Genomic DNA, 118,587 nt, shown 5'->3' with positions numbered 1-118,587 from the left:
AGTTCGTGGTTCAAGCTGGAAGAGGCACTTCTCTCCACGTCAGCTGTAGGCAGGAATCCAATGGGAAATTACAGGTGACACTGTTCAACAGGCACAATCAATTCCACCACGTTCCAGTGTCAAACTGAGGTGCCACTTACAGCACGTCTTTGCAGTATAATCATTCCCGTTTTTCTTACCTGTGCTCTCCAAATCAAGTTAATTCTGCTTTGACATTTGCATAGTAACTTTTTATCAGTTTGCATGTTCTATCAAACTTTTCTAGCAAATCTTTTTCAAGCACTTTTCCACTCAGGCAACCATTATTGTGTCTCTCTATACCCTATTCGTACTTTGAACATCTTTTTTTTTCTTTCTTTTGATATCGTAAGAGTCAGACTTAAGGAAGGAAGGAAATCTAAGGTATTATCCAGATAATTTTAACTGTTTAATGCTTAGGCATATGATTTAAATTAGTTGTCTCAGCTCCTCTGACAACCAGTGAAGACGTGCGTCTAGAGCATTAGTATCCCTATCTGAACTGTCCAGGACGACAGGAATAATTTGCCTCTACTAGTACATAAATCTGCATTGCGTATAAAGGGAGCTGACACAGCTTGCTTATATTGGACAGCTAACTTTCAGGGAACCGAAGTTAGCTGGGAGAAACACTATTCAGAACAAGGCCTCAGAGGAGCCAGGCAATTCCTCAGTTTTAGCGTAAGCAAGAACTACCACAGCTGCTTATATACTTTTATATGCTTATATATATATTCATATGTTTATCAACTACAGAATTTGACGCAGTAATTCCTGTAGCGTGTATGAGTCCTTGCTGAGATTTTTCCTATATGCGCCTCTTTTTATCAACCACGTGCTACTCTCTAATTTTTCCAGTTAGACCAGAGAATGTATTGCAGATAAATGATAAAACCAACTGCCGTTCCAAACAGCAGAAAAATAGAGTTAAAAGGTCTCCATCAACCTTAAACTAATCAGTTACTAATCTAACCTGCTCTAACTCCTTCATTACATGTCAGCTGGCTGTATGAGAAGGGAGAGGCAGCTCAGGGAGTTTGGGTGAGCTCCTGGCTCATTGCTGGAGCAAAGCCCATGGAGAGAACACCTCCGAGGTTTTGGGAGAGGAGTGGAGCGGAGAAGACAGGAGAGGAGAGGAGGAAAAAGAAAAAAAAGGAAAGAAAGAAGAAAAGAAAAAAGAAAAAAATCAAAACTTACAATTTGTAAAGCTGCTACAGTGCAATAGTAGCTAAAGCTACACACATAACAATCAGAAATGTAATAGGCCACATCATCATGTAATTCGAGGTTGACGCTTTTGCTGTTTCAGCCTTTGCCAGTAAGGACTTAAATTTGTATGACATACTGTAACTTTGTTTTTAATGTGTATTACTATTCATTAAACTTTAAACTAATATTTAATCATTGTTTCATCTTTATCAATGTAAAATAAAAGAAGAAATATTCCATGGTAAATTATTAAATTTTTCTCTAAGGAGGAGGAAATTAAAAATCAATTTCTAAGCTAGATCTTCTTGAAAAGTAATTTTAAAAGCAATGGGGCTGTCATTCTGAATTATATAACAAATCATTTCATGTTTTAGAGCGAGTAATAGTCAAAGGTTATTCGTTTAGTAAATTCAGCTCCACTTTCCAATACAGCTCATATTTTATTTGTCCTGACTTTACTGTCTCCATCTTCACTGTAACTGCAATATGAAAATATATGAAGACCTGATGTTTTTACAGCCACGTGTATTTCTAAGCAGTGATGTTCCCTTCTCCTGTATTCTCCCTTCTCCTATATTCTGACATCTTTTTTGAATCTGTCATGATTTAGTTGTTTTCAAACCAACTGCACTTCAAATGGCTAAGCACTCTGGTGCTAGCTCTGGCCAGGCGTCCCTCTGTGGCTGCGTTTCGGCCACAGCCTGCGCCCAAAGTGAGGCACTGAGGATGTCACTGCAGCATCTCACAGCCAAAGGTCTCAGGGCGCTTTGCAAGTATTGACAAACTCTTGCTTTAGGGATGGTAGTATAACATAATAAATTAAAATCACAAGTACTTTAACAGATAAGTAAACTAAGGACATGACGATTAAGTGACTCTCAAAGGGCTGTGTATATGCAGAGTTAGAAACAACAATAAAATAAATTATTCTTAATATTAACAAGTATATGAAATAGAATTACATCCAGCAGATTTTGCTTCTTCTCTCCCTCCTCTGCCTTTAACAAATCCTTAATTAGTGTAAATTACAGGGACGTCTCTGAAACCATTGAAGCTATTTCACCTTCCAGAAGCATAAAATTGGCCTGTCCATGTTCTGATTCACCTTTTCTCTCAGTAAGAGTGATCTCTGCCAAAGGAAACAACCCCCTAAACATTTTTATGCCTGGGATAGCTGATACTGAAATTCAAAAGAGGGCAACTGCCCACTTTACAAGACTCCAGGCAAGAACTGTCGGTTTTAACAACCATGCCATTCTTTTTTTTCCCCTTCAGTCTGCTTTTGAGATATGAAAATGCAGGTAGCCCAACCTCCTTTCTTACACTTCCCATCCTTCATGTAACTGATAAGCTCTCAGAGGTGCCAGCACTTTTTGGAAGGGCTGAGAGATATTTCATCTGAAGCAATATAGTAGTCCCCACTCGTTGCTCGCCTTTGCCGGGTGCAGTATGAGGAGAGTTTAATGGGTGGGCAACGACTGAAAGAGCCCCTAGCAGGGGCTGAGCTGGCCGGTTGGTTCAGCTCTGGAGATACTGAGCCTCAGTCTAATCCCATGTACAAAGAGTCTGTTAGCAGAGTTACAAGACTATAAACCCAGTGTGAGAGGAGAATGAGCAAAGCCAGGCAGATGGCAAAGGCATGATTTGCTTGCCTTTACCGATGCCTCTGTAAGATGCCATTCTGTCTCTAGCTATGTTTTCCACTACATTGTTGGCTTGCAAAGCTTTTAATGGAACAAGTTTTTCTGGCAGAAGAACACTGATTTTTATCTTTAATGAGCAGCCTCTCTATCATTTAGCTTCAGGAAGCAGCTTCCTGGTTGTAAACTGCTCAAGAGTGCTGACAGCCACTCAACTTCAAAAGCAGCCAGTAGAGACTTTCTTGCGAAGTTTGGGAAGGAATTCAAAAATGCTGAACAGTGCAGATGATATTGTTATGGAACAGGAGGACTCCACTTCCCGAAATGGAGAAATGGCAAGTTGGGATATCAATGACATCAAACTTCCACAGGTATGTATGTGTCTGTGTCTTAGAAATTCATCCAATCCTGACTTGGCTCCTTCACTTCACCACTGATCTGAAATACTCTCTCCGTGATCTATACCTCATTGGCTTTATACTCTCTTTGCCGCCTTGAGCTATGGCACAGTGTTTTGCTGAAGAGCTAGACAACATCCTGTGAAATGTTGAGCTTCCCAGGCATTTTTCCTTAAGTGTACTATTGAAAGAACTGTTTATGCATTAAAAATAGTGATGCTGCAGATTCATTGCCTTTCTAGTCCACTGGTGGATGAGATGAAGAGAAAGCAGGGGAAATAATTATCTCCTGCTTTGGATGTTCAATTGGAAATGTCCAGGATGTGGGCAGTGCTTTATGAGGACTGAGCGCAGCACCCACGAGCTGCATTGAGCCTTGCTACGAATGTGCATCCAGGCAAGCTGGGCTGACTTTCCACATAGAGGCAATGCTCCTCTTGCAGCTACCTAGGAAAAGCTGGCTTCATGCAGGCTGTGAAAGTCTGTTTTACAGAGATTTGCTGACAGGGGCAGAATAGTGACCTTTCCCCCACTGAGTCCTTTTCTAGTCCTCTCTCTAAAAATCTCATTCATGCTCTCCACTGAAAACCCAAGGCATCCCATATCCCAGCTTCATGTCTCACCTTGGCATATTTATAGCGGATTCTTCCTGCTGGGCCCCTTCACTACCCAGCTCTGTCTCCTTACCTGATCCCAGTCCCTTCCTTATTAAATCACTTTTGCTCACCCAAAGCCTCCTTGTCCAGTCAGGCTTGCCTCCTTTGCTGCCCTCCACCCCAAGGTCACCTTTCCCTGCGTTTCAGCCAGGAGGTTTCCCCACAGCCATCCCTATGCTCTCGGATGGCTCCTATGTGAGAACAGGCAATACAGTTTTTCTCTTCTTAGTTCATACTCCTGTTGCCATAATGGCTTGAGAAGGCTGGAATCAGCAGTTTCAAGGAAGGTCCTACCAAGTTTTTTGTATTCCTATTATCACTAGCCTTTTTTCCTTCAAAAACTATCATAGAGCATGTTTCATGCTTTATAACTTACTGCATTTTACTGTGGCTCTAGCCATTGAGGTAATGTGCAGTTAGCCCTTTGTCTTTTTTTTTAATGTAGTTTTATTTTTATTGCTCTTTTGAGTATTTTTTACTAAAAGTATTAGAGGGTTTTTTTGTTTTGTTTTGTCCATGATAGTGAAAATAAAACCTGACCAAGATGTTCTTTGTTTTGGACTTCATAAAAATTGCTGTGGAAATCTTTCAAGACACTCACGCCAAAAGGAACCAAAATCCTAGAATTGAAGCCCTACAAATTTGGGAATATGCTCTACCTGATGCAGTAGGTGTCCTTTTTCCACAGTGAGTCAAGCCAAGTGATTCAGTATAACGCTGTTGTTAACGGCCAGAACTGCAAAGTGAGATTTCTGCCATGAAAGCTAATAGAAGTTAGTCAGCTGTGTGACTGCTGCGTGCAAGGAAAGTATGTGCTATTTCACCTTCCTCTGCTGGGGCAGCTGTGCACGGAGCTGGACTGGAGAGAGAGCGAGAGCAGCCTGTTGGCCAGATTTTCCGGCTTGCAGGATCGAAGGGGAGCTGCATGTTCCCCTCTGCTGTCCCCTCCTGGGTGCCACAAACCAGCACCATCTCCTCAGTGTGAGAGTGGCCTCGGCTAGATGGGATCCAGCGGAAGAGCAGGTCCTTTAGGCTCATACGCAAGCCCTTTTCTCTCCCGGCCTAAAATACGGCTTTCGCTGGTCTCTTAACAGGATGTGAAACAGACAGACTGGTTTCAAGAATGGCCAGACTCCTATGTAAAACATATCTATAGCTCCGAGGATAAAAACGCTCAGCGGCACCATAGTAGCTGGGCAATGAGAAACACCAACAACCATAATTCTCGCATCTTAAAAAAGTCCTGCCTTGGGGTGGTGGTCTGTGGCAATGACTGCTCAACCCTGGATGGGAGGAAGATCTATCTAAGACCAGCCATATGTGACAAAGCTCGGCAAAAACAACAGCGTAAGTATGACTATGTGAAGGCAGCAACACCAGCCTTGGGCTCTTTATTATGGGACAGTTAATAAGTAAATATAACATAAAAGACATTGAGGTAGAGGAGAGCCATTGGAATAGCCATTCTTTCTTCTGCCTTTCCCTATAGCCAAACGTAGCTCTTGATTTCTGGAGCAACACGTCTTACATTTATTACTGTTGAGGCGTTTGCTTGGTTGTTTCCTTTTTGAAATTTGACTTGTCAGAAAATATTTTTTGCAGCCTGGTTAATGGCAGAAACTCCTGTGTGGTATTTGGCCAGCTGCCACTGAGCACTGACTTTCAGAGAGGGGCAGGTGAGTTCCTGCTTCTGTGCACAGGATGCTCGCAGGAAAACACTTCTTAACTTAAAGGTGATCTCCAGGCAAAAATAATTTGTTTCAGAACTTTTCCTCCTCTCTTTACCCTGCAGAAATATCTTTCCCGGAAGAAAAGGTGTTCTGTTTTCAGTCCTGTTTTCCACGCTAGAATTTTAATCTGTTTCTGATGGAAGATGGGTAACGCTTTGGCTCCTGCCCTTCACAGACCCATGAGCAAGGCTACCAAGAAAGTGAGGCAATACAAGCAGCTTTCTGCTGTGCTGCTCCCACTGACCTGAGTGTCAACATCATTATTTCAAGGGCCCACACGTAACTCAGGGAAGTCTTGCAGGAAAGATATTGCTCATAAACTATGATGACTGAAAAGTAGACCGAATAGGAATGTCGCAAGAGACAAGACTATGCAAGTAGAGTAAGGGAGATGGACAGACATTTTTAATGAGACTATTTCAAACAATTTTTTGATAGTTGAGTAGAGTTAGCTCATACTAGTTTCTGGAACTGATGAATATTTTGGATGAAGAAAGACTTTAATCGAGATTTCACTGAGGTCAGAAAGGTGTCCTCTAGAAAAATTGAGCAAGAACATATATGACACTCCAGAAAATTCCAAGTTAAAAACAACTGAAAGAAAAATTTCAAAAACCTTCAAAGGTAAAAGCCCTTTCCTTGGGCATAACTGACCATATTAAATGATAAAGCTATACTAGAAATAATCCTTGCCAGTCATATTTAAAAATGAAGTAGAATAAAGGTAATAATTAATTTGCTTAGGTTAAATTTTCTGTATATTTGAAAGTTTTTTGCCTAGTTTTTTCTCAATGTCGTTTCTGAGCCCAGAAAAAAAGAGCAGCACTCCACTGCTCACAAATTGTTGTCCCAGCTAGGATTTATCTGACTTGGTACCGCATAGAAAATATTTCTATATTACTACCTACGTTCCAGGGAAATGTTGTCCGAACTGCAGTGGACCCCTGAGGCTCATTTCCTGCCGAGGCCATGGCGGTTACCCAGTTACCAACTTTTGGAGGCATGAAGGCCAATTCATATTCTTTCAGGTTGGTATAAAATTACCTTATACTATGCAAGTTGATTATAAAGACTATAAAGACTATGCTTTTTGGACTAAAGGAAGACTTTTGTTTGTTCCAACTAATAAGGATCATTTAATATGACAAAGTTAAATGGTTGCAAGGAGAAAAAAGTTCACAATGAGTGGGCGAGTTCCTGAACAGCCTGATTTGACTTTGAAGTTAGCCCTACTTGAGCAAGAGGCTGAACTAGACCTCAAGAGTTCCCTTCCAATCTAAATTAGTCTGTACTTTTATGTTCTATGACTGGACATACGCACACAGGAAACAACAGATCCTCAAAGAATCAGAAATGCCATGTTGTGTTAACCCCTTCTCCAGGGCACCACATATAGGTATGAAGATATCTTAGAGTAGGAAATGGTTGTACCCCAGGGATTGTCTATGGAAAAAAACATGTGTACATTATGTGCAACTTTTACCTGGAAACTAGTGTAGTCTGATGTTTAAATAATGGGCACTATTTTTGGAAGGTGTAGTCCTAGGTTAGTATGCTACACACTGGACTGGACTGTCTTGTTTTCCAGCAGATTAGACCTCCTTAGGAGCTAGCCAGCAGTACTGAGACTTTATGATTGCCTTTCACTTACAAGCAGATTAAATAAAATTAATTCTCCATAGAATCTAATGGAAATTTATGTGCTGATAAACACTGTCTGAAGTTTGAAATGAGTGGAACCAATTGTGCAAGGATGCTGTAACTAGGCTTCAAAAGACCTCGTGGCTTCAATTGGGTCCCTAGTGTGGGAAGCCTCTTCCGCACGCATATGTGCTACTCTGTTTTTGTGATTTCAGAAAATTTCTTCCCTATCAGACTTCATCTGAGATATGTTTGTGACTTGAGCTGATATTAAATATGTCTAATTAAATAACAAGCATTAATCCAGCCCATATATTTATTCTTGGCCTGTGCTACAAATCCTTCTCCCCCCTTAAGATTAATAACAAGGTTCTACTTTTAAGTTTAACATATCACAATTCCTTTCTAAAGTCCAAAGGGGCTCATGATCATCCCCGACCAGAAACAAAACTAGAAGCAGAAGCAAGAAGATCAATCCAAAAAGCACAGACAGCTCTCTCTCACCCCTGTCCAAGATTTAAAAGAATTCGGGAGATTGAGGTAACTTTTACTATTGATATGTTACATTACTCGGTGAGTGATCCATGGTCTAAGGAGCTTCACTGCAGAGGCTATCTGGGCTTTGGCTCTGGGCATGACCAGCCTTTGCGTCTCTGCATTTTGCCCTGGGATCAGACAGGCAGAGGGGGGGCTCAGCATGAGCAGGACTGTCCCAAGCTCCCTGGCGGCTTGGCTCAGTGTTGTCGTTCCCCATCAGCATCCCTGGGCTGCAGCGGCCAACCCTTTTGGGCCTGATGGGAGCAGGAGATTGTGCCCATGCTGAGGATCAAGACAGCGTCAGAGACCAGGCTCAATTATGTCACCCCTCACAGGGGCCCGGACGTCGTCTTGGTCAGTGCAAGCTAGTGCACGTGGACAAAATGCCTGGGCACGAGTCAGGTAGATGGCGTGTGCGGGGGACCGTTCCCGGGTAGAGTCTGGACACGCTGTACCAGGTTTGGATCTCTTCACCACATACAGCTGGCCTTGCACCTTCCCGTGCCCCTGTATGCCATCGTGCCACAAGCCAAGCTATACGAATCCCAAGCTGATTCTGTGAGAATTCCCTTCGGTGGGCTTGCAATGTGCCCCTCACTTTGTTCCACTTCAGGTCCAGAGGTCACCCAAGGCCAGGGTGTAGTGCGGATGCAGCCAGGCCATGCCTTTGATCCAGTCCCTGATGACAGTCCTTGGACTTGTTTTATTTAGCAGCATGGACACAGCTTTAGCGCCCCAAATCTTTCCCTGCTTATATGCAAGAGTTGCCTTTAGAAAACTTTCCTGCAAGTTATTTGTTAGTTCTGCTCCAGGATCAACATTATTCATAAAGAAAACAGACATTTAGTCTATCAGTATGGACAGAAGGAGAACGGCTAGGAAGTTTTAACCGGGTTTAACTTACATACGGATTGCACTACCCTAGAAGAAAATTGTAACAAATGAACACTTGAAAACCAGGAAATCCTTTCGGCAATAACTAAGCTCAGGAGGAGGGTTTGTATATGTGTACACACAAACGCAACACACACCGTACACTCTTTTGCTATAGAATACAATGTATTCTATAGTGTACAATGTATTTAACATCACTTATATGATATACTTATTATATACTGCATATGATATCTCGACAGAACACACTTGTCATTAACAAGCCTTTTTTCCTCCGGTCCCCCCCACCTTTGCTTAAGAAAACCCAGTTTCTTCAACAGCTGATTTATTGGCAGACTCGATACCCACCAAATAAACCTGGGGGTTCCCCGTGGGAGAAGTGCGCCCAGAGCAGGGTGTTGCCCCTGCAGCCTGCAGATACCCAGGGTGGACATCAGAGTTCGTCAGGAGGGATGGGATCACCCAGGGAGCCTGCGACAGCACCCGCTTCCCTCCTGCCACCAGCTCCCTGCTTGCAGTACTGCAGATGGGATCACGCTTCTCCATATCAATACGTGTCCCAAAAGTCTCCAATAATATGGAGAAGATGCCACAGAGGAGCTAAGGCACCCTCAAATACAGGAACAATAATTTTCATACTGCAGGTTTAATTCTGTCCTTGTGAGCACTGAAATAATGCTAATCTGGGAAATGTTATTGAGCCGGGTGGCTTTGTTTCTTTTATACTTGGGCCAAATGGTCTTACTGAGGTGCAGGTTCCTCTAGACAGGTCTTGATCTTTCCCTTCCTACAACATCTTCCTAGTGTTTTTACTTCAAATTGTGTGGGACAAGGAATGCACCAAAGATGTTAGAAATGTATAATCTTTGAACCGACTCTTCAGGTGACTCTGCGTAGTTGCTCCAGTGATTCAGAATTACACCATGGCGTTCTAGTTTATTTCTCTTAAGCAGGTTTGTTTCGGGGGTAATCCATCATGTTCTTCTTCTTGCCATGACCAGTTAGGATAGGACAAACTCAGGAATCCGATTTCAGATGCAATGTTTGTGTCGCTGAAGCTGGCAGAAGTCTTTTTAAAAAAGACTCTACTTCAATGTGCTTACAAGAGAGCAGAAAGGAGAACTGTAGAAAATACATGAGCCAAAAATTGATCAAGTGATATATAGGATGTTTTCTGTGAGGCGTGAGCCGTTCTTCAGCTGAAGAAGGGCTGGGTCCTACCTAAGGTCATTGGAATTTCTCCTTATCGTAGGCTGAGAATAGCTCAAAGGAGCTTTGCTACTCTTGCAGTCAACAAGTTAGAAAATCACTATAATTAAGGGGGTGGAAAAGCAGAACTGCAAAGACCAGAGACCTATAAGCCCTAATCATAAATGATAGCACAGAATGGATGTTTTGCAAGGAATTAAGATGTGCAGAATTATAATCTAATAATTAGGGCATTTAAAGAAGTTGCAAAATATGCAGGAAGAAAATGCCTAGCAGAATAATTCTAGTGTACTGCTCCTTCTTTGAATGCAATTTCTATTCATGGAGCAAAAATTTTAAATGCAGGAAAATTAATCAGTTAAAAACTGCAGTAAAGATTCTTGAAAAACTGAAGAGTAATATTATTAGAGTGAAATAGTCACTTCAAAAAAAAATAAATTAAAGAGATCTTATTTCATTTTTCTAAACCCCATAGGAATTATTTAAATTCTGTTATATCAACTATATGAGAATACTCCATTTTCAGGGGTTACCTTAGTATATGCTGAGACTTGATTCGGAGAGCTGCAAAGGATAGATCTACCAATGGGTTTAATTAAAAATAGGATTTGGGCAAAAAAAATGGTGAACTGAATCCAGAATTGTGATCTTGGAACCGATGTTCAGCTTGCCCCTAAAAACCACTACGACTGCTCTAAGGGAAGACTCTACAACTCCATCTATATTATCTGCACTAATTAAATGCATTCGTAAGGGCCTTTTACAGGAGGGTTTTTAGTTTGTATTACTAAACTATTACCTTTTTTTTTTTTTCCTTGCTAAACTACACCTTGCTTTCCTAAGTGTCTAACAGGTGAAACGCAGACCCACGAGTCTTTGTCTATGCTTCTTTCCAAGCCGGAAGCTTATGTCCTCCCTGGCCATTTCAGCCGACATTTAGGCAGGAGCTCTCCGGAGCGCATACTCAGCAGCAGTTCGGGGCAGTCGCCGTACCTGGGGGTGGACGCTGAGGGCACAGGTTTGAGCCAGCGCTGCGACAAGCTCAGCGGGCCGGGGGCCACAGCTGCGCCCCCAGCTTGTGGCCTTTCTGGTGGCTTTGGCGAGCTGCTGCGCTGGGACAAGAGCGGGGCGGGCGGGAGGTTGCCGGCTGCGCCCCAGGGCTGCCGTGGCCCTGCGCTTGCCCCAGCACATCTGCCCGGCGAGCCCCTCTGCACCCGCGCCGGCATCCAGCCTGCACCCAAGGGCAGCTATGACCCCTTCAGGCCCAACACTAGCCCTGCCGGGCATGCGTCCTACGAGGGAAAACCCCATCCGGCCAGCGGCGGCATCTGCCTCCCCTCCTCGCTCTACCACCTGGCGCAGCAGGAGTCCTACCCTGTCCCAGCCAGCCCCCACCACCACCACCAACACCACCACTGCTCGGCGCCACCGAAAGCAAACGGACGGGACTTGGAAGATGAGCGGCGAGGTCTGAACCTGGACTACTGCAGCAGTGAGGTGTTTTTTAACCTGTACCCTTTACGGTGACTGGATTTAAATTTCCTCTCTCTGTCTGCCTCTGGCAAAGGGCCGTTCCTGCTGCAAAGTGGATGTCAGCGCGCTACCACTCTGATTCCCTCTTCAACTCCTGTTTAAGACCAAAAGAAGGGCTTTTATGCCCAGAAGCTTGTTGCTATTCTGTTATTTTTTAACTGTTATTTTTTCCCACTGTTTCATTGATCTAATAAAAGGGGTCACCTCTTCCTACAAACTACCTCACTACCTCTCTGGTTGGCAGCTTTTCATGCCCCGGTCAATACTCTGTTTTTTTGAGCATATAGGATTATGGGCGGTATAGATAAATGCCCTCAAAGACCACAGCAGCTGCATGTAACCTTCTGTACTCTTTGCCTGTGAGCTAGGTCTCTTAATGGCATTGCACCAGTCCCACAAGTGTTTTGCTTGATCTAGTTTCTCATATGCATATGCTCAGGGTGTTTTTTCCAGCCACTTTTCAGTTTTTTCATTTCAGATAAATCTTTCAGTGCCCTTTCCTCCATGTCACCCAACTTTGTCATCACTTGTGTAAGCTACGTTTCATCAGGAGCTATCAGTTCCCTACATCTGTTTGAAAAAGTAGGGTGCACAATATGAATCTGGTTGCCTAAATGTATTGGCCAGCTGTGAAGGATGTCTGACCTGGAGGCACATATCGTGACTCGTTCCCTTAACTATAAAGAAGTCAGTGCCCCTTGGCTCCGCAGGCTACCAAGCCTTTAGAGTTAGTTAGACACGGATTTTGCGGTCTGGACCTATCCCTGCTCCCCCTCTGAAGCAAGCCATGCCCAGACAGTGTGAGGTGAAATAAATTTTTTATTGAGGTGAGTCTGGGAGAACAGTATTACAAAACAAGCAGCAATAAAAACTCCAGAGTACCTCAGACTGGGACATATTTGGTGTCTGTCAAACAGGTTCAGTCTTATCATTTGTCTTGTTTTCTGCTTGTTTTCATTTATTTGGATTGTCTCTTCTTTTTTTAAACTTTGGAATATGTTAGTTACTAGGGAAACTGCTGTCATTAATGAAGGGTGGGGTTTAGAGAGATTTCTGAGACAAGGACAAATTATATTTAAAGAGTGTTTCAAAATGTTTATTGCAATTTATGAAACAGTGGATGTGTAGTGATTTTTTTTATGTGGAAAAAATCTAAATAGAGATCACAATATGGTAGTCCACTGTTGTACACGAGGGTTAATTCAGCACATTTTTATTTAATCTGTTGGGTACTCCTGCCCAAGTACCAAAATTTGTGTGTTACACTATGATTGTTCAGATCAATAACTTAGAGAAGAAAATTTTGATCAAGAGTAACAACAACCTCTATCTTCAAAAGATGAAAAGTTGAACAAATCAAAACCAATAAGTGCCTGTGCTTCAGGATGTGCAATGCACAAGGAGGGACAGAGAGAAGATGCCCCTGGGTGACATGTCCCATAACTGAGATTTTTTTCTGTGACTGCCAAACTGGCTACACCAGCACAGGACCCATGTAACGCGCTAACCACAGCCCGGTGCCGCTTTGCTCTTCCTCATCTCACCTTTCCTCTAAATTCTTCAGCTCTCTATTGCACTACTATTGCCTTTCATCGATGATATTATACAAATGTATGGCTAGAAGGTACTTCAAGTATTGTGCCTACAAGCTGGTAATATCGATCCGCTTTACACCTACCGCGTCCTTATTCTGCTTTTTAAAATTTCTAGCAAAGGAGATTTGATGATCAATCTCAGAACCTGTTCCACAGCTTCACCATCTCAAATGCTAGCACTTCTTCTCCTGATATCTGACTTTCTTTCCTGCAGGTCAAGCCCCCTGAAAGACTGCTACTACCAAACCTGTCAAAAAGCAGTATTTCTGATACGTGGGAAGCTTTTAGTCTGACTATTTAAGTTTGAACCGAGAGGCTTCCAAAATAAACCCTACCCCCGTGAGCGCAGCCCTGCCCCACAGACCCTCAGCAACATGGTGCCTGTGACTTCTCGTAGCTCCGGAGCTCGTAGTCCTGTGTCCCCAGGCACGCCTGGCCACCTCAGGGCCATGGCTCCCGCAGCTATGCTCCAGTTGTGTGCCCGGCCTGATGGCTACCCCGAAGTCAGGGGGAGTCCAGCCTCTGCTCGCAGCCAGCTCATTGCACCCAGCATGTTTCCAGGATACACACGTGATGAAGTGCTATCCTCTTTTAAAAATGAGGAAACCAAGATGCACGGTGACTATGTGATTTTTCTAAGGTGAAGCACAGAAAGGCTTTCCAGATTTACAGGCTGCCAGTGTCAGTTTGACCTTTCCATGCTCTTGCACTGACTTTTGTGTTGGCGGTAACTCCCTCCATTTTTGGTACAATCAGTACGTTGGATCAATATCGTGCCAAATTTATAATTATTTGGCTCAAAGTATGAAGGTAGCCATCCCACTTGTGACCTTTGCAAAAATGACTTTAATATATTTGGGATGTGTGAAAAGAAATGTATATATGTTGCTACTTCAAGCCTCTTTTAACCAGCTCTAAGGTATTTGCCCAACTAAATTTAAAATTGTGGGCAGTGACAAGAATCAGGCATGGAAGACGCCATTATGTGCATTTCTCCCTGCAATTTGAACTAAATATACTGAACATTAAAGTTGTTCAGGTTATCTTCATGAAGACTTACCAATTTACATGTGAGGATCTACTGGCAAGCACTCTGTAACCTTATTCTCTGCAGCAGAAAATTGTTTTCTGTAAGGCACAACTGCAGCAAAATATTAGGAAGGCTGAAGAGACGAGTTGCTTAGGATATGGTTGGTTACATGGTCAACGTATTGTGTTCTGGCTTATCAGTGCTTCAGACACTCCTAACTACTATCAAAGCTTATTTGACTATCCCTACATGGCATGGATAGTCTACACTCACTACTCCCCCAGCTTCTTAACTCTGAAAGCACTAGTCTCAATGTTAAAGGGGCATTATTTGCCCCTTTATAATAGAGATTAATTTCTATTATTGCTCAAAAGAAAAACATCTATATATATAATGGCTCTTCTGAGGCCATCAGAAGCACCACAACAAGGTTACTCAGACAGTTATCTTACATAAACAAAGATGTATCTGTTTTTTTGTCTCATGCAACATTTAAAGTTGAAATCTGGACACAGAACCAGAAGCAGCAGTGTCAACCATGTAAGACAGTATCTGGACTCCTCCATTTTTCAAGATATTTATCCTCAGAATGGCATTGCAAGAAGGAGAAATGCTTCTATTTTCAGTTACACTGATGTGGAGACATGAGAAGGCAGCACAGGGATTTGATCCATGTCTCCCAAGCCCCAGGCACATGCCCTGACCATTTTCTTCTGCCTTCCTCTCCCCAGGGCCTCTAACTTTGCATGTGAAAAGAACAGTAAGCCTGAGTACAATCAGATGTTTTCATTTCCAAACACTAGTACATAAAAAGAAAAAATCTTCTGGTAGACTGAGACTGTAAACTGCAAGATTATGAACTTTTTTCCTAAAACATGCGCCTAAATGCATTCTCTCTATATTTAAAAGGACTGAGTGCATCAAACTGCTGGGAGTGGAAAGGACTGCCACAGAGTCAGGTTTAGGGGACACACCCCAGGTACCTGTATAAAAACATGTATTTCAGCAAGGCCTTTGGGAGGTCTACTAGTTTTGTGTGTCCAACACCCTTTGGGATTTTTGCCTTTTGCTATAGCTGCTTTATTGCAAGCAAAATGTAAAAGTGGCCCCTATGTTGGACACGAGCAGGGATAACGCCTGCCTCTCCAGGAGAGGGCTGCATGGGGCAGGGCAGTGGCTGTGGCAGGGCGTCCAGGGGAGGCAAACAAGCATGGGAAGGGAGCACCATTTATAAAAGAGAAAAGAATAAATAAAGTCCGCCTGTGCCCGAGTAAAAAGAGATGCGCTCAGTAATCAGAGCAAGTGGAGCGTAAGTCAGATATTAATGCTGCACACGTGAACACCCCGAGCGGTGTGGACCAGGATCAGGTGCGAGCTGCATACACGCTGGCCCTGACAGAACCTCCTTCTCCCAGAGATGCTGTCGTCCGCAGATGCTATGGGGTTTTTGCCTTGCACAAGATAAATTCACCAACATTTAGGATCAAAGGAAGTTTTTCTCAGGCCGGACCGTTGCAGTTTTCAGATGCTTCTGTTTGAATTAGCTGTGCGCCACGCAGCACATCTGGAAAGTCATCCAAAAGCCTGACTTACTGGGGACATCCTGGGCAGCAGTACAGAGCCTCCGTGGCCGTGCAGACAACAGCATCAGCCGTGTGGACTCCGTAAGCCTCCATCACTCTCCTTGTCAATTATTTGATTTTCTGGAAACAACATGAGATGGTGTCCTGTTTGGCAAGTAGCTCCTGGGGCATGGTTTGAAGACCGTCCCTGCAGAGGACAGGGCAAGCCGGGAAGGGGCTTTGGCCAGCTTTTCACACTGAACGTGCTCCTTCTGTTTCCAGTTAGCAACTGAGGAAGCAAAACTACCTTGGAGGGCTCGTTTCAGATGAGAGTGTTTTTCATTTCTCAAAACCAGTTATGCCAAGATTCGAACTTGCAATTCTTCACATAATTTGGTAATTGTATCATCACTGACATATTTCTAAGTCTTCTGTTACTAAGGGTTGCTCAATATATTTGCTCTTCTAAAGACAAATAGTCATAAATAACACAGACTGCAGCACGGGTAACGTCCTCTTGGCACCCAGAGCCGCGAGGCAACCGAGCATCCAGCGCCTTTTTCTTTTCTAGAGGAGTTACCAGACGGTGCGGACAAGGGTCGGGTCCCATCCCCCCGCCAAGACGCTGCGGTGAGGGGCTGGCTGGCAGGGCTTCTCCTCTGCCCCAAAGCCAGGCTGGGAGCGGCGGGACGACGACATGCTGCCTTCACCCCTCCCGCATCTGTGGGACAGGTGGCAGCAAGGCGAGCGGCAGGATGCCACCCGCGCTTTCCCTCCGCGGTGGTGGGGCAGGGTGCGGGCGCCTGCGGCGATGGCAAGCAGCTGCCGCCTGAGCAGCTGTGAGCCGGCTAACGCCTGTGGATAGCGTAAATGTTGCGTATCACGAGAAGCTGTTGGCCAGACTTCCAGATTTCCTCTGCTCAAGTCACCGCAAAGACAGGGGTTTCCGGGAGGATTTCAGTCCCGGGCAGAGCGGTGTCCCCGGCAGGCAGAGCCCGCCAAGGCGCAAGCACGCGCAGACATTAGGTTGCTGGGGGAGCGGGGTTGTTTGGCGTGCGTTGCCTCAGGACATCCGTCCCCTGGGTTTCGCTACCTGGCGGGTGCGACGGAGGGCCGGAAAGAGCGAAAGAGCGGGCGAAACGCGGGAGGAAGAAGCAGACCCTGCCTGAAGCGAGTTAAAATCAGTGGTACGCGGATGGTGTCGTGCCCGTTTACTCCACTGGGGGCACTGGCCCTTGTCGTTCTTTGCGCGTCCTAGGAAGAAAACTTTAGGCCGGACTCTAATCCTGCCCTGATTTTACCTCACTTTTACACGTTAACTCCCCCAGCCGAGACCCTGAACCTCCCAGAGGCCCCATGTACCTGTCAGGAGCCATCCCCGGAGAAATGAAAACCGTGAGTGTCTCCTCTTTGTAAGGACGAGCTAGGCAAGGCGCCAGCCCCTTCCCCCCTCACCCCCCGCCGACCCCGTAGGGCGACGCCACTTGAGGCCCACGGCTGCTTTTCGCTTTCCCTCTCCGGCCAGGCGCTCGGGGCTCCCGCCGCCGGCGGTGACGGAAGGAGAGCCGTGCCCAGCCTGGCGCGGACTGCGATGGAGCCGGGGCAACGGCAGGCAGGGGTAGGCGGATGGAGGAGGCGGAGAACGGCCGAGAACGGCCGCAGAGCGTTTCCCTCCCGTTTCGGTGAGGTATGTTCCGGCTCTAGCTTCATTGGGACGCTCCCGAGCTCCCGAGCTGTTTTACAGCTAACTTAGCAGGGGGTTCTGGCGTGATTTGACAAGCCCTCACGTAACTGAAACAGTTCAGACAAAATATTTACAGCATTCTTCCTGGAAATGATACTAAAACTTTTTGCCATACGGCCGTGTCTTCTCACAGGCTTTCAGAAAATAACTAATTGCTCCTTTTAAGGTACTTATCTCACGTACAGCTAAAGCCTGCTCCCTCCTGGAGCACCTTCTGCAGCTGTTTTGGGGGGGAGCTGAGGACGTTAAATTACCCCGCACCCTGTTAACCCCTTCGCACGCCGTAACCCCGTAACGCCGCGGCTTCGCGGGGCCGCAGGCGCGGGGGAGCCCAGGTCCCTCGCTGTCCGCAGGCAGCGCGCAGCCCTCCGGCACCCCGCCGCGCTTGTCCTCCCGCCTCCCCTGCGCTCACCCGACCCCGCGATGAAGCCTGCCGTTCGCTCTTTCCTGTAAAACGAATACTTTCTCGAAAAGGTCCCCCCCCCCCCCCCCCAGAGGCTGAGGGAGCGTTTCAGTGTTTTTAAGCGGTGGCTCTCTTGGAAGCTGTATTCCGGTAAGAGCGCTACGCAGCCACAAGCACAGAGTTTCCCCTCAGCAGATATGTTTAAGCGCTGCCCGCCAGTTCTTCTCGGCCACCCGCACCACCGCGGCCGTAGCCCACGGCTGCTGCTCTCCAAGCGCTAGTCGCTCCTTCAGCCGGGCCGTAACCTCCTGCCCTCGCTCTGCTCCCTCCTCTCATTGCACTGAACAGACCTGCAGTTTTCAAACTTACTCTTGGAGGCTGATTTCGCCAAAACGAGGCAGCTGCCCCCCCCCAAAAAGGCACTTGCTCTGAACTTCTGCCTATTTCTTTTAAAATGTGCTCTTGAATGGCAGAAGCTGGGAAGGCTGGGCTTCGTTCCTTGGTTCCCGGCACTCTCCCTTGTGAATGTTTTTGATGTCTAACAATACAATACTATAAAACTATTTCAGTAGTATAAAAACTATTTGTGATAGCATGGAAACTAAAACCAGAACTCACGACAGTCTTTCTCTCCAGGGAAATACTAGCAGCATCTCTTTCCACTCATTACCTACTTTCCGCAAACCGGTAGGAATTCAGTATTGTTGAATCTTTGGTCCTTCTGGCAAATTTGTCTGGAAACTGGTCAGCAGGTTCAAAAGTTATTGGTGGGAACTGTCAGACGGACAGCATGAATGCATGACACCTCATTTCCTCAGGGAACTGGCTAAAAATCTGTCTGCAAATAGTAACAGGTTTAGGCATCCAAGCACGTTCTGATATAGCGCACTGAAGAGCATGTAGCACAGCTGTGTTTGCTGCTGCAAGTAGCTGTGATTATCCAGATAAACTAGGTAATGTGGTCTTTTTTCATCAAAATAGTCTCTTCATCTCCATAATGACTGTAACTTTAGCAGCATTTATCCCATCTTAGTCCTGCTGATGCCTAAATGCAGAGTTGTAGTAAGTAAAGGAAACTCATTAAAATCTTTTCTCAGGATCTCATTTCGCCAACAAGAAATTTTACAGTCACACCACTGCAATTAGCAAAATGGTGTTAGGCATGACAGCTAGTCAAGACAGAACGCCTTTGAAGAATTATTTAGGAATTGAATTTTAAGTGCCAAAACTGTGATCCAGAAAGTCCTGATCTACCTTAGCCTAACTGTGCAGGCAGGTTGCTCTTATTTAATAGGCACAGACTTGCTGGAGCTCAAAACTACCTCCACTGAGCTCAAAATTCTTGCACATGAAAAGCATTATGCCCAGTGGTATAGTCCAGAACATAATTCTCCTGCCTAAGTCCATCTAGGATTCAGAAACAAAGTGTTTCTCTGTAGCCAACTTTTGTCCATTAGAGGAATCGAGTGTTATTCCAGGCCTGGCCTTTTGGGCAAGCTTCAGAGCAGAACGAGAGAAGGATCAAGTTCACATAATGTCCCAGTGCTGGCCAAGATCACCTCTCTCTGAAAATGTGGATGGTCTGGGCATTGCTACGGTTATGACTGCCCCACCAGGTTCTCCATCATCAATCCCAAATGCCTCAGACAGCCAACGCCATGGAGACTAATCCTCCTTAGACCTCCTGAGAACGGGCAGTCTCACGCAGCAGGAGATGGAGATCTGCGGTTTGGGTTGTCTCTACAGCCATATGGCAGCTCTGCTCGCAGGCTGTGAGCGCCAGGGCCAACGGGTGGAAAGCTGTGGTCTGAGCCTCAGGCTCTGCTACTCGCCAGCCTGCCCTCTGTTAAACCATACAGACGCTGCCCAGTCCAGCCCCGAACCAGGTGGATTTTGCACATTGCTGAAACACGAGGACCCCTCAAAAAATTAGACACTTAACCTTCATCCACATGTTTTCAGGCCTTTCTCACGCTCTGTAATACCTCTGCAAGGAGCATTTTTACTAGTCCTTGAATACTACAGTGGGACAAAGAGTACTAAATTTAAGGTGGACCGGGTAACTAGTTCGCTGAGGTGCTTTGGAAAACTTAACTTGAATGTCTTCACTGTGGAACTGGGATGACAGTAATCTTTGCTCTGTTCACAAGCAATAAATTTAATTTTTGTTTAGGCCACAACTGTTCTACAGCAAAGGATTTTCCAGGCCTGATGGGAAGCAAAATAGCAATTTTAGCATAAGATAATCATAAATAATGCCATGTTGAAGCTCAGAGATCACCAGCTTATCAGCAGTGTGCCCCATAATGATTTTTTCGTCCTAGTGAACCACAGTAACCATGCATGCTTACGATCCAGTGTCTGATCTTGATCTCATAAAAGACTGTCTAAATTAGAGTTCCTTGGAAAGAAAGAAGAAAAACTGGATTCACTGCTTTGCACATACCCAGACAAATATTCATCTTATCATTAGATTTCTTCTTCTTGTAGTTTTTCAGGTTCTACAGACTTTTTTAATGTGAAATCTTTAAAAAAAAAGACTTCTTAAAAAGGGGAGCAAGTTCCAAATGGAACTGCTGGCAACAACAGTTGTTCTGTCAGATGCTGCAGAAAGTTCAAAAAAACAAGCCAAACCCCCCCCGATCTTTCTGCTTTATTACCACTGGGAAACGCAGCTGACTTTAATAACTTTAAGTTTATTTTTCCCAGACTTTACTTTCCCGATCACCATCTGTCTAGACACTGTCAATTACTAATATGTGTACTCAAGGTGAGTTTAAGGGTATTCAATATTTTCTTTTCCATGTGATTAAATTTCAAGGCAGTACTGAACTGACCCGCTAGTACTCATGTTTGTCATGTAAGGCAGATGTCACATTATCCAAAACAAATTAAAGACCTTTCCATTGATTTCTACTGAAAGCTAGGTAGAGAAGTTGTGAAAAATACCCTGATTTTCAAAGGTCTTCTGGAAAGTTGGATAATAGGAGCTATCTTTGCCTTGGTTCCCCCCACCACCAGAAAGAAGTCCCCAAATTGGTGAAGTTGGGCGAGAGGGATTCAGCTGAGAGATTTGTGAGCCACCATTGCTCACTGCAGAGAGAAAATGGAAAAGCTTTTGAGGAGCAATCAGATTGATGATACTCATCCATATATTAATCTGTGCAGAGAACAATTTGGCTGTGCTAGAAGAGAGTAATTACATTTAGCTTAAATACCATTCCCGCTAAGTAGCTTCTAGTGCAGCTGGGCCTTTCTGTACATGGGAATTGCAGAGCACAGGTCAGCAACCCCCAGGCAGTGCAGAGTCAGCTCTGCTAGCACTGGTGCAGATGCCAGATAGCTCATTTTCATTCTGCACATCATGTTGGACGTGGTGGCTGGAACATTAGTCTCTGTCTACGTTTTCATGTCGAGGAGTGCTGCTGTTGCGGAAATCACAGTCATTGGGACAGATCAGCTAGGAAGGAAAAACCCAAAGCTCTGCTACGTATATATATATATATACTCCTGGCGAAAACTGATTGTAACTGATCATTGCTTTCACAGGTGTTGATCTGTTTACCTTTATGTTATTGTTTTAAGACGCTTATGCCTTTTCCTCTACACTAAGCCCCTGAATCCCATTCCTCACCAGGCCTGAGGTCTCTGCTCCTCCCCCAGGTGAGCCAAGTCAGCTGTTTGTGTGGCCATAATTCAAGTGAAGACATGAGGGAGAAGAGGAGAAAAGGGACCAGTATTTTGCCTACCTTTTTTTCTTCAGATCAGTTAGCTGTTGCACGTAAACATGATATCCCTATAAACATACCTTAACTGGCCAACCCTGACTAATAAATATTGAATTGCAAAGTACTAGAGCTAAACCTAGTTTCTCAACAGTGTAGGAAGGAGCTTTTCGAAGTCCCCTTGGAGTGAGGCACCCTCACAGTATCATCTTTAAAAATATGAGAAAGGATTGGTCTTTCTTGGTCTCCGAAAGTATCAGGTGGTGCTGTACCACCCTGATCAGAGTTTGGGGGAGATTCTCATAAAAGGTATAAATCCACTTTCAGCTCACGGGTTCATCCCTCCCCCCGCCTGAGAGGGACTGCATTCACCTCCTTGCCTACATTTACCGGCTTTATAGGATTTCGGGGCACATGTTCAGTCTTTCTTGTTAAAGCTGTTCTACAATAAATAGATTCATTACATATACCGTGGGACAGCGTCAGCAAAAAAAAGAGAAAGACTATGTCTGCCTGGCCATCGACTCTGACATAACAAACTTGGACTTTGAACAAAAGTGTATGGAGCAGGGCAAGGTCTGAAATCATGATTGCCGTGTTGGGAATATAAGCTCTCCAAACAGCGGTGTTTAACATGCACTTCTTCTCAATATATCTTACTTAGTCATGTAAGGATGTTTCTGCAGAGCATATTGGCTGCTTTGGATCCCATTCGGAAGCTGTCCCCTGGCGCTTGGGAGTCAGACTCAGGACTGATGGCTCCATTCTGGGATTCAGACACTTAAAGTCCCGGTAACAGCTGGCCTTCCTCTTTACTCCCCTTCAGTTGTGCTATCATGGAGGCCTTACTAGCACAGAAACCTAAGGTGCTGAATGCCTGGCAAGGTATGCCCAAAGGTAAATTATAGCTTGTTGCATTTTCTCTGTTTTCCTGGAATGTTCTCAATTTTTAAAGAAGGTGTTGGGGAAAAATGAAGGTACCTAATTTGGAAAGTACAACAGAAAACGTCAAACTGTGGCCTGCCACCTAGTGGCAGAATAGCATCATTCTGCACTGGTAGCACTAAGCACCTGGAAATCAGAAAGCCACATCCCTAAGTTCTTCCTTGTTACTAAGCTGCAACAAACAGAAAGGGTAGCACTATTTTGAAAAAAAAAAATCAAGCAAGCAAATTCCTTTGCCAAAAAAAAAAAAAAGAATTATTGTCAACTAAACCAAGCTTTATTTATGTTTTAGTAATCTTTTAGCAACCTTGTGCCGTTACACACATAGAATTAATGAAGGTAATTTAGTCAGGGTGTAAATTAGCCTGGAGACAGGTAGAGGTCACAGTGTTTGTATACATCTTTTCAAGGGAAGGTACATTCATTCAGAAACAAAATATGGGTTTAAAAAAAAGTCTACTGATCTTGACCGTGTACATTTAAAGACTTATTTAATTTGACAGAATTCACTAGTCTTAAATTTTTCTCAGCTCTGCATCAGGCCCAGCTATTTCTCATGGAGCATGCTGAGACCAAATTAACCTGTGTGCTACTGGCATCTTCAAAAGTTGTCAAAATAGCTGTACTTGCTAAGGCAGGAAGACTGTCGGTCCTGAAATATGCAGGACTACTGTCTTCAAATGCAGTCCTGTGTCATGATTTTCTTCCTATTCATATTCAGAATGCATGTCTCAATCATGCTGTGCTGTGTATTTTTATCATCTCTTATTGCCTCGAAAGCTAGGCGCACATGTCGCATGGGTGCATCTGGACTCTGGACGCTTTCAGATGGGCTATACTACTAGAGCTGAGAGAAGCTGTAGCTAAGGGAGAATGCCACTTTTATTCACCTCCAATGGTTCCATCCAGTAAGAGGTTCTAGTTTCGTTTGCAGCTCCTATGCTTCAGCCAATATTATCTAGGAGTAGCACTTTAAACAATTATTTTAAGTCCTCAGGAGCTAAATTCCAGACAAGATAGAGGCATGGCAAAGCACCAACTGTTCCTCTAAAGCAAACCACTATGTATGTAAGTCATTTTACCAAGAAAGCAGCTAGTCCTAGCATAAAGGACAAGACTTGCATCCAAACTGAGTGATTTCTTACACTATCAAGTTAAAAATGTCTGTTTCTCTACATATACTATTAATACTTAGTAACACATGTAACATTAAATTCTGAGATCCAACCTCTTTTTCAAAGGTATATATGTATTTTTTTCTCAGCTAGAGCAGTAGAAAAGATGAAAGCAAAAAAGCACCCCATAATGTAGCCATTTTAATGTTGGCACCACCTTCCAAATATACTGGCATACGCTCTACGGAATTTTGTTGGGGTTAAAAAAAAAATCAAAACGGACTCCATTGTTTTCTTGCTTTCTTTTAAACAAACACCTTGTGAACATCCTTGTGCATGTTTTTGAAACTCTTAACTGGCTTGGCCCAAAGTTATGGAGTGAATCAGGAGCTCAGTTCAGCAGTCAGAGTGTCCGGAGCTGGTCCTTTGCTCACAGCATTAAATCACTCTCTCTCTACTGCCTGCCTTCACATGCAGGCCAGCATTACATACACGCGTTTAACTGGTGCTAACTTCTTATTGAAGAGATCTTATTATTTGACTGACTCAAATTAGCCTAACAGTTGATCAACTGAACATGCTTCTCTCCATAAAGTTTGCTTATTATTTGAAGAATGTTGACTGTAAAATGGGGGCCGGGGCCCAGTGCTGTGACAATATTCCATTCTGGTTTATTCTCTGATTTCTGCTGAAGAAAGGGCGAAAATGCACTGGCATCTAACTGTAGGTTTAGCCTCTATATTCTGATGTATTGCAGAAGTCACTTGGATTAAGACACCTGGCCAAGGCTGCACTTTTGCCAGTAGGAAGAGCTCCAGAACGCTATCTAAATACATATATATTCTGCCCTCCCCCCCCCCCTTTTTTTTTTTTTAATCAGGAAGTATTTCTATGGGGAGAATGCCAGGAAGCAAAGACCTCCTCCAAGAGTACAAAAGGGAGCTGACTTTAATCCAGTGCATAAAAATAGTGACAGGAACTACTAATTTATCACCCATTGTAGCCCTCCTTCCATTTATGATCGACTTTCTCACATCTTGTCCTAATTCACACAAACTCTTGGGAAAAGGACTGAGTAGGTGTACACCCGATTCTTTCATTCAAGTTACTGATATAATTAGTAAAGGACAATTTCCCAGCAGTATACTGGTTATACTGACAAGTGTCTTTATATGCTAAGTAAAAGGACGATAAAACTGAATGGTAAGAACACAGAGCCTTTAGCCATTAAAGCCCTGGGCCATTAAAACTGCTAGACTGAATGAAGGAAAAGTCACTCCTTTCTTTGCTTAAAGAAGTATTTTAATAGATGCGTGTCAATATGCATATATGTGAATGTGTGCATATATGTGCCTTTGCTGATGATAAACTATTTTAAAAGGCAAACTAGCCGGGCTTTCTCATATTGCTAAATGTTTGGGAGGAAGCATGCTAGTCATAGCTCAGTTTGATAGAAAGCTCACATAGTTTTCTTGATGAAGGAATCTTGAGTATAATCTTAAAGTAAACAGTGCCTGAAACTTTTCTTGAATCTACACCTTAATTTATAAGGGGACATCGGCTAGCTTTCCCATTGTTCCCGCAATATACTTCAAACACATGGCCAGGGCAGGAAAAAACAAAAGCTCAGATAATGCAGGTGTTTCTTGGTATGAAAAGGGCTTTGAATTGAAGAGAGATTTTTACAATATCCAGCTTGGTTACTGAAGGACAAAATTGCATCTAATAACATATAATCGGTATCTTTTTATGATTCTTGTCACAGAAATCAACTTTTGACATTTCTCACCAGGTAGAATCAGATCTTTAATCATCACCCTCAACATAAGTGCAGGTTACTAACATCTTTTTCCATTTACACACTCAGCAATATTTCATTAGTTATCTTCAAAACATGAAGTTGACACTCTAAGCAACTTTTCCCCCCTTCAGTCATGAGAATACGATCCTAATATCCTCATAGTGCAACTGCAGCCCTGTAGTCTTAAGGACATAAAACAGAGAGGGTTGTAGGTAGATTCTTACGAAACTAGCTAGAAAAGGCAGGAAGTTCCAGGCATACACATCCATATCCAGAACTTAATGTGCCTGAAAGCATCTCTACTTTTCATAGACATCCTGTAAGTAATAAAATAAGAAGTCATTATGACATTAATTCTACCTACCAACCTTGCCAATAGTTTATGTATGGTAACTCTTAAGTAATCATGTTTTACTGTATGAAAGGAATGATTTCTTGGCAAAATAAGAAATTGCAAGGGACTGTGTGTTCAAAATCATGATTTATTGATGTTTTCAGTCGTGTAGCTCCTTGCAAAGATACACTTTATAAATTACGGAACACGTATAGTTCTCTCAACAGCTCTTTCACACTTTAGTCCTCAAGTCCAGGTCAGTATTTTGAAATGAGATGTTCAAAGGAAAATTATGCAAAATGGCTTTAAAAAAAACATTACACTAGAAAGCTTCAGTTCTTTCAGGATCCGAGATACATATATTGTAAGCGGCATTACAGCGTCTGCACTACACCCCCAAGCGATATATGCAGGAGAAGCAGCATACATACAGTACCTGCACTGAACCTCAAGGTACATCTCATGATTAGCAGTACGCAGCATGTGAACATCTACAGCAGCCTCAAAATTTATCTTAGTATAACAAATGCCCAATGGATTTACAGCATCTGTAGCAAGGTTAGATGAAGGGTTGTAGCACATTACAAACACGTTCAAGTGAGCCCTCCTCTTGTGCAGTCAGGCCTGGCCGGTGCACAACCCATGCACACTCCAGCATTTCACCATGACCACTGTGACACTTCCCAAGCAGAGCCATGAACCCTGCTAATTGCTCCTACATACAAGAGAACAGCTCACTCCCCAAATCCCACTCTCCTTCAGGCCCATCCCATCAAGGTGGCAGGCTCCACTGAACTTGTATCAAGATCAAATTACATTTATGACCAACTGACATCACTGTGTTGGTGGTGATGTACCTTTGAGGTTAAATTCTATACTTCATGTTTGCTTGCCCTCGATTGCTTTCCTTAAGGTTGATGTTGACATAATGCCAGATCTTAAAGGCAAACAAAATAAGTTTAATTTAAAGAAAACATTTATTTGAAGTTCTCATATGTCACACAGTTTAACAGATATAAGACAATTTTTCTCCCCTTCACATTTCAAGCCTTCACCAGAGAGCATGCGCACACTGTCCCATGGACAATGAGATTTTCCTATAACAACTGCTTCTGGACAAACCATTAAGGTGTCCAGGCAGATGAAGACTCGCATTTTAGGCAGACTGATTTATAAAATCTGTTTTAAAAAAAAAAATAAAAACTTTGTTATCAAAGTCTTGTCGCAAAGTAAAGATGTTTAATACTCATAAGCTTGATCTCCAGCCATCCCTAATCAAACAGAACATACGGCCTTCCCAAAAAATCCCCTGAATTTTAAAACATTCCAAATATATACAAATTTATAACTTAAGTGCTCATTTGCTGCAACCTTTTATTCATGCAAGAGTTGTGAGAGGAAAAGGTGTTTCTTAGAGTGGCTTTTCTGAAAATGCAGTAAAACTCTTCACTCGTGCAAAGAACAAAGGCGTGTACATCTTGTCAATGTCAAAAGTAGTAACTGCTGTTTCACCAGTTGACCTACAAAGAATAGATAATAAAATAATAAAAGTTAAATCAGACATAAATTGCCGTTTAAATCCTTCAATTATATAATCACATTCCACAGTAAAATGCGTACACTAAACGACAGTTGGAACAAAAGCTAAATAAGCATCTTTCGTATCGCTTCATTCTGAAAGCATTTGAATGTTGGCTAGATTACACTATATAGAATACACTTGTATTTTAATAACAAAGAAACCACTTTCTGCCTTCAATTCCTATTGTTAGCTCCAAGAATTGGAACAGCACAGAATACTGCTCAAGTCACCATATTAAAGTAAAAAATCTCCTTCCGTTTGTTTCAGTTAGAATCATGGACTTCAGAGTACAGAATGACAGCTATGAACTGTCCTCATGTTTGCAAGACTAACACTGTCCCCGCAGGCATTTCTGGACATCAGCAACAAAAAGCACACATCCTCTCAGCCAAGTTTTCCGCTCACCTTTATTCTAGTTTCTAAAGGACACGCTGTACTCAGAGGTTAAGTAACCTGACTAACCTGACTAGGGCAGAAACTTCATGCTGTAAAGAATCTTTGATATTGCCACAACTTCTTCATAAATTAGGTATGAAAATATTTGTTTTTATAAAACTTACAGTCTTCTGCTTATGAAAGCTACCTATACGCTAAACTGCCAGTAGATTCATAGATTTTATACACTTATAGCTCAATATCTGAGCTTTGTCCCTATAAGGAGACTGAATATGGAGGTTAAGACGACTAGAAGACAAGGCCTAAATCCACCCTAAATGCCTATGTCATACATCTGGACGGCCAGCCTGCAGTAGTTTAAAATAGAGTGCCAGGAGTAAAAACAAGAGCCGTGGCTCTTCCTGGGTTTGTGATGAGAACAGCTGCTCACAGTATTTTGCACTGTTGGGCCATACAGTTTGCAAGCACTACAGTTCTACAAAAAATGGATGCAGAGACCCTCACATAATGGTCTCTCTCTACAGCATTTCTTGCTTGCACTTTTACAGAGGGAAAGAAACAGGCCTTAATGAATACCTGTCTTCCGCGCCTCTTTACTAGCACCACATTGAAGTCATTCAGCCCTGATTCAGTCCTGAAATCATTCAAACGCTGTTCATAAATCCCTTAAATAGCTAAAATGTTGCAGTTCTACTAATGATAGTTTCCATACCATTAGCAAAAATTACTGAAATCTTGGAATTTCTTAAAGTAAAAGTTAAATACAACATATCAAATCAGAACCAGCTATTTTTTCAAGGTACTTTTTAAAGCCTTGCAAGTTTTGCACTTTTTACATTCTTCTTCAACTTAGAACTGGACAAATTAATGCTGCCCATGTTTCTATAATCAGTTATTCTTCTTCAATCTTATTCTCTGTTTATTTACTTACTTGTAAGTTATGTGACAAGAATGATGTATCCAAACAAGTTTGTTGAATCTCTGGCGCCCACTGGAGCACAACTGTAGTCCTACATGAAAACTGTGATCTGTTTCTTGCACAGGAACACGGCGGAAGTACCTGTATTTGTGGTAGTCAATTGGTTTCTGTACAAAGAAAATAGAAGTTTTGTGACCTACAAAGAACACATTGTTCAACTGTTTATCCTGAGGCTTAGATAAAACTGTGAGGGCAGATGGTTAAACTCTCATACAGGACAATCTTTAAAAATAAGTGAAACTTATTTTGCTTGAAACACATCCATTTAGATGTTAATTATGAAAGAAGTTTTCACAGAAAGTAAGGTGTGGGTGGAGGACACCACCCACACCATGCTAACTCACTGTAAAGTAACATAACGCTTGTAACTATTTTCTCTTGACAGACACCTGGTTAATCAGAAAATTTCTTGAGCAAAGTCAGTTGACCAAATTATTCAGAGTTCAATCCATGAATACTGCTGACTTGAGTTTTATTTAACACTGTGTAACATAACTGCACACAGTCAAAAGGTGACCTCAGATAAAGACCTCTTCACCTGTCCCTCCCCACTCCTGTCTCATTTTCGTTAATTCTAGCGTTCCCATTATCTTCCCAGGAGGGAATATGTATTGCTTTTCACATTTAGAGGACTAAAGCCTTAAACAAATAGCCTAAAGCCTATCACCATGCATAACAATCAAGCCTAAGGGGAAGAACTGTTGCTCAGGTGTGAACCCAATATTTATCTGTCTCAATACAAACTATTACAGGTTTGGAAAAAAAATGGTAAGATAAATTGCCATGCTTATTCATGTATTTATTTTTAAATTAATTTGTGCATATTATATTTTAAACATGAAATTTATTTTTAATCCTCTGGTGTAATGCAAATCTCCAGGTGCCTTAATTAAGATTTTTTTCAGACTGTAGAGTTTAAAAATCCTTTCTCCTTAAACTATTTTTCTCTATTCTATTTTGGTACTACCTACCTCTTCCTTTTTCTTCATTATTACAGCAAATACTTTGGTTTGATTGTCCGTTTCCTGGGAAAGGCGATAATGGCCAAGCAAGATTGCATCCGTTCTGGAAGGTTAAGAGGACAGTGTCAAGGACAAAACCAAATTCTCTGTCCCACAAAAGTCATGTAGTTATAGTCCAAATAAGAGTAATGAAAGGAAGACCACATATCCTACTCAAGGAAACTAACTGTTATTTGCATTTGGTAGAGTACTGGACTGACTGATGGTAAGAAATTATGAAAACTTTTTGGAAGGTTGCTTTTATAATTGTCCCACATAGCACGGTAAAGAGGAATTAGTTCTCTCTACTCTACTGCTAAATATTTTCAGATTTCTAATGAAGAGCTCAAACCTGTTCAGAGGTTGCAAATAATTTTCTACAAGATTTTTAAGAAGCCTGTGCAAACATCAAAAAGAAAGCAAGCAATAGTTTAGTTAAGGTCCCAGCGAAAACTTCACTTTCCTTCATACAGATGAGGAAGTATAAGAAAGTAGTTAATAATGAAATAATATTTTTCAAAGCATTTTAAAACCACAACAGGTAATAGCATGCGTTCTTCCATCTACTTTCTTTAAAAGTCTTCCTAGACATTGTCCTAGCACAGAACCTGTAAAAGAAACCTAATTACAACACCAGGACCTTAAATAAAAATAACATTTTTACTTTTGTTTTTGCTAAGCCCAGATATAGAAGCCTAGGCAAAGGTAAATAGAAATTGCTAAGTAAAAGCAAGAGAAAAAAACTGTACAACCAGATATTTCATTTCAATAACCTTGTATTTTTAGTCCGTAAGCGAGGAACAATAGATTGAGGATCTTCAGGAGTTGTGAGCATCATAACTTGGCCATCTGGAAAGAATCTCAAATACCTGCAGAAATATAATTACACAATATATACATAGAGAAAGTGTCATTTTTTTGGAATCATCACAGGTAACGAAGTTCAGAATTTGAACACAGATTTATTTACACATAGTAAAGCACAAAAAGATCAGAAATCAAAGGAGTTTTAAAGATTAAAAGATCAAGCTAATGCAGAGTTAGGAAATACGGCAGAAATTCAGGAGTTCTGTCAACTTTAATCAAAGCAGGAACGCTACCCAGGAATCAAAACTGACCTCAAATAAGTTTCTCCATTCCCAGCATCAACTGAGACAAACAAAATAAAGTCTTAATTACACTATTAGTACAGAACAGACAATGCCATATGGACTTCTTTCAGGTTCTGGAATCCGATCGATTTTTACAATATTCAGATACCGTCTTAACGTATGTAAGACTATATATGTAGCCATAAGAGTCAACGGTTTCTATTAACAGAATGGAACAATGCACTTTGTGAATAGCAGGATGAAGAACAGCAAGAAATGCAGGTTGCAGCAACAAATGGCAAAGCATTTAGAGCCACTTGAGAGATCCCAGCCTTTAGATTACTTACAGCTGGTTACGAGTAAGTTAAAAGACAGTTCTTGTGTAATCATTTTTTTCCCATCGCTGAAAACAATTATTATATCAGAAATGTAAAGTGCTTTGGGGAAGGAGAAAAAAAATCCGTGGATGAGTGTTACCACTATTACTATTTATGTTTTATCCACATGGAAAGGTATAACTGAGGAGGAAATGTGTTTCTGAGCCCATCTCTAGCGATTATAACACCTTCCATTCCTTAAGACCTACTCTCAAAAATATATACATAGCTTTACACACAATAATAATTCCACTCTAGTTTTACAGAATGAATAATGCTTGTGATATCAAGGGCTGGATTTCAATGAGCAGTACTTAGAGAGAGAAACATATCACTCACTCATTGTACTACAGTTCTACCTGTAATATTCCACTTGGTGCCATGCCCTATAGAAACCATCAAGAGACTGTTCTCCTTGACGTATGTATGTTGTCTTGCTGATATATACACCTACAGGATAGGAAGAAATAAACAGATGAAGAAAATTTAAATACATAAAATGTATAAGATTAAAAATAAAAATCCCAAACTTTTCAGTTTACTTTGTTACTTTAATACAAGAAAGCTTTTATTTTTGTCCCTTGCACCCTCCTCTGGCCTACACAGATATTCTACAGCTGCAGAAGCCCAAATGAATTCAGATTACGTATAACAACGTCATAAACACTAAACCTGACTGACTGTTTCTGTAACAGCTACATGCAGTATGAAAAATCTGTTTCCGAGAGTACACCTTACCATCAAATCGAACACGAGGCCTTTCCAAAAACATTTCCCTCCAAGAGGAATATGGAACAAGTTTATTGCAGCTCCTGCCCCATACTTTCAAACAGACTTGATGCCAGATTTCAGGATCTCTAATGGAAATAAGAAAAAAAAGCAAAACCCGTAACTTTCCTGCAAACCTTGCTTAGTATTTGTATCGAAGTAACACACTCCAATATTTGTGTTGGATGCAACTGAAAGAAATTCTCTTGAACGTGAGTAACTCGCAACTTAAATCACTAATAGTGTACTTGATCCTTGAGAATTTTCAAGTTATTTCCTCCTCTCAGTGAAATATAAGACAACGCAGTTTCAGCTAAGTACAGAGCAACAACATTGTGGCAGCGAGGCACATGACCATACGATGAGGACAACACAGCAGACACGCTATTTTGGAGACCCTGCAACTCTGATTTTCAAATAAGGTCCAGGAGCATTTTTTTAATACGGTTAAGTCATCTCTCTAACATACCAGTCAGTGGCACATTCAAAAGCTGGTCGTCACCGTGAGGAACATACACGCAAATTGTCATGGGAATAAAAGTAGGATGTAGGAATGTAGTCCCACATGAGAGATTTAGCAGCCTAAAACCAAAAGAAAATCTTTCCAATACAGGTAGTTTTGCACCATGGATCAGCCTCTCTATATTGTTTATTATAAATCATGCTTTTAGCTGAAAAAAGCTCTTTTCTCTTTCCTTAGAGCAGAAACTTCACTCTAGATAGCTTTTCTGTAATACCTGGCACAAATGTAAAATCCTCGACAAACAAGAGATAATTGCTCTAATGATCTTAAGTCCAAGTCACTGGAAACCACCCATCGGAAAATGTACATTAGTACTTCCATAGGCAACACTGCAAACAGAAAAGAATTCCATGTTAGACAGTAACATGTAAATCAGTAACTTATCTGTATTTCCACAAGAAATTCTGCTTTTGTACATCTTAGTCAGATACCAGGGAACACACCAAAGAAACTTATCTTTCATAAAAAAATTACTACATATTACAAAAAAGTCATATAAGGAAAGAACAAAAATCAAGAGTTCAAACTGCATTATGGTAAGAAATTCTAAAAACATAATTTTAGACTACAAATATACAAAACTGTAGGGACTTCAGTTCTCTTAGCTGACCTAGAAGTTGCACCAAAAATTCCAGGTGTACACTGCATATACGCAGTGTCTATAAGGTAACAATTTGTTCAAACTAACCTGATGTGTAACACTACTCCAATACAGAATCAGATAAAAAATAATAGGAAATACAAAAATGCATTCTCCTCACAGAACACTTATTTACACTTAAAAATTGTAATAAATACGTGCAAATAAAAAAAAAATTCATTTTTTCAAACAGTTAGTGGAAGAAAAACTAGAACATACTTACCTCAGTAGGTCTGTTTCCAGATGTTGCTATTTTAAAGTGTGACTCTAATCCTGAAAGGTGCTACTCGTAAGAAGTACGGCACGGAGGAGCTTGTGGGATTTAGGCAAAATCATTTTTTTCATACTTTTTGTATGGAAAAAAAGATCTGTTTAGCTAGCTAGCTGGCGGTCTTTTTTCTTTACGTCTAACTACAGAGAGTTAGATGTATACTATATGTACTATAAAGAGATACTGCATACAGATTCTTCAGAGAGAGCTTTAGAATCAAGAAGATACATGTTTTAATAAAGCCGGAGTGAAACATCTCTAAAAATTCCTCTTCTGACCTTAACTCCTACCTGAGATATGGGTCTGGCTGACATCAAGCTCAGGCTGACAAAGTTTAACTGAAGATTCCTGAAGAGTTAACTGCTGCTGGAAATCCGTCAAAAGATCAGCCATCTTGCCATCATCTTCATTATCCTCAACACTATATAAAGGGGGAATGTCAACACCTTGATATTGGACAAAACATACCCATAGAGTTCTTATGTAGGCTTCAATCTGCTCTCTTCTCTTCGTTCAATACAATTTCCTTGTTTCTTTTTAAAGCAATTTCACTTTATCATATAATAAAACAACCTGAACCGTTCTATCCAGTCCATTTAGATTTTGCTGGGACACATCTGACAGTATATATTTCTCCATTTAATTCCAATCTAAGCAGTTTCTCTCTGGATTTAGGGGTTCACTATTTTTAGTGACATAATATTTTTGCCATTCCTACCACAGTTTAAGATACTGAAAACAACTAGAGATTTCTATTTTTTTTTTTAACTCCTGCTTTATTCAGGGAATTCAGGGAACACCTTTAGTGTTTTTCTTCCCCAAACATTTTGTCTTTTACAAAAAGATTTTTTACACATTCTGTAAATCAGCAGATTTCAAAATTTTAGGATAGTGAACTAGATGGCAAAACGAAAGTCATCTACTACTGCTCAGTAAACTTCAAGGTGGTAAGACTTGGTGGTAAACTTACTAGGTGGTAAGAGAATATTACTGCTTTCAAAAAAATCTGAATTAACGAGATCATATTACTGCATACAACTTAACAAGCGCATGCAAAAAAGAAAAACTACACAACTCTCCTTAATCTCATCACAAAACACTTTCCTTAACTGCTTTGCGACAGAAAGTTGCTAGCAGATCTTCAAGTAAGTCTTCGTATTATTCAGTTTTACTCTACACAAGCTTAATAGGAGGAGCTCATAGTATAAAGTCCCTTAAGCAACTAACAGACCTACCAGCAAGTTTTAAAATATTATACAGGGAAGACAATTATGTTGTCTGTCACAACTAAAACCATTTTAAGATGTTACACAGAACATAACTTCCCTTACTCCGATCAATGAGACGGCCAGTACATACAGGTATATTGTAACTTGTGCATAATTTGTTTTTTCTCACAAAGACAGTATGAAAAATGTCTACAACACTAATTCAGAAAGCAAAAACACCACCACTAGTGTCTCTTGAAAGGCACACCACTACCAATACTGCTTTTAAACAATTAAGAGTACCGGCTAGTCTGCCCTCACTGTCACGCGGTGCTGGGGATGAGACAGCAACATTTTTAAAACACCTGCATGAAAATTCATACACCAAGTGACAGATGGAAAGAGTAGCTTAAAGACCAAGTGAGAAAATCATGCTAAGAATATCAAGAATTGTATGTGACTGTACTCTGCAACCCAGTATCTTTCCTAGAGCATAAATGTACAGTAAAAATATCACGCCAGCAATGCATTCAAATACTAAAGTAACAAGTGTAAATAAAGCACTTATTTCATCTCACTGTCTTTTACATTGAACCACAGACTGCACTGAAACTGTACTGCCTTTGGGCAACGAGACTGAGTAATATCACATGAGTACTTTCCTTCTTTATTTTCCGTTTTAAAACTCTAATTTCTTGTAGCTATCAGCACCTATGCATGCTACCAGTGAGCAGCAGATTTGGAAGCTCAGTTTCATAAGCTTGTCTTCCTAACACTATCTGAGCTGCATCAGAAGCTTTGGCCCAAGTCAGGTCCACTGTAAACCGCTACTTATTTGGTGTGTAAAAGCTACAGGTATTCCAATGTTTGTAATGATGAAGGAGTAAACTACTCAGATTACAATGTATAAACTTCTAATTTTATTGTTCTGCTTACTGTGACTGTTCCCATTTGGCTGCGTTAGCACAGTAACTGCAGTATATTGCCTTGCTTAATTACTATACTTATTTCAGTATTGCAAAACTTTCAGTAACTGATTTTTTTAACTAATACAATTATGTAGATGTTCCTATAACATATAATTCATAAATCTGAAAATCAGAAGTCAAAAGTAGTAACGTGGCTGATGCATTTTATTAAATAACCACGTAACTATTTTAATTTTTCTACTTAAATTTAACTGGCTCCAAATAAGTCTTTTACCTCCTTTAAACTACAGCACAGAAATGTTTTCCCTGACCATCAGAGCAGCTGTGTAACTTTCTATGAAGCATTCTATTCAAATTAAATTAGAGAAGCTTTCCAAACGTTCAGAGACTTACAACTGTGTATCACAATATAGCATTCACGTGCACTAGAAACAAAATTTCAGGTTTCAGTACTTCTGTGCTCTTAACTGGTAAATCTTTCCTACTTACCACCTCTTTCCAACTCCATCACCATCTGGGGAACGCGTATAGGTGATCTTAAATTCTATGTCAGGTACAAGCTGCATGGCTAGACGATAAAACTTGATGGCTGAAAACAAAGGTTTAATATTTAAACATGTCTGATGTCTATACTAGCTTATGAAAGCAAAGCTTTTTCCAGAGGGATGACCAGCTATAGCATTCTGGCTTGCGAAAAGCACTAAAAAGGTAGAAAATACCTCTGCCTAGTAAATCTTGTTAACAATCTTTACTGATTAGAATAAAGGTTTAAATTCAGTACAAAAGAAAGGCAAATTAAACATTTTCAAAATTAACCCCCCCCCCCCTCAGATTTATATCAGCTTTTACAGATGTAACTTAATCACTAAAACTTCAGTTACGGAATAGAAAGGTTTACAGTATAAAGTTAGAAAGTCCAGGTTTTATTTGTTGCTCAATACTTACAAAGTTTTTCCAAAAAAGCATTAAGATTTTAGGCACTGTAGTCATAAATAACTGCAAGGAACGTGGAAAAGAGTTTGCTAGATAATGTCGGAATACCTTAAATCTCCAGTACACAATACAGACAATCTTTCAAACATACCTAACATTATACAAGTGCAAGAGAGCAGAAAACCTGTTGCTGTTCTTTTAAACATCAACAACAGATAGAAAGTGAACAAATTTTCCTGTGGCAAAACCATAGGAGCTACAGAAAGTACAAGAACAAGCCACTCAGACACTGAGTATGAGAAACCTGACTGGAGGAGAGCAGCCTTTTCAAAAAGCTGTATAGCAAGCAACTGCGAGGGAAAACTGACAGGTTTTCTTCTTCCAGCAGTCAGAGAAAGTACTTCTACCTTTAATACTCCAAAGATGCTATGAAAACCAAGCAGTGGGGGGGGGGGGGGGGGGGGGGGGAAACGCAGGAAAAACACCCTCTGGGAGAGAAATGTTACTTAAGCCGCAGAATAACTTTCTTCTAAGTTGACTCTGTGGATCTGTTCAAGGTATGCAGACTCATTTTAAATACTTGTATCGTATATGTATGTATTCATGTACCTCTCTATATTCTCCTGTGAGCGTAAAAAGAGCAGAGGGCAATTCTCCCCCAGTTTGGGCCTTCAAAAACAAAACAAAACAAACACGACAATGAGTTTGAGCTCAGAATTTGATCTATTTAACGGATCTGAGAAGCAGAAGAAGAGGGTGAGTAAGTGTTCCTACTTCCTTGAGTATATGTCAGTGCTGGTGGCTGACAAGTCGTATTCTTTGGCTGGTGAGGATGAGGAACACCAGCAACCCCAGCTGAACAGATCAGTCTCAATTTTAGCAATTAATCTAGCAGCTAGGCCTGCACTGCCCTTAAACATGAACAGGCTGCTTCACATAACTGTCTCACAAACTTCGGGTATCAGCAGGTTGCAGAAGCAAGCCAAAATGTCATTTGGATTCTGGCGAACTGGGCCAGGTCAGCAGATAAAAGCACAGTCTAAAAACAGATGGCCCGACACACACTGAGCAATTTATCTATGTCTGGTGTAGGATGTTGTCTCTAAGGACTCATATGGATGTATGAGTAGGAACAGTTTATTTTTGTTTCTTTAACCTTCAAAGCAAATTCAGCTCAGAAAGAATGGATTCACTATGCACTCCAGATGCCTAGGATGCCCCTGGGCATGAAAACCTCTGATAGGTGTTACTTCTCCGCTGCTGCATGTAACATACAAGGACTACATTGAAGCACACGAAGTTATCTGTTTCACTTCACACACACAACGCTCAGTCTGCTTTCCAGTCTGCTTTTCCCGCTTTTTTTGTAAAAATTTACTTGTACACTGTTGGTATGAACAAACTTTCACAATCTACTGCATAATGTCCTAAACGGTAGACTGCATTCAGTTCTAAGGCCTTTCTTTTTTTAAAAACTTTGTATTTAACAATACCTCTAACACAAAAAAATACTTCTGTCTAAAGTAATTTTGCCCTGTAAAAACACGTAGTAAGTTGAAAACTGAAGCACTAACTAGCTTTCTACCTCCTGGGAACTCATAACTCTCTCAGCTGATTTGAGATCTGGAACAACAAGCAGAATTCCCTAACAACGTGAAGAAAGTTCCCATAGTGGAGCAGAAATTTTCTGCCCAACAGGTGGCTGAGTTCAGAAATGAGTACACCCCCTTTTCCATTTCCATCTCTTTATCTTGCCATACTTGGTACTTGCACTTTAACCAAGGTGGCCATACCTACCATCTTGCTCGACCACTGTTACGTTCTGTGTTCCACCTTTTTAAATGAAAGAAATGGTAAACTCAACGTACTAATTGGTTCCCTAGTTATTACTTAATATTTCCACTACTTGACTTACAGGACTTCAAGTTAGGATAGGTATCTTATGCTACATATTCTGAAAGGGAAGAATGAGGAAGAAAATTTTGAATATCCATTCTTGCTGGTGGAGATAACAAGAAGACAAGCAGGCTAAGCATCTTAAATATTTATGGCAAACCTCACAAAGTGAGACTACCAGATTTAAGCTTTCACTTTAGGAAATCTTAAAGAAGCTCTCCTAACATGCCATATATCAAAAAACATTTGATGGGTTAATTAGCTCTATTCAAAGTCAAACAACGGAAACAAGTATTAGCCAGTTAACTAGAGGCAATCTAGTACTTGAGTAAATTGAACCTAGTGCGAAGAGTGCTAGATTTCAAAATACCTTCACTATTTTTTGTCTGGAAGTTAGAAATACTTTCCTTGAATTAACCATGCTTCACCTAACCTTAGAACTGTGATATGATGGTTCCTTTTACAACAGGTTTGTTTTCTTATTCACATAGTCTAGGTCTCAATTTACTATTAGCCTTCAGTTTAAGGTCACTGGCATCATACAGCAGTATTTTTCCCGCACAGCAAGGAAAAACTATTTATAATATCTTGTACATAAATGAAAGAGTGTTAGATTCCTCTGTACTAAAGGTGCTCAGTGTAGACTTCCATATTACCTTCATAAAGGGCCCCATTTTGTTCTTGCTCCACTGCCTTCAGGAATAGCTCTTTTGCCTGTACAACAAATTACACAGAACATTTCTTATATTCCTTACAAATACCTATGCAAAGTCAGTTAACTTAAAATACGGTAAGCAAGATGACAAATAGTTCTATGAAAGAGATGAGTAAAACAATGCCATAAATAAAATGAGAAGACAAATTCAGGTGCTACAAGCCATAACTGAATTTCCCAATCACCAAACAGCGTGTCTTTTCAGTAATTTTAAGAAGTTGCACCAGCCAGAATCATGGCGTTATGTTGGCGTTGTAAAGAGTTACCAAAATTCTAATACCGGATCACAGTAGTCCCATTATGAATCTCTTTCACAGGATTATATAAATTAAAGGGGTCAGACTCCTGAAGGGATTTAAAACTTAACAGCAGTTGGACTTGCAGATATGAAAATGCTTTGAAAAACCTTACAGCTTTGCAAAAACATAACATAGCCACTTCAGAAAGAACTGGGGAGATGGAAAGGAACAAAAAAAAACCCCCAAAACAAAAAAAGAGGTCTGTCCTAAGCCTTCTCTTAGGAAATTTTACAAAAGACAGTGATTATCAAAGCAGTACTGAAAAATTCAGGAGGAGGATATGCACTTCATTCATCTGAGAAACTTTCAGAAAGCATGTCACAGGCAAACTCCAAGTCAAAGGAGGTACCCTAAGCAGAAGAAAACCACAACTTCAACATTTGTGCTATCTTCAGCCTCGTTCACTGAATGAGAAGGAGACTATATGATCATAGTCTTATTCTTCCTCATCCTCTCCCTCCCCATACTGATGTGAGAAAGCACAAAAATGAAAGGAGGAATGGCAGATAGGTATTCACATCTTTCAAACTGATGTCACAATTTTTTCTATTACTTGATTAGAAGGGACAAGTGATTAACCCAGCCATTCTCAGTTTCAGCTCTCTCTAACACACGCACAAAAACATGCGGATATCTGATCAGCTGACCTAATTTGACCTCTTAATGTGCAACACTCACTTAACGAATGGCAACGCTGTCTCACTGCTCTGTAGCAAAGGTCTTCAGCAAGGCTCAGCAAACTATAGCTCATATGGTACACGCGATAATCACTACTGGCCTATAAACCAAGCCATCTTGAGGCAGGACGCTTCAGCTCCTGCATCCCACTGATTTTCAGCCTATTCACTAGGCTCCCCCTCCCTCTGCCTGAATTTCTACTAACATGTTGAAACTGGTGATTTACCCAAACTAGCAAAATCCCTTGGAAAGGCTGCTCACTCCTTACCTACAACCTTTCAGAAAACAGACTGGGAACACGAGGCAAAGCCAAGCATAGAAACTAGCCAAAAATCAGGAAGATATTAATGTGTGGACAATGGCTTAATCGCCACTCTGGCTTCTTTGGATTTAATCCAGCCGTAACTTCTGGTACAGCTTGCAATATACTATGAGGGGGAAAAAAATCTGTCAATTAATTTTTCATACCTTTTCCTCTTTTGCTAGCTCCTGTTTCCCTTTGGTATCTGCAGACTTTACTCCAGGTCCTCTTGATGATGATCTGCATGGCAGAGTTTCCAACCCACTAGAACTCATACCTGGGGCAAGTTCAAACATCCACTGAGCTCTGAACATCTGGAGCTCTGCCTAAAAAATCCAATTAATTCTGACTTAGTGTCACATTCAGGCAGTACGTTTTCTGAGTAGAGATTATAAAGAACAAAAAACGTTAAGAGTTTCAAATTATGCTTTACACTTCCAAGTCTTGGATGGCTTCAGTGAGTTTAGACTCAGACAATCAGCAATTGTTTTAAAGTAAATTAAAAAAAAAAAAAAGAATCCCTGCACAAGTATTTGTCCAATGTCACTGAATAAGGTAAATGCTTTTATCTGGGCTGTTAACCACAGAATAAAAAATGGAATGTTGCAAGAAATGGTTGCTCATACTATGGTACCACCTAAGACTCCCTAGAAAATCATTCTTTCTGGGAATTGTTTTTGTACTTCTTGTTTACTTAGAGCTATCTTAAGCAGGAAGTCAGCTAGCTGCTGAAATTAAAAGTTAGAAAAGCTACCTTTTTGTATATATAAGCACACTAAGGGTTATCATAATCAAGTTTGTCATCTATACTATATACAAAGTAGGCCTCACATTCCCTCCTCTTCTAAAAGGAAGGCACTATGCTCTGTGAAACAAGACAACCTATAATTCTTGCCAGGCATTTTTTTCAGCATCTCTGAAGTGACACTCTAAATGTCTCTTACAATCAAGACTTCTGGAGAGCAACTACACAGAAAACTAGTATCATAAGGAAACACGCATTTGTATCAGACTGCTTTAACCAGCTTTCTGCTCCAGAAGAAAGTGACAATTTACACCTGAGTTTGATCCACACAGAAACTGCTGTCTGACTTTTACAGCTCTTCAGAGAAATTCCAAATCTGCCATAGACTTTCTCTTTATCTGTACACTTAACAGAACATTGAATTTGATGCCTGGAACACAATCCACAATTTACCTGCTTCATTTTTGGAGAGGCAAACAAAAATAAGTATTTGTCAATTCAGCATACGTATGGTAACTAAATGAGCATAAGTAGTAGAGCATACAGTACTATGTTTGTAATAAAACACTAGACATACCTGAAGATTTGCTTCACCAGGTCTTTCATTGTCATCAGTTCTTACCAGATCAGAGTGACAATCTTCTTCAGCTTCTGCCTAGTAGAGAGCAGTCAGACATGATTGCAGAGTCGTCACATATCCCTGCAACACTTCCACAAAGCCCAAGTCTCACAGACAGTCAGTATAAAAATTTAAGCGCGCTCCCCCTTTCCCGAGACTACCCATCTACCCTACTGATCAATCTTAATTAACGATAAAAATATTAAAACAATTGATGTTTCTTACACTATTTTATTAAGTTAGTGAAGTTGTTTTTCGCATTTCAGTCATACCATTTCAACACTGACTAGTTATGTGTGACTTACAGATTTACATGCATCAGTACGCTGCCAAAATACCTAAATAAAAAACCTCAGGGCCTAAGTCAAAGCACAGAATCAAAATTTCAGTATTAAACCATAGTGTGCTCCATATTAGATATTAAAAAAGAATCATTGTCTTTTCACTGGAAAGCTAACCAGTAGTTCCGACTCCTGTAATATTTAAGAAAGCACAAAAAGACTAGTACTTTGAGCAATAATAGCTACTTCATGAAAATTATGGGCAAAAATATGAGCAAACTTAAAAACAGGAAACTATAATGAAGAAATCTTAAGTGTTTAAAAAAAAAGCCACCATGAAAGCTTGACAGCTGGTTTTATTTACAATACTGCTGTGAGACTGGTTCAACAGTAAGACCTTTAACTCAACTTAGCAGGGCGCTGCATGGAAATTAAGACACCTAGTTTAAGAACAGAACTTTTAAAAACAACGACGACAAAAAAAAACCCCAAGCCCCCTTATCCTGCTTCAGAGGGAGATTCCTCATTGTAAAGAATACTAAAGTTGTATGGAATATATATGAAAATAGAGGAAAATTTGTTTTGAGTATCAGTGACAAGTGACAAGGAGGACAGTGGCAAGAAGCCAGAAAAAAAAAAAAAAACACTTAACACAGACTAAGACACTTCTAGTTCTTCCTGTAGCTGAAGCATCCCAGCTTTTCTATCATTCCCTATTAAATTCACATTTATAGTTCTGCAAAAACATAATGCAAAGTAAGATTAAGAAGGCAAACGTGTCATGAAGAAGATTACCAGGAATACTTATAGAACTTGTTTCCTGCTCTTTCCTATTGTATATAGCACCCAGTGACTTCAAGTTACATTGTGCACACTCACCAGGCAGAACCTTCTAAGTTCTCCTAAATAAAGCTATAGTCTCCTGCATAATGGAAGTGCAGAAATTAGAGCATTCTTGCACTTGTATTCAGAAAATGTACAGCATTTTATAACATCTGCAAGTTCATGATCAAACTACAGAACACTGGCAAACCTGACGGGAAGGCAACGCCTAACCTGCTTGTCTTGGTGACAGACATCTCCCTGGAGTCCTGCTGTAGGTAGCCCTTGTTTCTGGCTCCCCAAGCTATCACAACCTTATTGGACTGGCTTGTCCTTTGTAAACGTCTTTTCATTGATGTCCAAGTACATTATCTTTTACAATTCATAATGCAGACAGTGTAGGTTCGTTATAGTAAACAGAAACTGCATCTGTTTCTGCACTCTGTTTTTAAGGCTGTACTTTTAAATTTCCTCAGTGGAGGAACCAGGTTAAGTTGAAGCATTCCAAAGTGCTAGAAGAGTTAAGCCTGAACTAGAAGTAAAAAACTTAGAAATGTATTTTAATGAAAAGACTCACACAGTTTTTGATTCCAGGATTTGATTCCAGGCAATTAATGCCGTATGAGTTACAGTAGTCCTATCACCACAGTATTTTAGCATCCAGCGATTACCTCTACGCTGGACAAACAGAGATAGCCAAGGAACAAGCTAGTTCTGAAGCACATGCCTTCTAAGTGCGTTATTACAACACCCTGCTCACACAAATAAGGCCTACCTCTGCCTGAGCAGAGCGCACAGATACACAGCTTCTGGTTTGCACCTGGGCTGATGTCCAGTCAGCTCTTGGTCTGGGCAGAGAAAGCCTAGTTTTATCTGCAAAATGCAGGGACTAGTGAAGTCGTCGCTAGACCAAATCAACATACTATCTTCCTGGACATAAGGGCACACCCATTAAAACTCTTAATCCATTAAGTCTGTGAATAAACTATTTTAGAGCAAAGTAGTGGTAAGATTTAGAATTTTAATTATTTAGAAGCTTGTGAAGCTGCCTGAACCCTCGTGTTTAAAGCCTTACTGTTTCAGTAACCTAATCCAGAGCCTTGATTTCTTCCCCTTGTCTCTGTGTCGACTGCCCTACTTCTCCTTCATTCCTGAGTCACAAATGGTCACGGTCTGGACCAACTGCTTCCAAAATGTCATTCAATGTCTTTTAAAACTTAATTGTCCCCTCAATCCAAGTAAAAATTACACCACTCTGTGAAGACCTGGTCCCAGTCTAAAAGCTGTCAAAAAGCATCACAAAGTTGATTGTAACTGAAGTTTTGATTTTCATTGTTACCTCTTCCATGACTGCACGTGGGATCTGAAGTCACTCAAATCAAAAACTTTTCTTCTGGCACCAGTAGCAGCAAAAGTGACTATCTAACCCTCTAGATTTACGAGTAAAGCAGTCCTTTCACATTGCTGCCGCACAACTAACTGGACTGGAAAACTGATCTCTGTTAATAATCTGTTTGCTATTTATCTGATCTGCAGAAACCCTATGGTTTTGCTTGGACAACTGAGTAAGCACAGAGGTAGTACTGAAGTACTAGCCATCATCACGAGCAGACAGCTCAGGAGACTAAATCCAAAGTGGGTTGTAATTTATAGAAGTGGATTTCTCCTTCACATTCGGACAAAATTTAAATCGTAGTTACAGTTCCTGAAGGTTACAGAATATTGTATTGTAATCACTACAACCTGTTCATCCTTATGCTATTGGCCTTCCTCCAAGTCAGCTATTATACACATCAGTAATTTCATTCTGCTTGGAAATTTAAGCTAGACTTTTGTAGTATATATTAATCAGTGCAAATTCTTCTATGAAAAAAGAGGTAGAAAATCAAGCTGCAAGATGGCAAAATGGAAACAGCAAACATCTGAGTTAGACTCTGACCTGTAAAAAGAAGTCAGCTGGGCCATTTTGATTCCGATTTGTCTGGAAAGCTTGAGATTATTTGTCCAATGCAAAGCTAGTTTGTTTTCACAGCTCAGTTTTAACTATTTACCACGTGGTAAGCATGCTGCATTCCTCACAGTACAACAAACAATGAGTTACTAAAGAACTTGGCCACTTGAGTTTAATTTCAGATCTTTGTTCCAACAGAACAAGGCTAAGATCAGAAGCAGCTCCAAGGTGACTGTCACCAGCTGAACACGCGAGCTGTAGAGAACTGAAGGATAAGCAAGGACAATATTCGCAGGCTCTAGAGAACTGAAGGATAAGCAAGGACGGTACTGATGGGTGGCTAATGTTCTTCTTGGACTTGTAAGAAAAGTGGAAATAACTCGACTTTCTGTCAGTGTGGTAGAAGCAATACTCTGTTCAACAAAAGTTTTAGTCACTGTGGCAAGGAGTTTTAAGAGCTCCTGAATGACATAACAGGGTTAACTTTGAAGGTTCCAGTTGTCATCATGGATACTTTTTTTTTTTTTTTTTGGAAATATAATAGGTAGAGAAGCAGTACTGAACCAAACAATACTCCTGATTATTTGTTAGCGTGTCTGACTTAACTGAGTGCCTGGCCCGCAGAGCCCTTTAAACTGCCAAGTAACATTATGACATCTGTTTTCGACGGGGAGGACAGAGAAAGGCTGGACGCGCTCAGCTGCAAAGACACAACGATTCGCGTTCCTCAGGGCCCCCAGATGGGTCCTAGACCATTCATCAGCCAGAACTCCTTCGGCGGAGGCGGCCGCTCTCCTCGCGACGCAGTGTGCCGGGCGGGATCGCGGCACCTGACACACGGGCGCCCCCCGGTGCGGCCGGCAGCGGCGGGACGGCCGAGGCGGGGCGGGGCGGTGCGGCCTGGGGGGGCCGGCTCCTCCCGCCCCGCCGCCCCCACCCCCTCAGCCCCCCACCGCTGCCCGGAGCGCCGCGGCGGGGCGGGGCGGGGCGGGGCGGGGCGGGGCGGGGGCCGGGCCGCCCGCCGCTCCCCGCCCCCGCCCGCACCTCAGCCCGGGCCGCTGCCGCCGCCCCACCCCCGCCCCCCGCGGCGGCAGGGCCCGGCCGGCGCTCACCATGCTGCCAGCGCTCGGGCGGCGCTGCGCCGTCCCGGGGACCTCTGCCCCCCGCTCGGTCCGTGCGTCCTCCCCGCGGGGGGGGAATTAGCAGAGTTCTCGGTCGGAGAAGCGAACCACGCAGCGGGAGAAACTGCGGGCCCGGCGTACGGCAGCCATCTTCCCGGCGAGTGAGGGGCAGGCGGACCAGGAGCAGCGGAGACACGCGACCAGACAAACCCGGCGAGGTCAGAGCGCCGCCTGACGCACGGGCCGCTCTGAGGCGCAGCGCGCCGGCCGCGCGAACTACTCCTCCCAGTACACACCACGCCCTCGCGGCCGGTCTCCCGCTGGAAGCAGCGTGGCGCATTGCCTGCTGGGGAATGTAGTCTTCGTGCCACAGCGCCGCCCAGTCCTGAAGCGGCGCGTGCTGGGCAGCAGCGCCTTTCCAGGCCAGTCAAACCCGGCGGAGGAGCAGTGCCCGCTGGGAAGCGTAGTCCCGCCTGGGCGGTGAGCGGGCCCGTACCGCCCGTCTCGGTTCGTGCGCCTGCGGCGCGTAGTAAAACCCTCTGAAGGCTGCCGGGCACGGAGTAAGGAGTAACCGTGTTTACTGCGCCGCGGCAGGCGCCACAGCGCCATTTCCAAGGGCAGGCCCGGCCCGGCGCGGCCCGGCAGAGGCGGTGGCGGCGGCCTGACGGCGTTGCGGGGCTGCAGGCCTCGCCCCCGTGCCCGCAAAAACGGACAAGCGTGCGCACAGCTACGGGGTGGGCAGGCGCTTTGAAGCGGCCCTGCCTGTTCAGCAAACATACTCAGAGACCCTTTCTTTAAAAAGTGTAAGTACCCCCTCAGCCCTACGCTAGCAGGAGCTGTGGTTTGGTGTTGGTGTAGAAGTTCCCCGTGTAATTATGATCAGGCCAGGGCTGCTACTACAGATGAACGGAGAGCAGGGTAACAAAGGAGCGGACAGTGCTGTGGCTGTGCGTGTAACAGCTTTGCAGAAGTCGAGTGGATCTCGTGGTCCTGTGTCCTCTGCCCATGCAGTTCAGCAATGCCTGAAGAGATTTATTACGTGCTCTGTGTATACCTTCTAAGGTTTTGTAAATAGGGCTGAAATAATTTTTTGTCCTTAATTTGAATTATAATCTTTCTTCAGGGAGAGGAAAAAAAAAAAACAGACACAGAGTCTGTGTGTACACCATTCTATAGTTAACCCCCTTATCCATAGCTACGACCCTAAATATTTTTAGTAGCAAAAGGAGGGGGCTGGGCTGGGCTGTGAGCTCCCTTGTGGAGTGGCTGGAAGTGACGGAAGGGGTGACTCAGGGAAGAGCGGGACTGGAGGGCCGGCAGGCGCCTGGGTCCGGGCAGGCTCCTGCAGTGTGTGCTCTGGAGCAACGGCGATGAACAGTGGGGATGAGAGTAGCGTGGCAGAGATTTTGAGATGAGGTGACCGTGAGCGCTTCTACAGCTGGACATCTCTAATGGTTCTTCTTGTTTGGGGTCAGAATCAAAGCTATTAGGCCTTTCCCGTGCCTGGATGTTTCTCTCTTCTTTTTGGAAATGAAGAAGCTGTGCCTTTAACGACAGAAAAACAGAGTGCTATAACTGTCATCAGGCTGGCTGTAAATATATGTATATGCATGTAATATGTAATAGGGATGACTTACAGCTGAATTCTCTTTCGCGTAAGTATGTGCTGCTCCAGCTGGCTTCACTGAGAGTTAGGCACGCCTGTCTGTAGTGGGGAATTTAACTCTTAATGGTATGGGTTCTCTTTTTTGTTTAACAAATGTAAATGTTCCAAAGACCAGCCTCTGTTTAGATCTGGGGGATCCAGACATCCAAGCCTTTTTGGAGCTCCATCAAACGTTTTTAAGTGAATGACTGTCTTTTTAAATAAGTGTATATTTTCACTGACATAAAATATTGCCCAAGAGGAGGAGCTGTGGCATGCTCCTGAGTTATAAAGACCAGCTCACTCTGCCTTGTAAAGCCCTGGGAAGTATCTTTTTGTTTTACTGTTAAAACCCAGATGAAAAGGAAGTGTGAAAAGAAACTAAGACTTGGGGTTATTATTACTGTGGGATGTGATGATTAATTACTTGGGGCTGAATTTTTTTCTTCCTCGTTTCCTTTCTTTCTGCCTCTCCCTCCCCTTTTCGCCCCCCCCATTAGTTAATTTGACCTTATTAGGGCCAGCGAGAGCTTTTGGTCCTCGGGAGAGGAAGGGTCAGGCCTTCTTTACAGCGGTAGAAAGATGAGAGCCTGTGAGCAGTACTATGCAGCGGAAGCTCCTGGAGGATGGAGGCCTGAGCGGTAACGCTAAAACAAACGCGTATTTGCCACTCGTTAACAATTTAAACTAGTGTTTCTGTATTGCTTGGTTGTTTAAGCTCCTCTCAGAGATAGGAGAGAGGCCAGTTATCCGGGGATGATGTCTGTAATTTTTTTTTTTTTTAATTACGATGTAATCCCGTTCAGCCGTAATCCCTGCCGCGGGGAGGGGGGGGAGGGGAGCGGCCGGGCCGCCGCCCGGGAACGGGGCTTACGCCGTGCTGCTTCCCTCTCTCTTGTTTTTCCTCCCCGATTTCCGCCCTCTTTTTTTTTTTTTTTTTTTTGGGGGGGGGGGGGAGTTAAACCCCGCGCCGTGACGGAAAGTTTGCCCGCGGGGCCGGGGCACCGTTTGCCGCTGCCGCCGGCGGCCTCCCGCCTGTGAGGAGAAGGCGGGCGGCTGCCCCGCGCCCAGCTGGGGGCCGCGGCCGCGGGGAGCCGTTGCGCAGCCCGGTGGGAGCCGTTAGAAGCGCCTCGTGCGCTCCCTACGCACCGTTTTGCTTCAAGGAGGGTTTGGGGGGGGGGAACCCCCCACGTATCTGTCGTAAGTACGCGTCGGTGCTGCAGGCGTCCGTCGGGAAGGCTGCCCGGCGCTTGGCGAGGGGATGGCGAGGGGTGGGCGCACTGAGACGCGAGAGGAAGGCGTGGGGCGTCCGGTGTGTTTGCTTTAGGTCGGCTGCGGCGGCGGGAGCGCTGGCGCGCCGAGGGGCCGCGGCGGCGGCTGCGGCGGAAGGGCGGCGGTGAGCCGTGGGCGCCCGGGCGCCTCGTGCCGAGAGCGGCTCGCCGCTGCCCGCGCCCCGCTGCCCCTGCGACCTCCGAAGCCTCTGGTGACAAGCGCAGGCGGTAGCCAGACGGAGGTCGATTTAAAGGTGCGCTTTAAGCCGCGGCTTTCTTTATGCATGCTGCTGCTTGAGACGACTGTCACCGCACAGAACAAACGTTAAAAAGCCGCTTCCTGGGTGGTTAGTGTGTTTGCGGTTCCCCGGTTTGTCGGGGGAAGAGGGTCGGTTTCGCTTTCAGTTCTCAGCCCGGCAGCGTTTCAGGCACCAGAGAGGTTCCCCGCGTGCGTATATCAATGAAAATAGTAATTTTGAATTGCGCTTGCATTCAGAAAGTCTGCTTAACATAATGAAGTAAAGCTTGCTACTAAAGGGACTTTGCTAGTTCACTTGTGTGGAATAAACTGTTTACAGGGCAGATAGAAAGGAGGATTGGGGGAATGGCTTTACAGTATTGTGAAAACAAGGCTTTTTAAATTCTGTTTAGTGTTAGCACACTCTTTTCTTCCAGTCCAAGACAATTCTGCCATTAGTATTTACATTATGGAAGCCAGAAAGTGAGTCTGACAATGTGAAGCCGATTGTGATAGTGTGAAGCTGCCTCTCGTAGACCCGTGAGCTCTGTGCGGCGGCTTCAGGGAGTCTCCACTGACGTGAAGCAGTCTGCAGGATTAAAGTTTAGCTTATTTCAATAGTTCACAATGAGCCAACTGAAGGTGATAAAGACAGAACGTAAGTGTTGCAAAGGAAATTATATTTAAAGAACAGTTTAGCTAGTAAGCTCAGCTTTGTGATGCTGATTTAGTTAACCAAAAAAGACGTTATTTAGCTTTTGTCCAGTGGACATGTGTTCTGTATCCAGTGCGTTTGTGCTTCCATAGGAGTCCTGTTAACTTCTGTGCATCTTACCGTATTTTTAACATGCGTTGCTCGTTACATCTTTTGTCATTATTTTAGATTATTTTTTTCCTCTCTAATTTTCTTACCGTCCCTTTATCCTCCGGCAGTATTTGCATTTGTCTATTTCAGTCACATTTGACAGCTGAGCTGGGATCTCGGAGATCTCAGTTACAAGTTCTCTGAAAATCAGTGGCTGCGGAAAGGATAGGGGACATTTAAATTAGCATCCCCAGTGAGGGATAGGCATATTATATTATTATATTATGTTTTCACACCTTCGTCAGGTCAAGAGACATCAGCCAAATGGTCTATCCATAATAGCTATTGCTGGTTATTACTAGCAATGTCATGTGCTGATACTGTTATGCATGTTTTGTTTTGCTGTGGCTTATCTGACATAAGGCAAGGATGCTATTCCACTTCAGAGGCACAGTCCCTTGGGAAGGGTCGTATGAACGGTAAGCCAGTGGCAGCATAATGCTCTGTGAGTTGTGAGCCATCGTATCTGTTGGGATTACAATCTCGGAACCCTTTCATTAGGGGCCTATCTGCTGAAAAATCCACAAGCCCCATCGCTTCAATGTAGTTACTGTATAAAATAATGTTTTTAGTATTAATAAATATTGCATTTCCAGACTCAGATACTGTGTGGTTTTTTATCACTGCTTGAGATTTGCAGTAAGGATCTAACTAGAGGTCTGGAAGCCCAGGCTTCTCAGTTACTATCCAGTCATTGTGCAAAGACTGAAGAGAATTCAGTAAGCGTTTTAACTTGGATACGATCGTTGCTTAGACATAGCTTTATGCTTTGCCAGTGCACAACTGGAAAACTAGCCAAAAAGCAGCAGGGAAAGGAAAGCCTTATGAAGGTCAGTTCACGTGGACCGGCTCTGTGGTGTTCCTTGGCAGGTGGTGTACAAAGCGGTATTGGGGCTCTAGTTTAGGCTACTCAACCATAGTTCTTTGTAGCATGTGGAGAGAAATTGGTACTACTAGAGGATATTTCCCACTGTTTAAATGCGAGAGACGTGTTATTTCTTTTTCACACATGATGTATACAATTGACAAATGGTATTTTGACATCATATTTCCTAGGGTTTTTTGTTTGTTTGTTTATTTGTTGCCGTATCAGTAGTAACGGAACTAATAGGCTTAGAAAACTGGAAAAGGGGAATCTTTACACTCCTGGTACCTTCAGTTGACAGTATAGTATGTTTGGCAGCTCTGTTTCCATCAACAGAATTGTGCCTCTGCGTCTATGTCAATTATGAAGTTCAGGTAACGTCCCATTACTTCTAAAACTGTGATTTGGCTTTGCCAAACAAGGCAAGATAGAGGCAAGGGTTTAAGGTTCCAACAGAAAAATGTTGAAGTGTACCTGAAATACAGTACACACAAGACAAAAAGTCACTAGGTGTGGATATTGTTGTCCTTGCAGTATTGGAGAAGGAGGAAAGCAAGAATCAACCCCTAACTGCAGGGGAATTCGACTTTATTTCAAGTGTGTGATTAATTTATACAGCATAGGCCGCATTTGTTCCTTCTAACAGACCTGATGTAAAGCATATGAAATATTAGCAGCAATTAGATTAATTGAGTGAACAAGCACTTTCTTGCTTTATGTCTAGCATTCTGTTGTTCGTGCAGTGTCAGGACAAATGATCTGATAGTCTGATATATCTGTTATTCCTAGAGAGAGCTTCAGGACTGCTGTCCTGAAATACATTTTGTCTTATCTGACATGAGTGTAGTATTCTTATATATAATATAGAGATTCCGCTTAAGGGAATACATATGGCTGTGTCTCTGGCACAGAGGCCTCTTGAAAGTCAGGAAAACTGGTTTATTTTACCTTGATTGCAGTATGATCTGTGAGGTGGTTGACTTACGTATCTGATAATTTGGCTAGAGCAGATGCTCTGCTATCTTATTAGACTGCTTCACTTTTCTGACAACAGACAATTTTTTTTAAGCTGTGAGATTTCATCCTCTGCTTCCAGTAACGGTATTTCCCGTTAGAGCTGCCTATATGCTTCCTATAAAGCGCCTCTGGTGTAAAAAGGAATGTGCCCGGCTACATCCAGATAGGGCCAGTGTCTGGCTCGTTTCTGATAGGAAATCAAGACAAGTGTTTGTGTATAGCTCAAAAGAACTGTCTCTTGGAGGAGAATGGAGACTGCAAACAAGCAATCTCAAAAGGGTACGGAAATCAAATGGATTATGTTCTGTGCTTTCAGACCAAAGACTGAGGCTTGAAAACATGATTCCTGCAGTTCACACTGTCCTGAGTGCTCTGTATTTATGCTGCCACAGAAAGAACTGGCTACACTCGGAGGAGAAACACAAGAAACACTAAGGACTGAAATGTGCTTGCAGCTAAAGCTTCCTCATCATGAATAGGTACACGACTATCAGACAGCTTGGTGATGGGACCTACGGCTCTGTCCTCCTAGGGAGAAGCATTGAATCTGGGGAGCTAATAGCCATTAAAAAGTAAGTATCTTTGCTTATTGCTTAGCAGGGTGTAGTCCAGAGTTTTCCGTTCTGTGGTCTGCATTTCTTGGTCGTGCTGGCTTGTGTACTTTGAATTGCATGCAGCATACATGTCAGGGTTGAGCTTTGCGTGCTGCCCCTAGCAGGAGTTTCTTGTATCCTCCAAAGCCGCGCAGAAAATAGAGGGTGAGATATATAGACTTAGCATAATAGCACTCAGATAATACATGCAATCAAATGTGCGTTATCTGTATTATATACTGTATTTGGCAGTGATGTTTTGGGATCTGCAGCCCCTTCCCTGCTGCTTAAATGGAACATATATTTCATGGTCTAATTTCCTATATGGTGTTAGTACTGCAGCAATACTTAACACAGTGGATCTCATTGTCCGTTATCTGTGTCTTCACATTTCAACACATACTGCTCTCTTGAGGTTAAGTTTTTGTTTAAATTCCTTGAGAAATCCATTTCATTTTCTCATTCCTTCTCTGCTGCTTCAGCAGCGACCTCAATTTATAAATGGCAAACTTGTCCTTATTATGGTAAGAGACAGCCATGAAGTTTTGCAGGCCCTTTCCTGAAATACCAGCTATGACCCAGGGACATACTTGTCGAAAGAATGTTCAGTACAATGTTGTTTTGTATGAGCGTTCAGTAGCTCGCTTCAGTGCCTTTCTAAATCCTCCGTGCTGAGGATATTTTTCCTATTCCTCCAAACCTGACTAGAGACTCTCTTGATTTTCTTTTTGCATCGTGGTGAAAACTTACATTTTCAGAACAAACCAATGCAGTGGAAGAAGGTACTTGTTTAGTTTATGTTTCAATGCCAATCCGTTGTTTAGAACAAACATGAAGTGGTAGCAGAAAGCATAAGACAGTAATTGCGAAGAACCCAACTTAAACCAAAAAAAATCCAAAACTCTCCATGAAATAAAAGACAGTGTCAGTCTTAAGATACTCAGTCAGAGCAGATTTCAAATAGGAAAATTCCTACAATAAAAAGTAATACTGATTTTTTTACTAAAGTTAGGTAAAGACTCAGATCTTCAGAAGTTGCCTCCCACTGAAATCCAGACTCTAAGCAGTCAAGTATTCTTGTAAGTTTAATCTGTGTGTGTGCGTTTGTACATATGTACGTACACAAGCTCTGGTTCTGTCTGTCCTAAAGCATAGAACTGTGTGTGTAAGAACTGAGTCCTGTGAACTATCAAAATAAATGGAGTTTGAACAAATATAACCACACTTTACACATAAATACTATGTTCACGTTCTGGCTTGGGGGGGAAAAAAAAATGCCCTGTCCACCAAACTGTTTGTTCCCTTTAGAGCAGTGTTTCTTAATAGCTTGAAAGCAGAGGGAGAATTTGAAAAGCAATTGGCACCATAGGTGTAACAAGCAAGACGGAGAGAAACATACGGAGCACAGAGAACTGAAGAAATGCAAATATACAGGAGAAAGCTATAGAAATTACAAAGAATTCAAGATAAAAAGGAGAGGAGCAGGAAGAATGTGCTGAAATTGCAGACCAAATGAAGCAATTTAATTTGACTTTAGTCATCTTCGGATTTGTTTCAAAATTTAATCTAATTTGTTGATAACTGTTGTCACTCTTGTACTTCTTATGATTAGACTCTAGCCCACCAGGTTGTATACTGGAATGAAAAATAGCGTGTCCTGCCTGGTTAAAGGATCTGACCTTTTTGCAAAATGTGTGAAATAATACAATCCTAAGTACTACTTAATTCTACTAGAGTGTACCTTATCTAGAGACATGAAATTTTTTTGACAAGGGAAATATCATGTCTCCTTATATTTAGATAGTGAAACTGAATCACTAAGCTATGATGAGACTTGTGGATCTCGGACTGTAGCTGATGCTGACCATAAATTACTGTTTTTCTCTCTACTGTTTTAGAATGAAGAGAAAGTTTTACTCCTGGGAGGAATGCATGAACCTTCGAGAAGTTAAGGTACTTGTTTCATTCAATGATTGACTTAAAAACTAAATTAGAAAAGTCCTCTCTGCCTTTCTACCCCTTGTATCAAGAAGTCCCCCCAGAATGAGCTGTGGAATATGTCACTAACAGTTCTGTTTCCTGGCTTTGTGTTTGAATCAGGTGCTATTTTGTAGTTGTATTCAAAAAAAAAAAAAAATCATTTGGTTGTGGAGAGCTGCTTCCTTCTCACGGGAGGTGGTGAGAGAGTATCTCTTGGCAGAATACAAAATACAATAGCTTTCCTATTGCAAAGCCTGGAGTTGCTTTGTTGCGTGCTTTTTAGGGCATGAGAACACATGCCCTTTACTCAACAATAACCCCTGCATATGCAGTTGTTTTTGTTTATGGGTGATTGGTTTGGAGAAACATTTTAGCATGAAGTTCTGCCAGCAAGAAAGCTTTAGGTATGTGCTTTAATGATCTCCCTTAATTTCCAGTGCTTGCTATCACTGTTGTAAACAGATGCAGAAAGCCCCAGGTCACTTTTCTTGCAGTGCCATGTACTCTGTTCTTACTCTGTAGCTACAGCAAGAATGAAAGAACACCACACTGAAAGTCTAAAAAGAGGGAGGAATGAAGACCTGGGGGAGAATTTCCAGATTTTATTTTTATTATTTTTATATTGTCCAGATTCTAACCTGGCTATCACCAGTATGAGTACAAGAAGAATGTGAAGTCTGCCAGTGGGAAGTTACACAGAGAGAAAATGCAATTATTTTGGTACCTGCTACAGTGCTAGATAGCTGGCCTTTGAAAGACCATCAGTGCATTTTACATATATACTGTATATGTAACAGCTAATATTTGAAAATCTGGTCTTTTTTCTCAGAGCTGTCTGATTATTTTTAAAAATTAAATAATTTTTGAAGACAAGTCTTCTGCATCAGTGAAATAGTGTTGTGTTTTTTTTTTCTTGTAAAATCTTGTTGATATTCTCTACTTCTAGTCTTTGAAGAAATTGAACCACGCCAATGTAGTAAAACTGAAAGAAGTAATCAGGGAAAACGATCATCTCTATTTTGTGTTTGAATACATGAAGGAAAACCTTTATCAGTTAATGAAAGAAAGGTATGTAAGAGCATCACCCGTTCCTGCAGTAAATGAATACTTCTGTAATGTGCTCATTCTCCTTATTTTTAATATACCTGTTACTTCTCAAAGGATTTTGTCATCTGTTCAGGTTAAGATCGCTATAGCTTAAAACTATGTGCTACAGTAAGAGCTGTGGTTGTCACCTTTGAGCTAATCTTCCCCACTTTCATACTAAAACCGTGCTGGAAAAGAGTTTCCCGTATCTCTTCCCAGATTAGCCTGACTGGGTACTCTTTTAAGAGTTAGGAATTGTGGGCTTTAACACCTCTTAGGCTGCAGAGGCATTGAACTTAGACCTTTTGATTTCTGGGTAGGTGCTCAAACCACCAGTGCTTTTTCTGAAAGAGGCAGGTATCGCTATCTATTCCCATATCATTGCTTCAAAAAGAGAAGGAAGGAAAAAGTTTGAAGTACTATTTCTGGGGAGCCTAATTCTAGATTGTTTCTAGGATTTTTTTCTGCACAATTTGAGCCGAGGTGTCCAAAGCCTGTCTATTTTATTTGTTAACATTCTCAGTAAAATCTAGCTCTTTGATATTAACTGGGGTGTTAATAAAGTCTGAATTTTACTTAAGCCTTAATTTTAGCCTTTGGATGATGACAGGATCCTCAAATGTATAATCAAGGGTGAAATAGGTCCCCGCTTTGAAGTGTTCTCTGAAGAAGGCTTTTAGTTTCTCTGGACCTAGAAATCTAGGAGAAGAGAATAATCTGACTTTATTTAGCCAAGATTTATTACAGTACATCTCTGAATACTTTGTAAAATGCCTTTTTAGGCATATAAATACTTATTATACACGCACAAGTATAGAACAGCTTTCACTAAATTCTGTGCATAGATTTAAATGCTGATTGTTAATTATATGAAATGATGGATTTGAGAAAATTTTTCCAGTTTATAACATACAAGCCAGTTTATCTTTAGGATTTATCACAAAATTGCTTAGAAATGCTTGCTATATTCTACTTATGAAAATTAGAAAGGCAGATGCCTGTGAAACTATGCTATATATCGTATTTGGTACAGTTTGGATAAGCTCAAACTAATTAGACATTCTGTAAGTTAACTTTTAAAAATGCGATTTATTTGTTTAAGTCTTAGTTAAAATTGCCTGTCTTGTTGGAAGGGACTGAGAGGAAACTTGGTTCTTTTTCTGCTGCAGCTTAAAAAACAAGCAAGCAAGTACAAAAATCTGACTTTAGTCTCTGATCTCACTTGTGAAATATGTGGTGATCAGTTCTTTTTTTTTTTCTTCTTCTTTTTGGAGGAATCAAGTTCAGGAAATTGAAAAAGGCTCAGGCCTCCTTCTTCATTCACTGTTAGGCTCTTTCTGATTAAAATTGTCACTGATCTCTACAAAATCCTCTCTGGTGTGTTCTTGAATGTGCAGAGGCAGCTGGTACAGGGTTGTTTAACCCAGAAAAAGGCTGTCGTAAAAGCTCCTGCTGTCACTGATCTCCTTGCCTAAGTATTATAAGGAGAAGAGCCTCTTGTCACAGGAGGCAAGGGAGATTGTTTTTCAGAAAACAAAAGAGAAAGAGCTGTTAGGTAATAACGAGGGAAAGTCAAATATTTGGTCTGTAGATGTCTTTAGAAGAAAAGAGGAAACGCACAGAAGAAACTATACAAGAAGAAAAACACCTAATTAACATGAACCCTTGTTGTCTTGAGCAACATTCCCGATGCCTGTTTCGTTTTGAGGTGTGTTCAGTTCACCAATTTATTGGTTGTTGTTGGGGGGGGTTTTGTTTTTTTGTTTGTTTGTTAACTCACTGTCCCCCATAGTCTAACAAACACAATACAGCAGTTCTACAAACTACCTAAGTTTTGCTGGATAAATAAACTATTAATAAAACGGCTACTTTTTTTTTTTGTCATTATTAGGTTTAACCTTTCGTTCGTGAGATTGCATAAGCTGATGTGTTAATAATTAACATTTATTTCCTCCTCTTTTTTTTTCCTACAGAAACAAACTGTTTCCAGAATCTACAGTTAGGAATATTATGTATCAGATCCTGCAAGGACTTGCATTTATCCATAAGCATGGTAGGCTTTTAGCTGTAAACACTTTCAGTTTTAGCACAGTAGTATCCATATGAATTTTTAAATGAATACGTTAACAAATACGTTAGTGCCTTTAATAAAGGGAGGGATCAAAAGAATAGTACTATGGTAGAGTTTCAGATTACAGAAAATACTGAGTAGATCGTTAGAGAGGAGGTGTCCATATTTTTTAGCTATCTGATATTTTAGTTTGGATATTTGCTTAGTTCCTATTCAGTAGACTTCCACTCTCTAAAACCAGGTGCCGGCCACTTTCTAAAACTCATCTGATGTTAACGAGCACCTATTTCTTGATAGACTTAGGGGATCCCAGAGACTGGGCATAAAGAATAACATTCTCTTCTTTCCCCTGAAGGTACACAGAGATACAAGTATGAAATGCACATTCTTTTTAAGATACACTTATAATAATACGTCTCAGTGGCAAACAGCTTTCATTGCATGAGTTTCCAGCTCATTTTTTAAAAAATTAAAAAAACTTTAAAGTGCAAAAAAATGAAAATCTGCCTCATTTATTTTTATTTCTAGTTTGTTTAAAAGAACAAATACTTTGATTCATTGCACAGTTTCCAACACAATTAGAACAAAACTAGTCTTAAAATGGTATAAGTTTAACTTTCTTCTAAGGCAGTGTCACTTGAAAGAATGCTACCTAACCGAATGCTCTGAATTGTTATAAAATGGTCAACTTGTGTATACTCTTCTTCGATCTGACAAAACAATTATTACACTGACTAGCTCTATTGATTATGTAAGACTTTGAACTTCTGTGTTATGCTATTCAAACGTTAGCAATAAGAAGTGAAGCAAAAGAATCCAGGCGGAAGATAACGGCTACAGCTACACGTGATGTTGCAATGCGCATCAATGTTTCATTTGAATTTTAGGTTTTTTTCACAGAGACTTGAAACCTGAAAACCTCCTTTGCATGGGACCAGAACTTGTGAAAATAGCAGACTTTGGCTTAGCCCGAGAAATCCGATCTAGACCTCCTTACACTGATTATGTATCCACAAGATGGTAAGTGCGGGTATTCACATACGTTGTGTAAATTGCACATCTCGTAATCAAGCCTTTAAAGAAGTTACGTGTTAAGTTTGTGCTGAATATAATAACGCTTTTGACACCTCCCCTTTATGAAACTTTCATTTAAGCTTAGCTAATTTGAAAAGCTTAAGTTAGTGCAAGACAGACTACAAATGGCGGTAGCATAGGAACAAAGAGGGTTCCTGACAAGGCAGGTGGGACACGCTGGAATGCTGCGTGTCCGCGCTCTCATAAGACAGCTTACAAGAGCTTACATAGTTTTTAATTCTTAATTCTAAAACCAGGAACTAATTCTTGCATGTTGGGTAGGAGAAGATGAGAGCATTTCCAGGGATGTTTGCCCTTAGCGTAGAATGAAGATCCGAATGGTTTCGTATATGACTCTGAATTGTGTTGATTATTGGGATTTGTTTCTAGGTTTTGTTTTTTTTTTTTTTTCCTTTCTTTCTTTTACAGGTATAGGGCTCCTGAAGTCCTTCTGAGATCCACCAGCTATAGTTCTCCAATAGATATCTGGGCTGTTGGTTGTATAATGGCGGAAGTTTACACGCTGCGGCCTCTTTTCCCAGGCGCCAGTGAAATTGATACTATATTCAAGATTTGCCAAGTCTTGGGGACACCAAAGAAGGTAGCTACAGTGCCCATTTCACACTGCAGTCACAGCACAGCCGTTCTACGGTACAGCATGGCACTTAGATTATCAATTTTCACACTTACTGTTATTGTATGGCATTGATCTCAGATCTGATAAAATATATTAAAACTTATTTTCCAGTGAAATGAGCATTATATAATTATACTTTAAAAACCGAAGATTAGAGGAGGAGAGGAGAAATGTACCCCTGGACAGTAAAACAAGTCATTAGTGTGAGATTTATTTTGACAGTGGAATTTCTTTTTTTTCTTCGACGTTAATGTTTATTTGGGTTTAAGTGGCTAGATATTGGAAGCGTGACAAGGCTCCTAGCTCCTGATCTCATTTGTGACTTTCACTTGGTCAGATGTAAAGCAAGTGTTTTACCTCCACCTAGAATTTTGAGGTCTGGTGAAATCTGTAGAGTAGTCTGGGATAGCTGGGTGAAATCTCCTATTGATAAGAAAATATGTGCTAGTGTACTTAGGAGCTATGATATTTTGCACTTGAGCTTTGTGATCGGTAATCTCTTTCTTCCAGAACAACTGGCCTGAAGGCTACCAGCTTGCGTCTTCCATGAGTTTTCGCTGGCCTCAGTGTGTGCCTAACAACCTAAAAACCCTCATACCTAATGCCAGCAGTGAAGCAGTGCAGCTCATGAGAGACATGCTGCAATGGGACCCCAAAAAGCGGCCGACAGCTAGTCAGGTTTGGGGTTTCTTTTGTTTTCTTTTTTTGTTTGTTTCCTCGTTCTGCATGTGACTCTAAAGTGACTTGTGTTGAGTGGTATAGGCTGTCATTTCGTGGTTGCTCAGGGACCCAATTCTTAGGAAAAGGTGCTGATTTAGGAAATGAGCAGAAGCCAAGAACACTTTGCAAGATAAAGGGGAGTAATCACAGGGGAATAATCAAGTCATTGCTAGCAACATCAGTTGTGTGGGATATGTCCTCAATGATCAAATGATCAGAGGCTTGACTGCAGTTTGTATATCTGAATTACATATAACCTAGTCTTTGTGAACGAGAACAGAGTAGAGGTAGGATGTATGGAGAATAGCCCGTGTTGAAGCTGTGATATCGTTCTGTCATTGCTATTGATCCATATTTTGCATGGATAAAACCAGCTTATGCAGGACGGTTTGCACGGCAATCTCAACTTGATTGCACTGTAAACGTATCCCAACAACCCATAAATAAAGATATCGCGGGTCATGAATATTACAGGTATAATGATTTCGTTAATGTTGGTGGCAGTAGCTACTCATTTTAGATGTCAGTACTACAGAGATAGCACTCAACTAATGAAACAAGTAGGACACCTTCTGAAACCAGCTGTGACTTTGGGCTCGAATGTGACTTGTTCAGTACCTGTGGCAGTACCAGTACTTGACTTCATTTGAACCTCTGTGGTTGTATCAGATCTTTAGCGCAAACTGTAAGCAGGTAAAAGCAGGTGAAATGGAAGAACAACCTTCAAAGGTAAGGAAGAACAAAATTGTGAATATAACTTAGTATTAAGAGCCATTGGTAAACAGTACTTAACATCTGTTTTCCAGTAAGGTCCAAATACAGAAATAAATCTGAGCTTTTAGAAACTTTTTAGGATGAGAGCTCTTTGGGAAGGCATAATGAGTATATCTGAAGCAGTAAGATGGGCAAAGATGCATTGCCTTTACTCAAAAGTACTTAATTACCTGTAAAGCAGGACAAAGATATTTTTACCAACTTATCTTCCAAAGAAGAGACCAATTTTCATAAGGCTATGTTTATTTCACTTCATGCAGTCTTGAGGCTGGCGAACGGAAGAGATGAGATCTCTGGGGTCATTCCAGTCTTGATTTCTGATGCTGTGATGACAGGTGTGCATGTGTTTATATACCATCCACCTTACAAAGTGAAATGTGTCTTTGATTGGGGCAGACCTCTAGTTAAGTTTCTTCAATTCTGGGGAGCATTTTCCTTTTCTGTAAGTCAGCAGGGCATCTAATAACTTGGTATCCATTGGGACTTTTGTACTATTACAGCACTATTGACTAATTCTGGAGTGGGTTGTGCTCACTACAATCTGGTGTTATCTCTGTTTCCTATCCCTGGAAAAGGAAAATTAAGTTGTACTGTTCCTCAGGGCTAGAGTAAGGTAGAACCTTTGCTTTCCGAAGTTGAATCCTGATGTTTTCATTATGTTTTAGGCGCTTCGATACCCATACTTCCAGGTTGGACATTCCCTGGGCATTCAGGAATTGGGAAAACAGAAGGAACTCCATGATAAACCAGCTCTACATCATATTAAACCTGTCCCTCCAGCACAACCACCTCCGAAACCCCACACGCGCGTTTCATCAAGGCCGTTTCAGCAAAGCCAGCCTTCTCAGCATTTGATATATCCGTATAAGACGGACAGCTCTGGAGCTGATCGCAGTAACCATTTACGGGAGGACAAGTCTAACCAGGTGCTGCTGCCTGCCATTCATAATAAGGTCCCTCAGCAGGTAAAGGTCAATGTAGCATAAGATATACTTTGGAATGTGTTGCGTCATCTGTAATTAATTGCATTCTTTTTTTCCTGTTCTCTTGCGTAAGTCCTTGTGCTTTACTAAATAGACAGGAAATGGGAATAAAGAATAGCTATAAACTGGAAATTACTCTGAAATCTCAGTGTCATTGCTGTAAAACAAGCAGGTCTATTTCTTGCTTCAAAGCCATTTTAGGTGTCCTTTTATTGTAAAGCAGACTTAAAGGATGACACTGATTTTACATGAGTAGATTGATGTTGAGTGGTCAGAATGTTAATGAGATTAATTCCAGGGAGAAGAGTATTAGGCTAAGTAGTTTTGAAATGACAGGGCTATTCCCTTAGTCCATTTAAGGCATCTAATTTAAATGAATAAGGAGACTAGTCTCTTTGGGCTCTTCCACAGGCAATGGAGAGCAACAGACTTTTTCCTTCAGAGTAAGAACTTACTATTTCTGTTGACTGTGCAAGGAGACTGGAATTTCTAAGACTGATGAATAAAATAGTGTGAATTCTTCTGCTGAGACAAGCCTTAAATAGGGTGTGTACCAGACATATACCAAATGGTGCAAAGCTGAAGTGTACAAATGCACTTAAATGGCTGAAGAGACCCAAATTTGCACCTTCAGTGTCCTGTAGAAAAAATACATTTTAAAAATGCCTAGGCTTAGGCTTGTGGAAACAGGAGCATGCATGCAGTTTTGCACTCACGAGATGGGTTGAAAAGTAAAATCACGTATGACGTAATTTTTTGGAAGTTATATAGTGAAAGACCAATAGAATTGGAAATGAGACGTAAGAAACTTCTCCTGTTGATGCAAGCTATTTCAATACAGGATGAAATGCAGAAGATAGTGGTAATGACTAGAGGCTATAGATTGTGTTCTTAGATTATGTTAAATAAAGGTTAGATTTCAATTGTTACAATTCTATTATCACTCTTATTCTTGGAGATTTAAAAAAAAAAAAAGCAGCCCTCTGTTTACTCTTATCATATATCCTTTTGTCTGTGGTGTGTGGGGGGGTTGTTTCTTTTTAATCATTATAACAGAAAATATCTGGTGGGGCCGAAAACATAAACGGTGAACTTCAGCCAAAAACTAGGCGAAGATGGGGACATCTTGCTAGAACACTGAGGAGTTCTGAAGCCTGGGATGACTTGGAAGATCTTGATTTCAGCTCTTCCCTTACGAGAGCTGACTTGAAAAACAAGAAGAGGCAGAGTAATGAAGCTCTTTGTAGGTAAGTTTTCTCTGTGTTAGCATGCTGTTTGGTGTCATTTCTTTAAGCTTCTCCTCTTATTTTTTTTTTTTCCATAGTCTTTGCTCTTTATGATCTCTACATATCTAGAAACATGTCCAGGCTAGTGAAGGGGACACAGTTGTTCTCTTTTCTAGTTTGTCTTGGTTTCTTGGTGCTTTCATGCTGACCCTTCTGATAGCAACGTATTCTTTCATAGACTAAGCATCTTTCTATACAATTTCATAGCCATTTTCCCCTCTGAAAATCATGCTTAGCTTAAATCTTCCCAAATGAATCTCTGATTATATGTTTTCTACTTCATGTATGAACTATTTTAACATATTCCACACATTTAAACTGTTTTGGATGAGACTAAGCTGCACTTTCAGTGGATCACACACAGTAGACAAACTTACAAAGCAATTTATAAAGGGACTAGAGACTCAAATCTGATTTTTCAGGAGTGCTTAAATGGCTTCAGTGCTGAAAATATTTCCTGTTATCTGAATGTTTTTGCTATAGCAAGCACAATATGAGGAAATGATCCCTGGAGATGGGATGGAGGAAAGAAGGCCAACTGTGGATAAACATATGCTTAGTCCAACACTTATAGCATAGCGCAATTTTTGGGTTATAGGTTTGAAAGCATTTTGGACCTGAAGCCTTCGGATGCTGTGGGTTCTGGCAACAGTGCACCTTCGCATGCTACTCTTCCACGCCAGGACACTCCCACGTTGCGAGTTTCTGCAGCAAAGCAGCACTACTTGAGACATTCTAGGTATCTGCCTGGTTAGTAAAAATATGTTTCTTTTTCTTCCTGTAATTCCAATGAATCATTAATACATTAAGCTTCCTCCTTTGAGCTTGTAGAGGAGGACTGCTGATTAAGGAAAATGAAGGAAGCAAGAGCTTTTCTGCGAGTGTAAATGACCATAATACAAAGCAGATTTTAGCAGGCTAGAAACTGAGGTAAATCCTCCTTACAAGAAAAAGATTAAAAAAAGATTCTTGGCGTTTCTTCTTTATACCAGGTGCTCTTTTATGCTTCTAAGTGTGTTAGAAAATGTCCATTAATGTGCCAAGCTATTCCCTGCTTCCCGAAGAAGGGTAAGACTGGCCGCCTAGCCTGGGAAAGGACAAAAATGCCCTCAGTTTACCTCATGAATATACAGTACCGTGAACAGCAAATGCTATGTGATAGCTAGTGGGAATACGCTTTGTTGTGGCTTGGAGTCAAGCAGAATACAACTCCGTGTCCCTGTAGAGGAGTCGCATGCCTGTAGTCCTGTTAACCGCTGCTATATTGACAGCAGCACGGGCTCTATCTAGTGCAGGAGGTGGGGAGCGTAGCTCCGTGTGCTGAAGATGAGCTGTCCATAAATGTATCCTCTTTCGTAATTTTTATTTGTAAAGCCACTGTTAGCCATTCATTGACTTAGTGTGTGAACACTCTGAAATTAAGTTAACAGGAAGGGAATGTGAGGATGGACTGAGTGTTAGTCTTTTTTCTGAAACACAAGTGGAATGTAGCTGTAATATTTACCATTTCAGACACTTTCAAAACCGGACCATTGAAGTAGAGTTTTGGTAGCTAATAGTTGTGTGACTGAAGAAGGTTGTAAAACCCAGTGATCGCAAGTCTGCTTTTGCTTTACCACAAACTGTGAGCGCATCCTTCCGTGCTAGATACTCTGCTTAAATATAATACATATATCAAATGCAAATAATATGTGACATATGAACTCTACTGCAAACTGCTCGCAAAATCTGCGTGGAAAACTTTCCTTGATTTCAGTAGAGGCACCCAAGAAGAATGTGAGAATTATAAGAAATGTAGTTACCGTTATTCAGTCTCAAAAGTATTTTGTCACTGTTAGGTTAAAGTTTGTGGCATGATGAGTTTAACAGGAAACATAATTTTCACTTATGTAGCAAGGGTCACCTTCTGTGACTTCAGAGTATTTCTGGTCCTGATGTAAGGGTCCTGCCCCAACATAAACAGCTAGCTGTTGAGGCTAGTGGAACTCTTTACACCAGTATCCTTGCAGGAACAGGGCCTATGGATAGTCACAGCAGTATGTATGAGAGAGTGGAAAGTAATGCAGAGGCAGCATGGTAGAGTGAAAAATTTTTAGTTAAAGTTCACTGAACTGAACAACTGCTCTAAGATTGTGCATCAGATTGAACGCATGCAAGCTTGTATAACAGCAGAGATTTCGGATGATGGACTTGCTTCTTCATTTTTGCTCTAGGAATAAGCACAAGGAATAGCATAGTCTCCACTTCAAACAAAGAGTCTGTTCCATCTAATCACTGGTCTAGTTCTGGTTTGCCTGGGAAAGCTTCAGGTTTGGGAGGAAGTGTCAACAGGATGAATTCGGGTAAGAAGCTGTGCTTAACACTGTAAGAAAAACTAATAAGTGGTGTCTTTACAATTCCAGTCAGCTGTATTTTGGGTCACCCATTTCTAACGCATTGTCATCTGCAAACATATTTGCTATTGTATCTGTTCTTTCCATCAAAACCTGTAAAGAGCAACGTTCCTTGGAGCTGGGGATTAACTTAAACTGACATATAGTCATTTCCTCTAATGACTTCCAAAAAATCTTGTTTGAAGTACCGCATGCATAGAAGGATGGTCAGCTTAGGTCTATTCAGCTTGAAATACTCCCAGTAGCCTTTAATTTCCTTTGTCAGTTTTTGGAAACCTGAAATATGACTTACAAATTCTTTTAACCCAGCTGCTGTGTAAATTACTGTCACAAAAGGGGAAAGCTGACCTGAATTGAGGGGGGGGGAGGGGAAATTATGACTCTTACCATTTGAAAAAATCTGTCATGAGATGTCTTTTAATTGCTTACCGTTTAAAATAGTGGAATAATTGTAGCTTTAAAGAATTCAGACAGAAAGCAAAACTTCTTAATTTTTCTTCAGTTTTTTTTTTTTTTTTGGCATTTCGTATTTCAGATATTTAATTCCTATTACGTGATTGGAAGTAAATAATTTGTACACGTTTACACTGGATTTAATCAGACGTACTTAAACATCTTGATGTTTCTAAATTGTAGCTATTTGTTCCCTCTCTAATCTCTTTTGGCTTCGGGTTTTCATGTGGTGTTGGAATTCTGCAGTGCAGTTCTTGTTTTGCATGTGTTGCTATGAAGATGAAAAAGTTTCTGTTGATTCTTGGCCAGAAGAAGCGGTTTTGGCCCTTAGAAACTTTATTTTTAAAAATGTGAAAATTTAGGATCTAACTTAATCAGAATATCTTTAAGGAAAGATCCAAGATGGGAGGATATTGTACATGACTAAACTACGTGATAACCTTTATATACCTAGCATACGTTTATATACCTAGCATACGTTTCCTTTCCGGCTCTTTCATAAGTTACTGCTTCTTCTGTAGACGCATAGGATAATATTAGATTTTTCCTTTTTTAACTTGTCATTAGTTCCCACAATATGCTTTGCTACTGCTCTATTACATTATAGAAATATATGCCATAGGTCTGTGCATGTTAACTTGTTTAGTTTAACAAGTGTCCATCTGTGCTATGACTCTAGGCTATTGTATTTATAATACTTTTTGGTCCAGTTCTTACAGATCTCCTTACAGATCTCCTTACAGGACAAGTCTGCTCCTACTCATTTTAGGGCAGGTTTTATAACTGACTTGACTAATTTGAAACATGATTTTTGTCCCCATTCAGTAAGTGTCACTCTTACTGGCTTCTGAAAGAGCTTGTCTAGCGTCAGAGCCGCAGACCCACTGCATCTGGCTTAGACAGCAAGACTGACTGCACTCACAGAACCCAGTTGCTGAAAGTCAGACCAAAAAATTCCAGCTAAATGCCAAGTCTTGAAAGTTCTAAGAAACCTTGCTTAAAAAAAAGTGCTAGCTTATTTCTGAGACTGTTGGGGAGAAGCAGAAATTAACCCTCTGGAGGTGCGATTTATACCTGTTTTCCATTTGTCTTTATAGTAGTCTGATGTTGCCAGTCTCCTGAATGCAGGCATAAAGGGTTAACAGACTTCTAGTGACTTCAGTGGAGTACTTGTTTTTATAAGTCCGTAATCTGGCTTGATCTTGAGCATGACCCACCGATGCACACATTTGTCAACCGCTGTCAGTAGACCTGTAACAAGCTTTGATAGTATGAGAGATCCATTGTGTTGATGTCAAGTGTTCCTTGCCATTTCTTTTAGGGCCCGTAGGATCAAGCGGCCTAACTAGCGGTTATATCCCTTCATTTCTGAAGAAGGAAGTAGGCTCTGCTGGGCAGAGGGTTCAGTTAGCACCAATTGTGGATCCATCTTCTAGTAAGTATTGTACTAAAGTTGTCTTGGTCTCTTTCTCAGTTCTCTAGTAATGCTGTGTATATGCAGCACTGAACTACATACTTTTGTTTTACTTTATCTGCACGTAGTCGAGTGACTAGGGCTGCACACCATGACCTTTCAGAACTTTTTGAGTAAGGAGTAGGTTTAGTTTTACTTTGATTAATTATTTAGATTTATGGACAGTGCATTTCAATGGAGAGTTGGCACAGAATTCACAGCAGAAGCATAAGGATGTACACTAACTCATTTGTTGCTACTTAGATAGTCTGAGAAGGTTTTAGGGGTTGAATCCACTGTTGTTTCACATCAGCAAATCCTGCTCAAAAAAGAGGCTTCTCCCTTGAAGAAACAAGGTTATAGTCCTGCATCCAGTTATTTTTTAATGTGGATAGATATTCATTGAACCTTTATATCCTCATATTTTCTTTTATCTCGTAGACTGTGCTTCTTTGAAGTCAGTAGGACCCTGTCTTGGACGACCATCATTTAATTCACCTTCAAAAAGCACACCAAGGCTAATGCCTCTTCCACCACCAGCTCAGCCAATCCACGGGCGTATTGACTGGTCTTCAAAGTATGGTGCTCACCGGTGACGTACGGAAATACTCTCTGAACCAGTGCATATTTCCCATGAAATGGTGACTAACATGAGACAACTTGATATCATTTAGTAAACCTGCAAATTTAAAAGAAACGGATCCTCTATGAGTGAGACACTTTGAAGTTTTTTACTCTTATTTGTATTAATATAAATGCGGTCTTGTACCTTTTTGTACAAAATTGTTATATAATTGGGTCCAGTTATTTTCATAAATCTGATACATTTTGTATATATGGCTTAGGGGGGTTGGCATTTTTATGTGGTAAATTTTTATAATGAACTTTTTAAAATTTTAACTTTTTCCTTTATTAGATTCAACTTTTTTAATGAAAATGGGTAAAAAAAAAAAAAAAAAAAAAAAAAGCGAAGCGGTGCAATATTGCAGTGAAAGAACAGTGTTGAGGAAGGGGCGTTCATCGGACATCTTCTGAAGATTGTGTGCTGAATGTGGCATTACTGAAATTATTACAGCCTCATCTTGATGCCATGCTGCCGTTGTCATCTATTCATTTGCTTCATACTGACATCACAGCAGTGACTGGAAGTACTTTCCTTTGTAGTCAGTGAGAGACTGATGAAAGTCCCAAGTCAGTGGGAGACTTTTTGAGGGTATTTATTTTTGCCTTTACAAGGCTTTTGTTGGACTGCTGTCTAGCTTTCCAGCCCCGTTCTCAGTTCCCATTGGGGGTTAATGGGAGTTTGGCCTGAAAGAGAGCAGCAGAAACAGACTATACTGTTAAATTGGCTGCATTCAGCCTGTGTTTTGCTTTTGCCAAATTTGAGGGAATCTTCTCTTTGGTGACGGGTATTCAATAGATCTGTTTTCTGACATAACATTTATTTGTCCTGCTTCAAAGTTGCTTCCTGGCATTGTTCACCATGAAATAGAACTTCTATTCAATTTATTGGATATAAATACTTCTATTCAATTTATTTTAATATTTCCTAATGACTTCTAAGGAGAAGAAACAGTTGTTTTTTTAAAGGGAATATAGGATCTGAAGACATATTTAAGACAGTATTGGCTATGACAAAGCTGGTTTCACAGGTAAAGATAAGTATTAGTGATAGCCAGCAGCAGAGTTTAAGGAAATAGTATCTATGCAGTTGACTTAATTTTCACATGTTCCTGCTGCTGCAAATGAGTAAGCTTAAGCTTACTTCAGTTCTTCACTTCAGTACTTCACTTGCAAAGATTAATATGCCATTCTAAAATTGAATTTAATTGATTTCACTGAAACTGATACAATTCTTTGAAGGGAGAAGTAAGTAACCGGGTTTAAAAGAGAAAAGGAATGAGTAGGGAAGTGGCCCTGCAGGCTGGGTTAGTTCTGTGCTGGAAAGGCATGCCAGAGTTCAGCCATTGGCAAAAGGTAAATTTAGATCGCAGTCAGCGTTTGGGCGTTCTTGCACCTGCTTCCATAGAAAATTAAGCCTGTGTATAAAACACAGTGCTGTGGGGGGCAGCATCTTCCCTTACAGCTGTGTTTTGAAACAGCACCAGCAAAGCTGAAGTGTTTTGTAAAAATGCGTCTTCCCGCAGAAGTGTTCGGAAATGCTCACCTTTTGGAAACCTCATCTGAGTTTCTCCTCATGAACAGATCAGACAAATCTTAAAAATCCATGAGACTAGGATCCAGTGCAAGGGGATCGGGGTAGGTGTGGTTCTCTGTCCGGCTCTTCTGAAGGAGCTGGATGGCAAGTCTGTTGGTGAGCTCCTCCTGGTGGGATCTGCCGCATCTGCAAGTGGCAGCTGCTGTGGGCTGGAGATTGGTAACGTGCCCTGACCTTTTTCAGTACTTTCCACGGAGAACGTGTGGGGCCAGAGGAGACTGTACTTCAGAGTCAGCTGCTGGCTCAGTACTAGAAGGAAGCGTGAGGGGCAGGTTGTTTGTATGGGCTCCACAGTGAGACAGTGCTCTCCTGTACATGGCAGAAAAGGAGCGGGAGGGTTTAAACATGAGAAGGAACGTGCATCTAGGACATGTACGTACCAAGGGTATGTTCTGTGTCCACCTTCCCCAATTATTTTTTTTGTAACAAACACTAAATCCAAACGATAACGATTCCAAACTGCCTCCAAAGCAGGGACACCACTGTGTAGCTAGCAATAAACTAGAACAGCGATGCTGGATTCTAAAGCACGCACTAACGGTGTATTTGGGCAAGCAGAAAAGGAAATACGTGTATTTGTGTTAGAACGAGACAGACAGTTTTTCTCTTGACGGAAATAAATATCTGTATTTATGTCTAGATGTCAATTTATTTTCTCACTGGAGAATTGGTCCTAAGTGGGAAAACCCTGACCCTGCCCTTGACCTAAGTAGATCATTTAAGTAGTCTTTCATGCGCTTAACTCCTACTAATGGAAGTGGGAGACAGGTGATAAGGCTGCGTTGTGGTGGCTTGGATTCATCCTAGCAGGCATAAGCCTGTTTGTTGTGCTCTGTCTGGGCAGGGCTGAGTGGGAACTGCCCCATGAGAGATTCAGTTCACCTGAGAACTTAATAGCCCTCTGGAGGTGCCTGGGTCTCTCTGCTGCATCTGTGGAATAGTTCCCATCACTGAAGTGATAGAGGATGAATCTGGACCTGACTTGAACTCTCTGAACCTTAATCAGCCCTGCAGTGATTTCCTTGCATGTAGTGTTCAGGTTTTGGGTTAGTTCAGCAAAAGCATTAAAAAAAAAAAAAAAAAAGTAATTAGGTTGTTTGATATTTCTACCCCTTTCCCAAATTAAAACCTTTATTTTGGAAAAAAGCTAATAATCTTGACATTCAAAATCACCTATTCTAGTTTTAGATTTGATTTGGTGGCAGGGAAAAGTTGCTAAGTGGGAAGTGTAATGGCAACACTCTCTTTGTAGTCTTTTTACTCAAGCAAATTCCTGATGAAAAGTTCTGTTTGAATAAGGACTAACTTAAGTGAGCTACGTATTTTAATGTGCTTTCTCAGTGTGCAATACAGGTGGAAAAGGCGTTAGTCTGTTTATTGTACTGAAATCTGGACAAAAGCAGCCTATCTGAGAGTTTATTGTATGTAACCTACTACTTTGTCTTAATATTCAGCAGCATCCTTATGCAAAATGGTTTTTAGAAATCTGTTTACATTTTCTCAGGCTTATGCATAGCATTTAATGACTGTTGGAAATGAAGGGGCCTGACATTGGACTCATTCACCTCTATAACCCAGGTTTTCTTAAGTCTTGTGCGAGTGCCATGATGTTAGCCAAAAAAGAACCCTAGAAAAGCCATTTCCATGGTATTTTGCATGTCTAGTAAGGCTGTGAAAAGGATGATCCGTAAAGTAGAGAGGAAAGTATTTATTGAAAGAAATCTCTGAGCTTATGTGGAAAGAGAGGATGGAACTGTCATGGCAAAAAAAGATCTTAAAGAAATAACAGTTCTTGTTTATTCAGTGTTTTTGTTCAAAAAATGTTATGAGTGTTTGTTTCAGTACTTCTGTGTCAGAATAAAGTTACTCTTGAAGAATTACTGACTAGAGTGTTGAACTTTCGTTCATTATTTTTGAAACAGTCTTTTAGTTTGTAAAAAAGAGCCAAAAAAAAAAAAAAGCCCTGAAAACAAACAAACAAAAAAATTGGTTTCTTCTCAGACGTGTAGTACCTCTCTGTAAGCTGTGCTGTTGAGACTTGCCTTTTTGCAAGGTCATTGGCCATGTGGTTTGAGTCTAAACATGTAACTTATGCAGTATGTTGTGAGCTTTGTATAATCCTACCAGATTAGTCCTTGGATGGCAACTTCTCTGAAGTTAAGAGAAACCCTGAATTAAAATAAAAGATGCATAACACCTTGGAAGAAGGATACAATTGTCCATAATGTCTTGTGTCATCTCTCCTCAACCTTCTCCCCCCGCTCTCAAGATAATAGAAGCGGAAGACAACTGGTAACGAACACATCCTGCCTTTTTGCTGTCTGTTTAGGCAGCCTTGAAATTAATTGTGCAGGGGAAGAACTAGATGTTAATTGTATTTTAATGTATTTTTCCAGAAAGTACTCTTGCTTTTATTTAAGTATTCTACATTATAACCATCTTGTCTGTACAGTGGGGGGACTCAGGAATTCATAGATGGATAAACTGAGGGAGACCAGCAATGACTGGAAGAATGTTAATTAAAATTAATTAGAATTTGCTACGTTCCCATCTCCAAAAAAGAACGTATAGCGCAGAATAAGAACACAAACAAGTACTATGCAAGAAGGGATTTCTGTTAATCAGGAAGCTCCTATTTAATATCCCTGTTGTATTTTCAATTAGTATTTATTCGTTATTAAATTATCAATAAAATTGTCAACTAAAGCAACAAGGTAATAAAAGCATTAAACACCTTCTTCCATGCATCGGGGAGGCTTTGTTTATAGGCCGAGCCTGCCTAAAAAGAATGGCAGACTGCCACGTGCAGCGCCTCACTTGGATGTGTCTGCAGTCTTGGAAGCTTGACTACCCTACGTTCTCCTACAAATGGACCTTGAGCTTGTTTGGAGGTTCTAGCAGGGGAGCGCAGCTACCGTATACCCTTGACCGATGAACGGTACGTCTCTATCGGGGAAGGTCGTCCTCTTCGACCGAGCGCGCAGCTTCGGGAGGGACGCACATGGAGCGGTGAGGGAGGAAGGGGACACCCGCCTAGCCAGCCAGATCAGCCGAATCAACCCTGGCGATCAATGGGGTGACAGATGTCGCAGCCAGATCGCCCTCACATCCAGAAAAGCCCTGGGCCGCGGCGGATATTTAAAGGTCAAGATACTGTTTATCTTTCTGCTAGGGTGATTCCGCGCAAGCTGAAAATTTGATAAACTGTAAAATGAAAACTTCTTTCCCTGCGCAACAAACATGATCGGTCGAAAATACACCAAGACTACGAAAAACGTTAGCAGTTTTTAGAACTAAGTTTCTCTCCCAGAAGCCTTCGCGGAGCATGCAAATCTAAGGCTTCCTATTGGCGGCTGCCTGACCTGTCACCGCCTACCGCGTCGTAGCCGGAGCGGGTGGCGGTGGCGGTGTGGCGCAGCGCTTCGCGTTGGCGCTGGGCTTAGGTAGGTGCGTGCAGCGCCGCGCTCCGGCGGCCCTCGCGCAGGTCCGGTCCGGTCCGGTCCGGTCCAGTCCGGCCCGGCCCGGCCCGGCTGTGGGACTGGCGGCGGGAGGAGGGTGCTGTGTTGGGCGGCGGTGTCGGGGGCCCCTACAGAGGCTCGCCCTTGCCGCCCTCATAGCGTGGCGCCGGCTGCTGCCCTCGCCGGCCGTAGCCGGGAGCTGCCGCGGCGCGGCCGGGCTCGGCCAGGCCTGCGGCTGTTCCCTGCTCCCTTGGCCACCCGGACTTTCTTTGGCGCGCGGACAAGTAACTGAAAACGTCGCGCCGGGTTTTGTTTGCTGATAGAGCGTCTTATCTAGAAGATAAGACCGGCTGCCGGTCAAGGGCGTTTCATCTCAGATATGAAAAAGTTGCCAGCTCCAGCGCTTCTGATCTTCTCTGTGCAAGTTTGTTTTGTTTTACCTTTGCCTCTAGGCCCTCTGCCACCATAAATTATTAACATGACGGTTCCCCATTCAGTTACACAATCGGTTTTATATATATATATATATATATATATATATATATATTGTACCTGGGGAGAAATTGTCACGGTTGGAGTTGGTGGCCCAGGAGACGGTTACCCAGTCCTGGGTTCGGTAGGTGACTTTCCTTCCAGGTTGGTCTTGCACAGTTTTGAGCGGGAAACAACAGTTGGTGGTGGATTGGGGGCTGCTGAATGCGCGAAGCAAAAAAGAAGCGTTCGCTGGTGCGCTTTTGGTGCGTATGCCTAGCACAAGAGCGATGGCTTCTTGTGCGGATGCTCACGTTCTCCGTCCTGCAAGTTTCTCTTTTCCCATGTTAGGCTAGTTGCGCTGCATAAATCGCTGTCAGAATTAAAGGGGACGGCACCATAAGTCAGAAATAATTTTGCCATCCATTGCGCAGGAGAAAGTCTGCTCCCTGCTTGATTCTACCTAATAGCGGACCTACTGGAAACCCCTTCCAACTCTCATTTTAATCAGATTAATTGAAAGTGGAAACAAGAAAGAGAAAATAACTGGTTTTGAGGGGTGGGGTCTAATTAGGTAGAGAACTGTAAGTCAAACTACATCAGCTGGGTTTGGTCATCTCTCTCTTGTGTCCCTCTAACTAGTTCGTACCTGATCCAAATCTCGCTGAAATTGAGATCAAGGTGTGCTTCCCCCCCCCCCCCCCAAGCATCTTTAGCTGTTGGAATACTAGGTTGAGAAGAACGGCCAGCATCCTGGGATTACAGCTCTCGGCTGAAATTACCGCTTTCTTTCCTTTACTTCTGGTGAAAAGGCAGGCGGGGGGAGGAAGCTCCATCTTCCCCATCCCTGGGATGCTTCCTTCCAGCAGATTTCAGTTCACAAGTTGGACTTCCTTCCTCTTCCAGTACTACATGGCACATGCAGCCTTAGGAGTCAAAGGGCTACAGCTTGCTTCAAAGCCTGTTGGTCCCACCTATTTAAAAGACGAGCATCCATCAAGTCTTTACCTGCTGTTAGCTCTTTGCTGTATTGCTGTCTTCATGTGGGCCTGACAAACAGTAACTCGCTTACCGTTTGTGAAGTGTATGTTGGTCTGTTTTGTGTGTGTCACGGGTAAACTGAAGTACTGTGGCTCTTCTGTCTCTTCCAATTTTTTTAAACTTCAAGTTAAAAACCGCATCTGGCTCCCCCCCCCCCTTTGTCAATTTACCTGTGTTATAAGCGACTTGCACTTTTAAAACATACTTTACATTGTTTCTTATTTTTACTATTTCACTTTGGTTTTTTTTATGTAGCTTGTGTAGTTCATTCTGATACTTCTTTGTTCCCCCCGCCACTCTTGTGCACTGTTTTTTTTATTAGTGGTGCAGGTGCTACTTGGCAGTGCTCGTGTTCCCAGTGATTTTCCTGACAAGAGAAGGAGGCCCCTGAGCTGGCTAGAAGGGCTGAGCAGCCTTGCTCATTTGAATTCCTGTGGTCAGCTGAAGTCTTTGTGTCTTTATTTTTGTGCCTGTTAGCTAACAAGCAGATGCCTTGCCAAGTGCTTCTTCTGTGTTCAAGGTCTTTCAAAGGTCACTTTTTTTTTCCTGTGTATGAAGGAACTCTTGCAACTTCATGAAGTGAAGGCTCTTGTTCGCATTCCTACAGACCCTTTCCCAGCATTAAATTCTTGATTAGAGGGACAAAGAATGTCCCTGCGGAGGAAAAACATTCTCAGTTGCAGTAAGGACGACTTACTATTATGCAGTTCTGTATATGGCATACCAGTGCGATGAAATTTGGTGTTCGCTTGGCTCATGGCTCTACAATGGAATCTGACTCCTGCTGAGATCAAAACACTGGTCTATTTAAAAAAAAAAAAAAAAGAAAGCCTGGTTTATGAAGTCATTCAAGAATTAACATTCCTCTCTAAAAGCAGCATCATAGACTTCAGCAACTTTATAGACTTTGAAGTTATGGTTAGCAATAAAGATTGTTAATAGAAAGAAATGAAGCCAGTAGAAGGGTCAATTGTACAATAGTCTGAATCTTCCTGTTTCAGTCTGGATTCTTGCAGAATAAATTAGTTACTCTTCTCAAGTTCTTACTTATCCCAGGTCACCTACTTATCCTGGATCACCAGAGCTAGAAAGAAAAGTGGGAGCTTTTGAAAACATTTCCCATACTTCACCTAATTATATATAGAGTTCATCTTTAGATACTTTTGGCCTTCTCTGATATAAGGACTGCCAGACTTGAAAATCCTGTCTAGTCCCTTTTCCCCTCTTTGATTGAACCATGGCTGTTAGCAGTGGTTCTTTTAGAAACTCGAGTGCTAATTTTTTTTTTTTTCTCCTGAAGGATTTTAAGGATTTCTTTAGTGGTGACTTTATTTTCTCAGTTATGTCCTACTTAGCAACATGATATTTGATCCTTCTATATTTTGGGGGAATGGAAAGAACTATGAAACACTTGTTACTGTGATTTGACTGTGCAATAACACTAAATCAGTTTAGACCGAAACTTTACTGAAATGTTTTGTTTAAAATTAACTTACATTTCTGTGAACTGCTACTTCGCCTGCCATCGGATTCTTCCTCTTATTAGACTGTAATCTCCATATAAATGTTTTAGGTGACAAGAAGGTTGAAGTCATGCCTGGAAAACCTAAACTTTACTACTTTGATGGAAGAGGCAAAATGGAGTCAGTTCGCTGGTTGTTAACTGCAGCTGGGGTTGAGGTTCGTTTTAGCATTTTTTAATTTTAATCTGCAAGCTTGTTGTTGAGGCAGATCACTTAAGTTAGTAGCCAACGAAGAAAAAGTATTCAAGGTGGCACAGTAAACAGTATTTCCTAGTCCCCCTCCCCCCTTTCAGTATGATTCAGTATTACTACTTTAGGTCAACTGTGTTGGATTAAATTGTTTGTCCAATACCAAAGAAGCCCTCCTTACTCCAGTTCCTATTGCCAGTTTTTCTGCTAGAGTTGCCTGCGGCAGCAGCTTCCAAGTAAAACAGGCCAAGAGGTTTTGCGAAGGGGTTCTGCCCCTTGTATGTTCTTCAGAGCCGCACCTGGAATGGAAGGAACCACGCTGTATATTCTCTTCCCTGTATGATGCTTAACAGATTTGTCTGTTCTTAGAAATGTGACAAGATGCTCATTTCCTTTTCTTCCCTATTCTCTTCTGTCAGTTTGAAGAAGAGTTTTTGAAAACACGAGAACAGTATGAGAAGCTCCTTAAAGGTGAGTCCAGATGAAACCTCAAGAAACGTGTGAGCAGGCTTTACTCTAACCTCAGGTAAGGTGTGTTTGAAATTGCCTTTGGGACTTTCAGAGCAGAGAGGGAAGTAAAACTGAGAGCTGTGAACAGGGGACTCGTGGGTTTGTTTTGTTTTGTTTTGTTTTTCCCCAGGTGTGGACAGGCACAATTGAAGATTAAATGCCTTTTCCAGGCCTTTCGGTTGTTCTGTGTTCCCTTTGTCGGTTGATGCCCCTCCTGTTAATGAAAAATCACTTTAGCTGATTTAAGAACATGTGGTTACTTCTAAAAATGGGCCATAGCAAATATTTTTGTGACTTAGCTATAAGATGACTGGTTAAATGTCGTGGTACCTGAGCATTTGCCAAGTTGTATTTGAAATTCATTTGTCAGAATTCATCAAATCCTCATTCATGAAGAAAGCAGCGTCATGCAGTTACCATATGAATTTTATTCCCTTCTGTATACTCCACGTGGTCCTATACGTTTACCCTGGGCTTCAACAACTTGCAAAAGCTTATCCTAAAACTTTATTGAATGTCTAACTTACCTTTAGATACTCGTTCAAAGGGAGACATTTGGGAATCTGACGTTTGCTTCAACTGTGTTTCAAATAGCAGAACAGAGATATATTTTTAGGTCTTTATTTAGAATTAGATATTCTTTATTCTGTTCATGTTTTAGAGTCAGTCTCCACTGTATTTCAATATCCATATAAAAGCGGTTGTACACAGTCCAGAATGCAACTTAGTGAACTTTTTTTTAAGTGAGGCTGTTAATCCACAGTAATTCTGCTCTTCAATTTAATTTGTCTGCACCATTGTAATTTATTGTTTGCACGTTTTAAAAAAAAAAAAGAAATTCTTCCTCAGTGTAATATAAGGACCAATCACAGCAAACTCACCATAAAAGTAAACACCTTTTCCTGAAGGTGACAGGAAATCTTATATGGAGCTATTGGATCCAGCACGAAAATGTGTGACTTTCCCTTGCTCTAGATGGAGTCCTGCTGTTTCAGCAAGTGCCCATGGTGGAGATTGATGGGATGAAGATGGTGCAGACTAGAGCCATCCTCAGCTACATAGCAGCAAAGTACAACCTCTACGGGAAGGACCTGAAGGAGAGAGCCCTGTACCGTAACAGTACTACTCTTCTTGAATTTATTATAGTAGCTTAGATAGACCTAGAATTAGTTGTTCACTAGCACACCCAGGGAATCACCTGTGTGCCTCAGTGACACACACAACTTCCAGTGAGTGTGACAGGCCACTGTTGGATGCAAGCCAATTGATTTGTTCTAATTAGATTATTTTTATATAAAAAATATTTGATGCAGTGGTTTGTAGTTTTCTAATAAAACATCAGCCTGTAGTTTGTCACCACTTGGACTTTGGATGAAAGCCTGAAGGTGGGATTCATCTAGATGACTGAACTAGTTCAAGATGTGTCACCTTATGGTGCTTTGTGTTTCTCTATAGTGATTCTGAAGAGATCTGTATCAGTATTTGCTGTTTGAAGTTAAAGACTTTTAGTGCCTGTACAATCCTGTTTAGAATTAATCCTGGACCGTAGGGCAAGTGAAGCACCAGCAGTGCTACGAGTATGAGTGAGAGTGAGACTGTGGTGGGTTGGTTTGTTTGTTTGTTTGTTTGTATTTAACTGGAAAAATAATTTCCCTGGTGGGGGGAAAAAAAAAAAAACTTTTACTACCACAACACAAATCTGACTAAGAAAGCGCTCTGCCTAGGAAAGTGCCACCTTATTTAAGTTGGTGGTGTGTGTTTGTTTGTTTTTTAGAATTGATATGTATGTAGGAGGAACAGATGATCTTATGGCCTTTTTTATGAGATTTCCCTTCCTATCAGCTGAGGAGAAAGAGAAGGAACATGCCAATATAATTCAAAAGGCCACAAGCAGATATTTCCCAGCCTACGAAAAGGTACGTGGGAGCATCATTTCCTTCCATTGCTCTGGAAGGATGGCAATGGGAATGCTGGGTATTTTGCCAAAAGCAAAGGAAACGGAAAAGAATCAGTACAGTACTTTAACCTAGGTTGTCATATTGTCAGCAGGCTGGAGAGCAGAGGTGGGAGGTCAGAGTAGTATGAGAGCAGAGGTGGGAGGTTAAATGCAGAAATTCCTGAGTGAGATTCTATGGGCTGAGCAGTAGCAGTGTTCAGACTGAAGGATCCAAATATCCCTTTAGACTCAAAAGCTTTATGATCTAACAAGTACATGAATATGTCTGTATAAAGTCTAAATGGCAACTTCCTGTTTTTTAAGAAAAAGAAAACTAGGTAACTTGCATTGCAAGGACATCACAGTTTTAAAATAGCTAGCTGTCATAAGTTCGACATTTCAGATTCGTCTATGTGGCTTTTTAACTACAGTAACGTAGCAAGTCTCAGAGATTCTCAATGTTTTAAGTTCCCCAGGTAGATGTAGGAGCAGCTCCTGGTACTCAAGTGTTCTGGTCAGAACTGCCTGCTGCCTAAGCCATACTGGCATCTTGGTGTTTCTCTAACATCCTCTGAGAGATTGGACCCAACAGGTGCTTTCAGTACAAGCTTAACATACACAGACCGGATGATCTGGCAGAAATAGCTGCTTCACTGTTTTAAAGGTTGAAGGGAGTACAGTTTCCCACTTAAATGCTAGCTTGTTGGTTAAAATAAGTATGGCTACTGGAATTCAGTTCTGCCCTACATTCTACTTGTTGTATCTTAGCCAAAAAGCTTCAGGTTGATCACAACTCTTTTTACATTATCTATTTTTCCATTGAAGTTGTAACTATAAACAGAAAATTCAGGATGTATTCGTCTGGAAAGGAGAGAAAACCAAGGAGGTATCTAACCTTATAGTTCAGTACTTCGGGTTACCTATGGGTATAGGAGGAAGGGAGAATGGGTAAGAGAAACCCTGGGGTTCTGGATCACTGCTGTGAGGGTTGCTCGTAGATATTCTTTAAAATGATCAGTAAGTGCAGGAACTGAACTTACATATCCAATGTTAATAATATCCCTAGCTGTGTGAGAGAGAAAGAGTCAGAAGAAGAGTAGGCACAGTAAGTATTGTGAGAGAAGGTGTGCCTGAGCATTCTGAAAAAATCAGCCAGGACTGACTCCATCTGCATCTGAACGCTTTCATTTGTAACACTTGTAGATTTTGAAACATCATGGACAGGACTTTCTTGTTGGCAACCGGCTTAGCTGGGCAGATGTTCATCTTCTTGAAGCCATTTTAATGGTAGAGGAGAAGAAGTCCGATGCTCTCTCAGAGTTTCCTCGGTTACAGGTAGCTACACTAACAATACACTCATATGGCTGGAAATATGACAAACAGTCTTTCCAAATCTGCCATGTGTGGACAATTCCATAAAACAAGAATGTTTGTCGCTTTTCTTTCATTCTAGTCCTACTCTGCTGCTGTTAGGAAGAACCTCCTGATAGGCTTCATCTGGAGAATGTATTCTTTCCTAGAACAATTCCTGTATAGATCTGAAGAAATCCATCCTACTGACTTTTCTTTCATCCCATCACTAGTTCTGTCATGCCTTTCAGTAGAAAATGTTTTTCAAATCACTGTGTTATTTGTATGAAGTACACATTTGCATAAAGTACACATCTGAAACAACAGATAATTGTTTTATTACTATTATGAGGTTGGGGCAAAGGGGAAACTTCCGCTGTGGCTAAAACTATATTTTCTCTCTTATTTCAACAAGCAATTTGTTAACAAATGTGTAATGAAAAGGTGGTTAGGAAGACTGAAAGGAATGCAGGAGCATCACTTACAGAAATCATTACGAATCTTTGCTGTTACTGGGGAGACTACTCACAATATCTCTCTGGAACTACTTGATCAGTAGAGGAAGTATTGCTAACAGCAGAGCTACGTTAATAACGCTTTGGGGAAGAGATTCTCCTGCTCTTGACCCACTCAGTACTACTGATGCCACCCTAAGGACAGAGGGTGCAAGACATGGATCCTTGGAAAGAATATTAGCACAATGAAACACACAAAGCTGGCAGCTAGTTCTTCCTGCCTAGTGTTCTTGCTACAGGACTAGAACTGAAGTTTCTGAAGCACTCTGTGTAGGTGAGGATGCTAACATAAACATTCAGTCTCCATACAATATGTGTTATTTGCCTATAAGTGTTTAGAAAAAAAACTCACTCTAAAATCACTTGGGTAAATGACGCAATCATACTCCATCAAACAATACTTTTAAAATGTGCAGCACTTCGTTACATGTATTTAAATGTAGTCTTTACTTGCAGCACTGTGGTTAATCCTTGGTATTTCCTATTTCTTCCTGTGCTATCACTTCAGTCACTTATGGCAGTGCTAACACTTAGTGTCTTCTTTCATAGTGTCCCCACAGCTGTCGTGCTTTGAGTAAGCACTTACCTACATGAACAGTGCAAATATTGCATAGGTGGTGTCTCTTCCAGTGTAGCTGTGTTGACTATTTCCTTTCTGTTCGCTTTGAGAGCAGTCCCCTTCTGCCTGACATGATCTGAAGCCAGCTGAGGAAGTCGTTTCACAAGCACAAAGATGCACGAGTTGAGGGGAAAAGTACCACTATGTCAGTCTTGGACTGGCTCATGCAAGCCTTAAGCATAGACAGTCTTTGGGTTGTATTGCAACTAAATAGTGCCCTCTTCAGTTAAATCCTCTGCTTATACAAGTCAGTCTAGCTTCTTTTTCTTGTGTTACATTCTGATCTTTAAATACCACCTTGTTTACTTTTTAAAGGCATTTAAGGCAAATATAAGCAGCATCCCTGCAATCAAGAAGTTTCTGGAACCAGGAAGCCAGAGAAAACCTGTTTCTGGTGATAAATATGTGGAGACCGTCAGAAGAGTTCTCCGGATGTACTGATGTGAAAGCAAATTACCATGGCTATCTAAAACAACAACTCTGCTTGGCTTGAGAAAACCATCAGATTGTGTATGTGCTGTTAAACTCTACAGGAATGGTGTAGGGACATCTAAAAGGAGGTTAAATTTAAAGTATCTACTGTTCTCTCACACAAAATACAATATGCAAGTATTTTTCATAACACCTTACTATCAGCCTGTTTTTTCCTTCATTCTTCTTGAGTGTTTTCTAGTAATTTTTAAGAGACTGAAATGGTAGCAAGCAAACTGTCTTCCTAGAAACTTTCTGGAAGTGGAGGAAAAGCAAAAGAGAAAGCGTGACTGGCTCTCTGACAGCTTCAGCACGTTCTACAGTATGATGATGGGTTCTGTTTCAGGCCTTTACTGAATTTTTGGATGTAACTGTCAGGAAAACCAAGCAAATAGCTTTTAAAGAAAATAGAATGAAGATGCTTTTCTTTCCAGGTGTGCTGGACATTAATGGCTTGCCTGAAATGTCTGCATTGTGCCTTCATAATTAAGTTGTTTCTTAATTCAGCAGAAAAAGTACAAAATCTGACTGACAAATATCATTGCTGTATAATGTATTTGGAGGACCTTTTCTAATCAATAAACTGTGTGTTGTCTTCAGCTTGTGAATGAAAGTTGTAGCTTGCAAACTTTGTTTTTATTTCTCCTTGAGGATACTTGATAAGCAGAGGCTTTTTGTTAGCCCACATGCTATGGGCATATTCATGAAGAGACATTTCATTTGTATTTAGAAACCAGAGAATGAAGACGTGAAGGGGAGATAGAAATTATACCAGATTTGTGGTGGTATAGCGTCCAAGCTCTAATACTTGCCAAAATCAAAATGCACTACTTTTTTAATCTGTGGTCTCAGCAAATGACAAAGGAAGTGGAAGCGTCTTAGGTAAACTGCACTTACACTTTGAAAATCTGCTCTGTAGGAGGGTATTGTAGGGTTTCACATCTGTTGCTATAGTTTTATAGTAACAGTATACAGTTTACAAGAAAAAGACTTCTGCTCAATCCCCAATGCCATTGTTAACTGCCTTGTTATCTATAGAATCACAGAATGGTTGAGATGATTGGAAGGGACTTCTGGAGATCATCTAGTTCAACCCCCCTGCTCAAGCGGAGTCCTCCAGAGCGTATTTCCCAGGATCACATCCAGACGGGTTTTGAATATCTCCAGTGAAGGAGACTCCACAACCTCTCTGGGCAACCTGTGCCACTGCTCCGTCACCCTCACAGCAAAGAAGTTTTTCCTCAGGTTCAGATGGAATTGCCTGTGCTTCGGTTTATGCTTCTCGTCCTATCGCTGGGCACCACGGAGAAGAGTCTAGGCCCATCCTCTTGACGCCCTCCCTTCCCATACTTATACACATTGATCAGATTCCCCTCTCAGCCTTCTCTTCTCCAGGCTGAACAGGCCCAGCTCTCTCAGCCTTTCCTCACAGGAGAGACGCTCCAGGCCCCTCATCATCTTTGGAGCCCTCTGCTGGACTCTCTCCAGGAGTGCCATGTCTCTCTGGTACTGGGGAGCCCAGAACTGGACACAGCACTCCAAATGAGGCCTCCCCAGGGCTGAGTAGAGAGGGAGTATCACCTCCCTCCACCTGCTGGCAACACTCTGCCTAATGCACCCCAGGAGACCATGGGCCTTCTTGGCCACAAGGGCACATGGCTGCCTCAGGCTTAACTTGTTGTCCACCAGCACTCCCAGCTCCTTCTCCGCAGAGCTGCTCTCCAGCAGGTCAGCCCCCACCCTGTCCTGGTGCCTGGGGTTTATTCCTCCCCAGGTGCAGGACCCTGCACTTGCCTTTGTTGAACTTCAGGAGGTTCCTCTCTGCCCAGCTCTCCAGCCTGTCAAGGTCCCTTTGAATGGCAGCCCAGTCCTCTGGTGTGTCAGCCACTCCTGCCAGTTTAGTATCATCAGCAAACTTGCTGAGGGTGCACTCTGTCCCTTCCTCCAGGTCACTGATGAATAAGATAAACAGTACTGGACCCAGTATTGGCCTCTGGCAGACGCTGCTAGATACTGGCCTCGAACTAGACTGGGAGGTATTGGGCCAGTGATGTTAGAGAGCACAGAAGAGAGAGGAACAAACACATACAGAACTAAAGTGCTCTGATGTGCCTTAAAAGCATTGCCAAAGTCAGCTAATGACCACTGCCCATTACTACTAGAGTGCTGTACAAGGATTCAGGAATACTCAGTACAAGGATATTTTATGCTTTATCTATACCAGGAAGCTCCTGTATATATACCAGGAAGCTCCTGCAGACTGATAGCCTTTAATTGGGTTTACAAAGAGCTTAGATCTAAACTCCTCCCCATCTTCCCTAGCATTTGGAAGATCGTGATAATAGTCTATAGACCGACCAGTCATTCAGTACAGGCTAGAAACGAAAGTGATAAACCTGTGTATAAACATCCAAATAAAAATGATTACCTCCTTAAAAATCTTTGTCCATTCTTGCCAGTAACAAAGAGCTAAAAGCAGCCCTTTATCCAGCACTACTAGTTCTCATGGCCATGTTCCCCAGGACAGGAAAATGACAAGCAATGCAGGTATGATTCAACTTGCCCTAAAGCAGACAACTACCAGCCAGGTGGCTCTGTTGTATTCTCTGCTCTGAAGTGTCTGTTGCCTGGGCTCAGCTCCATCTCCTGCCTGTGAGCACCTAGTGACAGTTCAGGTGCCTTATGCCAGCTGCTACAGAAGGCCATGAATCTCCAATAGTTCCTCTGTCACATCATGGACCCCTGTGATGACTGCATACAAAAAATGGCTGTAGATGTTATATGAAAAAGCATACACTAGCTCATATATAGACATTTCACGTTTAAGGTGTTGTCATCTCAAACCAAATCGAGAATGCAAAACAAAAAAAAAACCCCAAAACAGAATAAAACAAGTTCTCTTCAATCCTTCTCTCACAGAATAAACAGATTTACTGAAGTATGAGAAAATGACCCATCAGTTGGGCCAGAACTGGAGCCCAGGCAACAGACACTTCAGAGCAGAGAATACAACAGAGCCACCTGGCTGGTAGTTGTCTGCTTTAGGGCAAGTTGAATCATACCTGCATTGCTTGTCATTTTCCTGTCCTGGGGAACACGGCCATGAGAACTAGTAGTGCTGGATAAAGGGCTGCTTTTAGCTCTTTGTTACTGGCAAGAATGGACAAAGATTTTTAAGGAGGTAATCATTTTTATTTGGATGTTTATACACAGGTTTATCACTTTCGTTTCTAGCCTGTACTGAATGACTGGTCGGTCTATAGACTATTATCACGATCTTCCAAATGCTAGGGAAGATGGGGAGGAGTTTAGATCTAAGCTCTTTGTAAACCCAATTAAAGGCTATCAGTCTGCAGGAGCTTCCTGGTATATATACAGGAGCTTCCTGGTATAGATAAAGCATAAAATATCCTTGTACTGAGTATTCCTGAATCCTTGTACAGCACTCTAGTAGTAATGGGCAGTGGTCATTAGCTGACTTTGGCAATGCTTTTAAGGCACATCAGAGCACTTTAGTTCTGTATGTGTTTGTTCCTCTCTCTTCTGTGCTCTCTAACATCACTGGCCCAATACCTCCCAGTCTAGTTCGAGGCCAGTATCTAGCAGCGTCTGCCAGAGGCCAATACTGGGTCCAGTACTGTTTATCTTATTCATCAGTGACCTGGAGGAAGGGACAGAGTGCACCCTCAGCAAGTTTGCTGATGATACTAAACTGGCAGGAGTGGCTGACACACCAGAGGACTGGGCTGCCATTCAAAGGGACCTTGACAGGCTGGAGAGCTGGGCAGAGAGGAACCTCCTGAAGTTCAACAAAGGCAAGTGCAGGGTCCTGCACCTGGGGAGGAATAAACCCCAGGCACCAGGACAGGGTGGGGGCTGACCTGCTGGAGAGCAGCTCTGCGGAGAAGGAGCTGGGAGTGCTGGTGGACAACAAGTTAAGCCTGAGGCAGCCATGTGCCCTTGTGGCCAAGAAGGCCCATGGTCTCCTGGGGTGCATTAGGCAGAGTGTTGCCAGCAGGTGGAGGGAGGTGATACTCCCTCTCTACTCAGCCCTGGGGAGGCCTCATTTGGAGTGCTGTGTCCAGTTCTGGGCTCCCCAGTACCAGAGAGACATGGCACTCCTGGAGAGAGTCCAGCAGAGGGCTCCAAAGATGATGAGGGGCCTGGAGCGTCTCTCCTGTGAGGAAAGGCTGAGAGAGCTGGGCCTGTTCAGCCTGGAGAAGAGAAGGCTGAGAGGGGAATCTGATCAATGTGTATAAGTATGGGAAGGGAGGGCGTCAAGAGGATGGGCCTAGACTCTTCGTGGTGCCCAGCGATAGGACGAGAAGCATAAACCGAAGCACAGGCAATTCCATCTGAACCTGAGGAAAAACTTCTTTGCTGTGAGGGTGACGGAGCAGTGGCACAGGTTGCCCAGAGAGGTTGTGGAGTCTCCTTCACTGGAGATTTTCAAAACCCGTCTGGATGTGATCCTGGGAAATATGCTCTGGAGGACTCTGCTTGAGCAGGGGGGGGTTGGACTAGATGATCTCCAGAGGTCCCTTCCAATCACCTCAACCATTCTGTGATTCTGTGACTAAACCTTAGCTCTGGCTTCTCACTTCTCAGCAATCAGCCAGCTCTAGTCCACATTTTCCACAGAGATAACTTTTCAAATTGTATTTCTAAAGGGGTCAGTTTAAGTCAGGCCAGATGTCACAGTTTCCAGGAACTATGCATCAAAAAAATGAGGCATATAACAGAATCACCTGCTCCTGTCCCAGCTTTTCTGTGACCCCTGTGATAAGGCTGAGTGTGGTGCTGAGAGTCTCTGTAGCCCACTGAGGACTGCCCTGTTCCCTAGCAAGGCACCTGCAGTTGATGTCCCTCTCCTAAGTGCCACCTTTGAAATATCAAGTTCCTCTTCTTGAACCTCAGAGAAGTCGCCAATGCACCTGAGCATTAGCTCCATGGCCACCAGCAGGTCCCCAGTAAAAGCACGTGGCCTTTTTGCAAACCTGCCGGGGGCAAATTTATTTTTGCCATAAAAAAGCAGATTGTATTTATAGAAGGGAAAGAAAGAAGGCTGATTGTCTGTGCCTAAGCACAGTCCTTTGATCATTTTGAGCTAATAGTCCCTTTGGCTGAAAAGACTGTAGAGGGAAAAGACAAGGCAACTAAATCTGGAAGTCATTCAATGATGTCAAACATCCTACCTTGCAGTAACTTTTCATACTGCTCTCTGCTTTCCAAAAAATTCCTCTTCAAACTGGAAAGATTACAGTGAGTCAGGAATGATGATTCTCAGGCTGCAGCCACCCTTCTCATGCCCCTAAACACTGGGATAGAGATACAGCATGCTGTTACCTGCAGGCTGAAAGCAAAGACCAGGAACAAGGACATTTAGGTGCTGAAAGGTGATTGTTTTCGATGCAAACCAAAACAAAGTAACCAAACAAAAAAACACATTACCTTAAATTTCAATGAATTTTTTGATTCATGTGTTTTTTTGCCATAGTCCAGCAATAATGGTAACCACATTGCAGCACAAGCATGGTGATTATATGTCAGAAAACACGTAAGAAGATTTGGTGGGAAATGTATTCACAAACCATTAGTGACAATACTGAGAGAAGCTCATCCAGCTCAATCCATTTGAGCCATTCAACTTTTCTATTTAGAAACCTCACCCCAACACCAGCAGCTGCCAACAGCCACCAAATGTGAAAAAGAATTCCAATCTGGGTGGTATTTATTTAGTCAATTTCGCCTATGGCCCCATCAATAATAAGGCCACTGCTTTTTTCTTAACAATACGCAATGCTTCGGTATACACCACATACCCTACCGTTGCGCTGGCGTTAGATCACGGTGGAGCTATGCTCTATCCACTGGAGCACAGAGCATGGTCCCAACGAAACGGAAACAAACGGCAAACTGTCGATGTCAATGCATGTGTTGTACGGGAAGCACAAGGATTTATTTGTGAGAGTAATACCATCAAAGCCCAAGGCATTGGTCTTGACACTGAACAAAACGTTTGCCATTTTGAAATACATCCCGATGAAGCCCTAGAAACTGTACTTGCCTATTTGGGGAAAGGATGTGTATGTAGGAGAACCCTTTGTGATTTTATACTTGTGAATAACATTACTATAGATGCAAGCAATCACTCAAATATTTGTGTTTGCAACAACTTCACTGAAATTATGGGGTGCGACTTTAATCATTCAGCTCCTGTTACATCTCATCAACTGTTGCAATCCAATTGTACATTAAACCGGGATTTATTGCCTGCCCCCATCGGAATGAATCTCACCTCAGTGAAAAAATTGCTACAACGTTACGACCTGTGTCAACAGCTGAAACGCATCCAAAATAACGGACAAAGAACCCTAATCACCACTCATCACGACACAGAAGACATACATACACCATGTTCTAGGAAGAGTGAAAAAAGACGGAGAATATCACTGGTGGGAAACTCTCCTTGGATGGTCACCGACAGCAACAGGAATTTGCAATCGCATGCTCCATCCAGTCGTGATTTTACTGACCTTAACGCTGCTACGCCTATTGCTTGTAAGCGCATTATACCTAGGAGTCTGGTGCTTGATAAAGCAACTAACCAGAGTTGAAGTACTCAGGCCATATAAGTTAACCCACTAAACGCTGTCTGCTTCCTGGAAACGCACAACACATTGTCTATAGATTATTGATCTGTGTATAACTCTTTGTAGCACTATCATAATAGCTGTTACACTTTAATTGAAAGTACATGACTTAGAGGATACAAATACTGTGCTCCAATTTTCACTCATATATCTATCGAGCAGGTGTGCTTACAAAAACAAAGGGAGGACTGTTAGAAAAGGAAATGGTTGTAACTAATTTAGCTCCAGCTTAGCTCTAGTGCCTAAAGTAGATGAAGCCTGCAGGCTGCAGGACTGAACTGTAAACGAACTCAAAAGACATTGCTGACCACGCGCCTGCAAAACCAGTTAGAACCGGCCCACGGGGATACAGAACAGGAGGAACAGAGGTAACCCTTGATCTTCGGATAAGATAAGGCACTGTGAGGCAGGAACACAGCAGCCGTCCGGGATGTAGAAGCGAACCAATCAAAAGGAAAGAGACCGCCGACTCGGTAAGGACGACTGGAAGAGACTTTCACTGGCAGGCAGGGAAATAAGACCGTAAGGAGTATAATCACTCAAGAACCCCTAATCGGTTCACTTGATGCAGGACTGTGTGTGACTCTGCTCCACGGAAAGCTAGGGTTGGGCCGTTTCTGTAACGCTACCCTTCTGGCGGCGGCTCAGCTCTGCCCAGACACGTTGTTCTCCAGCGCCTGGCAGCGCACACAGAATAAACCCCAGGTGAAATCCCGCCTTCGACCCTTTACTCTTCTACCAAAGCCCTCGTTGATCACACGGGAACACCGCTAGACCAGCTTGAAATGTGGGAGGAATCAGTTCGTCTGCGCCACGAGACTAACTGCAAGGCAAGTCCGCCCTGAAGCGCCTTCTTCAGGGAGGACGTGCGCTCTTCAGGGAGGACGTGCGCTCAGAGACTGAACTTCCAGGACTTTATCTTTGTGGGAGGAGCCTCCAAGCACATCACGGAGGGAGGAAAAACTCCACCCCGGCAATAAATGAACGTAGTCCTTTGACTGGAGATAGGCAATATTTCCCTATAACAGTTGGTGACAGGGCGCAGCAGCATGGTCTGGAGTGTGCCAGTTATTTCAAATAAATATGCTGTGTTAGGAAAACGTGAGTTTTTCTTTTCTCCTCCACGTCCTTTGAAACTTAGCATTTCATTTTTTACTTCCCGAACAGTGGAACAAACAAAACATGGATGATTTGGGGGATTTTGTCGGCTTTCAGTTGTAGTTAGCACCCTTCGTTACATTTTATGCAGTTCATCTTAGTATTTTACTTAAAAATAATCGCCACAATTAAAAAATAGGAGTTACTGCAGAAAATATGACAGCATGTCAGTAGTGTGTGTATATGTATACACACACACACACACACACTTTATATATATATTTATATATATTCCTATATACACATACAGGCATACACACACACAAATTTTTGAGGTCTCACACTTGGATTTTCTCCTATTGCTGAAGCTTGTAAATCACCACTGTATCCGACCTACACTGAGGGTTCAGAGGATTTTGCCTATGTGCAGTGATGATCTTTCAGACTGTTGTCATACGAGAGTATGATTTTATAAGAGTATGTTAATTACTATGCTCTTCTTATGTGCTCAGTAGATTCTGGCCGTAGTTTCATAAATGATTAAGCTGAGCTGCAAAGCTGAAAATGGCGCTATTAAGAAGGCGACGGTCGTACCCTCCCTCTGGCTCACAACCACACATTCTTACCGCCTAACTTGTGTTGGCACCAGCAGTCTAGCCGACTGTATGATTAACTGCCTAAGCCTGTACAAATTAACCCTTAAACTGAAAACCTCTGCAGTTTTCAATTGGATCAACTCCTATTGCAAACAGTAGGACAAGAAAAGCTGGCAAGGAGGCAAGAGATGCCTGTCTCTTTTTTTTGGTGACAGAGTAGCCGTAATTTGACTGTAAAACCACAGCCTGAAAGCGCCAGGGAAACTATTTGGTATGAATAGGATGTACTCTCAAGATGTCAGAAAAGTATAATGCTTGCAGGGGATTTGTGCCTTTTCTGCTAACCATAGGAAACTCAAGCGCCTGCTGTAAGCAGTAAGCAATGCTGGGGGACCCTTCTGTCAGTTAGTCGGACTAGTTTTGCCTGAATTTGGCTTTTTTTTTCCCTGTTAATGCTGAACTAAGGTGTGAGGAAGTGCCACGAGACGCATACAGACCTGCAAAATCCCTCTGAATAGCTGGCTCTTCCTTTGCTCCTTGCACTTCTCTTTCTCCAGAAGAGGTCTCCAGACAAGAAAGTCTTGTCCATGGTCCTTCAAAACCTGGAAACAGAGAGCAATGACCAGGTGTAAATGCAACTTTTTCTCTGGGCGTTTGTGTGTGTGTGCAGCCAGAGACATTCAGCCCCTGAATGAGTACCATCAGTGGGTATTTGGCAGAGTGTCTAACGATCCCTGTTGGTTTGAGACAGCCTTCCTCACTCTCATATTAGGGCATGGCAAAAGCTTACCATAAAATGAAGAACCGTGTCTTGGTGAGACGTTAATCTAATGCTATAGCAGTCAGCTTCTCGAAGTTTCTTCCGAGCTGATGAGCACCCTTTGAAACAGCGCCGAGCATCACGCGGGCCTGCCTGCACACGGGGGAGCCGCGCGAGGCTAAGAGGAGCCAGTGTTTCGCCACAGCTTCCCTGTGCTGCATCAGACCTGCTGTGAAGAGGCTCCTCAGCAGCGAGGGCCTGGGGCCCCACTTCCCACGGCTAAAGGGCATCCTTAAAGCATGCAGGCGGTACACAAAATGAACGGAGGTGAGGAAGAACCCCGCCTCAGGCTTATCCACAACCGCTTGTGAACGTGTTTGTGACTGAGCACCGCCGTGGCTGCACGCACGCCTTTCCCTGCTGCTGCGCCCGGAGAGGGCCCCGGCCGCCCTCGCCCCGCCGGGCCGCTGGGCGCCGCAGGCCGGGCCACCAGCCCGCGGTGCCGCCCCAGGCGGCGGGGGCCTGCGCGCGGCCACGCTCAGCGGCGCGCTTGCGGTTGGCGCTGCCGCGGGGCTCCCCAAGCGCCTGGAGGCCTCTAGCGCTCGGGGGCATTACGTGACCTGGGGAGAGGAGAGGGAGCCGTCCCGGCGCCAGCGCGTGCTGGCCTGAGGGCGACGGTGCCAAGCCGCCGGCTGGTTGCCAGCGTGCCAGGAGCTCTTGCACGGCTTGGCTGAAGGCTGGGGACGGCGTGCCCACTGATGAAACTGCTCTGCGAGGCGGGACAAAGGGGAACCTAACAACGAGGAGGGTCCTCAGCCAAGGCCCAGGGCTCCAGCTCCAGTTTCTGACAGCGCGCTGCGGCTTTCCGTGCGGTATAAATGCTTCTGTGAGGCAGAAGGGAAACAACTCGTGTCTACGAACAACGGTTCTGGTTAATACGTGCTCCACTGTGGAACCATTTTCTGCCTTTCTCGCTGCTGAAAACGCTTTGGTTCCCATTGCGGGGCGTTTCCCGCACGAGGATGGGGAGAAGCACATCTGCATGCGTGTTAGGAAGGGTCTTTACGCTCAGTTTAGAGCTGATGGTACTAGGTCGGCAATTGTTTTAGGGCACTGGCAGCTGCAGCTATGTATTTCTTTTGTGTGGTGTTTCAATAATATACACATTTATGTGTTCAATGTTCTTGCTAGACCCTCAGTAGCAGAACTTGATTCAGGTGGATTGGGGTTATAACGTGCAGCTTATGGATAATATTTAACTGGGCTTAGTACACATAAATGAAAGTCAACATAACGCAAGCCCTACGCTTCCAGGCAAAGTGCTAGCACCAGACACCAATCAGGCGCCTTCTTCCTCAAGCAATTGTAGTTTTTCCCTCTTTACAGTTGGCTACAAGCATTCATCTTTCAGGCAAACGTGCAGAAAGTGCTTTTTTTTCTCCTCCTGCTACGGTCGACTTTTTGTTAAAGGAAGCATTTGTGAAGATACACCAGAAGAATCACTGCAGAGAGTTCAAATGATTAGCGGCAAAACAGAGGTGTGGTAGGACTGCTGATCCCAGTATACGCCAAGGCAAGGCAAGGCAAGGCAAGGCAGGTTCTGAGGAAAGCTGAAATGTCATCCCCATCAAACCAGAACCTGCAGGCTGTGCCTGGCTTTTTCCAGAACGGTCATGCTGGCCACCTTTTGGGCTAAGCTCTCTTCATACTCAAGCAACTCTTGGGAATAACAGAAAGACAGAATGAGAGACCCCTTATCTATATAACGGGCCGCAAACGCTCATTACTCAGATGTTTTCAAATGTCAATAGTGAGACTTTATTTCAGGTAATCTCTTAAAATCAATAATTTAAGACATCCCTGCTTTGTCCAGTGCGGCCCATAATTCATTTAACCATTTCATGTGCTGGTGTGCTCCAGCAGATTTACTTCGGAAGTGTTTACAGTAGGCCAAACCCAATCCTTAGCTAGAGAAGGAGAGATCAAAAAAACCTCCTAACTATTTTCATTAATTTCACTTTGCCACTCTCAGGAAACACAGAGAAAATGCAATAGGGTGGTTGTGATTTTAGATTGCTGCTCACTGGCCAATATTGAAAATTTTCATCACTTTTGGGAGATCTTTTTCCTGTAGTGGTGGTTTTCTCTGGCTGCCCGGCTGCAGAAATTTCTTGATGGTAGGGACATTGCTTATTCTTGCTTTAAAACTCTAGAAAAACAAAACAGCACTTTTTTTGAAGAACCATGGTTACTATCAGACATTTGAATGTTACCCGTGCCATAAGAGTAACCTTGTGGGTTGATCAGCAGACTCTCTATGCTTTGTCCTGTTATGCTTTTCAGAGCCCTGGTGGCTATAGTGGTGTAAGAAGGCAATGACCACCACTACAGGAGGCAGGCTAACATCACTTAGGATGCTTCATTTTGGCTTTGTCTTTCCTTACCCTCCCACTCCCCGCTGTCTCTCACCCGATGTAAACCAATGGTTCTGCTTTGATTTGCTTCCCATTAAAACTGTCTACTCAATTACCTGCAAGAGAGGAAATTTGGCAAGTATATCAGGCTTGCACTCTTCCGCCATTAAAAGGGTTTCAAGTAATCGCACGTCTGCCCTGCTAAACTGGTTGCCCACCAGAAAGTCTTGTCCATGGTCCTTCAAAACCTGGAAACAGAGAGCAATGACCAGGTGTAAATGCAACTTTTTCTCTGGGTGTTTGTGTGTGTGCGCGCGCGCGTGTGTGTGTGTGTGTGCAGCCAGAGCAGACTAAACCAACACCGTATTTTCAAAGCAAGGTCGTACACGGCATAGGAGTTACCTTTGAAACAAGGCAATGCAATAAGCACAGCTGTAGTACGAACGGACAATCTGACCCCCCGGGGGGGGGGGGGCCCTAGGCATTATGTATCAGTCCTTTGTATTAGGCCGATTTTTCTGATGGCTCAGTTCTAGCCCTCCTCCTTTCACTACTGTAACCCTCATTAAGCAGAACTTCTGTGCTGAAGGCTCAGGGCTGCGGGAAGACAATCATCACTGCAAATGCCCGCACAAAATTCAGGAGCGGCTTAAATTCAGCTCGAGGCACAACAGAATATCTTAGACTCTTCCAAAATATGGGCACCTCCCTTACTGCTCATGAGCTTCCTCTTCAATGTGGGCGATACTGTGTGGCGAACTCTCCCTGGGTAGCCCATGCCTCGGGTTCTTGCCTCGGGTTCAGCCGCCCTCCCTCTTGTTACAGAAGGAACTATAATGCTTTCACATAGCAAACAGATGCTTTTACAGAGGGTGCAGAACTGAAAACCCTGCAGGAGGAAACTTAACATCGAAAACGATGCTAAGGTGGCTTTTGTCTGAAACAACAGACAGCCTGACACATGGCTATTTGGGGAGCTCAACCTAGCCTGTGTCCTTGCAGCTCTGCCTTTCTCCCGGATTTGTCGCATCTTCTGTCCGTTTTGTATTCCTCCCCAGCCTGCCTTGCCCAAGACATTGCATGTACGCTGAAGGGGTAGTTTTTCCTCTCCATCCTCCTGAATGCGATTTGCATGCATAGCTCCAGGACGGAGTTTCAGGAAATCAACATTAACTAAGGTGCTACATCTTTGCCACCTACCTTCTCAAAGACTGGGAAGTATCTGTTTGTGGCCTTGTCCACAGTATTAGCGAGATATTGCTCCTTTTTATCAGCTGGTTGGAAAGCATAGTGCATGAGTAACTCATCCAGATCTGTTAATGCTTCCACATACATATCGATTCTGGAAGAAAAAGTTTGATTTGGTCAATTCACAGAAGGTCCAAACAGCACAAGAGGCACTGACATAGCCCCGACTGAAATGTTCGGAACATCTCTTCTCTCCAGTGTGCGTAGCGTGGAGCAGCTTCCCCCGCCAAGTGCAGTAGCATCTGTGTTGGGAGGAGACAAAAGACAAGTGCAATATGCCTAACCAAAACTAAAGTGCTACACCCCTCCCGTTTTTTTTCCACTAGTGGTGATACTCCTCCAGAGTAAGTTTTTCAAGCAGCTGTGCCAGCAAAGTGGCATGTATGTCAGCCAAACCCATGTTACAAAGCAAATCAGAGGTCAAAGAGTGGCTCTATGCGATTCCTGTTGAACAGCCTGGAATGTGTTTACTTGCGCTAATTAGCTTGAAGCATGTCAGGATATTTACGTATTCAGGCCAACGCCATGTGTCTTGAGAGCCCTATCCTTTAATACCTAGTTCCTGGAAACAGAGGAGTTGTCTGTTTCCATCAAAGATAGTTCTCTGAATTTGAGCTGGGGAAAACGCGTGCTGCTGCTGACTCCAGGGGACAGTGAATGAAGCGCGACATCAGAACGGAAGACTGTCCTCCGTACTCCTGACTGCTTTCTTCTGACCGCTACGTAGAGCTTTGATCTTCACACAGGTCCTTGCACCCTCCTGCCTGTCTAGTCTAGTTGGTTAATCCTGTTGTAGACATCACCTGCTGGCAAGGTACCATACATGCTACCTGAAAAATCTGCTGAATCACCCTGACTCTAATAGTAAGCTGGACTATTCTTCTTGTATTGCACGGCAAGGTTGTGTGCATTGGAGCCTGTCAAACAAAGGTAGTACTGTTACGGTACAGGGCTCTCTCCTTCAGGTCCTTCCCATAGAGGTTGTACTTTGCTGCTATATAGCTGCCAATAGCTCGAGTCTGCACCAGCTTCATCCCATCAATCTCCACCATGGGCACTTGCTGAAACAGCAGGGCTCCACCTAGAGTAAAAGGGACACGATAAAGAGACATTCAGCCCCTGAATGAGTACCATCAGTGGGTATTTGGCAGAGTGTCTAACGATCCCTGTTGGTTTGAGACAGCCTTCCTCACTCTCATATTAGGGCATGGCAAAAGCTTACCATAAAATGAAGAACCGTGTCTTGGTGAGACGTTAATCTAATGCTATAGCAGTCAGCTTCTCAAAGTTTCTTCCGAGCTGATGAAGCACCCAGATGCAGAACTTTTAGGAATCAGGACAAGTCCCTGCACTGCCTGGTCCTAACTCAGATGACTGTCCACTGAGGTTGACACAGATGGGAAGGACTGAAGGACCTGGCCCAGCTGACCCGTCACAAGCCAGTTTCTCTCATGCTGTATATTATGGCAATAGGGACTACTTAAAAGCTTGCCAACATGCATGCCAGCATAAATGCTTATACTTATCTTTGTGACTACTATACTGACTAGAACTGATCGGAGAAGCGAGTCAGAGCAATTGCTTTGTGGGATCACATTTATTGTCTGAAATAACTGATCAGTTATGTCCATCTTTGGATCCACTGGAAGGCAAGCGTGCATAGAAGCTGTTTGCTATTCAGGGCATGTTTTTATTAGTATGCTCCCGTCTTCAGATACTGCTGTGCTTCCTGAGAAGCAGGAGATACTGCAGGTGGTAGGAGGATCAACTCATTCTTCTAAAAGGAGAGCAGGACCAGCAAATGCCAACCTAAGCTCTGACTTCCTGGGTTAGCCAAGGTGAACTGGAAGAGCGCAGACATGTAACTTGGTTTGGAGGAAAAGGAAATCTCCAGCCCACGGAGATGGAAGCTAAAGAGCAGCCAAGTGAGCTGTTGCCTTGGGAAACCAGGAGCACAGCAGAGGTACCGGTTAAACTCCAAACTCTGAAGCTGGTTTCATACGGACTATAAAACAACAGCTTTGTAGGCAACGTAAAATGCTAATGAATTTCAAGAGGAGCTGACCCCAAGACACTGTGCTGTCATAAGACTGAAGCGACTGGGTGGATGGTATCATCTCCCGCAGCGTGTTCTTGCTGCAGTGTGCATCTGCGATAGCTCAGGGACAAGCCAATCTAGATTTTCTTCTTAAGAGACATAAGACTTCTTAGCTGTTCTAAGACAAGCAGTTCTAATTAGTAAAAAGTGAAGGAAACTTACTCTCCTGTAACTTTAGCAGGTCATCCCTTGTTTCCAGAAAACATTCGTCAAACTGCAGGAAACAGAGAAGAAAAGTCACGTCGTCACGGCCTGTTCTTGCTTCTGCATTGCATGAGACAACCAGGGACCAGAGGGTTCTGCTTTGGGGAAATTTCTCTTGAAAAGATGAACCAGATGGTATCTTTGAAAGTGGCATCTTTCAAAGATTATTTTGCCTCTGTCACATCGTCTCCTCTTCCCCCTCCCCTGCGATTCATGTTTGTGCGCGGGTAAGCTTTTGGCTAAAGCAGAGGTTTCCAGAAGGCACAGAGCACTGTCTTCCGGGCAAAGTAGGACCGACCGTGCTGCTCCTGTTGTGAGGGCTGGGGAGGAATGGAGCAAGAGATGGTGCAGGGAGAAGGGAGGACAGGTAAATTCAGACGGCGGCAGCAGGACTGTGCTAGAGCTGCTTTGCCACGAGCTGGGAAGAGGGGAGAGGAAGAGAAAGGCTCGCGTGTCCTCCGCAGCTTTCTGGCTCATTGCCTGTCACCATGACAACAGCTCACAGCGCTTAAACGCACAGTTCCCCAAGCTGTCTCCCTCTGCCGCTTTAATATCAGAAATGGTTGGAGTTGAGAAGAGTTACTGGTTGTTTTAAATAAGGCAGTACCTTCCAGGGGAAGTTACATTTTAATAGGCAGACTATAAACACTAGTCTGGCCTCTAGCTAAACCCCAATGTCCATCGGGGCTGAAAGTGCTGAACCCCTATGATCAGAAGATAAAAGCCAGGGTCTACCACTGTGGTTATAAAAAAGGCATTTGTCTAGCTACAGGGAGGTGCATTCATTATGCTAATAGTAGGCTTGGAACGTGATGGTTAGAAGTGAGATAGGAACCTGCCTTGCTACTTGGGGTAAGCTAGTGGTGACGTTAACTGTTTTTAATGGTGAGTGGGGTAGTAATAGGCAGTAACATGGTCCCACAAGACTCACAACTAGCAATGCTGACTTGGTCGTCATTGTGCACTAAACACAGAACTTGAACCTGCTGCTGGCCAGTCACAGTTTTGATAAGGGACAGTAAAAATATGTATTTCTCGCATGCTCTTAGTATAAAAAACATAGGCAAACCTCAACTCCAGCCGCTGCTAGTAGCCACCGAATTGATTCCATTCGGCCTCGTCCATTGAAGTAGTGGAGCTTGGGTTTCCCAGACATGTTTCCAAGCGCCTGGTTTCCTACTATCTAGAGCAGAGAAGAAAGTTTTGCAGAATAAGGAGTCAGAATGCTGTTTTTGAGTCTTCAACTGGTTCTAAAGCGTCATTGAAAGCCGTCTCATTTGAAACCAATGATTCATGGTCCAGCACTTTCATCAAACTAGCAGGAGATAAAAAGTTAGACTATATTGACAGGCTGCATTGAACTATTTTGCCTTAAGGTGTCTTTTATGCATGTGGATTGTTTAAGCAGAACTGTACTGAGAATGAGTGGCTCATGCCAGAGAGCAAGCAGATCCTGTTGCTGAACACCCCTCCTCTGCCAAAGTGTTTTGCTCTCACCAAAGAGCAGGGTGTGCGATATACACCGCTCTGTTTATGTTGACATTCTCTCAGGACACCCAGTCTGCTGTTTAAGCAGATACACAACACAAACTCAGGAATTCTTTGTTTTCTCCAGGAGCCGTTATGTTCCATTATAAGGTGATGGGGATTTCCACTTAAGCATTCAATCTCACTTACAACAGTCTCCACTCCTCTCATTTCTTCAGGCAAGCACCGGAAGACCTAGAATTCTATATTATCTCTGGCAATATGAGATTGGCTGATAGCTTTTACTACAGGCAGAGCCAAAGTGAAACATTTACTCAGTGTACTGCCAGTTCTTTTTTGCTTCTTCCTTGGACTTGTGCTACATCAAACGTTTCTAAGAGATCAGACAGTTGTTGTCAACACCAGTCCAAGGTTTATCAGCAGAAGCAACAATTAAAAAAACAAACACAGACAGAGCTGTTGAAGCAACAGCTGTTTGTGGGCACACTGCCATCCACCCCGTTAGGAAACGGTCCGTGTGCATTCATTCGCAGCAAATGTGTAGACAGCAGCCCGTTTATCCTAGTGTCACAATTATTAACACCATCTCAACAATACGCCTGGAGCATTAACAGCAGCAAAAAACAAATGCCTACAAAAATATATTCCCCTTGTAAATAACCTGTCATCTTCTCTGAAAGAAGAAGAAGGGGGTGACAGGAAGCAGTCTTCACAATTCTGAGATCAAAATACATATTTTTTTAAGTGGTACCCCTAGCAAGCAGCTAATTAACAAGTGAACGTTTGATGCACATAACCATGTTAGCAACGAAAGCAAGTGCAAGTACTTAATTCGTTAAACCCAGTTCACTGACTTTACTTTCAGGGTACAGTAATTCCCTACGCATACCTGAGATCCCCAAAGCTTACCTTGCACGCAGCCTAAGTCGCTCTAAGCTCTCAGTAGCTTTGCCCTGAAGTTATATAGCTCGGTAGCCCCTCCTACAAAGAGAATGAGTCAGTTCCGCGCAGAGAGGAAACTCCTCTTTCTTAAACAACTGAAACAGTTTTGCTTAGTCACTGCTCACCTACAGAAAAGAAATACCTCACTAAGCTTACTGTGTACAAATGTGAGCCTCAGAGCTGAGTTAATGATCAGTTGGAACATCTGAGCTACATAAAATAGAAAACTTTATGCCTTTTATTTTCACCGTTTAGCAGCCTAGCTGCTAGTTAAAAATAATCAAAACAGCTGAAAAATTCCCAAGATTAAAAAAGCTACCTATGATAGTAACCAACTTTTTACTTAAGTGTTTTATGATGTTGTACTTTTAACAAATTGCCTCTTTACTAATCAACTAATTCAGCCTGAATCATACATAAGCGTCCTTCCCTTCCTTCCTGGTGGGGGATAGTCCCTCTGGACATTTATCCCTGCCTAACATTGATCCAGGTGCCAAATTTCATTCCTGGGCATAGAAGTTTTTTCTGTTTCCATCAAAGAGATTTCCCTGAGTTTGAGCTGGTGAAGATGCATGCTGCTGATATAACTCCAGGGGACAGTGAATGAAGACCAGTATCCAAAGAAAGACTGTCCTCTGCACTCCTGACTGCTTTCTTATAACCATATTGACTTCAAAGAGCCAATTCGGCATTAACTCCCTTGCACCCTCCTGCCTATCTAATCTAGCTGGTTAATAATGTTGTAAACATCACCTGCAGGTTAGGTCAACATGTGCTACATGAAAATCTGCTGATTCACACTGAATCTAATAGTGGGCTGGAATATTCCTCTTGTATTACACAGCGAGGTTGTATGAATTGTAGCCTATCAATCAAACAAAAATGGTGGTGTTACAGTACGGGGCTCTCTCCTCAAGGTCTTTCCTATAGAAGGGAAAGTGCTATGTAAGTGCTTTGCTGCTATGCAGCTGAAAACGATCCTCTTCCCATCAGTCGCCACCAATGGTGCCTGTTAGACCAACACGTTCTATGCTTGACAGGGAAAAAAAAAGCAGAATTATTTATAACTGGGCCCACAGAAGGACAAGGCATTGAAATGGTCCCCAAGGCAATGTCTTGTCTTTTACGAGGTGCCTAGTCCCCAAATGGTGTACACCTCCCTCTGTACCCCATAGAGCCCGTGAGGAAAGCCAAGGCCCCCAGAACAGGACTCTTAACTGACAGCATATCCTATAGTCTCTGCCTTCTGATTCAGGTTATTTATTTCCTTTAGGTCTTCCCTCTGTCCCCTTCTTACATTTTGGGAAGTTCTTCTCTTCAAGCTCTTAAAGCCTGCAGTAGGATTCAGTCACCGAACCAGAGGTGTCCATGCCACCTAGTATGTCCTCGGGCATCCCACCGACTTCCAGCTGCAGCTCCAGAAGAGCACGGCCCTGCGCTGCGTGCCACATCTCACCCTCCAGTCCCGCTCAGGTGCCTCAGTGCCCCGACAGCGTCCCGGGCAGCACCAGGCATCTACAGTAGTGCAATGGAAGCCCCTTCATGGTATCACTGGTGAAGCACAAGCCGCCCACATTTAGTTTGCTGCTGTTGCCCAGACTAAACCTAATTTGTTCATGTTTTATAATGAAACAGAGCTCTGCATAACAATGGTCTGTTTGCTTGAGAAATGGCTCTTTTCCCCCCAAGACTTCTGAGAGTTCTGAAGTTTGCTGATAGCACCAGTGTTTTCAAGCGTAAAAGATCCAATTACACTGTTGGAAACAGTGTTTTCAATCTCATTAGACAAACAGGACCCAGAATCTAGGATAAGATGCGGGAGACGCAAGTTGTCTTTACAGAGACCTGTGCACGGATGCGCGTCTGTACTTTTGCACAAGTCCAGACTTACTCTTTTCGGTAGCCTGGCTGGATTAATCATTAGTAGGTCTGACCAAGATTAAGCCCAGAACGCTAGTAGATACCCCAACTGGTCTAGCAACCAGTTCTGCAAGGATTGAATGTCTACTCTATCACAGGACTGCAAGGTAAGAAAACCTGGGTTCAGTTAGGAACATTAGTCAGGAGAAATCTCACTTCACCGAGCTTGTAAAGTATTTTAGAAAATACTGTAGAAGTGTCATTTCTAATCTGCATGCCTGAAGGCATGTGATCTCTGAAGTACTCCTTGGTTCAGACTGACCATCCAGGAATTAAAACTAGGGGAAATCTCAAAGCTACCCTAATAAATTAGGAGTGATTATTCTCTCTAGCTGCTGCTGAAGGCCACCAGCTTGCTTCCAGGTTTTTTCCCCTTAAAATAACAAGGTTTGGGGTAATTAGCTTAAAAGATAAATTAAAAATCACACATTTTGCTTTTCATCTACGATACTGATTTCCTGTCACAGCAGGGGAAAATGTTTTGTCATCGGCTTCAGTGGATTTTCCTCTGTACACACAGCACAGCAGACTCGCCTCAGAGTTGGTTTGAGACTGTGTTGGAAATTATGAGCAAATATTTTAAATATACTTGTAAGGGAAATAGGTACACAGACAAACTGTTGTGTCTTAATATATTAGCAGGGGGAATAGGGACTGTACTAATTAAACCTGCTGAGATATGCCCAGGCCTGCCTTGCTGCAGAAGTAAAATCTCGCACCAGCGTTTCATATCGTTTAAAATAAGGGCTTGGATTTTTTTTTTTTTTCCCCCCTCCCCGAACTGGAGCTGCCTGCGTTCCACATGCTTGAAAAATGCAGCTCAGAAGTTATCTGCCATGGAAAATATCTCCAAATTGAGTTACATCCTCCAAGCCACGCAGGGACGGGATATTTTTCCTAGTAAGTATGCTATGCAATGATTTTGTAAACCCAGGAACATGTGTACAAAAGGTAGCCTGGCAGAGGGAAGAGAGAAACGAGCAAAAAGCAAGTTCTTTTCCTTAGCATTCTCTTGCTGACTTACCACTTGGCTTCAGGTATTTGAGAGGCATTAGCTGCTTTTCAAAACATTTTCAAGAAGAGAAAGTTGGTTACCTAGAAGCAGACCAGTGCTGTGTGTGCTACAGAGCTTGAATTTTAGGGCCATGAGGTATTTTTGCCAACAGTTTCTTATGTGGAGGTTTAAATAACAAATGCCTAAGCAAAACCAAAACACCACTGTGGTGCCAGGTGACAATTAGTAACTTTCTTTAGCTGACAACATCAGACTCCTGCCTTTTTCTTGGGAGGCAGACAGAGGGATTGTGAATAGGGTGTTACCTGATGGCTGTTGCTTTTAGAGTCCTCTGTCCACCTATCAGCATATTAAACTCCTAAGAAGCACATCCTCCGCTCTCACTTTTCCTTCCAGTTCCCTCTCTTTTGTTCCCTTTCTCTCTCCCGCTTAGTCTGTAGCCTTAGTTTGTATCTTCTCGGCAAAGTCCAAACTCTCCTACTTACCTGAGATTACTCCCTGTTTTCACTTCCTCTGGACTTTTCTCCTCCCTGGATGTGGTTCTCTCCCCATGGGAATGGTCCATATGTAGGTATAGAAATGAGCGTGCCTTTGATGCCAGCTACTTTAGGATTTCCAGAGCATTTAGCACCTGAAGGCCTCCTCTTTTAACGTATGGTTTAGAGAGATTACAAAATTACAATTACAAAACCATTAGAATTACAAAACAAGCTCAGTGTCCTGCAAACACCTTGCTGTAGCTACTAACTGCACTGCGCAACTCAGAAGCTGCTCAGAAGCTGCTACCCAAAGCCTTTCTTGATGTACCCAGCCTCCCCCAGGCATGCAGAAACCCTCCTAGGGTTGTCCTCTGAGAAGTCCTCTCTTTTCCGTACCGGGAAACTCTTGTGGCTCAGTCTGGAGAAGCAGCAGCAGCACTGGTTGCACAGAGATGTACACCAACTGCTGTAAGCTGCAGCCGGAGCAGGTGGTCTGTGTGCACAGCCAGGAATAGAGCAGCTTTCTTGGGCAGATGAGTGGCCCCTCAGAGCCAGGCTTGCCCAGGGGCACAGGGTGGCAGTGTGCACCGCGGCACCTCGGCCGCGCTCACCTTGCAGGCAGTTCGCCTATGGCAGTGCCAGCTGCTAGCAAGCAAGCAACTCAAGGTACTTCTCCTGTGAAACTCATGCTTCTGGAAATAAGCAACGGCTTGGCACCTGCTGCTTTCGCTTACTAAAAAGGGAGTATGTTTGTAGCCTGAATGGTCATGAAAACCAGTCTGGAAAGATGCCCTTGAGTGGGCAAATCTCATCTGCCTGTGCACCGCTGTGAATCTCACCCACCCGTGCAGAGAGGCCTGGCTGAAGCAGCTCTGAGCCCACTGCGCACGGGGCGAGACGCAGCCCAGCCAAAGGAGCAGCCCAGCTGGGCTGCCCCCATTGCACTTGGTGCTAAGTGGCAGCTCAGGCTCAAGGTTTTAGCTCTGGAGTTCTCCAAGAGGTCACATCGAACATGGGCATAGCAGCATGTACGCCTGGTCTTAACGTGCTGGCCCATATATACCTGTGCTTATCCTTTAAGCACTTTGGGATTTGACGGCAGCTAAACGGGGGAATGGGTTTTAGAGTCAGGGGCTCGGATGGCTCTAACCTGTTCTTGTGGGTCTAGCCTCAGGTGACAGAGAAAGAAAAAGATTTTCAAAGCAAGAGCCAAGCAGGGCGACCCACAGAAGGAGAGTGCAGATGTGAGCAGAACGAGAACAGGCAGCGGCAGCACAGCTTCCGGAAGAGGAGAAAGACCTTTGGTTATGCCTAGACCAGTAAGTGAGGCCACGCCAGAGCATGGGCACTGCAACGCGACGCCCGTACTACCAAATGGGTAGCAGGTCGCTGGAGGGCAACCGGCCCCTGCCTGCTGCACCCCCCCAGGCTGTTCCCAGGCACGGTCAGCACAGCTCAGGGCCCAATCCCAACAGGCAGTTTGGATGCGACTGCCCAGCCTTGGGTGATAAGAGTTTTTAACAGGATGTAGAAGGCCTCAAAGGCAGAGAGCGGACCCTGGCACTTTTTGTGTTATTAAGATATTGAGGTAGCTAGCTGTTTGTGCCCAGAACTGGAGCTAGGAAGGAGGTGAGAGTCCCTAGCAATGGCAGGCTAACGCACAGAAAGAAGCACAAGCAAATACTGAATCGGAGTGAGAGCCTGTCGGAGGCCTGTTTGAGAGCTCTGCCCTCCCCATCCTTTGGAGAGGTTCATCATACGAAGAGGTGCACAGACTCTAGTGAACAGTGAACAGGGATGGCGGGAAGAATTACATTAGAAACACAGCAGAAGAAAATCATGGACGATTATAGGAGCTGATCCCTAGACAAGAGCTGGGAACTAGAGACTCCAAGGAGCCTGCCACAGAGAGATTAGGCTTTCGTAACATGGATGAAACAACAATTAATTTAGAAGTTTCCCTCATGAAATCTGTAGAAGTAACGTAACATAAATACTTGATGAAGTTGCTACTGACCAAGTCTATTTCTTTAAAGGCTGGGTGATTCAGTGAGTCGTCTTCTTTCTTCTCTTCCGTAGTTCTTATTTTGAAGCCCGTTTTCATCCAGAGCAGGTTTTCTGCGGCAAGTTTCTGACAATATTAGCACTGCATCAGCCTCTTTCTAAAGGGATGAAGTTTGTTTCATTTCACTTCATAATCTTTTTTACGATTGGTTTCAACTGTAACAGTACTAATTTACTGAGCTGCCTACTCCCTTTAGGGCTTTTTTAGTATTTTGGGCCTTACTGAGGTTAATGTGGAATTCATTCTTCCGACAAAACTTTCAGCACAGTTGCTACATAGCGGTCATCTGGTGGGGGTTTCCTTGGGCTGCCAGGCTGCAGGAATTTCTTAATTGCAGGCCTGTTGCTCATCCTCGTTTTAAAAGCCTGAAAAATAGAAACAGAGGAAAGGATAAGTTCCAACTACTCCAGTAATAAGCACAGCTGCTTGCACAGAGCAGTGACTTCCCCTGGCTGACAGAAGAGATCCCAACGTTGGTAACTTGTGCAGTGTGCGCACAAGTCGCCTTCTGTTCGGCCAGAGAAGGACCCAGCTACTGCAGAAAGTCTGCTCATATCAGTGAAAGCAGTGCTGGAGAACAATATCTAAATCTCTGCCACCTGAAAAAACTGAAGGCAAGAGCTCAACATCTGGCAGCAGGACAGATTATACTTTAAAGGTACGCGTTCACTAACCGAGCTCATGACCCCCACTGCTGCTTTTAATGGTGCCAGCTACGCTGTAGGCAAACCACAAGATATGTTTACAACATCATTTCCATTTTTACCACTGTATATAAGTATCTGAGCTCTGTTTACATTTAGCATGCCCACTGTTGTTGCGCTGTCCCAGCACTTCCAGGATTGCATGGGTGAGGGTGAAATGGCTGGAGGCATCCTAGGTTCACCTTCGTTGTCCAGTAGAGGCTTCTAGTGCTATTTGTTATACGTTAGGGTAGCCAGTGATCTACGTGGGGTTGGCAGATATAACACGGGACCTCTGGGAGACCTGTTCCTTCCTGGAGCAGCGGCGGGAGGCCAGGACTAGGGCCCCGCCAGACTTGGGCATCTCAAGTGGCAAGAGATGCTTATATTAAGGCAACTGCGTCAAGCTCTCTGGGACCTCTCACTATATGGACGGTCTGAGAGGACACACTGATGCAGATTTCTGGCGGCTAGAGAGCCAGAATGCCTAGCTGAGCCATCTTTTATACAGCAGGACCGCCTCTAACAAAGGGACTAAGGGGATGAGCTTCCTAAAGTGACAGCCAGTTCTTGCTGGCAGAGGTATGACCAGAGTTTCCTCTCCCTCACAGGCACTGGAAGGATAAGGGGGAAATACAAGAAGAAGGAGCAAGAAAAGTGAAAACTGTAAAAAAGGTAAGCACCAGTTTCAGCAGCTGTTTCTCTGCTGGTAGTGAAGGAAACCTCCCCAAATCAAGACATGGCTTCAGCAAAAGGCTGCCCATGCCCGGTGGTTAGCACAGGAGGTGGGAGCTGGAGGCTAGAATTCTCTGAGACTGCACATCTGCAAATGGATTACAGTCTGCCAGGAACCGCTGCCTGCTTTGTGGCTCAAGTACCTCATTTTGTCACACTACATTCAGGCTTAAACTGTCAGTGTTGAGATTAAAAACAAACAAACAAACAAAAAGAAACCCAACCGTTCCCTCAGCAGTTGCAAGCAGAAAACCCAGCTCTGCTATAACCTAATGCTGAATTGTTTCTTTTGCTAATGGGCTAAAAGCCAAAGTCTCTGAGCGCACCACTCAAGCTCATAGTTTGTAAGCACAAAGAAGCATGACCTCAAGTCTGGCACCCTCAATCCAAATTTGCATTACTTGGGCTGCTTTATTTCCATGACCACAGGCACAAGGGAGGATTAACGGGCACTGTCTGCTTCTTTTCATCACAGAATAGTTGGGTCCACTTTGGCCGGCGACTCTTTGTGACTCCGGCAGGTCATGCCCCAGGCTAACCCATGCAGTGCTCCACAGCTTGCTGCGCTTCTGATTCCTGGCCAAATCTCACAGCAGAAATGCCTCAACCTCTGCTTAGTTCCAGACTTTGAACATAGCACAAAGGCAGAGAATTCATCCTCAATTGCATTAAGAATTGATTATCAAACTGTGGGTAATTGCTAGTACTCGATTCTCTAGTCACACTACTTAAGTCAGAAGTGTGAAGTGCGGTTAATGCGATCCCCAAATTGTAGTACCAGCCAGTGGAGAAAATGGCACACTGTACCTCATCCTAACGCTTCAACTCATATCACAGACTTAATTGGTTATCTGTTAGACAGCATCCACTGTCAGGAAGTAGGACAATGAGAACAGGGCAGCTTAGGTCAGCGATTCCCTTGGGGTGGCATTCGTTTCTTCCTGCTAGAGGAGGTATATGCCACTCAAAGCGGGATGGGTATGCCTGAGCGGGATTAGGAGCACAGCCTCTTACAGGAAACCAGCTGGATCCAGTCCCTGTTGTGTTTGACGCTGAACAAACATCTGGATAATGATCGTTCCCAAAAGCGCCCACACTCTTGATTTACGTGGCTTGGAGAGAGGCTAATCACTTCAGGATTTCTCTCTCATGAAATCCTTGAGGTCTTTGTTCTGCGTAGTTCCTGGATGTTCAAAGTCAGAATTACCTGCAACTGAGGAAACTCAGGCAGCACAGCAGGTGTTTTCTCCTCCACTGCTAAAATGGCTTCCATCAGCTGAATATCTGCCCAGCTGGCTCTGTTGCCAACAAGAAAGTCTTGGCCGTGCTGTTCCAAAGCCTGTGGAACATAAGGCAAAGCGGGTTACAGATGAGAACGACGTTCGATGACTGGCAACTAAGCCTCACAGCGCAGCCTTAGAGCTGAACAGAAATTATGTCTGAGATTTCAGGGCGGAGTTTTTAGCTGGAAGGCTGTCAGCCTAAATCACTTGGCATCTGTCGGAAAAAAATCTGAACTCCTGAAGTAAGCAGCCTACAAGCTTCAGTCCCTTGGTAATGATGAATAATGGTAGGCACTGGGAACAGGACAAAAACGCCGGCTTAACTAGACAATATATGAACAATCGTAGATTTAGAAATAGGTGCAATGGAGAGATTGCAGAGTAACTCAAGGAATTTATAAAACTGTCGTTTACATATGTCGTTTACAGTTATGTCCAATACTGAACCAGAAAGCAAACTCAGAAATGCAAAATTATGCTAGCTAACCAAACAGAGCCCCTGCACTTGGGAATCATAGTATTATATGTATAGGAATTTCTAAGACGTTCAGCCTTTATGATTGTTCCCCATCAAAACTAGATGAACGTTACAAAAGTGAGAAATGTCGCCAGCTCAGAATTGTAACTGCCTGAGTCATATGGGTTTGGTTTGCTGTTTTTGCAAGCAGGACACACAAATCTGTTTTAGTAAAGCAGTTATAAAATGAGATTTTGTCTCTGATTTATTCACAAGAGATTTTCGCATTCTTCTAAGGAAAATGTCCAAACTAAAATTAAGAATAGCTGAACAAGTGTGGAAATTTTCTCTTGAGGAAAAGAAAGTACCAGCTATGCCTGCTTTTACTTCAGTGAAAAGACCTGCAGCATAAGCTGAGAGCATGTCGCTTTGTTTGCTTTGTAGACGTTCAAGTGCCACAGCCCTGACAACACAAGCCAGCAAGCAGAGACACCATCCTGCAGCATTTCGCCTTCTTTGAGAGAGCGGAGAAAGCCGAGGACTGGGAACTAACCTGCACCACTGACGTGTTCTTATTATTGGGAAACTCTTTGATAATTGTAAGAACACGTGTTCTAGGCACATCCTCACTGGCACTTACCTTTTCAAAGACTGGAAAATGCCTGTGTGTTGCCCTCTCCATAATCAAGGCGAGCTTTTTCTCCTTTTCCTCAGGTGGAGAGAAAGGAAGCATCATAATCGTGTGCATCAGATCTGTTATTCCTTCCACATGCATGTCAACGCTATTGGTGGCAGAAGACAAGAAGAACAAACGTGTGAGTTATTTATTTCACCTGTTTTCCAGAGATTGGCTGGAGCAACTCTACAGGAGCTGTATACCACCACCATAGTACCAATTCGCACAGCCAAACCGAAATATAAACTAAAGCTTAATATTTTTAAAAAGGACTAAAGGCCGGTTTCTGTTTAACAGCATTTCGGAAGCAGTGGTTAAAACCTAAGCAAAGGCTGGGGAGCTTGCTCTTTATTGGGTTAGCCTTTCTCACTCATTTTGCTGAATTTACAGGGTTGAATTTGTTGTATGTATGTCGTATGGAATACGGAGGTCACTTCACGTAACCAGGCAGGCTCCATACAACAAAGGCAGACCAGCAGGTCGGAATCTGCTAATTTCTCCATGCTACAAATCATTGTCTTTGGTTCAGAAAAATCTCATTCATTGTGACACAAAAGATGCCTCCACCCAGAGCGCACGAACGCTGGGTGAGAGCGACCAGCCATACCGCTTGTCACATGTGGGCAACCTGTGGACGCACAGGTTGAGCCCGGCTAGTTCGCTCTCAGGCCACCTGGTGCAGGTCTGGCCATGCTGATGCTGTGAAACTCTTCTGGCCTCCAGACCAGCTGGCCATAGGAAAACTGCTGGTTGGGAACAGCTCCTGGCCCAGGCTTAATCCTGGACAGCGCTGGGGAACTGCTTAGAAAACTGTCGGTTGGCATGGGCCAAAATCATGCCTGGGACTACTCTAACGATGCAGTAGTGTCTCAACATAGGCCACCCTTAACACAGCCATACAGGCAAGAGAAAAAAATTAAAAAAAAAAAAAAATAGAGAGCGAGGTAACATGGGGTTATTCATGTTCGGTCCTGCTCCCCGCAGCTGGCAATGTTCCACGGTTTCCTTTGGAAAGCCACTGGATTAAAACCTGCCTTTTCTCTTTGTGTTCCCAGCCTCTTAATTTCTTGCTCTGTAGGTATGTATAAAAAAACCTGAGCCCTTGAACTTCTTTATAAAACCCCCTTACCCTTTTCCTCACCGTATAAGTCTCCTCTCTGGACACGGATACGTATCTGGTTTGGATACAGTATATGGGATTGCACCGCTCGGTCTGGATTAATTAGCTCTGAGAAGGAAATTCAGCTTTGAGCTTTCAAAACCTGAGCTATCGTATGCAGGGCAATATCTGGTGTCTTTAAACTGCACTTAACGTCCCCTGACATCAGATTCCTAGGCAGCTGTATGTCACTCCCTCGGTTGAGAGGAAGCCTTTGTGGCTTGCTGCTTTGACCCTGTCAGACTTTCCAGAGGTCTCTGCTGGCTCCCTCTGTCTTTTTCTCTGGCAGAAGCTTCATAGCTCAGGCTCATCCTGTTTAGCTGGCCTCATACCTTATTGTCGTGTCAACCCCTGCCTAAAACTTGCTAAAAATTCCTGGCCTCTAGCACTCCCCAGTCATCTCAGCTGATACTCCCACGGAGTAAGATCTCCCTTATCACATCTGAGCAAGTACTACCTTATCTTCCTTCAAATCCACCTCTGCCATGACTTGGGAAGCGAGCAGCTGACTATTCCTCCCACCCTTCTTTCCTTTAGCTGCTGCTTTCTTGTCTCTAATTGCAATTAAAAACTTATACTATTTTGATAACCAAATCACTGGCAATTCTTGTTTACACGTGCCTACTTTTCTGTTGCTCCTGTATACAGCGCTAGCTTATGAAGCGTTTCCTTAAGTGTTTGCAACATAAAGAGAAGGACCGTCACTGGCGTGTTCAAACAGCACCTGACACAATGGAGAACTGACTTTCCTGGGAATGTTGGTGTTACTGGGACACAGGCCATTAATTCAGAGGCTTATCTCTGTGAGGCTCAGGATCCTTTAGTCCCACTGATGGCAACGGAGTGCGTACATCTGCAGCAGTGAACTCAGCAACGCGTCAGGCTCCTGGCACACGCTGGCCTCGTTCGCTCTAGCCTACGCTCTTTGCCTAGAGAGCATGGTGGCCACGTCTAAACGACATCTTGGAAACGGGCCCTGCCAAGGCCAGCTCCCAAATCGTGCCTAGGAATTGCTTGGGAGAGTGCTGTTTGCCGTGGACCCAAGGTGTGCCAGGGACCGTGCTAACGATTCCATGGCACGGATAATGAAGTTGCACTAAATAGGAGTGTTCCCTGGCCCTGTTGACTTTCCTCCTACAGACATAGTCACAAAAGCTATGGCTCCTAGCTCATAGGAGTTATTTGGCACCACAGAGAGCAGGGTGCTCAAGACCAGGACGTCAGCCATTTTCAAATGAAGACAACCGCTACAAGGTGCAAGCTGGGTTAATCGTAAACACCTGGAGGTTTGCACTGGTTTAAATAAACTAATTTTAACCCCAGATTTAGCTAAACTGGAGCAACCGTGATGGGCAAGGCTTCAGCCCTTAGATTCTTACCTTTGATTAACTTTGCATACTGCTCTCTTGTATCCAGAAAAATTTCCTCAAACTGGAAAACGACAGAAAAATGTTGCATGGCTTTATTGCAAAGTTTTGTCTGTAAGGGCCTGCACAACCCCGAGGAAAACAGCCCAGCAAAACTAAAGAGAATGAGCGGGCTCTTCAGCAGCACTGTTTGGCTGCAGATGCCCCGAGGATCACAGCTGAGGAGAAGCAGGGGGCCTGGCCACTTCCACCTCAGTGCACTGATTCACAGATAACCTATATGCAGGTAGAAACAGGGTACAGGCATCTGCAGGAAGAAGACAGTGCCAAAGGGAAGCACAAGCCAAATCAGCTATTTTCAACACCCCCCCACCCCCCAGAACCTGTACGTCAACAACCTCCTTTCCCTTATACACAGCGTAACTGTGAGCTAAATGAGTTACGGTGGTTCTGCACAGCTGGCAAGCTCAGTATTTAGGAGCCTTTAAAAGAAGTCTCCTCCACGGAGTTTGTTTCCCAAACTTTAGTCATTACACAGGGTAGTGCCAAACATGCCGGCCAGTTCTACTAGCCAAATGAATCTAGCCAGCATCTTGCAGCCATTTTTCCTCTGTGTGAATGTTAAGTTGTTCCTTGCGGAGGCCGGGGAGAACATCAGTCCGGAGCAGCGTGTTCGGCACTGACTAACCTCCACCCCGGCTGCTGCCAGCAGCCATCGGACCGGCTCCACTGAAGTAGATGAGCTTGGGCTTCGCAGACGTGCTTCCAAGTTCCTGGTTCCCTGAAAAATACTAAGCAGAAAAGAGCGTCTTCTAGAGCTGGTGTAAATGCCGTTATTTTGGGGGGGTGGGGGGAAGGGGAGGGGGAACCTTCTATTCTCACTTGGCCTGTTGGAATTGCACTTCAGCCGGATTACAAGAGAACGCGAGAGATGGAGCAGTGACACCACACAGCCCGTGCTGGGAAAGGAAAGAGATGCAGATCTGTAGCGTCTTTCCCAGTTCTGGTAAGAAGCTTTTTTATGGTTACAAGCAAACACACACACATGTTTAAACAAGCAATAGGAGTGCAGAACTACAGGCGGAACCCTGCTGCATTTTAAGACAATTATACAAAGTCACGCAGGAAAGTTATTTCAGTTACCCTCCTTGCAATCACCCTCAGTGCTAGGCTGAAATTTGCCTAGTTCTGCGTGGCAGATAGTGGAGTGCATTGTGCAGCTTCAGCGGTCACCCAGTTCTTTCCTCAAGGAGGAACAAACACATTTTTAATCTTCCCTTTTATTCCTTGAAACAGGCTGAGCTGCTTTGGCAGTCCTATTGACTGTCTACAGCGCGTGCTTAAGGGCAGCCTTGAAGCCTCCCTTAAAACCAGACCTGGAAGCTGGCCACACGGTTTCAGGCGACCTCTGCAAGTGTCCCCAGCACTGCGGGAGCCCTGCACGTGCCCAGGCACATCGGCGGGCCCTTGCAGGGAGGCTCTCCGAAGCTTGCCATCGCAGCACGCCTCTCCCTATGCCATGTGCAATGGCAGGCGTGCAGGCCTGTTACTAAAAAATGGGCCTAGCATTCCCCCTCCACCAAGACGTTACTATCGTACGCTCAGGACTGGGGAAAAAAGCTTAAAAATAAGTCTCCTAATCATGTCCTAAATGACATGATTGGCATCCTCAGAAGCCAATGAGTAGAGTGCCCAACTGAAAAAAATATAAATATATACATATTTATGTATATATATATATATATATATATATATATACATACTTCAAACAATCCCAATTTTCTTAGAGCTAAAAGCCAAAGCTGGCAGTGCTGAGCCTGTTGCACTGTCATGATTCCAGCCACATTGCATTTCCCACTCAAATTAGATTCCGTGTGCTCTAGTGATGTGGTTTGTTCATTTTACAGTGCTTTAAGTGTATTTAAAACAAAGAATATATAAAACCTACTATGCAAAAACTTGATTTTAAAGAATAATCAGATTGGGAATTCTCCCTTCAGTAATTTTGACAAGAATCAAGTCATGTTAATATGATAACCAAGGATATTTTTGGCAATGTAGACAATATAATCCAAATATATATGAAAGTGAAATTATCACCACCAGTTCTATAATGCAGATAATTAGAGTGTTTTGCCTGTAAGATGGTGGTTGTATTAGATTCTGCATATGTTGTGTGAATAGTCTTTACTGTATGAGCGTAGCTTATCTACGTAGTTCACAACAGCTAATACTGCCTCGTACATTATCATATTTTTCAAACACATCGCATCCATATCATTTCAACACATATTGCCCCACCTTGTAATGTGCAGAAACTTATAGCAAATAAGACTTTGGCTTTCCTAGTTGGAGGAAAAGATTCTGCAACACTAAATATATGAAATGTAATCCTCTTGGAAAGTCATGCATTGTTTACATAACAAAAGCTGAGGGACTGAAAAGCTTTAGGAATCATTTTACATGGACAAGAAATTCTATATGGCATTAAGTTATGGGACAAGAATAATGGTAAATGGAGAATCAAAATCTGTCATCAGTTCTGTTTTTTAAAATGAAGCATAACCCCATCAGCCATAAGTGGATTTTGTTTGTCCTGAGCTTCTGATAGAGAGAAAGACTTGGTTCTGGTAGTCTTCTCCATCTCTAGATCCACCGAATATCTCCATGGACTATAAAGGGACCTGGCACATCTAGCTCCCATATGGACACCTGTATGTAGGTGCCTGAGTCTGGAGCCCTGATGGCTCAGTTCCGTTGCCCCTGCCTGTGTGCCTGGTACCACCTGAGATTCCCAGGGGAGGGCAGATCCAGCTCAGTGCCCATCCACGTGCCCATCTGCAAAGGCAGCCTGGGGCTCGGAGGCAAACAAGAGGGCCTTTCATGTTGCCTGGCTGCAGTCACGCTCACAGCATCACAGCTCCAGTGCAAACCCAGAAATTAGTGTTACTTCCGGTTTGAATGGAAACAAATGTGTCTACCTACAAGTGTTTATACTGCTTCTCTCTAAACTCCGTATTTCCATCCTATTTCCTAGTGAGCTTTAATGACATGCTTTTCCTGAACTTCTCTGAAGCTTCTCTGTTATGTAGGAGTCATTCAGCAAAGGATGGACTTTCAAGAACAGCATTACCCACATTTCAGTGTAAAGGGCCCTTTAATGCTAGAGTTGAGAGCAGAGTACAGCATACCAAAAGGGCCAGCTTCCATGCTCAGACCCAGAAGAAAGCACTCTTGGATTCTGGGCTTTCATTCCACTCTCGTACTCACTTCTACTTTCCCACACCTCCCCTCCCTCAGTGGTTTGCAGCCTGCCCTTCTCAGGTCTGAGCTACACTACAGGATTCATTTCTTAATTTTAAAAAGCTTATTTCTTCCTCCTTTCTCTCTCCTGCAACTTCCAAATAGTGAATAACAATCAAGTCATGCTTGACCTACCTTGCAAAGGAACTAAAGACAGCAGAGGAGTTTCAGTACCTCAGTAGAGGGCCTAATATATGTGGAGGTAGCTCCACTATAAACAGTAGCTCCAATATTTTAAGAAGAAGGAATTTTGAAAAGCTAATACTTACCTTCTGGCTTTGACTCAGCCTCTCTAAATACTCACAAGCTCCCTTGGGTTTTTAAACTTTGGAGCTCCTCCTACAGCTAGGGCAGCTTCCACCCATAGCCAATAAGAGAGACAATCACCCATTGCAAATTCGCTGGCGCTACCAAACTTAAAGACACACACATCTGAAAATTGCCATCCAAAACAGAAACTCTCTCTCTTTTTCAGTTCACTCTCTCTTTTTCAGTTTGCTGATTTGACTATGCCATGCGGGTATTCTCATAGTTTCTACAGAGGCCACCTACCTAAGTTCTTCTGTTGGAATTACCGGGGCTTTCACCCCAAGGGTATCTCACAAACGCCTCACAAGGGTGAGATGCTTTAAAATATTGAGAAAATTACAGACTTTTCTGCATTATATTCAGGGTAATAGTAACTGTTTAAAGAATGACCACCAAAATTTCCCGCCCTTTTTAACTTTTTAACAGTAACCTAGGTTTTCCTTTCCAGTGCTCTGGTGTACAGCAAAGATACCCAAAGTACGGAAAAACAGTGCCTGATTACTTTGAAATGCAATTTGCCTGCAACAAACATATACACGCAGTTTGTGATAACTTGGCATAAAAAATAGGTGGGCAGTTTATGACACAGCTGAACCCATGTCTTCAGTTCATAGTATTACTTTTTCAAACTGGATATACATAGCTAATGCTCAGTTAGCAATGGAAAAAAACCCCATGATTTGCCTGCCCTGTTTCCATGAAATGTAACTGCTTCAGCTTTAATTACCTATATTTCAGATGAAACTATCAAAACTGCAAGTAGATGTAAACAGACACAAAGGAGGCTAGCAGAAGGGAAATAGGTTTGGGGATGTTAGTGAAGCTAATGTGAGAATCTGTTCACAGAACCCCAACTGTCATCGAAATTGTATTCGTCAGTCTAAAGCCATGGTTATACTAGCGCATCCTCTCAAGATAGGGAATCTCAAGACAAAAGTCTCTAGGTAGCTATCTTGAGGAAATCCCAAGCAAATTACTCCTTTGCCTCAAACTCCTATTTCCAGAAGGATAAGGGAAGCCTGGGAGGGGACCAGCCCTGTGGAAGGCATGCCAGTCCTTGGCCCTATGCTGCCTTGCCCGTCCAGGAGTTATTGTTTGGTTTCTGATGTCTGTACTGGAAGGAAGCTGAAAATCTCCATGACTCATGCCCAGGGATCAACCACAAACAGTTCCCGTTACTGCCTGTTGAACTTTTCTGAAAGAGAGAGAAATCTCACTAGAAAGTCAGCAACATGCACAAGTCACATCTCACCTGTAGGGGAGAAACTTAGCACACCCGAGGCAGAAGGCTGACTTTTCTGTCTGCAAACGTTTCCTTCTTCTCAAAGCAGGCAATGCCCTCAACTGGCCAAGACAGCACTTTCACAGAGAGCTCTCAACTGCTGTCCCATCAGAGTTCTTTCAGGCAGCCACATCAGGTGCCAGCCCCAAAGCATAGATATAGATGTGTGTGTATATGTATGTGTATAAGTGTGTGTGAGTATATCTATGTATATGTAGTGTGTGTAAATATACCTGACAGCTAGCAGCAGCACACACCTCATGGTTTCCCAGCTGTGCTACTGCAAAGTGAGGAGGAGCCAGTTCACAAATGAGTATTTTGGCTTTAACTTTCCCTCAATTTGGTGGCAGAGCAAGGACAAACTTAGGTGTCTCTACAGGCAATCTCAGCCTTGAAAGACACCTATTCTTTCTGTAGTTAAAACAATAAAAAAATTTTGCTTAGGCTAGGGGGACACATGGTTACTGTTCACTGACATGGTGCACTGCTGTGCATAACAACCTGTTTGAAAGCTGGTAGTAAAGCAGTGCCCCTTTGCAAGGGCTTAGGTTTATATGCTCTCTATCTGAAACTGTGCAGGGCTTTCTGGGCTACAGATGCTTTTTGGTAGAGACCGTTGATGTGATGTTTTGCTGTTTTGTTTTTTCCCCTCACAGTTGTGGTTTTGTAATGGTTTGTAGGGCTTGACAAGTGCTGGCAGTGCCTTCCAGAGGTTGCACATTTACTAGAGGCTTCCTGGAAATTTGCAATTTATGTGCTTCAGAGGTTAATGGTCTTGGCAAAAAACAACTATATGATGCTTCTGTAGGCTTCGTCTATGCCTAAATTTCTCTCAGGTTCATCATTCAGTGAATAAAGCACAGCATTAAATATATCCTTCTGCATTCTTTCTATATCCAAATCAGTTAGCACCTCCCAGAAAGTTCCCAAGTATGGCTCGGAAGCTCAGCCCAGGCCCAGAACTGTTCTCAAAAGGCAGTTTGGGTACAGCACCCTCTTTTGGAAGGTGAGAACATCGTGTGGATGCATGCGGCTCCATGCTGGTTGGCTGCAGTGCCAGCCATTAGTGCCAAGCATGCCTAAACCATTAATGTAGATTTAGCTACAGTTGGAGTGTGGCTTATGCAGGTAGGGAGGGCTGAATGAGAAGGGAGCATTTGTTCCTACCTGTCCATGATGGCAGGATTCAATCAAGATGAATTTATTCCTCCTTTTGAGGTTTCTGATATCAGGATGTACCTGAGTGTGAGGATTGGTTCAGTAGCAGTGACCACAGACAACGTACAAGTAACTGTTATCCTCCTTGTCCCTTCCGCAGTCGAAAATGCTGTTGAGGGCAGCAAGCAGGCCTGATGGCAAAGGCAGGGGAAGAAGCGGTCTCTGATTTGAGGCTCGAGGATGAGAGGTCAAGCAAACTATTCTGATGCTTTTTGGATCTGCTGAACATGGTCACATCCAATTTCACTGCTGTTCCCCTTCCACATGTTCCTGCTTGCCAGGAAGATTGTTTTGCTTTCTTCTGTATTTATTCTGTTTCCGGCACAGCATTTCACAATATAATTTATAAGATTCTCTTGACAACTAAATGCTGTGTATCCCTGAGATTACTTTTATCTATAACTTGACTAGTTGTTCTTTAAGCCTCTAGAATAGAAAAGAAAATTAGTTTCTTTTATAAAACATTGGGTAAACCACACCTTTGAGTATTCAGGCAGCTGGCATGGAGCCCAGGTATCACTTCAGTGATCTTGGATCGGGCATAGGGAGATTTTTTTAAATAATGCATAAACCATTCACTACCACTTTTGACAAGAATCAGGAGCTGGAATTCTGGCAAGTCAAGTTCCCACCATGCTCCATGGACACAATTCTCTGTGCTGTATCTTGTAGAAGAACAAAGACATCTCAAAATTTACCTGCCTGTGATGCTCACAAACCACTAAGCAGCTGGCTTGGGAGCTCTGTACCTCATCTCAACTAGTGATGTCATCTCAGAGGTGGGGACAAGCTATGTAACTAAATGCCCCTACAGAATTAAACCAGGGTAGAAGGATTCTCCCCAAGCTTTTTTTTTTATCAAACTTTTAAACTAAAGTGCAACCGCCCTGTGATAAAAGGTTAGAGTCCGCATGAATAGCTAGGACGAGTCTGCATTGCACAAGCCCAGGCTTGTTGCCCTTTCATACTGTAAATCTCCAGTGACTGCTATAGTTCTGTCCTGGAAACTCTCCTGAACTCCTGAGTATAAGGTTAACCAAGCCTCTGTTGGCCCTCCTACACATCTCTGCAAGCTGTTTAGCACTTATCCAGACCACTAGCAGTTTGAAAACAGTAATCCTAATCCTGATTTACACCCATTGTGCTGCCTCCAAGTAGAGCAGAGCTTAAATGAAAAGCCCGAGAAAGATTTATGCTAGCAATTAAAAAAAAAAAAAGCCAGTGCACAGACGACAGCACTGGCATACCACTCTCTGTGTAGGTAAAATTTTAGTGGCATTCCTAACAGTTTTGGCCTATGCCAACTAGCTGTGTCTCAGACGGTGCCCAGACAGTGTGTGGGGAAGGGATCATTCCCAATAAGTAATTGGCATGAGGCCCCCCGTCTTGGGGAATGAGTTTGGCTGTATAGAGCTTCACCATACCAATTGGCTGCTGGGTCACACAGCAATCCCAGGCCAATTTTACTTACTAGCTCAGACACTGCTGAACAGTCCACAGACTTATTCCTAGCGGTGCTGGAGACAGAACCTCGAATGCCTTTTAGTGATGTGCTCAGGACAAGAGAAACACTATGACAACAGCT

General features: G+C 42.9%; 6 protein-coding genes and 1 long non-coding RNA gene across 26 annotated transcripts; 4 read left to right on the top strand and 3 right to left on the bottom strand.

Annotated features, from left to right (window-relative positions):
• The first annotated feature begins 2,826 nt into the window (after window positions 1-2,826).
• GCM1 (glial cells missing transcription factor 1) lies at window positions 2,827-12,639 on the top strand. Its single transcript, XM_009687059.2, has 5 exons — window positions 2,827-3,238; window positions 5,016-5,268; window positions 6,567-6,679; window positions 7,704-7,832; window positions 10,776-12,639. The coding sequence occupies exons 1-5, from the start codon at window positions 2,921-2,923 to the stop codon at window positions 11,457-11,459; spliced, it is 1,497 nt and encodes a 498-aa protein (XP_009685354.2). The 5' UTR covers window positions 2,827-2,920; the 3' UTR covers window positions 11,460-12,639.
• A 13,208-nt stretch (window positions 12,640-25,847) lies between these two features.
• FBXO9 (F-box protein 9) lies at window positions 25,848-46,043 on the bottom strand. Its single transcript, XM_068937357.1, has 13 exons — window positions 45,837-46,043; window positions 41,629-41,706; window positions 40,474-40,632; window positions 38,970-39,027; window positions 35,974-36,073; window positions 33,638-33,768; window positions 32,651-32,765; window positions 31,884-32,002; window positions 31,505-31,595; window positions 30,451-30,546; window positions 29,648-29,741; window positions 28,629-28,783; window positions 25,848-27,239 (listed from the first exon to the last, which is right to left on the bottom strand). Exons 1-13 carry the CDS (start codon window positions 45,837-45,839, stop codon window positions 27,131-27,133), a joined length of 1,308 nt encoding a protein of 435 aa, XP_068793458.1. The 5' UTR covers window positions 45,840-46,043; the 3' UTR covers window positions 25,848-27,130.
• CILK1 (ciliogenesis associated kinase 1) lies at window positions 45,975-71,348 on the top strand. 15 transcript variants are annotated; one of them, XM_068937354.1, is made up of 15 exons: window positions 46,270-46,648; window positions 52,063-52,318; window positions 53,348-53,418; window positions 54,238-54,292; window positions 55,266-55,387; window positions 57,379-57,458; window positions 58,364-58,496; window positions 58,980-59,151; window positions 59,698-59,865; window positions 61,347-61,646; window positions 62,721-62,911; window positions 63,549-63,700; window positions 65,164-65,292; window positions 67,118-67,231; window positions 67,691-71,348. In XM_068937354.1, the coding sequence occupies exons 4-15, from the start codon at window positions 54,239-54,241 to the stop codon at window positions 67,843-67,845; spliced, it is 1,770 nt and encodes a 589-aa protein (XP_068793455.1). In that variant the 5' UTR covers window positions 46,270-46,648; window positions 52,063-52,318; window positions 53,348-53,418; window position 54,238; the 3' UTR covers window positions 67,846-71,348. The 15 variants fall into 15 exon arrangements, with proteins under 15 accessions (XP_068793450.1, XP_068793455.1, XP_068793453.1 ...); XM_068937355.1 differs by lacking the exon at window positions 46,270-46,648 and adding an exon at window positions 47,844-48,131; XM_068937349.1 differs by lacking the exons at window positions 46,270-46,648; window positions 53,348-53,418 and adding an exon at window positions 45,975-46,063.
• Window positions 71,349-72,817: 1,469 nt separating this feature from the next.
• On the top strand, window positions 72,818-82,149 carry LOC104151940 (glutathione S-transferase 3). Of its 4 annotated transcripts, none has more exons than XM_068937358.1 (7): window positions 72,818-72,910; window positions 76,011-76,117; window positions 76,569-76,620; window positions 77,635-77,767; window positions 78,434-78,575; window positions 79,799-79,930; window positions 81,395-82,149. In XM_068937358.1, exons 2-7 carry the CDS (start codon window positions 76,031-76,033, stop codon window positions 81,518-81,520), a joined length of 672 nt encoding a protein of 223 aa, XP_068793459.1. In that variant the 5' UTR covers window positions 72,818-72,910; window positions 76,011-76,030; the 3' UTR covers window positions 81,521-82,149. The 4 variants fall into 4 exon arrangements, with proteins under 4 accessions (XP_068793459.1, XP_009685304.1, XP_009685306.2 ...); XM_009687009.2 differs by lacking the exon at window positions 72,818-72,910 and adding an exon at window positions 73,019-73,541; XM_009687011.2 differs by lacking the exon at window positions 72,818-72,910 and adding an exon at window positions 73,389-73,662.
• A 10,302-nt stretch (window positions 82,150-92,451) lies between these two features.
• Window positions 92,452-99,079, bottom strand: LOC104145499 (glutathione S-transferase-like). The gene is made up of 7 exons (XM_068937361.1): window positions 99,019-99,079; window positions 97,691-97,804; window positions 96,580-96,631; window positions 95,268-95,400; window positions 94,272-94,413; window positions 93,188-93,319; window positions 92,452-92,866 (listed from the first exon to the last, which is right to left on the bottom strand). The coding sequence occupies exons 2-7, from the start codon at window positions 97,775-97,777 to the stop codon at window positions 92,738-92,740; spliced, it is 675 nt and encodes a 224-aa protein (XP_068793462.1). The 5' UTR covers window positions 97,778-97,804; window positions 99,019-99,079; the 3' UTR covers window positions 92,452-92,737.
• Window positions 99,080-99,197: 118 nt separating this feature from the next.
• LOC138066700 (uncharacterized) lies at window positions 99,198-110,881 on the top strand. Of its 3 annotated transcripts, none has more exons than XR_011140093.1 (4): window positions 99,198-101,871; window positions 105,825-105,888; window positions 108,133-108,503; window positions 110,172-110,881. It is a non-coding gene; the product is annotated as an uncharacterized lncRNA (long non-coding RNA). The 3 variants fall into 3 exon arrangements; XR_011140095.1 differs by lacking the exon at window positions 110,172-110,881 and having other exon boundaries at window positions 108,133-108,287; window positions 108,403-108,542; XR_011140094.1 differs by lacking the exon at window positions 99,198-101,871 and adding an exon at window positions 102,656-103,784.
• LOC104145493 (glutathione S-transferase-like) lies at window positions 102,505-117,218 on the bottom strand. Its single transcript, XM_068937368.1, has 7 exons — window positions 116,952-117,218; window positions 111,773-111,849; window positions 111,579-111,681; window positions 108,329-108,470; window positions 107,156-107,287; window positions 104,483-104,895; window positions 102,505-102,630 (listed from the first exon to the last, which is right to left on the bottom strand). The coding sequence occupies exons 1-6, from the start codon at window positions 116,957-116,959 to the stop codon at window positions 104,770-104,772; spliced, it is 588 nt and encodes a 195-aa protein (XP_068793469.1). The 5' UTR covers window positions 116,960-117,218; the 3' UTR covers window positions 102,505-102,630; window positions 104,483-104,769.
• Between the last annotated feature and the right edge of the window lie 1,369 nt (window positions 117,219-118,587).

Source organism: Struthio camelus, chromosome 3 (assembly GCF_040807025.1).
Source record: "Struthio camelus isolate bStrCam1 chromosome 3, bStrCam1.hap1, whole genome shotgun sequence".
NCBI classification, from domain to species: Eukaryota; Metazoa; Chordata; class Aves; order Struthioniformes; family Struthionidae; genus Struthio; species Struthio camelus.
Note: the sequence above shows the minus strand (reverse complement) of the source record. Positions and strands in the feature narration are given on the sequence as shown.

What these genes read in the sequence shown, in the direction of transcription:
- GCM1 (XM_009687059.2), top strand. Translation starts at nt 2,921, where the DNA reads ATGTTTTCCACTACATTGTTGGCTTGCAAAGCTTTTAATGGAACAAGT. An exon ending in ATGACATCAAACTTCCACAG is followed by an intron (nt 3,239 to 5,015) that starts GTATGTATGTGT and finishes GTCTCTTAACAG; the next exon opens with GATGTGAAACAGACAGACTG. An exon ending in GCCAATTCATATTCTTTCAG is followed by an intron (nt 6,680 to 7,703) that starts GTTGGTATAAAA and finishes TCCTTTCTAAAG; the next exon opens with TCCAAAGGGGCTCATGATCA.
- LOC104145499 (XM_068937361.1), bottom strand. Translation starts at nt 97,777, where the DNA reads ATGTCTGGGAAACCCAAGCTCCACTACTTCAATGGACGAGGCCGAATG. An exon ending in GACCTGAAGGAGAGAGCCCT is followed by an intron (nt 94,414 to 95,267) that starts GTACCGTAACAG and finishes TTTTTCTTCCAG; the next exon opens with AATCGATATGTATGTGGAAG. An exon ending in CCAAATTTCCTCTCTTGCAG is followed by an intron (nt 92,867 to 93,187) that starts GTAATTGAGTAG and finishes TTGTTTTTCTAG; the next exon opens with AGTTTTAAAGCAAGAATAAG.
- FBXO9 (XM_068937357.1), bottom strand. An exon ending in TAATGAAGAAAAAGGAAGAG is followed by an intron (nt 28,784 to 29,647) that starts GTAGGTAGTACC and finishes TTCTTTGTACAG; the next exon opens with AAACCAATTGACTACCACAA. An exon ending in TCTTGTCACATAACTTACAA is followed by an intron (nt 27,240 to 28,628) that starts GTAAGTAAATAA and finishes TATTCTTTGTAG; the next exon opens with GTCAACTGGTGAAACAGCAG.
- LOC104151940 (XM_009687011.2), top strand. Translation starts at nt 73,404, where the DNA reads ATGACGGTTCCCCATTCAGTTACACAATCGGTTTTATATATATATATA. An exon ending in ATTTCCCAGCCTACGAAAAG is followed by an intron (nt 78,576 to 79,798) that starts GTACGTGGGAGC and finishes TAACACTTGTAG; the next exon opens with ATTTTGAAACATCATGGACA. An exon ending in CAGAGTTTCCTCGGTTACAG is followed by an intron (nt 79,931 to 81,394) that starts GTAGCTACACTA and finishes TACTTTTTAAAG; the next exon opens with GCATTTAAGGCAAATATAAG.
- LOC104145493 (XM_068937368.1), bottom strand. An exon ending in TGGCAGCAGCCGGGGTGGAG is followed by an intron (nt 108,471 to 111,578) that starts GTTAGTCAGTGC and finishes TGCCACCAATAG; the next exon opens with CGTTGACATGCATGTGGAAG. An exon ending in CTGAGTTTCCTCAGTTGCAG is followed by an intron (nt 104,896 to 107,155) that starts GTAATTCTGACT and finishes TCTATTTTTCAG; the next exon opens with GCTTTTAAAACGAGGATGAG.
- CILK1 (XM_068937349.1), top strand. Translation starts at nt 52,218, where the DNA reads ATGAATAGGTACACGACTATCAGACAGCTTGGTGATGGGACCTACGGC. An exon ending in AGCGGCCGACAGCTAGTCAG is followed by an intron (nt 59,866 to 61,346) that starts GTTTGGGGTTTC and finishes ATTATGTTTTAG; the next exon opens with GCGCTTCGATACCCATACTT. An exon ending in ACATTCTAGGTATCTGCCTG is followed by an intron (nt 63,701 to 65,163) that starts GTTAGTAAAAAT and finishes TTTTTGCTCTAG; the next exon opens with GAATAAGCACAAGGAATAGC.